The sequence below is a fragment of the Chelon labrosus genome (genome assembly GCF_963514085.1).
Source record: "Chelon labrosus genome assembly, chromosome: 2".
Lineage (NCBI taxonomy): Eukaryota > Metazoa > Chordata > Actinopteri > Mugiliformes > Mugilidae > Chelon > Chelon labrosus.
Genome location: NC_140338.1, coordinates 18,833,383 through 18,955,849, shown reverse-complemented (window position 1 = coordinate 18,955,849; position 122,467 = coordinate 18,833,383). Strand labels below are relative to the sequence as shown.

The 122,467-nt window shown below is 41.0% G+C and overlaps 13 protein-coding genes across 14 annotated transcripts; 6 read left to right on the top strand and 7 right to left on the bottom strand.

Moving 5' to 3' along the window:
- Positions 1 to 8,554: 8,554 nt before the first annotated feature.
- On the top strand, positions 8,555 to 16,483 carry LOC311494576 (leucine-rich repeat LGI family member 2-like; the record flags this gene model as incomplete). Its single annotated transcript, XM_084553674.1, has 8 exons — positions 8,555 to 8,730; positions 8,909 to 8,984; positions 9,159 to 9,253; positions 9,517 to 9,588; positions 10,324 to 10,395; positions 10,642 to 10,811; positions 13,340 to 13,504; positions 13,645 to 16,483. 8 exons carry the CDS (start codon positions 8,555 to 8,557, stop codon positions 14,478 to 14,480), a joined length of 1,662 nt encoding a protein of 553 aa, XP_084409800.1. The 3' UTR covers positions 14,481 to 16,483.
- Positions 16,484 to 17,500: 1,017 nt separating this feature from the next.
- Positions 17,501 to 22,901, top strand: LOC311508183 (coiled-coil domain-containing protein 149-like). Its single transcript, XM_084572867.1, has 12 exons — positions 17,501 to 17,727; positions 18,663 to 18,824; positions 18,951 to 18,989; positions 19,547 to 19,654; positions 19,772 to 19,888; positions 20,593 to 20,765; positions 21,044 to 21,116; positions 21,281 to 21,365; positions 21,519 to 21,666; positions 21,767 to 21,843; positions 22,148 to 22,213; positions 22,295 to 22,901. The coding sequence occupies exons 1-12, from the start codon at positions 17,677 to 17,679 to the stop codon at positions 22,885 to 22,887; spliced, it is 1,692 nt and encodes a 563-aa protein (XP_084428993.1). The 5' UTR covers positions 17,501 to 17,676; the 3' UTR covers positions 22,888 to 22,901.
- Positions 22,902 to 24,860: 1,959 nt separating this feature from the next.
- LOC311508193 (extracellular superoxide dismutase [Cu-Zn]-like) lies at positions 24,861 to 26,193 on the bottom strand. Its single transcript, XM_084572878.1, has 2 exons — positions 26,004 to 26,193; positions 24,861 to 25,543 (listed from the first exon to the last, which is right to left on the bottom strand). Exons 1-2 carry the CDS (start codon positions 26,024 to 26,026, stop codon positions 24,871 to 24,873), a joined length of 696 nt encoding a protein of 231 aa, XP_084429004.1. The 5' UTR covers positions 26,027 to 26,193; the 3' UTR covers positions 24,861 to 24,870.
- A 1,732-nt stretch (positions 26,194 to 27,925) lies between these two features.
- Positions 27,926 to 35,511, top strand: LOC311508832 (ATP-dependent RNA helicase DHX15). The gene is made up of 14 exons (XM_084573817.1): positions 27,926 to 28,087; positions 29,365 to 29,707; positions 29,834 to 30,027; positions 30,135 to 30,294; positions 30,410 to 30,628; positions 30,713 to 30,880; positions 30,963 to 31,049; positions 31,151 to 31,300; positions 32,258 to 32,366; positions 32,467 to 32,658; positions 33,893 to 34,015; positions 34,423 to 34,613; positions 34,734 to 34,903; positions 35,007 to 35,511. The coding sequence occupies exons 1-14, from the start codon at positions 28,023 to 28,025 to the stop codon at positions 35,122 to 35,124; spliced, it is 2,289 nt and encodes a 762-aa protein (XP_084429943.1). The 5' UTR covers positions 27,926 to 28,022; the 3' UTR covers positions 35,125 to 35,511.
- A 1,126-nt stretch (positions 35,512 to 36,637) lies between these two features.
- On the bottom strand, positions 36,638 to 40,162 carry LOC311508737 (solute carrier family 22 member 7-like). The gene is made up of 9 exons (XM_084573673.1): positions 39,490 to 40,162; positions 39,242 to 39,345; positions 38,999 to 39,153; positions 38,711 to 38,879; positions 38,373 to 38,496; positions 38,137 to 38,246; positions 37,820 to 38,034; positions 37,042 to 37,150; positions 36,638 to 36,941 (listed from the first exon to the last, which is right to left on the bottom strand). Exons 1-9 carry the CDS (start codon positions 39,865 to 39,867, stop codon positions 36,728 to 36,730), a joined length of 1,578 nt encoding a protein of 525 aa, XP_084429799.1. The 5' UTR covers positions 39,868 to 40,162; the 3' UTR covers positions 36,638 to 36,727.
- Positions 40,163 to 42,125: 1,963 nt separating this feature from the next.
- On the bottom strand, positions 42,126 to 47,460 carry LOC311508728 (solute carrier family 22 member 7-like). Its single transcript, XM_084573660.1, has 9 exons — positions 46,236 to 47,460; positions 46,029 to 46,132; positions 45,025 to 45,179; positions 44,395 to 44,563; positions 44,173 to 44,296; positions 43,968 to 44,077; positions 42,809 to 43,023; positions 42,576 to 42,684; positions 42,126 to 42,420 (listed from the first exon to the last, which is right to left on the bottom strand). Exons 1-9 carry the CDS (start codon positions 46,614 to 46,616, stop codon positions 42,195 to 42,197), a joined length of 1,593 nt encoding a protein of 530 aa, XP_084429786.1. The 5' UTR covers positions 46,617 to 47,460; the 3' UTR covers positions 42,126 to 42,194.
- A 9-nt stretch (positions 47,461 to 47,469) lies between these two features.
- LOC311508717 (solute carrier family 22 member 7-like) lies at positions 47,470 to 51,255 on the bottom strand. Its single transcript, XM_084573647.1, has 8 exons — positions 50,265 to 51,255; positions 49,927 to 50,030; positions 49,594 to 49,748; positions 49,293 to 49,461; positions 49,074 to 49,197; positions 48,856 to 48,965; positions 48,269 to 48,483; positions 47,470 to 48,180 (listed from the first exon to the last, which is right to left on the bottom strand). The coding sequence occupies exons 1-8, from the start codon at positions 50,727 to 50,729 to the stop codon at positions 47,783 to 47,785; spliced, it is 1,740 nt and encodes a 579-aa protein (XP_084429773.1). The 5' UTR covers positions 50,730 to 51,255; the 3' UTR covers positions 47,470 to 47,782.
- A 3,016-nt stretch (positions 51,256 to 54,271) lies between these two features.
- On the bottom strand, positions 54,272 to 61,957 carry LOC311494564 (solute carrier family 22 member 7-like). The gene is made up of 15 exons (XM_084553663.1): positions 61,238 to 61,957; positions 60,906 to 61,009; positions 60,535 to 60,689; positions 60,242 to 60,410; positions 60,029 to 60,152; positions 59,816 to 59,925; positions 59,228 to 59,442; positions 58,747 to 59,140; positions 57,222 to 57,447; positions 57,034 to 57,130; positions 56,419 to 56,501; positions 56,214 to 56,323; positions 54,895 to 55,109; positions 54,663 to 54,771; positions 54,272 to 54,507 (listed from the first exon to the last, which is right to left on the bottom strand). The coding sequence occupies exons 1-15, from the start codon at positions 61,700 to 61,702 to the stop codon at positions 54,282 to 54,284; spliced, it is 2,802 nt and encodes a 933-aa protein (XP_084409789.1). The 5' UTR covers positions 61,703 to 61,957; the 3' UTR covers positions 54,272 to 54,281.
- Positions 61,958 to 67,431: 5,474 nt separating this feature from the next.
- On the top strand, positions 67,432 to 73,771 carry synpo2b (synaptopodin 2b; the record flags this gene model as incomplete). Its single annotated transcript, XM_084557823.1, has 3 exons — positions 67,432 to 68,104; positions 68,930 to 71,004; positions 73,232 to 73,771. The coding sequence occupies 3 exons, from the start codon at positions 67,432 to 67,434 to the stop codon at positions 73,769 to 73,771; spliced, it is 3,288 nt and encodes a 1,095-aa protein (XP_084413949.1).
- Positions 73,772 to 77,873: 4,102 nt separating this feature from the next.
- Positions 77,874 to 79,711, top strand: myoz2b (myozenin 2b; the record flags this gene model as incomplete). The annotated part of the gene is made up of 4 exons (XM_084572327.1): positions 77,874 to 78,040; positions 78,455 to 78,548; positions 79,236 to 79,398; positions 79,486 to 79,711. The coding sequence occupies exons 1-4, from the start codon at positions 77,882 to 77,884 to the stop codon at positions 79,709 to 79,711; spliced, it is 642 nt and encodes a 213-aa protein (XP_084428453.1). The 5' UTR covers positions 77,874 to 77,881.
- A 4,804-nt stretch (positions 79,712 to 84,515) lies between these two features.
- On the top strand, positions 84,516 to 102,473 carry usp53b (ubiquitin specific peptidase 53b). Its single transcript, XM_084561965.1, has 15 exons — positions 84,516 to 84,927; positions 85,163 to 85,323; positions 86,536 to 86,628; positions 86,715 to 86,849; positions 87,319 to 87,432; positions 87,536 to 87,618; positions 89,509 to 89,614; positions 90,737 to 90,883; positions 91,136 to 91,285; positions 91,367 to 91,529; positions 94,811 to 95,750; positions 97,319 to 97,380; positions 98,784 to 98,862; positions 99,842 to 100,680; positions 100,818 to 102,473. The coding sequence occupies exons 1-15, from the start codon at positions 84,834 to 84,836 to the stop codon at positions 100,892 to 100,894; spliced, it is 3,243 nt and encodes a 1,080-aa protein (XP_084418091.1). The 5' UTR covers positions 84,516 to 84,833; the 3' UTR covers positions 100,895 to 102,473.
- A 1,630-nt stretch (positions 102,474 to 104,103) lies between these two features.
- Positions 104,104 to 107,245, bottom strand: fabp2 (fatty acid binding protein 2, intestinal; the record flags this gene model as incomplete). The annotated part of the gene is made up of 4 exons (XM_084554937.1): positions 105,411 to 107,245; positions 104,710 to 104,882; positions 104,315 to 104,422; positions 104,104 to 104,154 (listed from the first exon to the last, which is right to left on the bottom strand). The coding sequence occupies exons 1-4, from the start codon at positions 105,475 to 105,477 to the stop codon at positions 104,104 to 104,106; spliced, it is 399 nt and encodes a 132-aa protein (XP_084411063.1). The 5' UTR covers positions 105,478 to 107,245.
- Positions 107,246 to 110,737: 3,492 nt separating this feature from the next.
- On the bottom strand, positions 110,738 to 122,187 carry gucy1b1 (guanylate cyclase 1 soluble subunit beta 1; the record flags this gene model as incomplete). Of its 2 annotated transcripts, none has more annotated exons than XM_084555065.1 (10): positions 110,738 to 111,269; positions 111,531 to 111,685; positions 113,093 to 113,233; positions 113,924 to 114,161; positions 115,434 to 115,631; positions 118,286 to 118,419; positions 119,246 to 119,362; positions 119,540 to 119,770; positions 120,847 to 121,044; positions 122,080 to 122,187. In XM_084555065.1, the coding sequence occupies 10 exons, from the start codon at positions 122,170 to 122,172 to the stop codon at positions 111,122 to 111,124; spliced, it is 1,653 nt and encodes a 550-aa protein (XP_084411191.1). In that variant the 3' UTR covers positions 110,738 to 111,121. The 2 variants fall into 2 exon arrangements, with proteins under 2 accessions (XP_084411191.1, XP_084411192.1); XM_084555066.1 differs by having other exon boundaries at positions 113,924 to 114,222; positions 115,372 to 115,631; positions 122,080 to 122,172.
- Positions 122,188 to 122,467: the final 280 nt, after the last annotated feature.

Sequence of the window (122,467 nt, the reverse complement as noted above, 5' to 3'; positions counted from 1 at the left end):
TAAAATTGTCCTCAGCCCTTTTACCTCGTGACCGCTTATAAAAAAGGAGTTCCTCGTTGGACTCCCTGTCAGATTTCACATTCAGTGCTCCTGATAGGCAAACGCTGGACAAAAATAGCTGTATATGTAGTGGTAGTGTCACTCCATGTCAAGCAGCTACATCCATAAAATGCTAATAATCTCATAGTGTAGTATATAACAGGGACGTTAATCTTTTGACCTTTCCCTTCACTTCTGTGTTTGAGTCTTTCATCTCATGCATGGATTGCTTCTTGAGAGATAGTTAGAAATTACATTTCTTTTACAATTTCAGTTAAATATTAGGAGGTGATTGTAAGTTCACCTGCGTGAAACTTGAGAAAACCGTCTGCAGGGACGTATCGGATGAAGGAAAACAGTCCACACGTGTTGCCTTTTTCTCTGAAATACATCACAGATTGAAGTGACCCACACAAAGCTGATAAATTTAGGTAGCTATTTAAAATGGGGACACCGCTCACGCAAGCATGCTGAGATCAGTTTCTTACAGTGGCTACATTAAAACAGCAGGTGTTAAATCATGAGCACCATTAATCAACGCTATGAGCGGGACCACGCGGGGGGACCTTTTCAACCCTCGCCCTCAGACTCAGACATCAGACGCTGATACAGAACAGGAAGAATTGATACACAACGTAAAAATAACCAGCTGAGAGCGAGGGGACGATTTGAACGGTAACACAGCAAATTTCCCCCATGTTAACGAGCGTTGATTTTACGGGGACAGACCCTCAGAGGGGACTGGACAGTTGTCTGTCTGCTCTCAGAGCGGACGTGTTTCCAGCTCGATGGACACTGATAGGTTTATGGAGCCCGGTGTCTGTCACTTGGATAGATTCGCACATTATTTATGACAAAAAATGTTATAATTAACCCACATATCAGCAAAGTCCTGCCAAGTAGCAATAGCTGGACTGATGGTGGACGTCTTTAAATTTAAGTGATCAGCTGTTGTGGAAAAAGTATAATTATATCATTCAGATCTACATAAGGGATTGAATTGAAATCATTTCCCAGTTACATTTTAGATTAAAATTATAGCCAAAGTTAAATTTTTACACAATTTATTCACATATTATAGTTAAAATAAAATGACTTTATTGCTAAATAACAGCTTTCACTTCTGTTGGGAAGAAAAAATATGAAAAAAACAAAACAAACACAAGCTCATTTCCTATCCCTTCATCATTAAAATACAAACAATATTTAGGTAAATGTAAAATATTATCAACATATGCCTGAAGTATCAATGTACATGTTCTGCTACGTGATATTATATCATATTATTATCATTGTTTCTAGTCAGAACTGAAGACAACATCATATAGAGATGTATTTTATGAGACAGTGACACAGTTTATGGAATTTGAAAAGTAACCGGTAACTACAACTACATTTGTTCCAGGAATATCGTACTGAATTGTATGAAGTATAACCAGCATGTACTTTTACTTGTAAGTATCTCAAAATTGTATTTAACAGAAAGTTTAAATAAAATGCCAATATAAAACTGATACACGGCGGAGCTTAAAGAGCCGAGAAGAGTCTGTATTAGGGGGGCAGAAATGTTCTCCCTTCACATGTAACATTTATGAGGGGGTCATGGATTTTAATATTTCACCTGATGAACTATTAAACCAGTGCACATTACATCTAGAGCCAAACAGAGAATTTGAATTGTGTTAGTTTCTCTTAAAGTGACCTCAGGGGAAAAAAAGGGGAAAACTGCACCCATGATGCCGTATTAAGAATAAACAGAAATCAATTATATGTTTAAATAATATTGATCATAAAGTGGTTTGCTTTTTTTTCTACCATCCAGCCGTCCCGATGACTTTCTGACACTCAGGACCGAGGCCTCTGCAGCTCCTCAGAGGCAACTGGAGAAGTTTGAGAGCCCGAACACCTGCTGTGAAGCAGTCACCGGCAGCCAGACACTGCACTTCTCCAGGTTACCCCACACCCCCGCACCCCCATTTTTCAAGGGTTTGTCGGTTCAAAGGGCAAAGGGTCACCGTTTGGATTTGAAAGTGTCATATGTGAGCTAGTTTATTGGATGTAAGGGATTAGTGCGTTACTCTAAACCGTCGTTAATGACAATTCACTTAGGGGGGATAAATGATCGCTGGGAGTATCTAGGTCGCGTTTGCTGAACTCCTGGTGAAGAGTTCAGTAGTTTTGCCAAAATATAAATATACCCAGTGGTGGAAAAGTGGCCTTTTTTTTTTTTTTTTTTTTTTTTTTTCGCAAACCACTAGTTTTATTCCAGTTTGCAAAAGGTTATCTTTGAATTTAGTCACATGATGTGAGTCTGCGTTACTGAGTCAATGTGAAGGGCAGAAAATAATAAAAATTCACTGCAATAAGAGTTTATAAGATACGACAAATCATCATATTATTATAGGTAAATAAACCTTTCTTTAATAGTTCATAGATTATAAATAAACATACAAATTTACTCATGAGAGATCTGCAGAGACTAAGGACCAAAGTCACCACCGGCCCTGAACTGTTTTATTTAGAATAAAATAACATTTATAACCTCAGTGTGTCAAAAGGACTGACATACAAATTTTCTTCACAACCTGGCAACCCTGAAAATTCTTCCACCCTGTAGGAAAACACTTTATAATATGACAAAAATCCATTTGAACCTATAAACACTTTTACATTTACTAATTTCTGCTGCTATTGTTCCTCTCAGTGTGATTGTGTTTAATCACGTTTTATGTAACCCAGCCCAGTATTTTGGTTTAAGACACAAAATGGAAGCATGTTTTCTTCCAGTGTTTTTCCATTTTGCAGCCGTTTTCATCAGTGGATATTTCAGATAACCTGTTTTCAAGTGTTGTCTCACTGGGGATTTGATTTCTTAGTTACCAAATGGAAACATGTTTATTTTGTGTTCATAAAAATTGCGCAGACGCCTGGGATATGAGCGAAATGTAATGACAGTTGCTGTGTCAAAGGTCACAGGTGACAGACATCCCTTGACATTTGTAGAACAAACATGCAGATAACACACGTGAAAGATGTCCTCGTAAAAGTGAAAGAAATCCCTCCCTGAGCCGGCGTTTTCGGTTCCTTAATCGCATCCTGATGGTTGTCTAGAAAGAAGAAGCCAAGAGATGTTTGCTGTGCGTCATCTGGTTTCAGCTTGCACGTGTCCCGAGTGTTTAGGGATACTCTAGCCTAAAAACAGCAATGCTAGATGCAGAGCTGTCATGAATTATGCCAGCAATGGCAGACACGTACGGTCGCTCCCTTCTGGCAATGGGTATTTGGTTTCACTCGTGCTCATAGACTCCTGGTCCTCCAGCAAAGGTCAGCACCTTGTTAGGGCCTCCTGGAACAACTGACAACGCTATTGTTGTGTAAATAATCAATTTTTTGAATACCCGCACTAAGATTAATCTGAAAGTGGAAGAGCTTATTTTTAGACCATAAAGTGTAATTCAGGTGAAGCAATGAAAACTCAGGAGGAAGAGCAGGAGGAAAATCATTTAACTCATATTTAACACTGAGTAAGGCTGCAGGTGTCCTGGTATGGACTTTTGAATACTTTCTATGTTGATCTTGTGTTTTGTTACCTCTCTTGTAATCCTGTTTGGTTTCCTTGTGTTTCCTGATTTTATTTTATTTGGTTTCTTTCCTGGTGTTTCTTGTCATGCTTTACTTCCTGTGTTTTCCCTTTGCTCATTTGATTGGTTTCTCCTTGTGTGCTCCACACCCATTAGTTTCACCTGTGTCTCATCCACCCCTCTGCCCATGTGTATACCTAGTCCTGCCTTTCTCTTTATTCTCTGTCAAGTCGTCCGGAAAGTAACCCCTGTGTCTGTTCCCTTGTGGTCCTGGGTTCTTGTTTTGTTTTGGTTTTTGGATTACACCTTTGGATCTGTGTTCTGGGATTTCACCTTTCACCTATTTCTAAACCAGAGTAATTTAAACAGATGCTATAATCGGACAATTAACATGCAGAAGATGTTAAAGTTAGAACGGTTATTTTATAATAAACTGTGATCAGGAGGTTGCTCCTCCTTTGGTTATCAGCAGCTTCCCTCTAGTGGTGCATTCATGTACCAGCACACAAACACAACCACCAGCACACCACTGAGTGGGCGGTTAGCAGAACCTTAGGCACCCTGGGGAAAGATATATTTTTGGCTGACAGCACAACAAAAGAACAAAAAACTAAAGACTCAATGCTCGATTGAACAGGGACGGCTGTATTTCATCAATCTAGGCCTAAAAATTATTTTTTGTACATGTGAGAATTCAGAAACGATAATAGCAGCAGCTTTATATGTAATCTGATACAATATATTATTGTGTTTTTGTTTTTTTCTTGTACAGTGACTTTATTTTTTAAGTACTGGTGTGTTTATATGAGAACAGGTGACACTGAGTAGTCATTAAACGTGGCATTCGCAATAATACTGATAATGAAAAAACTTTTCTCTCATTTATTTGTTCGGGTCAATATCTGTTGTTTAAACAACTGCCTGGTGAACATAAAGGAGCTGTCCTCTGTGTTGTGGTGAAATACTACACCAGTCAACATTAAAACCACTGACAGGTGAAGGGCTTAACACTGATGAACTCATTAAAAGGCAATGCTGCCATATTCATATTCGTGTTACTTAGACGAATTACATCCACCTAAACGTTGTTGGTGACAGGGACCCCAATCCCGTAGCAACAACGCTCCTAAACAGCAGCAGGATGATGCTCCTTGTACCGCCAAAGAAACTGCAGAGGAACAGCTCAAAAATCATTTAATAAATAGCCCTAGGAATTAAACTGATCAAGAATCTGTGGGATGCGCTGGAGCAAGCCTGATCCACAGAGGCCCCTCCCCTCAACCCATAGGACCTAAAGGTTGCCCCAGCCTTCATTATGGCCTCCAGAGTAAATACAGGTGTGTATTTTTGGTGAAAGAATATTTGTTGTATTATGTCTATTTTTTTATTTATTTTTCTTAACACTGCTACTGCATGGATGCTATGCAGTCTTTAATATCTTCTCCATGACCTTCAGAATCTGATGTGAACATGATGATCCAGTGTTCGCATGTCTGGTAGATGACACGTGCAAGAAAAACAAACCTCCGGGGAGCCCGTCAGTACAGGTATCATTTCCAAAGTTGGAAAATGTAATACTCTGAAGTACATTCAAGGCGATACATGTGCAGTTTACATGAAGACACATACAGGGAATTTGTTCTCTGTATTTAACTCATGCAAGTGAGCACACATGGATCAGTGGGCATCTCACAGCCCCAAAGCTGCTTCTCTAACCACTAGGCCACAGCCCCTCCTTAACCAGTAACCATTCATTCATCTTCTGTAACCGCTTGTCCTGTGAAGAGTCGCGGGGGAGCTGGAGCCTATCCCAGCAGTCATCGGGCGAGAGGCAGGGTACATCCTGGACAGGTCGCTAGTCTATCACAGGGCTGACACAGAGAGACAGACGTCCATTCACACTCACACTCACACCTACTGCCAATTTAGAATCACCAATGAACCTAACAAGCATGTCTTTGGACGGTGGGAGGAAGCTGGAGTACCCGGAGAGAACCCACGCAGCAAACTCCACACAGAAAGGCCCCAGTTGGCTAATGGATTCGAACCTTCTTGCTGTGAGGCATCAGTGCTAACCACCACGCCTGCCCACTTCCTAGAGAAAGATGGAGCGTTTGTCTTGGGAGATACCTTCATGGCTTTGTCTGACTGGTAGGAAAACACCTTCACAATGAGATCGCACATTAAAAATAACATAAACCTGCAGTTCCCTGATCAGAGCTAACCAAACCTGGACATGGTTGCATCCTTCATACTGTTTGGTACCAGAATGGGTGGCTATTATGACAGGCTTTATCCACATGTTTATCAGTAGGATAAATATGAGACTAAAGAAATGTCAACACCCAATAGTTCCATTTCAAACAGCAGGAGGGGCAAACATACCCTTTTATAAGTGACATTTTCAAGCTGACATATCACATCAACAGCTGTTAGAATGGCAATTGGCTACTCCTAAACCTACTTTAGGTTTGTTTTAATCAGATACTGTGTGGTTATCATTTGGACCATTTCTGCAAGAAGACAGTAGACCAGTGTTTGTATCTGATTTCAGGAGTTCAGTCATGTTGGACCACCACATCAAGAACTTTTAATATTTAAATATCTGTCTTACTCAGGAAGTTTAAAAAGAAATCCTCCACCACTTCAACGGATGGTGGCTCAATCACAAACTAATCCTCACTGCTGAACCGTCCCACTAAGAAACAAGCTGAAATCTGCATTCTAGGTGGGAGGATGATGCTGAAGAGTGTTTCACTGCTCACACAGGACTCTGTCACAATGAGGTTAAAGTCGGCGAGCTGCTGTGGCGCTTCAGTCGCAGCCCTGAAGAGCTGAGATGAGTTTTGGAAACCACCAGATGTCACTGTGCTGCTTAGGCTTCTCATTACAGCACAAAATAAAAATAAAAAAGACAAGCTTCATCCACCTTCTCACTGCTGATGATGCTTTTATGAAGCCACACCTGGCCTTTAATGCATTAGTTCTAAATGAGTAACCATGGTAACAGATCGGCAGTGGCCTAACTTCTTGGGAGATGTGAGTATCGTTCAAGATAAAATGGTTTGTGGATGCAAATCAGTTGTTTGTTCACAGAACAAACTGTGCAGACTCCTCTGCAGAGTTTTAAAGAATTCAGCCTCCAGCAGGCATCTCTTCAGGGTCCTCTCATAAATAGCTGCCAGATCACAGCAGCAGTTCCCAGTGTCTTCTGCTGTTTATCATCTCGTACAAAACCTTAAGAAGCTTTGACTGAAGGAAACGGATCACGTCGGTGAGAGACGTGTGTTGATATGATTTTGTACTTCTCTTCTGCCTGAGAGAAGCTCTGAGTCATTTTCACCACAGACATCCCTGTAGAGGAGAGAAAGAGGTGACAGGAAGAGATTATGGAGAGGGAACTGGCATCAACACACCAGTGATTAGAAAATCCACTGTGTGTTCTTTTGTTCAGCAGGAGTCAGATTCACTGAAAGTGTGGAGACGCTCAGACAGAGGAGGTTGGGATGGAAAGCAAGAGGGTCCAGATCAATGTCTCCCTGAAAGAATAAAGTTTAATTAGATTTCAAAGCACTGTGTTCACAACAGAGCGCTGCGCATTGTGTTCTATAATCTCAAAAGACTTTTACTGCGGTTGTAGTTTTAACTTAACAGAGCCCCGCCTGTTAATGTGTGTGTGCTCGCAGTGTGTCAGCTCTTTCTCCCACTTGTAGTGTATGAAAAGCCAACAAACGGATTAGGACGCAGTTTTCCTGCTGGACAACTTTCTGGGTGCATTGCAGTAACAATATGTTCCCCCTGTTATAGAGTACAGCTTTAGACAAAGGAACAGATTCTGACAATGTGAAACAATCAGATATTTTCATCACATTTATGCAAATAAGCCACAAATCGAGGCATAAAAAATATATTTACAGCGTGCAGTAATGTTATGACATACATACCGATCAGCCACAACATTATGACCACTGACAGGAGAAGTAAATAACACTGACCATCTTGTGATAATCCAATGTTCTGCTGGGAAACTTTTGGACCTGGCATTCATGTGGATGTTACTTAGACATGTAGCACCCACCTAGACCAGACCAGACACCCCCACCCCATAGCGATGACACTCCTTGATGGCAGCAGTCATCCCCAGCAGGATGCAGCCTGACACAGACATACAGACAAAAAACGGTTTAGGAACAACTCAAAAAACATGAAGAACAGCTCAAGGTGTTGACCTGGCCTCTAAATTCACTAGATCCCAAACTGATCAAGTATCTGTGGGATGCACTGGAACAAGCCTGATCCACAGGGGCCCCTCTCCACAACCCATAGGACCTAAAGGCCCCCCCCACTAACTACATCCTGTTGTCAGACACCACAGGACACCCTCAGAAGGCCCATGTCCATTCTCTGATGAGTCACAACTGTTTTGGAGACACAAGGGAGACCTACACAATATTAGGAAGGTGGTCATAATGTTATGCCTGATTGGTGTAGAAGTTCTCCACAAAACATGGACAACAATACACATGATTTGATTATTCAAGTCATTGAATGTGCTAACAATAAGGCAAAGAACTTTAGCAAAGGGGGTTGAATTGATCAGATGTCATGTATGATGATTGATGATGATGATGATTTTATAATCCACAACAACACAAAGAAACGATACTACGTGCAAATTGTGCTCTCCTTATAAATACCGTGGTGTGAGCAAAACATTTCGTGGGCGAGCTTTGCTCTGGATGCTCCGTCCAACGCAGGGGGAGGCAGGACCAGGGGGGGACGGATTCTGACACAACACTGGGACGCAGCTGCAGCCGTAACAGCCTGTGTCAGGGGTTTCCACCGTAGTGCTGCATTTTCACATCGCCCCGGCGGATACTGCTGGCTCGGACCTCGGTCTTATCTGTTATCATTATTAATGCCCAAGAAGCGACATGGCGTCCTATAAGCAGTGGTTCGTGGCCGGCATCGTCCTTCTGTGTGTTTACGGAGCGGTGGAATGTAAAAAGGTTTTTAAATGTCCTTCAGGATGCTCCTGCTCCAAGGAGACCATCATCTGCGTCGGCACCTCACAGATCCCCCGGACCTTACCGAACGAGATCAACTCACTGTGAGTAAAATAACCATCTAAATGACTTCAGCCAAATATGATTACACCCTTAAACCCCTTAGTAAATAACATAACATCCGGTGAATGCTGCATTTAGAAGGGCAGTTACTTCCTAATGTGAGCCTCCCTACATACAGGAGTTGGCACTTGATGTCCTTTTTGTGTTTTTTCCCAACAGGAGCATGGTGAATGGATCCATTGCGGAAATCACAGAGGGGATGTTTTCACTCATGCCTTCTCTTCAGCTCTTGCAAGTAGCCTACCCTTTGTCCCAAACTGTGGCTGATCAGTGTAGATGCAGGGCAACACCCACAAATGCACCCACAAAAAAATGTGTATGACTTCTATAATGCAAACTTTTTACTGGTAGCCTGGGTCAAAAATGCTAAAGAGGATGTTTTTCATTTTTAGTTTAGTCACTCCTGAAGGTTTGTTTCTTTTTCTCCAACAGGCTTTTAAATGCAAATTCTATGACTACAATCAAAGATGATGCTTTCTCTGGTCTCCCTCATCTAGAGTATCTGTGAGTATTATTATACAACTTACAGAGTTCTTACTGTAGCACGTTAAACAACATCATGCGTTTTTGCGGATAATGTTTTGCAGATCTGTAGGACTGGAGTTGCGAGTATAGACTATGCCTCCGCAAACTTTAATTTGTCTATTTCAGTCATTCGGTTTATGCTACATCCTCAAAAAATTACATAAATAAATAAGATGCAATAAATATTTGATTCCCTTGCTTGTACACAGTCATAAACCAGTGTGGTGTTATTCTCTGAACAGATTCATTGAGGGGAACAAGATTGAAACGATCACCAAGAATGCCTTCCGTGGTCTGCGAAGTTTGACTCATCTGTAAGTCTGCTGCCCTTCTCTCAACCAATCAGAAAATGATTAGAATACTTTACAGGAGTCAGGCATAACATTATGACCACCTTCCTAATATTGTGTAGGTCTCCCTTGTGCCTCCAAAACAGTTGTGACTCATCAAAGAATGGACATGGGTCTTCTGAGGGTGTCCTGTGGTGTCTGGTAACAGAGTGTTGTTAGTGGGGGCCTTTGGGTCCGATGGGTTGAGGGGAGGGGTCTCTGTGGATCAGGCTTGTTCCAGTGCATCCCACAGATACTTGATCAGTTTGGGATCTAGTGAATTTCGAGGCCAGGTCAACACCTTGTGCTGTTCTTCATGTTTTTTTTAGTTGTTCCTTTTGTGTGTGTGTCTGTGTCAGGCTGCATCCTGCTGGGGATGGCTGCTGACATCAAGGAGTGTCATTGCTATGGGGTGGGGGTGTCTGGTCTGGTCTGGTCTAAGTGGATAGTATATGTCTACATCCACATGAATGCCAGGCCCAAAGGTTTCCCAGCAGAACATTGTATTGTCACAAGATGGTCGATGTTATTCACTTCTCCTGTCAGTGGTTGTAATGTTATGCCTGATCGTTGTATACTGACGCTATGCAGCACCAGCAGCAGCAGTTTTTTCTAAATGTAGAGAAAAGCTGAAGCGTGAAAAAAAGATAGAGAGTAGACAGAAATGTGATTTATGAATTTATTTTTTATTGTGTTCCTGTGTATCTGTGTCCGCTTTAGTTCTCTTGCAAATAACAAGATGAGGTTTCTGCCAAGAGATCTCTTTTTTGACTTGGATTCATTGCTGGAACTGTGAGTAAGCATTTGTGGTGTCAGCAGTGTGTGTGTGAGAGTGTGTGTGCGTGTGCATGTTTAAAAGAGAGACAGGCTGCTTTTTCCATAGTGTGTTCCAAAGTGAAGCTGACTCAGGCTGAGCTTTGTGTTTGGCACTAAATCCTGTAAGAATGGTGTGAAATAATATTCTATCTATCTATCCATCCATCCTTCTTGGCCTCTCTTAATCCTTCACCCTTTGGTGATTCCCCTCTCGTACATCAGGGATCTGCGAGGCAACTCTTTCCAGTGCAGTTGTGAGAACAAGTGGCTGATGACATGGCTGAAAAACACAAATGCCACGGTGTCAGATGTCTTCTGCGCAGGCCCCAGTGACATGAAGGGCAAGCGGCTCAATGACCTTCCTCTTCCACCGGGCGAATGCATTTCCACAGGTAAAATGACAGCGGCACGATCAAAGGCATTTAGGAGTAGTCATAGGCACAGCTGAAATTGACATGTTTTTTTTAAAAAAAATAAGGGAAATCAATAAAACTGCTGAATAATTTAACAGGACGCTATGATGCACCGTGCTGCACTTAGATACAACAAACATACCCAAGGTCTCCTAACAGACTCCAAAACATCCACACACATATATATGTATATATATATATATACATATACATATACATACACTTACACATAAACACAAACACTAGCACTGTACATTCAACAAGGATTAAGAGTCCACAGTGTCCACAGCTACATTAGCTTCTGTATTTAAAGGAGAACTACAACCTGGACCTTATTTCTGGCATAAAATACGGTCGTTTACTCACCCATATAACTTTTGTGTAATTTTTAGTCCTTCGGGAAATATTTAGATCAGTGTATATCCATATAGTGGGAGTGACTGGGGCACTGAAACGCAGCCTCTAAATAACGCATTATCTGCAGACCCCGGGTGATGTCTTCTGACCTGGATGATGTCGTCTCTGAGCGCTGCGCACACGACGGTCGGCTTGTTTACCTGTAATTTGCTTCTGCTAGTTTTTTGCAACATGGCTGAATATTTTTCTGATTCCGAGGTTGTGGACGAACCATAGCAGTAGGGTAAATTACAGGTAAACAAGCCGACCGTCACGGGTGCGTGCGGCGCTCAGAGACGACATCATCCAGGTCAGAAGACAGGGGTCTGTAGGTCAATCTACGGACCCTGGATGATGATAACAGGTAACTCCGGACTCAACGGGGAATAGCACTAGCATACAATAACAAAATATTGGTGAAATGAACGAGTTTTGCAGCAGATGATGCGTTATTTAGGGGCCGCATTTCAATGCCCCAGTCACTCCCACTATATGGATATAGGCAGATCTAATTACCTCTTGAAGGAATACGAATTACACAGAAGTTTTGTGGGTGAGTAAACGACTGTATTTTATGCCAGGTTGTAAAAAACAGTAGTTCCCCTTTAAGGACAGCAATGCTTTGAGGTAAAGGCTAACATATGCTGACATGGTCACAAAGATATTCCTAACATGCGGATTATTCAGTGTAATGTTTACGATGTTTGTAATTTTATTCTAGTTATGACACCATGCTAAAATTGGAAACACACAAAGGAACAAGAGAGGTGAACTAGAATGATGGCGGGTATTTGAAATTGGAAAAACTGCAATTCTGACATGATTAAACAAAAAGCCAGGGCATCAATAAAAAGATTGCAATTCAACCATAATGGGGCATGAATATCTGTGCAGACAGTCCATAAAATAGTTGCTGAGATAGAGGAAAAACTCAAGGAATCACCACTATCATTGGGATTCCTAATCTGGGCACCATGGATGTCAACCTTTATCACATGTGGCCTCAGAGGAGAATACAGATTTTCTTACTTATTATCAAGCAGTGGGTTGCATCTCTCTATAATACAGTATTTTTTTAGATTAACAATATTAAAACATTTAATCCACCATTTCCAAACAATATGGCCAGACCTCATGCTGCATGGCAGGCTGCATCATCATCAAAGGCACAGCTGTCAACACAGATTTTATTATTGCTCAGTGTACAGTACGTTGCACATAAGGAATTGTGCACCTGCCAATCTGCAACCAGGTGGTGGTGATGCTATCGTCCATCCATCATCTATAGTTGCTTACAATGCGGCTAGTGTCGTGGACGGCTGCAGCCTACACCAGCTGGTAGGCTGGAAAGGATGCTAGTCCCTCACAGGACGAACACAGAAAGAAAGAATAAATCATGTACAGGCACACGTGCATCTATGGCCAAAGTAGAATCACACTTTTGAAGTGTGGGAGGAAGACTCAGCACCCAGAAAAATCACACACAGGCACGGGGAGAATATGCACACTGCAACCACTGCGCTGAGCTATCAATAAACTTAAAGAGCGGACCTAGCATTTAGCTTGTGCAGCAAGTAAGAGAACAATAAACTTGCACAGTCCAATTTCTGTGGACTGGACAGAGTTTGTGGAAACGCTACATTTCAACAGTAAGTAGTAAATGGAGAACAGTGTTGGTGGTATTTTCCGCATTAGCTCTGCATTAAAAAAGCCTTTGTGGCTAGATCCTAGTGTACAGAGCGGCCGTGACGGAAAACTGAAGCTACCAAAAGCAGAAGTTTATTTATTGACATTAAATCTGATTGTTACATTGCAAATTTATATTTTCTGTTTCATCAGACTATCAGTAAAACTCTTTATTAGTAGTCACCATTAAAAATACATTTATTTCATTCATTAGATAATTAGAAAAACATTTAGAGTAAATGTAATATTATATAGGCTCACTATGACACAGCACACAGTATTAAATACAAGATATTATTGATAGTAAAAGCAGAATTTGATAGCCCCGACTGCCCGCGAAAAGATCTTCACGGAAAATATGATTCAAGTAGAGATGTCCGAAATGTTGACGCTTTCACTTTTTTGTTTTTGTCTGCATCTCACAGATTTTGTGCGTCATCAGTCCATTCCCATTCAGGCCATGTCAGCGGACATCTTCTCCTTCAAAGAGGACATCTACGTGGCGATGGCAGCCCCAAACTCCAACAGCTGCGTGATCATGGAGTGGGATCACATCGAAATGAATTTCAGAAAATTTGATAATATAACAGGTTAGACAAAGCGTACTCTCAGTCTTTTATAAAAGATGAGGTTGCTGATATTTTTAACACATCTCCATTAACTCCACGAACTCCATTAATGTGAGTTTATTACCTGTGTTGTATTAACACTGTTAACCTTTTCCTCACAGGGAAGTCTGTGGTTGGGTGCAAGTCTGTCCTGATTGAAAACCACGTCTTGATAATAGTCACCCAGCTCTTTGGTGGCTCCCACATTTACAAGTTTGATGATCAACAGAACAAGTTCAACAAGTTCCAAACTATCGAGGTCTTCAACATCTCCAAGCCAAATGACATTGAGGTCTTTCAAATGGAAGGCAATTGGTATTTTGTGATTGTAGACAGCTCTAAGGCGGGCCTGTCTACTCTCTACAAGTGGACCGACGAACCGGACCGCAACCAAACTGGTTTCTACTCCTACCAGTTCCTGCATGAGTGGTTCCGTGATACAGATGCTGAGTTCGTGGAGGTGGACGGGAAGTCCTACCTCATCTTAGCCAGTCGCTCTCAGCCGCCCGTCATCTACCTGTGGAACAAGAGCACCCTGAAGTTCATACTTCACGGTGAAATCCCAAATGTGGACGACGTGGTGGCGGTCAAAGCTTTTCGGGTGGAGGGCGACATGTATCTGGCCATGACCTGCTACATCGGTGACTCCAAAGTCCTCAAGTGGACCAGTAAGCAGTTCACCGAGGTGCAGCCTCTTCCCTCTCGTGGGGCGATGATCCTCCAGCCCTTCACCTTCACAGACAGACACTACCTTGCTCTTGGCAGTGATTACTCTTTCACACAGATCTACCTCTGGGACACGGAGACAAAAATGTTTCACAAGTTCAAGGACATTTATGTGCAGTCACCCCGGTCATTCACAGTGGTGACCAACGACCGGAGGAATTTCATCTTCTCCTCCAGCTTCAAGGGCAAATCAATGGTTTTTGAGCATATTATTGTAGATTTAAGCTTGTAATACTGAACAAAATGACTAATGAGCCCAATGTGTGTTGGTCACTCAGATCAATAATGTGTGTATACTACAAAAGGAGTCTCAAATGCTGTACATCTTCCTTATGCAACTAGATATATCTTCTTTGGTTTGAGACAAATTGTGTTGGCGAGTTTCTTCAAATCATATTCATTTTTTTAGCAACTATGGAGGTGTGATACTTGTTAGTGAACTTGATACTGAAGGATAGAAATATGAAGCAATCTTTGAAAATGCAACCGCATGAAGATAATTTTTCGCCAAACCAGTTATATCAGTAAAAGGTGTTGGCTTTCATCCTAGTTCTGATAAGCAAACAATAGCCAAGATTGGGAGTGTTGATTCTGGCAACGGCGACCATAGACTACAGCCTTGCCATCCCACATTTTTATAACCCGTCGAAGGTTATGTAGAATGTAATGCCCACTATATATATTATTCTTGATGCTCATTTAGTAGTTACTATTGCCTCAGTAAGTTAAAACCAAAAGAGAAACCTTGAGACTATTCTGCCTGTAGCCTTGATAGTCTACACCACAGGGGCCAAAAAGTGGCACACTAGAGAGCCTAATGTGGCCCGCAGCATGAATTCGCAAAGTGCGAATATTACATAGAAGACTACTCTCCCTTGTTTGTGCACTGCACTTATTTTTTCGTAAGAAATTTCATTTTTTTGAAGGATGGTGTGTTAAATGTAAACTTCTTAGAATTTACTTGTTCTTCTTTGCACTAAAACAAATGGAAAAAAATCTGGAGCTGTCGTTACTTATAGGTTATTGTCTGTTATCTCAGTGGTCCGGCCTGCTTGAGATCAAATTGGGATGTATGTGGCCCCCGAACTAAAATGAGTTTGACACCCCTGGTCTACACGAAACAAATCTGAACAAAGTACCTTTTTTTTTTTAGGCCTCTCAAAATGAATATGCTCAATATGCTCCACCGCAGACGGCTTTGTAAGATATACTGTCTGACCAAATCTCGAGAAGGAACGTGTTTATATCTCCTTTTAATAGCCTAACTTGAAAGCAGGGGTGAAAAGCCTAACTGTCACAGAGCAAGCGTGTGATAATAAATTTTATTATAGGAATGATGGCACTTTTAAACTGTTTGAAATTGTACTTGAAAGATATTCATCGTGTTGTATTCACAAAAAGCTGACAAACAAGTCCGACCGAATAACTTGTAAGAGGGATGTTCTCATTTGTTGGAATGTTGTCACGTAGCTTGAACAAATTGGATGGTGGTTGGAGTTGGTTTCAGATGCAGTTTGGCCATCCTTACCAAAATCATTTAAAGGCCAAACATTACCCAAAACTCCTCTTTAACTCTTGAGGTGAAGTGGTTACATGGACGACGGGAACTGGTGTCTGAGCGGCTTGCTGACCTTTTGAAGCCCTTTAACCCCCTGTAAACCCATGGACAATTTAAAAGTGCATGGCAAGGAGATGTTGCTCTTCGCCCAAAGTACGTACAGCAGAATGTAATTAGATGGTTGTTGTGAGCTTAAGCCTGACTGCACAACATTTGTACCAGACTGCAGTATGACTATGCTAATGAGTGCCTGATTAATAGCAACATAAGACATGCAATTTACTCTTGATTCCTATGCAATACCATGTATAATACCTAAAGCTGATGCTGAATTACAACCACAGGGTCAACTGTGTGCTGCTTTATAACTTGAAATGCTTTGTAGGAGACGTTTTCATGAAGCCCCTGATATGTGCTCTTGTCGTCACCGATCTTTTGATATTTTTCATCGATTGTACACATTAATGAATAATCCTGAAATCAGACTTTTTCCACAAACATAACAATGACACTTGGGCTGTGATATAAGCAATATGTTTTTGTCTGCTTCACGTATTTATTTATTTATTGGCCTTCCACCTATCTCGATGTCCTGCCTAGCAATGATCTTTTACCAATATACAGCCTTCTCTCGTATGTAAGCGCGAGTTTGCGGGAAATGCATTAAAGAACATTTAACCACATGTCTTGTAATAAATTGTTTTTCACTCTGCCCTTCAGACTGCAAAAAATAGCCGCGAACAAAGTGCTTCAGACAGCAAGTTTGAAATTGATAGTCTGGTCAGTAGCTGCAATCTGATACAGCATTTTCTTTCAATTGCAACGGAGGACAAAAGACAAAATTACATCACAATTCGCCAATGTATTTGCCATCTAGACCATTATTGAAAATGTGAAGGGATTTTTTTCAGACTTAGACAGCCACACAGTGTTATTATGATCTGTTATTGTTGTTATTCAGTGTTGAGGGATGATATTATTGATTCTATTGCACAAGCCTCAGAGTAAATTGTTGTCAGGTCTCTTCTCCGGCCCCCCTCGCCCCTCCCACACACACACTTTGATGACACAGCTTAGCTGTACAGTAGGCTATATGTTTTATAGCCATTAGGTATGTCGAAGGAGGAATTTTTCCCTCTCCTTCAGCCCAGGTTCTTTATACCTATTGGAGAGGTTAGTTCGACTATGAATAGACCACCCGACAACTTCTCTCCAATTGACAGTTTATTTAGCACGCAGAGAATAGGTACAGAGTCAGCGCTGAGACTTCAGTCTAACCACCTTATGGGTACAAAAGGAGAAGCCCCCAACTATGTGTACATAGAAGTTTTTTTCTTTCTGGGCTCCACCCGAGGACAATAGGAGGAGCGCGGCCTTTCCAAAATCATTAATCGGGGAAGTCATATTTATTTCACTGTTCAAAATTGCAGTTCCTGTAACAAAAATGATTATTATTGATAACATGAATGAACCTTTTGAACGTTTAAGCATAAAATCAGAGCACAACCCTTAAAATTCAACGATAAATCAGCTTCCTAGACCTTTCTGAATGCTTTTAGTTGAGCGAAAATAAAAAGAGACCAAACAGTTCCTTCCTTTTATCGTGAATATGCTCATCAATAAAGTCACATATTTTCTGCCTGTATTTTATCACAAATGAAACCCGTCCTTTTGTTTTACGACGGTCTCCAAATGCACCGTGACGCTCCTCTGACGTCGACACGGGCGGAAGTGATGCAGATCGCGTCTCTCGGTCATCTGTAATCCGTGTTGGTGATGAAAATGTGTCCGAAAACGCAGACCCAGTGACGGCGGTGTAAAACTCACCTTGCGTCGTTGTTAAAATTATTAGTGCGCAGCACCAGGAGAGATGGACCCGTCCAGGAGGAGCGAGAGTGACTGGCAGGGGCTGCTCAGCGAGGTGAGACTGCTGCAAAGACGCAGAGAGGAGACGCAGGAAAGAGCGTGAAAATCTCTACTAATCTACACCAATAGTGGGATAAGTATCCAGCAAGGCTAAATATTGTAGTGCATCCATGTTTTACTCTCTTTAGAGTCTGTTTGCTGCCTCTGGTTTAGACCCACGAACAGTAAATATATCCGGATTAAACAAAGCGCACAGGATTAAATCTCAGCTGCTCAGTTTAAGATAAAGGGAATGTGCATAAATAAGGAAGTAGATGTTAATTCCTCTCTCCATTGTACATGCAAAGCCCTGTATACCTTATAAAGTTACTGCTGTGGAAAAGGAAGTTTAACATTAATATTTCACCTTTACACTTCACTGTATTTCTGATTTTTCCCCACAACATTTACTCCTCAAATTGGGTTATGAATATTTGCTTTTTCTGGTACATTTTTTTAATTAACAATCAGTCACTCTATGATGAAGTGTTAGGATGTAGATAATCACAACAACCAAAGTTTAAAAATTATATTTTAGTCTCTATCATCTTCATTTATAAGCTTTCAAACCTGGGAAACAAACTAAGTCTCAAATTTAATACTCTCATTTTTATTTGATCTTAATCGCATAAATTTAACAAGTGCTGATAAATACATGACCATTTGTTCTTATATTTTGCTGATGCAAGTCTTTTACTCACAGAGGAGTACTTTTATATTGTGGTACTTCTACTTCAGTACATTCTTGTACACTTTTCTTTTAACCGTGACTAATTTAAGAAATAAAATAGTTTGTTATAACTGCTATTTCTGCAGACTTATATATACTTATAATGCAAGGCATGACACAACATTTTGATTGCTTAATTGGTGCAAGGAATTTTTCTGATGTAGCTGCTGAAATAACCCTTTAGGTAGTTTTTTCACCGAAACGTTTATTCTTACGTGCAGTTCCTGGTTTGCAAGCAGAAGTTGGAGAGTAAGAAAGAAGCTCTTCTCATTCTGTCCAAAGAGCTGGACACCTGCCAGCAGGAGAGGGATCAGTACAAACTGATGGCCAACCAGCTCCGCGAACGACACCAAGGACTCAAGAAGAAGTACAGGGAACTCATTGTAAGCTGAGCTAATACAATGTTAAAGATTAGTCAGGGGTGTTAGAATGAAACAAATCATTGTCTGCTATGAAATCTTGTAATTGTGGCTTTCAATTAGAGTCTAATTTCTTCTGATAACTAACAGGATGGAGATACCTCTCTGCCTCCGGAGAAGAGGAATCAAGTAAGTGATTTAAACCCCCGAGATATATATATATATATATATATATATGTATATCTATATATATATATATATATATATATATCTATATATATATATATATATATATATATATATATTGTACAGAACTGACTAATAGAAGATGTGTAGAGACATTGAGCAAAGTCCATAATGTGCACACACAGATCTATGTTGGCTGACCTGGCCTTTACGTTTTATTATCTTTACTAAGGGAATGAGCCAGTAATGAGCCCTGGTGGATCAGGCTGTCTTTGAGTAGAGGACCTACACTTTGTACACATGATAGATACAAAATGACATGTTTTACTGCCTGCAGGTGGAACACTATGCCATTCTTCTCAGAACCACAAGGTTTATTGTGTTTTATTTGAGCAAACATGAAATGCAATTTCCCCATTGCGGGACAAATTAAGGTTCTTCTTATTTTTTTTATTCTTAAATATTTACCAGTACCTTATGGGATTTTCTTCACTGCCGTTGAACAGACATATTGACTGAATCAACCTGTTTGATATGTGGGATTTGTGACCTTTCTTCAGGTGAATTTAGCTCAGCTGCTCATAGACTCCAGAGAAAAAAGCAGTCAACTTTCTGAGGAGGTGAAGGAGCTGAAACAACGACTGTTAGAAGCGCAGGGTGATAATAAGGTATTAGTTTATTATTATATATGTTTATTGTCATTTATTTCTGTCTCTTTATTTGTGAAAATATCCCAACATATGCATCAGTCTAAGTACACTTTGTCTTACCGTCTGTTAATGCAGCTCCTCCGGATGACCATCACCAAACAGAGGCTGGGCGATGAGGAGGTCGGCGCTCGACACTTCCCAGCACATGAGAGGGAGGATCTGGTCAAACAGTTGGAAAGAGCAAGAGAACAGGTGAGGACTGTCGGCTTTATGCATATCAGCCAGATGATACTCGTTTAATGCTTTGTCATAGCTTAACAAACCGGTTTACCTTAATTTAAATGTTAACACAGTGTCGGCAACATGACAAGTTCTTTTTGGCACATACAGAAAACGGTTTAGGAACAACTCAGCAGTAATGACACTCCTTGATGGCAGCAGCCATCCCCAGCAGGATGCAGCCTGCCACAACAACTCAAAAAACATGAAAAACAGCTGACCTGGCCTCCAGATTCACTAGATCCCAAACTGATCAAATATCTGTGGGATGATCCACAGAGGCCCCTCAACCCATAGGACCCAAAGGCCCCCACTAACAACATTCTGTTACCAGACACCACAGGACACCCTCAGAAGGCCCATGTCCATTCTCTGATGAGTCACAACTGTTTTGGAGGTAGAAGGGAGACCTAGACAATATTAGGAAGGTGGTCATAATGTTATGCCTGATCAGTGTACATTTATATTTAGGATGGAAAGTAATCACGGCAAAACATGATTTTTCCATAGGGTTGTGTGGAACTGTTCAATGACTGATGATGAACTGTCTGGCATAAAGAGAAATATGAGCGGATGAAATATTAAATGAGTCAAATAAAAAAAAAAAAAAAAACAGCAGCACCGGCTGATGGAGTCAGGTTTTAATTACTGACACAGCGCGTCTTGTTCTTCTACAGAACGAGGTGCTGGAGCACAGCGTGAAGTCGCTCACAGACGAGCTTCAGGACGTCCGAGCAGAGCGGGATGTGTTTCAGCAGAAGGCTCATCGGCTCAACGTGGAGATGAACCACCTTGTGGGGAATGACGAGACACGGATTTTAGACATAGACGCGCTCTGCATGGAGAACAGGTTTGTTGCACCTTTTCAAAAAAAAAATAAAAAATGTGATCTGAGTGTTTCCTGAGTGGCTGATTGTTGCTAATGACTTGAATCCAAATGTTAAAGTTTGAATCTAGAGTAGCGTCCTGTTGAAACCCTCTCATTCTACAACTACTGGACTAGTTCTAAGAAACTGTGTTAATTTACGTTATATGGTTTTGAACTAAAAGGCATTACAGAATTGTCACGTTTGAATTTCAAGGAGTCACAACTTGTATGTTTCTGTGTGGATTCAAATGATCTTTCAGGTATTTGCATGAGCGGCTAGGTCAGTTTCAAGAGGAGGTTAACCTGCTCAAAACTAATCTGATGAAGTACAAGGTAGCTACATTTTATTCATCTTTCATTAATCCGATCTTTTAATGACATTTATTTTCCTATCATTTCATTTTTTTTCCACGAGAACAGAGCCACTTAATTAAAAACAAATGATTTATCTAATTCCCCTCAAAACCTTATCCGGCTGCACTGTCAACTGATTTCAGAGTGCCCTGGAGTGCAGGAGAACCTCTAAAATCTGTGGGAAGCCCAACAGTAGCGCCCTGACTGGGGTGCTTTCAGCAAAACAAGGTCAGAGGAATCGCACATTTCCTTTTCTAGCAGGAGCTTCTGTAACCCATTGAATGTGAATGTTCTCACTCAAAATTTACTGGAAATCTCCAAACGCTGTCTCGTGGAAAACATGTGCCTGCTGTCTAACCCTGACTTGCGATGTGCGTGCAGTGAAGGAGCTGTTGCTGTCTGAAGAAAATGGCTGCAGCTTGCCGGTGACTCCTCAGTCCATCTCAGACCTCAAGTCTCTCGCCACGGCTCTGCTGGAAACCATCCATGAGAAGAACATGGTGATTTCTCACCAACGACAAATCAACAAGTACGCCTCCTTGTATTTACACTCTGAATATTCTTTGGTGAAAATTGTTCAGATGTTTTTGGGCCAAATCTCTGAAGATCTCTGTTTTTTTTGTCGTTAGGATTCTTGGATGTCGCGTGGCAGAGCTGGAGAAGAAACTAAAAACCCTAGAGCTGTCTGGATTATGGAGCCTTCCAGGTGAATACAATGGTCTTTGTATACAGACTCAAGTGCATATGTTTTTAAGCGTACTGTTAACATTATTTCCTTTGATTTCTTCTTCCCTTTCTTGCTACCTGGAGGTCTGACTTATAATGTGTCTCTGGGAATATGTGGAAGTATGTTCCTCTAGTAACGTGTCATGTTGTTTTAAGCCTTAACTTCATCTCCGTTATTACTTCTCACATCTGTCACTAATAAATTCACACCTCCATCTAATTCAGAAGTTTTAATTTGTGATGTTTCATAAGAGCATACTTTGAATGATGTTTTGTGATGCTAGGAGAAAAAGACTCCATCATCCTGAACAGTCATCAGGTAGAACCAAAAGATTCTCCTGGACATGGAGGTAAATATTCAGTGTTAATGTGTTTCTGACACTATTATTGGAACAGTTATGAATATTGTCCACATTTGTCTGTTCTTACAGGTGACAGGGGGTTTGAAAATATTCCCACAGAGGAGCAGAGCCCCTTAGACGATCCAAACCAAGGCAGTGAAACAGTAGCTTTGTCAGATTTTCAAGATGCCTCACCATCTCCGTCCATCACAGAGACCTCCCACCAGAACTCTTCACACCAGCTGGTTGAGGACGACCCAGCACGCCCTCAGTCGGAAATGCCAAATAGTGATGAGTGTCATGACAATGGACATCCACACATCACGATGGATTGTAATGATTTAACAAAAGACGATGAGTGTCTGAGTGACAGTGAGCCCAAAGAGACATACCTAGAGAAAACCCATCCGTCAGAGCCTTTTCACTCTGAGAAACCTTCAGAGAACTCGGAGCCGACAGGAAGAAGAGAAGATGAGTCAGAAGGACGTACTGAAGGAGAGGAAGGTGTTGAGTCTGAGTCTCTTCTATCAAAGGGAAATATTGATATTGTTTCCTCGACTGCTATATCTACTACTGCTTCTGAGGAGCAGCAGGATGATGTCCAATTGAGCCTGTTAGCAAATGTGTGTGATAATCAGGACACGTGTCTTCCAGGAGATACTCCCATGCCGCACAGCATTTAAAAAGAAGAATAAGAATAACTCTTTTATTTTATCTTAAGTCCAATTGTTGGAAAACAGTTACTGGGACAGAATATGATGGTTTTCTCATTCAAACCTAAAAAGAAAAAAATGTAAAAATGATTTTCCTGCTTTCACTTGGTCCACTTTCTGACTCCTCAATGACATACGGCATAGGCACCTAGACACCCAAACAATAGACAAAGGGATTTTCTCCATCCAGTCATTTATGTGCATAGAATATACATCAGCCACAACATTAAAACCACTGACAGGAGAAGTAAATAACATTAAACATTTTGTGACAATACAATGTTCTGCTGGGGAACTTTTAAACCTGACATTCATGTGGATGTTACTTAGACATTTACCACCCACCTAGACCAGACCAGGCACCCCCACCCCATAGCAATGACACTCCTTGATGGCAGCAGCCCTCCCCAGCAGGATGCAGCCTGACACAGACACACACACAAAAATGGTTTAGGAACAACTAAAAAAAACATGAAAAGCAGCACAAGGTGTTGATCTGGCCTCCAAATTCACTAGATCCCAAACTGATCAAGTATCTGTGGGATGATCCACAGAGGCCCTCTCTGATGAGTCACAACTGTTTAAGAGGCACAAGGGAGACCTACACATTATTAGGCATAAGGTCATAATGTTATGCCTGATCGGTGTATATTAGATGTGGGGAATGATGGTGATAAACCCAAACAAGGGCTATCAAATTTGTCTAATATTACATGTATTTTCTTGAATCTTTAATCATTTACTTTAGACAGGCTAAATATGAACTTATTAATGTGTTATATGCTGCTAACTCTTGAGAAATACATTTAATTATATATTTTTAGAAATTCTTAAAAATGGAAAGGTATGCTACTGATCATCAGCAGACAGAGGTGGTGCTGCTCAATAACAAAAATGTCTGTCAGATGTTCTCCTTCATCTTTCTACCTCTGTACAACCCACTTGTGTGATGTGAAAGAAACTTACTGTATTGTCAAAAAAAAAGTTGCCAACGCTGTTAAAGATTTTAGATTAAGCTTTATTTGATTCATCGAACACAGTAACACAGCATAAGTCATATGTATTAGTTTTAAATGGTGAGATATTTATTCCAACAGTTCTTCCCAGCAGATTTAGTCTAAAAGCTACACTCATATTTAAAACCAAACATCCTTATAAAAGTAATTTTTAATGACTAAATTAAGAATTATCAAAGCTATTTAAAATGCTGCATGAATATATTATGAACCAAATGCATTTTTTGTCCATGCTAAGATGAAAGAAATGTTTGTTGGTTGATACTGAGCGGTTCATAGTTAAGAATACATTTATAGACCTTAACAATTGCACAATGAAATCACATCTGTATTACCAGCACTGATGTCTTCAACCTGTTTTTGTGGTAGAAATAGAGATAACACTAATCAAATAAACTGGCCAGATAAAAATTACATAAAGTTATCTCTGTGCATACAGTAGGTGATAAATGTATGCTAAAGACTTGTGTTGTGACTTGTGCTTAAGCCTTAAACTTGAAAAGATAGGAGATTAGATTGTACTGACTACAGCTACTATATGCTAGCGGTTTGCATGCTAAACATTTCTTTTTTCAGGAATTTGGTCACTAGACAATCATGCACCAAAACCTCTTTTTGATGTTAGATGAAGAGCACCAACGTCATTAGGCTACTAATACACTACCTAATTCCATGTCAAGCCATGGCAAAGCTGTCAAAGTATTTCAGTTTGGTGGATTGACAAATAACTGCGCTGCTAATATATTTTATTCTTCTGGGGAAACTAAGAACAATTCTTAAAACATGTTTCCAGTACATTTGACGCTGTGAATATTGGAGATGGGTCTGAGTAACTGATTGGTATCATGATATCAAACGAGAATACATTCTGTCAGTGAATAAACACAAAGGCAATTATGTGTAAAACTGAGCAACAGTATTTGCCACTACGGTTTGACTAATTTCTCCTCAGCTGCCTTGTGTACATCTTGTGCAACACATCCCAGAGACCGGGGGAGGTAATCCCAATAACACAGCAGCCCAGCCTCCGGCCTGCATTTCCATGCAACAGGCTCGCAGCGTTTCCACCAAGCCCTAAGTCATCTATCTTTTCATGAATCACCACTGCCCTTCCGATCACAGACAGGCCTCCGAACAGTGTTGCCTCGGATTCAAACATGGCGTTGATTTTCCCCTGTTGGGTCCAAAAGTTACCAAAGTCTCCCGGATGGCCGGGGTGATCTACACCATACGGATTGTAGTGGCCACCAGTTGAGTCACATCCCTGGCTCAGGTCCCCATACTGATGGATGTGCACCGCCTTGATCTCCGGAGTGCCCTCCACTGGGAAGCCACTGAACCGGAGAAGAACTTGGAGAGTTCCATTGGGATAATCCTGCTTAAATAGCGCCTGACCATATACTTTGGGCAGGCCCTCAGGAAGTGAGGTGCTTGGTTTCATTTTGCAGGCTGCATACATGGTGCCACTGTGCTGTAAGACCTCTGGAGGGGCCACGGTGTCACTGTGCTGTAAGACCTCCGGAGGGGCCACGGTATCGCTGTTAGTTGAGAGGCATTGTTGACAGACAGCTAGCAGAACAACCAGAGCAGTCTCCAGGAGCCTCATTGACCTGAAAAATGCAAGAGTGATTAGAGCGATGCTTCATACTGACCTGCATGTAAATGGCCAACAAATAAATGTACCACAACCAAGACAATGTTTAGATCCTTCACTAAGCCTAGGTAAAAACTGAAAAAACACTCAGGAATCTTTGTTACAGATGAGAGATCTGTATAACATAGTATAATACAGATATACTATCAGAAAATTTACTGTTATGGAGACATTTTTCGATAGTTATAATGATATAATGATAGTTAATACGGGTTTATAATAAAAACATAATACAAAACACATGTACATTCATTGCACATTCACAGCCCGTGCACACAACAATGATATTGACTGTAAATGTAGATTTAGACCTGAACAATAGTCCTAAAGTACCAGCTGTTTTTATTTCTATCTGACCGTAATGTCGCAGTTTTGTATGGAGTTAATTACGCCTCACAAACGTAAAGCAAACTTACCGCGACAGACGCATGATCGCCATCAAAAGACAAAAAACTGCAGCAAAGAATAAAGCGTCAATGTGTTTGGATTTTAAACCCCTCAGTGTTGATCGCCTGACGAACTAAGATGCCAAAAAGTTTCCTAACAGTCTTGTATAAGCGTGTGAGAAGGCGTTGCTGCTGATGAAGGCGGAGCAGAGATACGTTTGTGTGTGTGTGTGTGTGTGTATACATGCATGCGTGCGTGTATGTGTTCTTTTACAGCTATCTTTCTGAGGACCAGTTTTTTAGTTTTACAGGATCGGAGTGAGGACATCTGTGCAAAGTGAGGACATTTTGGCCGGTCCTCACTTCTTTACAAGACTGTTGGAGGGTTAAGACTTAGTTTTAGGGGAAAGGTTGCAATTAGGGTTAGGGTAACGTTAAGGGTTAGGGTTAGGCACTTAGTTGAGATGGTTAGGGTTACAGTAAGGAGCTAGAATGCATTATGCCAATGAATGTCCTCACTATAGCTGTACATGTGTGTGTGTTTTCACTTTTCATAATTCCCTGTGTTTGCAGCTGAGCCCTTTTTCATCCGCTCACGTTGTACTTTTGGCCTGGATTATTTGAAAAAGTTCCTGCAGTTTAATTTTGGAAGACAAACCGGTCTCCTCACCATGAGCCCTATCCAACCATTGTAAAAAACAGGTCTAAAGGATAGCTTGACGTCTCATGATTTGAAATACTATGTAGTTAAAATATAACATTTTAACTTGTTTCTCACCAGAATCTATCTCTGTACTGAAGAAAGCTGAAGACTTGGGTTTCCACAACACTCCAGGGCTCTGGAGCCCAGGGAGGTGCACTCTTTACTTATTCCTTCTGCACTTCTGGTTAGAAGCTAACTGCACTTCCTTGCCTTGAACTTAAACATGTGTAATGACAGTAACGTTGAATCTAATCTAGACTTGATTGATCCACAAGAGAAACTGCTTGGTCACAGTAGTGTCATATAAAAAACACTCTTAAGAACCACAAGTAAAAGAAAGATAAAATAAAATAAAATATAAGTAAAATCTAGTAAAATAAAATAAAAATAGTATAAGCAAAAAATGTACAGAATTAGCATATAAACAAATGTACAAGAAATAGGGACGGAAGAATATATATTATATACATAGGAAGTGCAATAGGGTCCATTAACATGAATAACATGGACATCAATTTGCTGCTAGGCTTTGATGCTGAAGCCCGTGATCAGATTCATGCCTCTCCACACGTCCCAGGTGTTGTTCTGCTGGAGCTTGGCCTCCAGCTTCCTCCTGTATGCGTCCTTACACTCCATCAGCTTGCCCTTGAGTTGCCACTGTATCCTCTTCATCCCATCCTTATCTTCAGATCTGAAGGCCTGCTGCTTCTTGTTCAGCAGATCTTTCAGCTGGCTGGTGATCCAGGATAACAGCAGACAGTCCTTGTAGGGATTGCTTTATCCTTGCAGAAGTTGATGTAGTGCGTGATACTGTCCGTCTTGCTGTCTATGTCATTACCTTGGGGCTGGCAGAGCACGTCCAGTTAGGTGGTCTCGAAGCAGTCCTGCAGAGCGTTGTCGTGGAGACAGGCTGTCTCTTTGCTGCAGGAACATACTCAGGTGTTAACAACACCAGGTTGTGATCAGACCGTCCCAGCAGGGGCAGGGCAGGGGCACTGTATGCATCCTTTGAATTAGCATACAGTAGAGTTCTATTTTCCTGTTCTATTATTTAATCTAATTCCATCTAATAATCATTTTAAAGGCTTAATGGCTTTAGTCATATAGCCATATAACCATATAATATGCAAAATGTCAATTAAACAATCAAAAACCTTGATAGAGGGCTTGTGGGTGTCGTAAGTGTTTGCACTCCCGAGCAGCAGGGGGCGCTAATGAATCCTGTAAAACTAATTTGAATAGAAAAACGCTCTTAGAACAGGAATCAGGAAGCCGAGTTAGCTGCATTTCGCCCGGTTGAATTGCCTACGCGCTAATTGAAGGATAAGCTACATTTATCCATAAAGATGTCCAAAAGACATCGTCTGGATTTGGGCGATGACTACGCCACTACCAAGAAGAGGTCTGACGGGTAGGTGAAGCTCCACAGTTAGCGTAGCCCCTATAACGAATCAGATACAAGCTAGCTGTTAGCTGTTGCTAGTCAAGTTGGCTAACGTCCACCATGGATAACAGAACACGAACCGAGGCAATAACGTTTAACGTTGTAGCTCTTGCTCAACGTTTGCTACCTTACTGCATCTAATTGTTCATGTGACACAGACTTGTTAATGCTAGTTGTGTTGTGTCAACAACTGCATGTGTCTACCGGGGAAGGCTTTAGCTAACAAACGAAGCATCAACGTTACCCTCACCATTGAGGCACGTGTGTGGCTAACGTCCCCGTAGCCAAATGCTAACAACATTTTCAAGCGAGGTTAAGTTGACGTAGCTGTCTAGCCTTCGCTGCAGTTTAAAAGCCCGCCATTTGGCTCCTAAAATAAGCTATATCTGTAATAGTAGATATTCGGATTTGTTGTCAGTAACAGTGCCCCTACGTAGCACTGTGCTAGCTAACGGCAACACGGTGTTAACATGCTATGGTGCACTTAGCTTTAAATTAATGCAGTCTTACTGCCAGGCAATAATTTATACTTTTCATTAATGTTACGACTAATGATGGGTTTTAGTTGAAATAGTTTGTCCTTTAGAAGGTGATAAACTGCTTGTGTCAGTTTTGTGTAGCATGTAACAAAGCTTGTGATGCTGTTCACGAGTTTTATTTTTATTTTACTGAGACTTGACTCTAATATTTAGTTGAACCCATCTATAAGTAGATTAAATATGACACAACTGAAGGTGAGCAATTACATTTAAAAAATATATGAAATATAATAATATACTATAAATTTAATTTCATATAACACTTGTTTTTGTAGTATTAGATAAACTCCTGCTAAACGGACTGAGTGTGCATGTGTAACTATTGCTGCTGTGTCAGTATTACGGTATAATGTATAGTAGTATATCCTGTAAAAGCACAAAAATAAACACTCGCATTACAGTTCATTGGGTACACTAAATCTTAGCTTCGTGAAAGTTATGGTATTCAGTGTTTGTTTAAAATAATTCAGAGAGCTGTCAATTCAGCTGTCTTTTTTTCTGTTTTGTAGGCTGTGGTTGGTAGTACTAATACTAAAATTGTATTATGCTGCACTTACATATGTTTCTGTTATTATGAGAACCCCATTTTAGTTCATGTCATCACGTTTGATGTAAATGCTGCAGCTCTACAACGTTCATCCGTTTTCAGTTTTGTCAGCGATAGCTTCATAATAAGTGTTTTACAATTAATTTGTTTGATGACAGGCGAGAGAGGGACCGCGACAGAGACCGTGAGGACCGTTCCAGGGACAGGGACCGAGACAGGGACCGTGACAGGGACAAAGACCGGGAGAGAGACACAAAGCCGCTGAGTGCCCCCTCCAACAGCACTGCGGCCATGCCAGTGATGGCACCCATCAAGCAGATGGCTGTGCACCAGCAGATCAACCCCTTCACCAACTTGCCGCACACGCCGCGCTATTATGAGATTCTGAAGAAGAGGTTACAGCTCCCAGTGTGGGAGTACAAGGAACGGTTCAACGATATCATCACACGTCAGCAGAGCTTTGTCCTGGTCGGAGAGACAGGCTCTGGGAAAACAACACAGGTATGAAATGCAGTGATTTATCCTGTGTCTCTTGTGCTGGGGATTAAAAACTTTCAGATTTGTTTGAGACAGTCTTCTTGAATTGTTTTAATCAAAATTTGTTGCAATCTTCATTGCATTTGGCAGATCCCACAGTGGTGTGTGGACATGGTGAGGGGCTTGCCTGGTCCTAAGCGGGCGGTAGCTTGTACTCAGCCAAGGAGAGTGGCAGCCATGAGTGTGGCTCAAAGGGTGGCAGACGAAATGGATGTCATGCTTGGACAGGAAGTTGGTTACTCCATTCGATTTGAGGACTGTAGCTCCGCCAAGACTATACTAAAGTAAGTGGTATTGGCAGTGATTTGGGTCTACTAATGCACAGAAATATCTTCACTGATGCAGAACAATTAGCCAGAATGTTCCACCTTAACAAATATATTGTTTTCAGGTACATGACAGACGGTATGTTGCTAAGAGAGGCTATGAATGACCCGCTGCTGGAGCGATATGGTGTGATCATTCTTGACGAGGCCCACGAGCGAACGCTGGCCACAGATATCCTGATGGGAGTACTGAAGGAAGTTGTCCGTCAAAGAGCAGATCTGAAGGTATATTTTCTTTCTTGGAATAACAGGGGATATCTTATTCACATACCCTGAATTTTCATATACAGCATCAGTGTTTAAGCAAAAATGACCTATGTACTGGTTCCTTTCTGTGCAGGTGATTGTCATGAGTGCCACATTAGATGCCGGGAAGTTCCAAGTGTACTTCGACAACTGTCCCCTGCTGACTATTCCTGGCCGTACGCATCCCGTAGAGATCTTTTACACCCCAGAGCCAGAGCGGGACTACCTTGAGGCAGCGATACGCACTGTCATCCAGATTCATATGTGTGAGGAAGACGAAGGCGACTGCCTTCTCTTCCTCACTGGTCAAGAGGTAGTTATTACTTAATATCCATGATTCTCTTCCATCCCTTTTTCCTAAGTAAGCCAAGTTAAACTGAACTTTTCTTTCTCTCAGGAAATCGACGAGGCCTGCAAGCGGATCAAGCGTGAGGTAGATGACCTCGGACCTGAAGTCGGAGACATCAAAATCATTCCACTGTATTCCACATTGCCCCCACAGCAGCAGCAACGGATCTTTGAGCCTCCTCCTCCAAGAAAGCCAAATGGTGCAATAGGAAGAAAGGTACATTGTCAACTGAGTGACTGGAGTTTACACATATGAGAACTAAAAATAGACATCTAACAGCCTGTCGCAACTTCCTCAGGTTGTGGTGTCGACAAACATTGCCGAGACTTCTCTAACAATTGATGGTGTGGTGTTTGTCATTGATCCTGGATTTGCCAAACAAAAGGTGGGTTGAGTCCTGCATGATTTTCTTTTCATCACAGTGTTTAAACATGTACGTCTCATGTTACTCGTTTTGCTTACACGCGCTTTCAAATGTGTGTCCAGGTGTACAATCCTCGTATTAGAGTTGAGTCTTTGCTCGTCACTGCCATCAGCAAAGCTTCTGCCCAGCAGAGGGCAGGACGAGCCGGCAGAACACGTCCGGGAAAATGTTTCCGCCTCTACACAGAGAAGGCCTACAAAACAGAGATGCAGGTAAGTGACTCCAGTTACATGAATTTATATTTAATCTCCTGACTGCTGTCTGTGTCTTATTTTTACCGTCAGTGCCAATGACAAGCACAAAGTGGTAGGTCTTAGCACAGAGTGTGAAATGGCTGGCTGGAATATAAAACCAGAGGGTGTGGTGATTTAATAAATTAGCACCTTGCCAGTCTGAGTCTGAAACAGTCATTCCCATGGAGACGAGCTCAGAAAAAAGAGAAAATGTGAGCCACATTTATTCAAGAGTACAATATGTAATTTTACATTTGATTGAAAGGAAGCTGGAAAGTAGGCAGTGGACACAAAGCATTAATAAACTGCTGTAATGTCATGTCTCCTGCGTATATAATAACAGGTTAGCACGTTATAATGATCCAGTCTGATGCCTGTGCTATTTAATAAGATTATATAGCAGCCTGGTGTGATTTATTTAAATAAAGGAAGGAGAAGCTTTTCACACACTATGAAAAAGTTGGGCCAACAAGTACAGCAAGAATCACTCACAGATCAATGCAGACTGTTTTTTTTTTTTTTTTTGGACAGTCAAACTTAAATTACAATAAATATAAAAGTAGATTTTTAAAGGATCTTCTGCCTGGTATTGATTATGTAAAGCAAACAAATCCGTTATTCATCGTTCCACATTTTCTCTTAACGTTTGCAGTAGTTTGCTCTTGTTGATAAAATCACCAAAGTAGCATAAGCCTGATGGTGCACCACAGACATTGAATGATTTGAATGGACATCCCATCTGTGTATGTCCATCTCTGTAGTCTTCAAGATTGGGAAATTACCAAACTGTCGGTGTACTGTTTACGCTGGTCAATGTGCTAAAGTTAAATTACGGCCTTAATAGCAACACTCAGATATGTGAGTGAAGTATTTGTTCTGTTTATTTTGAGCCCTTTTAATTCATTTACATTGACCGTTATTATCATACCTCCGTAGGATAACACATACCCCGAGATTCTTCGGTCCAACTTGGGATCGGTTGTGCTGCAGCTGAAAAAGCTGGGCATCGATGACCTCGTTCACTTTGACTTCATGGATCCACCAGGTGAGTCTCTCTTTTATTGTGAACTATTAATTATCGTATATATTAGTCATTTCAGACTCACTCACATTCCTGGCTCTCCCTTCCCTCTTCTTAACTGCAGCTCCTGAGACACTAATGAGGGCCCTCGAGCTGCTGAATTACCTGGCTGCTCTCAACGACGACGGTGACCTGACGGAGCTGGGCTCCATGATGGCGGAGTTTCCATTGGACCCCCAGCTGGCAAAGATGGTCATTGCGAGCTGCGAGTTTAACTGCTCTAACGAGATCCTTTCCATTACTGCCATGCTGTCAGGTAATGCCCAGGACTGGGCTGACATCCTCCTCGCCTACTCTTGGCCAAAATCTCTCTGGGTTAACAACCTCTCTGATTTAAAGATGGTGTTTAAATCCTCCCACCTGAAATTTCCAGTTTGTGCACAGCATTTTGAAATATGTGGGTTTTACTATAGGACTGTTAATCATAAGTGATAATGGATATTTATTCTATATATAATGGTTCCATATTTACAAGCCTTAAACTTTTGCAACAAATGACAACCGACCAATGAATTGCGTTTCGGGTTTCACTGAGGTGTTAAAATGTGGCAAATGTTTTTTTAAGTCTAGTATTTGCCTTTATTTCACTCTAAATACTAAAATTATGTACCAAACATTTGTTTTACTCATGAACATTTTTGACCATGTTGATGTCATGTGCTGGTCCGTCGGAGAGGAGTTGTTTCGACAAGTTTCATTTGGATAATAAATTGTAAATACTGAGTGAACAGAACTAGTTTGGATCTTTGCGTCTTCCCGTTTAAAGGGATTGAGGCAAAGAGAAAACAACGTGTGTACGAGGAGTCATAATTGGTAATACTTTGTCACAGTACTGAACAACATAAATTTCCCGCATGTGAAATTAATATAATCGGAAAAGCCGTTTAAACCTCAGTTCTGTAGTTGTTTGAGTGGCTTTCACTCAGAAAGATAAAATTAAATGTAAAAGACTTGAGTGTAAATTTATTAGCTTTAGATTAGGGATTATATTTAGATGTTCATCTAATAGAAAGATGGCTTTCATCACCAAAGCATGTGGATTGGGCAGGCACCACTTAATTTTGTCTCATATGTTCAATATATAAATTCCTTCTTATTAAAATAATGCATCGTGAATTTTAACTTGTGTAACATTTAGCCTGGATGTTTTTCTTTAGTCACCTGCTCGCTTAAAGGCCTAACCAATATGATGAATCTTGAGAATTTAAACATTGCTGGTGTCCCTAACACTGTGTAGTTGTGTGAAAACTTTTGTTTTACAGATGTGGTTAAATGACCCCCCTCTCTACGAGCTTATAGCCATTACAGTGAGGAATGACCATGAGAAAAGACTGCAGCCCCCCTCCCCCCCTTTGATAGAGCTTGTGGTCCTGCCCTGTCCCAGCGCAGTGTCGAGTGCCCTAGCATCATAGGCTTTGCTCCATTTTTCTGTGAATGTTTGACTCATCCCTATGGGCGGCTTTGTTGGGGCCCATACCAACCTTGTTTAGTCCCACAGTGTTTTGTCCGTCCCACGGAGGCTAAGAAGGCAGCAGACGAGTCCAAGATGAGGTTTGCTCACATTGACGGAGACCACTTGACGCTGCTCAACGTCTACCACGCCTTCAAACAAAGTGAGCGGTTTATTTTTCTGCCGAGATTAACATGATGGAGCACAGATCATTTCAAACAAAAACCCAACACACAACATATCACTATAGAGACTTAAGGAAGAGCTGTATTCCCATAATTTTAAGACCTCTCTGCACTTTTAGCTTGTATTTGATCCAGTGTATTCACCAGCTAGCTGCTTCGTAGAGCTTGTTAATTGTACGCTACTTCTTTTTCTGGTAACACAGTAAAGTTGCTCAAAAATACAAATTCTTTATAGAAGTAAAACACAAATGTGATTAATAGTTGTGTATCTTAGCAAGCTACATCTATTTTTTTTTGTTCTGATACATGATCAGCATTATCTTTAAAGGCTTCGTAAATACCACACTCGACTAAATCTTTGCTTCGTTGCCATCCCTTTTTCCAGACCATGAGTCTAACCAATGGTGCTATGACAATTTTGTCAACTACCGTTCACTGATGTCTGCTGACAATGTGCGGCAGCAGCTGTCCAGAATCATGGACCGCTTCAACTTGCCCCGCCGGAGCACAGAGTTCACCAGCAGAGATTACTACATCAACATTCGAAGAGCGCTCTGCACCGGCTTCTTCATGCAGGTGAGCTGCTCTATGGACGTCTATACAGCGTTTTACAAAAGGCTCCATTAGCTATCTTTGGTAATGTGCCTCCTTTCCATGCAAAGATATTTATATAGATTTGTTGTTGTTTTCCTGCAGGTGGCTCATTTGGAGCGCACAGGCCATTACCTCACAGTCAAAGACAACCAAGTGGTCCAACTGCACCCTTCTACAGTCCTGGACCATAAGCCAGAGTGGGTGCTCTACAATGAATTTGTCCTCACCACCAAGAACTACATCCGCACTTGTACAGACATCAAACCAGAGTGGTACGTGTGCACATATTTAAATTTAGAGCAAGACCATGTTACTGTATTTACTGTATGCCATCTCACTAACAGGATAATATATATTTTGCTCTCTTTGTTACAGGCTGGTGAAGATCGCACCACAGTACTATGAAATGGGTAACTTCCCTCAATGTGAAGCTAAAAGACAGCTGGAGCGAATCATTGCCAAACTAGAGAGCAAAGAGTATTCCCAGTACTGAACAATAGCCAAGAAGTGTCCTGGAAATCAGTTGCAAACTATAGTTTTAGATCTCACTGTATCATTGTATCTTAATGTTTAAAAGTTGGCTTTTGATTTTTATATTTTGTTTGCTTTTCTTTTTTTTGTTTGTTTTCACCTTCTTCTCATCATTGTTAATTATCTAAATGTAATGTCCACTGAAATATCGGCAGCAATTGTTAGACCTGGCTATAATGATTTTTCAGACGGAGTATCAGAAACATGTCATTTAGATGTGGTTGACTTTCCTTTAGGTTACTGCTGAGACATAACAAAGATTTGTGCTTGCTTTATTTCTTTAATAAAGGAGCTTTGACTTAATTTCTGTGTATAAATTAATTAGTAAAGCTTGTTATTCCAAAATTAATATGGTCTAGTTTTTTTTTTTTTTTTTTTTTTTTTTTTTTGAGATGTTTGGTAGGTTAAATAAAACAATTTGTGACATCAAATATGTAAATAAATCTTGGAAAAGAGGCTAGGGTGTGATGAATCAATAGGTGATTTAATACCTCTGTTTGTTACATTAAAGAGGACAATTCTTCTCCAGTATGCTAACGATCTTGTTAATGCATAACATATTTGTTCTTTGGTGCATTTTTGCAGTAGTTTATTACAATTCAACTTCCTTGTATTGCCTAACACGGATCTCACTTCATGATGACGATGGCAGAAAAATACAGTCAAAATGTTTGACTGAGTTTTGTGTTTTAATCTCCAGGAAACATAAACAGACCCAAAGCACTTATCATTAAAAAAAAGTTCACACACTCTAATATTTCGTTGGACCACCTTTTGCTTTGATTACAGCACATATTCACTGTGGCATTGTTTCGATAAGCTTCTGCAATGTCACCAGATTTATTTCCATCCAGTGTTGCATTAATTATTCACCAAGATCTTGTATTGATGATGGGAGAGTCTGACCACTGAGCAAAGCCTTCTCCAGCACATCCTTAAGATTCTCAATGGGGTTAAGGTCTGGACTCTGTGGTGGCCAATCCATGTGTGAAAATGATGTCTCATGCTCCCTGAACCACTCTTACAATTTGAGCCCCATGAATCCTGGCATTGTCATCTTGGAATATGCCAGTGCCATCAGGGAAGAAAGAAAATCCATTGATGGAATAACCTGGTCATTCAGTATATTCAGGTAGTCAGTGGACCTCATTCTTTGGGCACATAATGTTGCTGAACCTAGACCTGAGCAACTGCAGCAACCCCAGATCATAGCACTGCCCCCACAGGCTTGTACAGTAGACACTAGGCATGATGGGTGCATCACTTCATCTGCCTCTCTTCTAACTCTGATGCCCCCATCACTCTGGAACAGGGTAAACCTGGACTCAACAGTCAGGATTTTTTTTCAACAACATTTCTTCCTCAATGACGATGGTTCCCCACTATCCTTACAGTTTTTGATAATTAAAAAATATATAAAGTTCTTCAACAAATATAATTAGTTACTTCAAGAACAAACCACATATAAAGGCACAGACTGTCACAGCATTTTATTTGTGCTTTTAACAAAAAAAACAAAACAAATTGCTGGATTGAACGTGTGCTCATTCCACATGCACCCTTCTTTACTGCCTATTCTTCTCAATATCCTCAATGGTCTCTGGCAGGCACCGGTTGCGTGTCTCTGACAGCGTTCTTGCCACTATTCCTCCGAGTATAGCCGTAGAGCAGAAGACGGCCTGGGGCAGATCCTTCCATACTTCATCCAGCAAGAGGATCAAAGGAGCCGCAGCCACACCAAAACGAGCCATGAAGGAGTTGTAGCCCATGCCATTCTGCCTGAAAAATCATTTAAAATACTCAGATTACCACAGAGGAGATTGTATAACTTAAACCGTTTCATAACCTACAGTGGGTAGAAGTTTGCATGCGTCATTACCTTACTACTGTAGGATACAGCTCAGAGCTGTATAGCACAACTGTTGCAAAGGATGATGATGAAAGCCCCTTTCCAATGACTGCTACCACCGATCTGGCGACAGGCATATCTGAGAAGAACAAAATTGATGATGAGGTTTCCCTATTGTTGACCGACTTTAATTTTGAACAGGTTTTTGTGCATACTAGCTCTAATCTGCTGCTATATTTTAAAGATGCAATATGAGGCTTTTTATGGGGGTAAAAGTTAATACGCAAATTATCAACACCTCCAGTGAAGCATGCCTCTTTCAAGTGCTTTCTAATGAGGAAAAGTCCCACCAGTGATAACACACATTAGTTCTCGCCGTTGATGTTTTTCTTTTTTTGGTCTGTAATCCTTCTTCTGAACACCAAGTCTTTTATTTATCTAAATCATCATCAAAACTTTTCTTGGGAACGTCCTAGTTTCTGCCCTGAATTAGTTGATTTCAAGATAAATTCTCCTCCATACTAGTCTGTAACCTGGACTATCTCTGTTGCCAAGATTGGTCTCCTCTTCAGCTCAGTGCTGGTTGACACAAAACACAATACTACGGTTGCACCAGCATGAAAATAACACTACAAAAAAACTAATTTGAAACCGCTAGGGCAATTTACCTGGTGCTAATCAGCCTAATCAGCATCAGTAAGGGCTTGAATGTAAAGGAGGTTCATATTTATAAATCCCACACCTAATAGTTTCAAACAACATAACCTAAAACTTGGATCTAAGCCTGTTGAGATTAAAGAACACCTACCTTTTGGTATTGCAATATTAACACCAACACAGGTGCCAGCCAAAAACAAAGTTGTCATCTGCGTGCTCCGCCTGCCTATCTTGTCTAGTAAGAAGTAAACTGATACTTTGGCTGGGAGCTCAATTAATGCATAGATGAACTGAGTGAGATAGATGTTGAGGCCAAAGCCTGAGATGTTGAAACTGATGCCATAAAATGTAATTGCAACACAAAACCTAGGGGTAGAGAAGGGTGGAACATTAAATTAGTAATCAGTCTGTTGAGTTACAACTTAAAACACAAGACAAACGATATGGGATATTGGGAATACTACAGACCATAATATACCAGTGCACAGTGCCAGTTTCCTCATCTTGGGTGTCCGTATTAAGTCAAGGTAGGAATAGATTCGATCTCTTTTGTCTGTCAACACAATAGTGGATAGTGTCTGAAAGGACACAAAGCAGCATTAATCTGTACTCCATGTAATAAAAAAGAAAGAAATATGAACTCTAATAGTATATTAGGAACACAAGACTGCTTCTGTTGACCTAATCGTCTGGAACATACAAACCTCTGTCTTAAGTGCGTGCGATAATTCCTCTGTGCGATTCATTTTGGCACATTTATTCAAATACACTTGCGCCTGCTCCAGCTTTCCATTGGCAATGAGCCACCGAGCCGATTCTGGCATCCACCTGATGTTGAAGGCAAGGATTTTTTTTTTTACTCCAAATGTATTACATGATAATAACGTTCAACTAGGTCTTTGAATGAACGCAAATAAGGAGCACACTTTTGGGCACCCAATCCCAATATTAGCGTGTAAACTATATTCCCTTTTCTAGTATTTGTCTTAACACCCATAAACTGATTCTGTTGGACAACAAAATCCCAGCATTTGACTCATACCCCCAGGTGATGATGGCCAGGATTAAAGGTGATGTGACACTGACAATCAGCCACCTCCAGTCATTCACAAAGTAGGCAATAACTGCAAACCCAGTGTTCCCAAACGTCCAGGATAAGCTATCAATCAATCCCACCAGTCTTCTGTGCTCAATGTCCACCCACTCCACACCTGCAAAGAAAGGATCAAACTTCAAAAAAAGCTTTTCACAACAACACTTAAAATCATGCATTCTGTTCTCGTGCATTTGGAAGACTTGATCAACATGATACACAGCAAAAGTGAATTACTGAGGACTGCTGAGACAATGACAATGCCTGTGATGCAAAATCCAGTGAAGAACCTCAACACCGCAAACATCACGTAGGACGTGGAAAAAGCACTCGCAACAGCAAACAGCATTCCAGACACGTACGACACCAGCAGCATGATCCTTCGACCAAACCTACAGGAAGACAGAGAGTCTGAAATTGGTAGAAAAACTGAAGTGATCAAATGTTCAAGAGAAGTGACTAATGGTCAAGCCGGGATACCTGTCACTGAGACTCCCGAAGGATATGGCACCAAACATTACTCCAACAAAGAAGATAGTAGCGGTGGCTTTGTTTTTCCCTCTGCTATCACACACCAGGTCCCACTAGTACATGAAATAAAGAAAAAGGACATGTTCACATTGTTCTGCAAGGACCAGAGACCATTCATTGTACACCTAGAAGGTGTGCAAGATGGCGAACAAGTACATTAGTTTACAATTAAAGAACAAAATTTACAGTAGAATCACCTGTGAGGTCACTGTAGACTTGAAGGTGGTGTTATCGTACACCCATCCATTCTGGCACGGCATTGTGGGTATGTCAGTAGCATTGGAGGAGTTATAAAGCAAATGATACTGAGGCTCCACAAACATCTCACAGGAGCTTGGAGTCCCGTCCTTTTGAACCGGAATACTAACAATAAGCCTCTCCGCCTGGGATAAATTCTTGAATCCATCATCCAGATGAGCGCTGATGTCGCAGTGGTGAGAGGGAACAGCCGCTATGAAATTGTTCAGCATGAAGTGGCAGGGCAGGGTGAAGCGACCAATGAAGTTGATTACAATGATCATTATCTGAAATTTTCCAAATCCATTAATATCGGCAAGAATGTCCTCAAACCTCATTGTGGCCTCCCACTGTGTGCAGTATGTATTCCTTTGAAAAATTAGCAAAAGAAGAAAACCTCAAACGTCCATCGTGCTCATTAAGAAGTAGTAGACCACAACTTTGGTCCGAAAGCCGGACAGGGCAACCTTTGGTATTTGACTTGTCCAAGGGCTTTAGGATTACACTTGAGTTAATATTTTACCTCCCCTAGCCACTAAAACAACTTGTGTCTGTCTGGCTATGAAGGACATGTGCACAGATGGTAATAATTAAAGCAGGGTTCTCAGTTTTTGGTGAAATGAGTGATCATTTTATTACTGTGAAATGAGTCATCATTCTCTAGTCATCATGAACTTGTGTATCAGTCAGTGTCATCTCTTTGCCAGATTACGACTCAAATATAGTGGATATAGTGGAAACCCAGAGATTGAGAACAAAATGAACACATGAAAATGAATACTAAGATACTGTCAATAAGCAAAGATTAAAAGAATATATGACGTCAGCAGATATACAACACAGTAACTGCATACAAGGATAGGCTGTATACATAGGCTCATCAGTAAAAGGGTCCTGAGAGTAGCATTCAGCTTCACATTTTGTATGACCTCAGTAATATAAAGGAGAGAGAGAGAGAGAGAGAGAGAGAGAGAGAGAGATAGCAAAATAATGTTTTTAATGGGGTCCTATGGGTTGAGGGGAGGGGCCTCTGTGGATCATCCCACAGATATTTGATCAGTTTGGGATCTAGGGAATTTGGAGGCCAGGTCAACACCTTGGCTGTTTTTCATGTTTTTTGAGTTGTTGCAATGATGTGTTGAAAGGGACATAAAATATTATTTTATTTCATTGTGGAACATAATAAAATGACCCCTGAAGGACGGATTTGAAGCTCAGTATTGTTGCCTCTGTCTTTACAGAGCCCAGCCCTTCCTTACTTCAGACTAATTCACAAATGGACAACGATGGTCAAGCTTTAGTTAAACTGAGGTGAATAGAGGACAGCCAGTGATCTGTGACGGCACCTACCTGTCACTCAGAGCGGCCATGAACTTATGCATAACTTTCATCCTAACGTAAACGGGTGAGTCATGTAAAAATGACCACCCTATACGCTTACCATGAATGGAGGCACTGGCTATAATAACCAAAACCATATATGTTTTTAAAGTTTTAAACTTGGAGTTCTGTGGGGTTTGACTCACATTTGAAGCCTGTCTCTAGTGATCATTTAAGGTTCTGCAGTGTGTGGCAGAGGTTAATACGGGTATACAGGTAGAATCTGTGTGGTACTTTGAAAATTGAGCCTTGTCTCATGTAGTCTTTAACGATGGTCTGTTTGCTTATACAGTGGCAGTGCAGAAGTGCTGGGATGAACCGTTGAGACAGGCAAACCAAGCAATGTTTGGAGGCCTCCCTAGACAGCTGCCTCTTGGCATATTTATCAAATACAACCAAAAACCAGCTTAATCCACGGCCAGTGCGTCTACAATACTACACAACCTTTTCTTGGGGCCCTTTCCTTTACTCTATGACAAATTTCAGTAGTTTGGACTCAGGAGATAGAACGTGTACCTGGGGCTCCCCACAATCTAGGACTGCCACTGGGTAAAGGTAAATGTAGTACAGTGTTTGTTTATAATTCTATCACCGTAATAAGTCTAATAGCATAACTATGGGATTCAAAGCTGATTTTAGTCCGTTAGTCCGTTTCTGTCTCCTGCAAGTTACTGGACTTGTACTTGCCTTCATAGCTACTTTAAGTTATATTCAAAGCAGTGTATCGTCATCATTCTAAGATATTCAATTTACAACAATGTACTTTTATTTATTTTTTTATAAATGTTGACCTCCAACAGTGAACAGTTAGACAATTGGTTTATGCATTTATTGAAATTTGCACAATATATTTACCAAACAAAGTGAAATTATTAAATACGTTTTCAGTTATTTGCACGTATTATGTGTAAGAAACACACAAGATAATTGCCATTAGGGCAAATTTAAAAGTTCACCGTATCTTAATCATAACATATAACATTTATGAAAATCTCTCTGGTGAATATTGTCCCAAGGAGGTGGTGGAAACAAACAAACAAAAAAAGAGTGAATAATGGATTTGCATCACCCCTTATAAAGCGACTAGAAGTGTAAAATAGGCAACATTTAAAATCTGGAACCGCCACTGATATTCCAACCGATCACTGGAGTCTTCAAGGCCTTTTTCGTTGCGATGACAAAAACATTCATGGGGGAGCTTCCTCATCAGATGTGGAGATTGATAGTATTCTGAAACACAAAATACGGGTTTAATTTTATAATGTGAAACTCTCACTTTGAATGTTTAATTTAAGGCCCAGTACCTCGTCTGTTCCACGTCCTCAATTGTCTCTGGCAGACGGACATTATTCGTCTCAGGAAGAAAGGTAGCCGACAGCCCTCCAGTAAAGGCCACCAGTAAGAAAATAATACTTGGCAGAGGGAGCCACACTTCGTCCAAAAGCATGATCAGGGGGGATACAGACACACCTACACGGCCCATGAAGGAGCAGTAACCCAGTCCATTTTGCCTGCATAACAAAAGATTTAAAGAAAATACAGTGAATGCATTGCTCCTGTTCTCTCATACTTCCAAATTGTAATTAATTTAATCAGTTATCAAAAATGCTCAATTAAACTTGTTTCATTTGGATAATAGATAGTGGAAAATGTGTATTTTACTGACCGCATTACTGTGGGGTAAAGCTCTGTTGTGTACAGAAATATAGTTGTAAAAGCTGCCTCTGCAAACATCTTGCCCACAGCTTCCACAGCTGTTCGATAGTTCCCCATATCTGAAAAGAAAAGGTTTTAACAGCTGTTTTAACCCCACCTTTTTATCACAGTTATAGTTATTTTTGCTGCAGGTTTTGTATTCGGTGTCATTGCATGAGCTACAAACTTGAATCGATCCTTTACTTTGAGGGATAAACATGTTGCAGCATATGCACAGTCCAGCCAGAAAGAGAAACGCAGCCTGATTCAACCTTCGGCCTACTTTGTCCACGGAGAAATAGACAAACGCTTTTGCTGGAATTTCCACCACACCATAGATGAACTGCGTGAGATAAATGTTCACACCGAATCCAGTGACATTCAGGCTGATCCCATAGTAAGTACAGCTCACTCCAAACCTGGGAACAGAATGGAAGCAAATTACTTTTACTATTATAAGGTAACAGTACAAGGTGTTGTCCTGGGCTCCAAATTCACTAGATCCCAAACTGATTTGTGGGATGCACTGGAACAAGCCTGATTCACAGAGACCCCTCCCCTCAACCCATAGGACCCAAAGGCCCCATCAACAACTGTTGCCAGACACCACAGGACACCCTCAAAAGGCCCATGTCCACTCTCTGATGAGTCACATCTGTTTTGGAGGCACAAGGGAGACCTACACCATATTAGGAAGGTGTTCATAATGTTACACCTGATCAGTGTAAAATCCATGTTTCTTCCTGTATATATCAAGGAAGTCCAATCATTTCAATGGACATGGTACACTATACAGGTCATGATCCTGCGTCACTGAAAATGTATCCCTGTGTTATCAGGGGTTAGCTTACTATAACATTTTCATAATTTAAACCCATTATAAGTTACATAACATCTATTTATTAAATTTAAAAATTATTTCTCAATATTTATATTCATTTTGGCAGTCCAGACAAGTTTCAAATACTACTACTGTGATACAGAGTCCATATAGTCCAGTAATTATAGTGTTACTATTTGCATACATTATAAACTGCAATTAAAATATATTAATTTCACAGTTTAAACATCAGACTGTACATTTTAGAGTTATATTAGTCCATCACAGGCCATCTGTGGGTAACTATAGCAACAGTACTTCTTCTTTGTGTTACATTACAGCTACTAGATAATTATCACTGCTTAGTAATGTGTTCCTTACAGTGGACTGAGAGATAATATATATCAGAAAAACTGTCCAAATGATCTGCCGACCCACATTCTTTTGAAGGTGGCTGTTTTCAGGTTGACCAACTACGAACTGACAAAGATTTTACATTTTGAAAAAGAAACAAAGCTGTAAAAACAAAGAAAGCTCACATACCAGAGAATGCCAGTAAGCAGAGCCAGTCTTCTCATCCTGGGGGTCCTTACAAGGTCCAAATAGGAATACTTTCTGTTTTCATTTTCAACAAGTATGACTTTAGAGAGCACCTGTAGATTAAAAATCAAATGTTGAATCAGAGAATAGAGTTGTACCACGCACTGACTTCTGATCAGAGGCAAGTGGGCTGCGTAACATGTCGTACCTCAGGCTTCAAGTCCACCATGGACTCCTCTCTGCGGTTGACTTTTGCGCACATACTCAAGTAAAAATGAGCACTGTTCACTTTTCCATTGCTTATCAGCCATCTGGCAGACTCAGGGAGCCACCTGTGTTCGGAAAAAGGACATCTTTTAAAAAATATTTTTTTATATATAGAAACTCTTGAATAACACACCTGAAAAATAAAGATACACTTTTTGCTTACCACCAAGAGATTATGGCTAGAAAGAGTGGGGATGTTGCTGCTACAATCAGGTGCCTCCAGTCATTCACGAAATAAGCCATAGCGGAGAGCAGAATAACACCGCCACTCCAGTCCATGCTCATTAAAACAGCCACTGTAGAACGATGCTTGATGTCCACCCATTCAACACCTGTGAGGAGCAAGTCTTATTAACAAGTAGCCCACATGTTGAGGTTAAAACTTACCATTGATTAAAATATTAGTGTTAAGATATCACATTGTCGGAACCAAACTTTGTTTAGTATATTCATTTTCAAGTTTTTTTTTTACTTTACGTTCTAGCAAGTAAGGTATATTACTAAAATAGCTAATGCCACAAAAGATTTTTCAATGTGTAATCTTACTTTCAGAAAAATAAATATAGAAAAATATAATCTATTTTGGTTTGAAGATGGAAATTTTGTGAATCCTTTCTCAGCTTTGGCCATCAGTCATTGGTGTTTTTCCTTGACGAACGCTGATTTAGAATACACTCTTAGCTTCAAAAGTCTGGTGCTTAGATTGTAAAACTCTTGTCAAAACACTCGTTACTCAACTAATATTTGATTTCTAAGAACCACGCAAGAAACGAGAGTATGGCAGAGGACTCACACAGGACCATGCTGATGATACTTATTCCAGAAAGTCCGAATCCAGTGAAAAACCTCATGGCAGCAAACATGGCAAAATTGTAAGAGAATGCGCTCGCGAAACTAAACAGGATGGTTGCCATGTAGGACACCAGAAGCATTCTTTTCCGGCCAAACCTGTGAGACAAAATAATTACAGATAAACCAACAGAACACATATCATATGTGAAAACTCTTACATCCATAAAATACCCTTCATAGTATGTAAATATATTCTTTTGGCTGCAGGGGTGTAAAGTGAAAAATAGTCACGTACGTTACACTACAAATAAGAATTGTTTTGTATTGTTTCCAGAGAGACCATCATCTCTACATTTCTGTACATTGTGTTCATCAGACAACTTTATAGTCTTCAACTTTCCAAATAAGAAGTACGAGATTTCCTTCTAAATTTTGAGTAGACAGGATATGAAAAGCATTAAATGTCACATACAAATACCAACACATACACTTGTCTTACCTCACCTTACTTTGCATCTTACGTTACGTTACGTTACGTTACGTCTTATCTCATCTCATCTCATCTCATCTCTTCTCATCTAATATCACCCTTCTCTTATGTAGTCTCATCTCGTCTCACCTCACCACCCTCACCTTAGCTTAGCTTAGCTTAACTTATATTACCTCGTCTCGTTTTGTCTCGTCTTATTGTCTCATCTGGTCTTTTGTCTTAACTTATCTTGTGTTATCTTATTGTACACTGTCTTGTCTTGTAGTATCGTATCGTATCGTATCGTATCTTAACTTAACTTAGCTTAACTTAGCTTAGCTTAGTTTATCTTAGCTCGTCTTGTTTATCGTATTAGGTTTTGGAGCACAGATGGGAACACAAGCCCAATTACAATATTTATAGTTTTGCCAAAATTTTTTATGTTGTATCATTCAATATTTTAATATTTAAATTACAGAAATAAAATAAAGTTATAGAAAGATGATGTCTGATTTGAGAGTCAAAGACATGAACACCTGTCACTCAAATAACCAAATACTGCCGCTCCAACCATGACCCCCATGAAGAAGACAGTGACCATGGCTTTGTTCACTCTCCTCTTATCACAAACCAGATCCCACTAGGAGGGAAAGACAGACAACAGAAGAACAGTGAAGAAAAAAAAATAGCTGATGTGGGACTGGGTTGATTTAATCCTTTAATAATGGAATAATAGAACTCACCTGTGTGGCCAGAGTCGACTTGAAGGTGGTGTTGTCGTACACCCATTTATTTTGACATGGCACCGTCGCGAGGTCGGTTATGTTGGAGGAGTTAAACAGCAGGTGATACTGAGGTTCTGTAAACATTTTACAGGAGTTTGGAGTCCCATCCTGTTTGACTGGAATACTGACAATGAGCCTCTCCTTCAGAGATAAATTGCTGAAAGCACCTCCATCATCCAGAGAGCTGATGTTGCAATGGTGAGGAGGAATAGCTGCTATGAAATTATTTAGCAGGAAGTTAAATGGCAAGGTCAGTCGAGGTATTACCAACAAGGCAGCTGTCCTTAGCTGGAATCTCCCAAAGCCGTTGACCTCAGACAGCACGTTCTCAAACTTCATTTTGAGAACAAATGAGGCAGCACGTGACAATTATCGAAGATATCACAAAGCACACAAGAAAACAGTATGAAAGTGAGCCGCAAGCTTTTTTTTTTTTATCCTTGTTACTGGTTGATAATCAGCTAGTGTGAGAGAATGTGTTGGGTTTCTCCATTAAATAGGAGTGGTCTGAGAAGTACCGGATTTTCTTTCAAATCAATCATTTGCAACAACCTTATAATGACAAAATATGTATTTCTAACAAGCCAATTTAACATTACTCAACAGTGAGGAGGATACTGTTTTCTACAACACAGTTTACTAAAGTTAAAAATTCTGTACTTGGTGGAAAAAAAGACTTGAAAATAGCTCAACATTTCAGCTGTTTTATTCGTTAGAATTTTCCAACACCACTGCAGTGATATGCAGAGAATGACACCAAACCAAACCCTCCTTAGGGCCTGTTCAGACCTTGCATTAAGATCTGATCTGGGCTATTAGATCGCAAGTGGCCAGCTTTACGTACGTGTTTTCAGACCTTGCAGTAACATGTGTCTCCCAAATGCGTCCCAAAGATCCGATCAGATCTCAGTTACGCGCTCTCAAATGTGATCTCAATGCGACCTGGGGGTTTTCACACCTTTTACGTGATTGGATCTTGATCGGATCTTGATGCAAGGTCTGAGCAGGCCCTTAGTCATCTATATTTGTTTGCAGACAGTCATCAAAGAACTAACACCCTGTATCATAATAGCAGGACATGATAAGTCTGATAAGCATGAGCTGTATCACCCGAGTACAACCAGTAGCTGTGATCTCCTTAAGCTAACCAGAAACTGACACTCTTTGGGTTGAAGTATTTATTGAGTATTTTAACAATGACAATCATAATTTTACAATATTTTTCATCAATTCAAACAGCTCATCACAACTGATCAAAACAATCTCATTTTTGAAGTGTGACTTTTATTCAATCTCCCTCTCCCTCGTGGATGTTCTCCTGTAACACAGATAAATTTGATCACGCATGAATTACCTCAGGGAAAGGCGTGGAAAGCTATTTGTATTTTTGACAGTGGCGAATGAGGAACATATTATGTAAGCTGCACAGTGGTTGACTTTATTATTTAGTAGCGAGATGTTAATCCTTTACAGCAGCTTATTGAATTACATGTCCTGTATCTTCTTTACCTTGGTTTCTCAATGTCTTCGATGAACTCCGGCAGCCGGGTGTTTAGTGTTTCAGGCAGGAGGGAGGCCACTAAACCGCTTCCAACTGCCACAGCACAGTAAGTGATTGCAGGGAGGTGATGCCACACGTCTTCCAATAGCATGATGAGCGGGGAAATGGAGACGCCCAGCCGTGCCAGAAACGAAGTGTAGCCTAAACCGTTCTGTCTGTAAAACCCAAGAGGTGAGGTTAATGTAAACCTGCAGTAGAAGCTGTTACAGCAGGATTGAAGGTTGTTGACTAACCGTACGACTGTAGGATAGAGTTCAGTAGTGTGGAGGTATACTATTGTGAATGAGGCCTCCGCCATTGATTTTCCAAGAACTGCCACAATGGTACGAATGACCCACTTATCTGAAGTGAAAGTCGATCAAGAGGATTCTTTTTTTTGGCAAAGACAATACGACCAAATGATTAGATGTGACAGAGATGAAACAACAACCTTTTGAAACAAATATGTTGATGAAGAGGCAAAGAGCAGTGGAGAGCAGGGATCCCATTTCTCCTTTCCTTTGGCCGACTTTTTTGAGGAAGAAATACACACCGATCTTCACTGGCATTTCAATGGATGCAAATATAAATTGTGTGAGGTATGGGTTTAGTCCAAATCCGGTGATGTTCAGACTAATCCCATAATATGTAAATGCAACTCCATACCTACAAAATGGATGGGTGGAGGGGGTTAACAAATAAACCAAATAAAATGAAGAAACTTTCTGTTGTGAGTTGACATTTTTAACCACTTAGTTCAAGAACTTCACAATAAAATGATCATTTTTAAGAGACAGCAGTACATTTAATGAAGTTTAATTAATCAAATCCCATATTGAATCCGATGTTAAATTAGCTCAAGATAAAGTCCCAGAGGGGGTCTAGGTCAGAAGATTTTTGTATCTGGTATCTGGTATATCTTCCTGTCTTTACGCTACATTGGGTCCATTTTTATAGTTAATGTGCAGTAACTTCATCTAACTGTCAGAATGAAATGCTCAGTTGTCCCTTTAATCCATCATATGAAGGGATACTTACCACACAATCCCTGTGCATATGGCGAGTCGTCTCAACTTTGGCGTCCTGAAGAGATCGACTACGGTGTACTTCTTAACTGCAGTTTCAGTGTTGGCAGATTCCAGCAATGTCTGTGAGAAAGCCGAACAAACACAGTCACACTCTTCTTTTATGAACCTTTCTCTGTGCTGTGTAATGAGTCAGTTAACCAAAAAGTGAAAAACAATGCTGAGATGTACCTCTGGTGTGATGGTGGCCATACACTTGGATCTGTTGTTCATCTCAGCACATTTCATGATGTAAATATGGGCAGCATCTGCCTTCCCATTTGCCATAAGCCACCTGGCAGACTCTGGAAGCCACCTAGAGGGACAAACATGGTGGGTTTATCACCTTGTCAATATCTAGTGAGTTTTAGCTTTTTATGTTTCAAGGGTGTAGAAATTCAACTTTAATACCTCCAAGCAAAAATGCCCAGAATCAGCGGCGAGCTTGCGGCCAGAATGAGCATCCTCCACTCATTTATAAAATATGCAATTCCAACCAGAAACCAGTTGCCAATTGTCCAATCCAAGCTCGTGATCACTCCAGAGAAAGTCCTGTGTTCAATGCTGAACCATTCAATGTCTGCGGAGGAGTCAGCACAGACAAAAAGCTGCTATCAATTTATAACCGAGACTTTTTATTTATTTATTTATTTATTTATTTTTTACAGTGTAAACAAGTGAAACAAATGAAAACAGTGTTTCAGTTCCTTACTTAAAACAATAGAAATGATACTTAATCCTGCGAGCGACATCCCTGTAAAAAATCTCATGATGACAAAGAGGACATACGATGAGGAGAACGCACTCAGAACTGCAAACGTCAAGGACGACACATAAGACACCAGCAGAAGTGGCCTTCGCCCAAACCTGGTTACGACAAGAAGGCGTCTTCATAATATTTTGCACAAAGCGTAATCCAGTTGTGTCTCCCTCAATTATCTCGTAACGAATGTCTTTGCCATCTTATTTTGAAGAAAATGCTTAAAACCGATTTGAAATTCGTAAAATATTTGCTTAATCTTTATATTTATATTAACAACCTCACCTGTCACTGAGAAGCCCAAAAAGAGGGGCTCCAGCCATGACGCCAATGAAAAAGATAGTGGCTGTTGCCTTGTTCATCCCTTTCCTGTCACAAACGAGATCCCACTGTGAAATAAAAATGAGTGAAAGACATTTTTTAAAACAAAATTTGTATGTATTTTAACAGTGGCTCTGAGAATTGGAAAAAACAGCTGCTTGTGTTATATTTATTGTACATACATAGTTTAAGCCACCAAGGATGTCAAGCTATGTCAGGTTTCAAAGACATGCCTTGTGCCTTAATAAAAATCTTATTTCTTTGACACTTTGTTCAAGTGTTCTCTACAGTCTGACACTTACCTCTGTTGCCAAAGTAGATTTAAAGGTGCTGTTGTCGTACACCCATCCATTTTGACACTGGACAATGACTGTGTCCTCACTGCTGTTGGAGCCTGAAAGAAATTGATGCTGTGGTTTTGAAAACATCTGGCAGGATCTCGGAGTCCCGTCTGTCCCTGCCGGGATACCAACAGCCAGTTTCTGATCGAAAGTTAAATTCCCAAAGACACCTCCATCCTCCAGAGAGCTGATGTCACAGTGGTGAGCGGGAATAGCTGCCATAAAGTTATTCAGCAGGAAGTGGCACGGTAAAGTCATTCGAGAGAGGACCTGAATCAAGAACAGCCTCAACTGGAATTTACCAAATCCGTTAACTTCTGAAAGTATGCTGTCAAACTTCATTTTGCAGCGCTTCCCAAGTGGACATGAAACAAAGAGCTGTACCAGTGAGGTGAAGAAAGGTTGCACAGGCTGAAAAAGACACATTCACTGGCATTAAGTTAATTATTGATATATCCCAAGATCATAACAGAAGATTTTCAGCATTCCAGATGCTGTCGCCATCTGTTGGATTCCATGAATTTCATCTTCATCAGCTGTTGCAGATTTCAATGTGAACAAGTTCATCCATGTCCACTGATCAGTTCAGTTTTTTAATTCAAATTGGCCCAGGTAAGATTAAAAAAACAACATGTGGCGATGAATCATTACCTTCTTGGGCATTACAGTGGTGGATGGCAATGTTTAGACCAGATGTGTTTAAATGTTTCATTTACATTTGTGCATATATTTTGAGTCTGTTTTTCATTACATTTGTAATGTTGCATTATCCCACTATCTCTCAGTTAGTACATTCAATTTTGGCAAAATGCAAACTAGTAAAGGCAGATGATAAATCTGGTTTGTATATCTACGTACAGTCAGTGGGAAGTTCAGATCATTGGCCATGGCTTCTTTGTGCAACTGCCAAGCCCTTTCCTAAGGAAAGAATAAACCAGCATTTTAAAGACATTTAATCTTTTCTTCCAAATTCATTAAAACAGCCTTGTAGTGATGAATGCCCTCAAACGGAACATGGGTAGGAGTGGCTTTACTCTAACTCTAAGCCTAATCATAACCTTATGTAAGGTGAACATAGGAGTATTATCAAGACTTCATAATGACACTGATCATTAGCATTGCTGGTAAAAATACAATGTGACAGACATATACACCGCCCTGCTGAGGAAAAATGCGCGGAAAGCAGTTGGCCCACATAATATACCTGGCCGTGTGCTTAAAGCGTGTGCTGAACAGCTGGCTGACGTCTTTACAGATATTTTCAATCTGTCCCTGGCCCAGGCAGTTGTCCCCACTAGCTTTAAGACTACTCACCATCTGTCCTGTGTCAAAGTGCTCCACAGCTACGGTATCAAATGACTTCCACCCATTTGCGCTCGCCCTCATTATTGCAAATTGCTCTGAGAGTATGGAACAGTCACATCTGAAAATCCTATGGTTCCATTACTCTTAAACCCCTTTCAGTTTGCCGACAGCACCAACAGCTCAACGGAGGACGCCATCTTCACATCACCCCACTCTGACCTGACACATCTGAACAGTCCCAGATCCTACAGCATGTTACAACGCAGTTCACTGACCGTAACTCAGTGTTTGAAACTCTGATCACCTCCAGGCTAATTTTTAAGCTGCTCCAGATTGGTAATGAGCTCATCACTTTGCAACTGGACCTTGGACTGACTTACAGACCCCAACCCCTTAAGTTGGCCAACCTCTTCTCCTCCACTCTCATCCTCAACACTGGTGTACTGCAAGGCTGTGTGCTGAGCACTCGTCTATACTCCTCATACTCGTCTTCAACCGTTCTTGTTCTTGTAATACTATAATCAAGTTTGCAGACGTCACCTGGTCTTCACACTCCTCCATCCTCATCATAACTCACCTGTTTCCCAAGACACTAGTGGACTTATTCCGTTGCACCATCAAGAGTACACCCACCAATTGTATCTCAGCGTTTTATGGAAATCGTTTGGCATCAGACTGCAGGGACACTCCAGTGGTGAATATTTCCCTGCAGATCACTGGCACCCCAGCTTGAGTAGGGTGAGAAACATTATCAAGAATGCCTCCCACCCTAAGGACTATTCACACTCTTAACATCTGGTAGGTGTTACAGGAGCCACCAGTCTCGCACCAGCCAGCTCAGGAAGAGTTGCTTCCTTGAGGCATTGACCCTGATGCACTACATATTACACCAGTAACTTACACCAGTGTTTTTCAACCACTGTGCCGCGGCACACTAGTGTGCCGTGAGAGATCGTTAGGTGTGCCGTTTCCCACGGCATATCGTATGGGACCCTTTGGGTCCTATGGGTTGAGGGGAGGGGCCTCTGTGGAGGGGCCTCTGTGGATCATCCCACAGATACTTGATCAGTTTGGGATCTAGGGAATTTGGAGGCCAGGTCAACACCTTGGCTGTTTTTCATGTTTTTTGAACTGTTGCAATGATGTGTTGAAAGGGACATACATTTTTTTTTTGTTTTTCATTGTGGAACATAATAAAATGTCCCCTGAAGGACGGATTTGAAGCTCAGTATTGTTGCCTCTGTCTTTACAGAGCCCAACCCTTCCTTACTTCAGACTAATTCACAAATGGGCAACGATGGTCAAGCTTTAGTTCAACTGAGGTGAATAGAGGAGGACAGCCAGTGATCTGTGACGGCAACTCCCTGTCATTCAGAGCGGCCATGAAGTTATGCATAACTTTCATCCTTAGATAAACGGGTGAGTCATGTAAAAATGACCACCCTATACACTTATCATGAATGGGGGCACTGGCTATAATAACCAAAACCATATATGTTTTTAAAGTTTTAAACTTGGAGTTCTGTGGGGTTTGACTCACATTTGAAGCCTGTCTCTAGTGATCATTTAAGGTTCTGCAATGTGTGGCAGGGGTTAATACGGGTATACAGGTAGAATCTGTGTGGTACTTTGAAAATTGAGCCTTGTCTCATGTAGTCTTTAAAGATGGTCTGTCGTCAGTGCAGAAGTGCTGGGATGAACCGTTGAGACAGGCAAACCAAGCAATGTTTGGAGGCCTCCCTCGACAGCTGCCTCTTGGCATATTTATCAAATACAACCAAAAACCAGCTTAATCCACGGCCAGTGCATCTACAATACCACACAACCTTTTCTTGGGGCCCTTTCCTTTACTCTATGACAAATTTCAGTAGTTTGGACTCAGGAGATAGAACATGTATCTGGGGCCTCCCAGAATCTAGGATTGCCACTGAGTAAAGGTAAATGTAGTACAGTGTTTGTTTATAATTCTATCACCGTAGTAAGTCTAATAGCATAACTATGGGATTCAAAGCTGATTTTATGTCCAAGTCTGTTTCTGTCTCCTGCAAGTTACTGGACTTGTACTTGCCTTCATAGCTACTTTAAGTTATATTCAAAGCAGTGTATCGTCATCATTCTAAGATATTCAATTTACAACAATGTACTTTTATTTATTTTTTTTATAAATTTTGACCTCCAACACTGCAGTTAGAAAATTGGTTTATGCATTTATTGAAATTTGCACAATATATTTACCAAACAAAGTGAAATTATTAAATATGTTTTCAGTTATTTGCACGTATTATGTGTAAGAAACACACAAAATAATTACCATTAGGGCAAAATTAAAAATGGCCAAGTTCAACGTATCTTAATCATAACATATAACATTTATGAAAATCTCTCTGGTGAATATTGTCCCAAGGAGATGGTGGAAACAAACAAACAAAAAAAGAATGAATAATGGATTTGCATCACCCCTTATAAAGCGACTAGAAGTGTAAAATAGGCAACATTTAAAATCTGGAACTGCCACTGATATTCCAACCAATCACTGGAGTCTTCGAGGCCTTTTTCGTTGCGATGACAAAAACATTCATGGGGGAGCTTCCTCATCAGATGTGGAGATTGATAGTATTCTGAAACGCAAAATGCGGGTTTAATTTTATAATGTGAAACTCTCACTTTGAATGTTTAATTTAAGGCCCAGTACCTCGTCTGTTCCACGTCCTCAATTGTCTCTGGCAGACGGACATTTTTCGTCTCAGGAAGAAAGGTAGCCGACAGCCCTCCAGTAAAGGCCACCAGTAAGAAAATAACACTTGGCAGAGGGAGCCACACTTCATCCAAAAGCATGATCAGGGGGGATACAGACACACCTACACGGGCCATGAAGGAGCAGTAACCCAGTCCATTTTGCCTGCATAACAAAAGATTAAAAGAAAATACAGTGAATGCATTGCTCCTGTTCTCTCATACTTCCAAATTGTAATTAATTTAATCAGTTATCAAAAATGCTCAATTAAACTTGTTTCATTTGGATAATAGATAGTGGAAAATGTGTATTTTACTGACCGCATTACTGTGGGGTAAAGCTCTGTTGTGTACAGAAATATAGTTGTAAAAGCTGCCTCTGCAAACATCTTGCCCACAGCTTCCACAGCTGTTCGATAGTTCCCCATATCTGAAAAGAAAAGGTTTTAACGGCTGTTTTAACTCCACCTTTTTATCACAGTTATAGTTATTTTTTCTGCAGGTTTGTATTCGGTGTCATTGCATGAGCTACAAACTTGAATCGATCCTTTACTTTGAGGGATAAACATGTTGCAGCATATGCACAGTCCAGCCAGAAAGAGAAACGCAGCCTGATTCAACCTTCGGCTTACTTTGTCCACGGAGAAATAGACGAACGCTTTTGCTGGAATTTCGACCACACCATAGATGAACTGCGTGAGATAAATGTTCACACCGAATCCAGTGACATTCAGACTGATCCCATAGTAAGTACAGCTCACTCCAAACCTGGGAACAGAATGGAAGCAAATTACTTTTACTATTATAAGGTAACAGCACAAGGTGTTGACCTGGCCTCCAAATTCACCAGATCCCAAACTGATCAAGTATTTGTGGGATGCACTGGAACAAGCCTGATCCACAGAGGCCCCTCCCCTCAACCCATAGGACCCAAAGGCCCCACCAACAACTGTTGCCAGACACCACAGGACACCCTCAAAAGGCCCATGTCCACTCTCTGATGAGTCACATCTGTTTTGGAGGCACAAGGGAGACCTACACAATATTAGGAAGGCGGTCATAATGTTATGCCTGATCAGTGTAAAATCCATGTTTCTGCTGTTTAATTGTGAAAACAGACTTTTTACTTTGAAAATACAAATATTAGATGACAGTATATATCAAGGAAATCCAATCAGTTCAATGGACATGGTACACTATACAGTCATGTCATGATCCTGCGTCACTGAAAATGTATCCCTGTGTTATCAGGGGTTAGCTTACTATAACATTTTCATAATTTAAACCCATTATAAGTTACATAACATCCATTTATTAAATTTTAAAATTATTTCTCAATATTTGTATTCATTTTGGCAGTCCAGACAAGTTTCAAATACTACTACTTTGATACAGAGTCCATTTAGTGCAGTAATTATAGTGTTACTATTTGCATACATTATAAACTGCAATTAAAATATATTAATTTCACAGTTTAAACATCATTTTTTTCGATTTTTCTGTATGTTGAAAATGTATTGAGAAACTGACAATAAAGAAAATCTTGAATCTTGAACCTTGATCTTGAATCAGACTGTACATTTTATACTTATATTAGTCCATCACAGGCCATCTGTGGGTAACTATAGCAACAGTACTTCTTCTTTGTGTTACATTACAGCTACTAGATAATTATCACTGCTTAGTAGTGTGTACCTTACAGTGGACTGAGAGATAGTATATATCAGAAAAACTGTCCAAATGATCTGCCGACCCACATTCTTTTGAAGGTGGCTGTTTTCAGGTTGACCAACCACGAACTGACAATAGTGTAAAAAAATTTTACATTTTGAAAAAGAAACAAAGCTGTAAAAACAAAGAAAGCTCACATACCAGAGAATGCCAGTAAGCAGAGCTAGTCTTCTCATCCTGGGGGTCCTTACAAGGTCCAAATAGGAATACTTTCTGTTTTCATTTTCAACAAGTATGACTTTAGAGAGCACCTGTAGATTAAAAATCAAATGTTGAATCAGAGAATAGAGTTGTACCACGCACTGACTTCTGATCAGAGGCAAGTGGGCTGCGTAACATGTCGTACCTCAGGCTTCAAGTCCACCATGGACTCCTCTCTGCGGTTGACTTTTGAGACAAAATAATTACAGATAAACTTACAGAACATATCTCATCTCATCTCATCTCAAAAAAGCTCTGATTAAATGTTGCATACAAATACCAACACATGTACTGTTCTTACCTCATGTTACGTTACGTTATCTCATCTCAGATCTCACCTCACTTTACCTCTTATCTTATTTTGCCTAGCCTTGCGTCGCCTCCCCACCCTCACCTTAATTTAGCTTAGCTTAGCTTAGCTTAGCTTATATTACCTTGTCTCGTGTCTCGCCTCATTTCATCTCATCTTGTCTCATGTCATCTTATTGTCTCATCTGGTCTTTTGTCTTAACTTGTCTTATCGTATTGTACACTTGTCTTGTCTAGTCTTGTTGTATCGTATTGTATCGTATCGTAGCTTAGCTTAGTTTAGCTAAGGTTAGGTTTTGGAGCACAAGCCCAATTACTAGTTAATAGTGATAATTTTGCCAAAGATAACTGTTGTATCATTCAATATTTTAATATTTGAATTACTGAAATAAAATAAAGTTGTAGAAAGGTGATGTCTGATTTGAGAGTTGAAGACATGAACACCTGTCACTCAAATAACCAAATACTGCCGCTCCAACCATGACCCCCATGAAGAAGACAGTGACCATGGGTTTGTTCACTCTCCTCTTATCACAAACCAGATCCCACTAGGAGGGAAAGACAGACAACAGAAGAACAGTGAAGAAAAAAAATAGCTGGTGTGGGACTGGGTTGATTTAATCCTTTAATAGAACTCACCTGTGTGGCCAGAGTCGACTTGAAGGTGGTGTTGTCGTACACCCATTTATTTTGACATGGCACCGCCGTGAGGTCGGTTATGTTGGAGGAGTTAAACAGCAGGTGATACTGAGGTTCTGTAAACATTTTACAGGAGTTTGGAGTCCCATCCTGTTTGACTGGAATACTGACAATGAGCCTCTCCTTCAGAGATAAATTGCTGAAAACACCTCCATCATCCAGAGAGCTGATGTTGCAATGGTGAGGAGGAATAGCTGCTATGAAATTATTTAGCAGGAAGTTAAATGGAGAGGTCAGTCGAGGTATTACCAACAAGGCAGCTGTCCTTAGCTGGAATCTCCCAAAGCCGTTGACCTCAGACAGCACGTTCTCAAACTTCATTTTGAGAACAAATGAGGCAGCACGTGACAATTATCGAAGATATCACAAAGCACACAAGAAAACAGTATGAAAGTGAGCCGCAAGCTTTTTTTTTTTATTCTTGTTACTGGTTGATAATCAGCTAGTGTGTGAGAATGTGTTGGGTTTCTCCATGAGAAGTACCAGATTTTCTTTCAAATCAATTATTTGCAACAACCTTATAATGACAAGATATGTATTTCTAACAAGCCAATCTAACATTTACTCAACACTGAGGAGGATACTGTTTTTTACAAAACAGTTTACTAAAGCTAAAAAATCTGTGCTTGGTGGAAAAAAGACTTAAATATAGCTCAACATTTCAGCTGTTTTATTCGTTAGAATTTTCCAACACCACTGCAGTGATATGCAGAGAATGACACCAAACCAAACCCTCCTTAGGGCCTGTTCAGACCTTGCATTAAGATCTGATCTGGGCAATTAGATCGCAAGTGGTCAGCTTTACCTTCGTGTTTTCAGACCTTGCAGTAACATGCGTCTCCCAAATGCGTCCCCAGATCCGATCAGATCTCAGTTACCTGCTCTCAAATGCGATCTCAATGCGACCTGGGGGTGTTCACACCTTTTACGTGATTGGATCTTGATCGGATCTTGATGCAAGGTCTGAGCAGGCCCTTAGTCATCTATATTTGTTTGCAGACAGTCATCAAAGAACTAACACCCTGTATCATAATAGCAGGACATGATAAGTCTGATAAGAATGAGCTGTATCACCCGAGTACAACCAGTAGCTGTGATCTCCTTAAGCTAACCAGCTAAACTGACACAAGTATTTATTGAGTATTTTAACAATGCCAATCATAATTTTACAATATTTTTTTATCAGTTCAAACAACTCATCACAACTGATCAAAACAATCTCATTTTTGAAGTGTGACTTTTATTCAATCTCCCTCTCCCTCGTGGATGTTCTCCTGTAACACAGATAAATTTAATCACGCATGAATTACCTCAGGGAAAGGCGTGGAAAGCTATTTGTATTTTTGACAGTGGTGAATGAGGAACATATTATGTAAGCTGCACAATGGTTGACTTTATTATTTAGTAGCGAGATGTTAATCCTTTACAGCAGCTTATTGAATTACATGTCCTGTATCTTCTTTACCTTGGTTTCTCAATGTCTTCGATGAACTCCGGCAGCCGGGCGTTTAGTGTTTCAGGCAGGAGGGAGGCCACTAAACTGCTTCCAACTGCCACGGCACAGTAAGTGATTGCAGGGAGGTGATGCCACACGTCTTCCAATAGCATGATGAGCGGGGAAATGGAGACGCCCAGCCGTGCCAGAAACGAAGTGTAGCCTAAACCGTTCTGTCTGTAAAACCCAAGAGCCGAGGTTAATGTAAACCTGCAGTAGAAGCTGTTACAGCAGGATTGAAGGTTGTTGACTAACCGTACGACTGTAGGATAGAGTTCAGTAGTGTAGAGGAATATTATTGTGAATGAGGCCTCCGCCAGTGATTTTCCAAGAACTGCCACAATGGTACGAATGACCCACGTATCTGAAGTGAAAGTCGATCAAGAGGATTCTTTTTTTGGCAAAGACAATAAGACCAAATGATTAGATGTGACAGAGATGAAACAACAACCTTTTGAAACAAATATGTTGATGAAGAGGCAAAGAGCAGTGGAGAGCAGGGATCCCATTTCTCCTTTCCTTCGGCCGACTTTTTCGAGGAAGAAATACACTCCGATCTTCATTGGCAATTCAGTGGATGCAAATATAAATTGTGTGAGGTATGGGTTTAGTCCAAATCCGGTGATGTTCAGACTAATCCCATAATATGTAAATGCAACTCCATACCTACAAAATGGATGGGGGGCGGGGGTTAAACAAATAAACCAAATAAAATGAAGAAACTTTCTGTTGTGAGTTGACATTTTTAACCACTTAGTTCAAGAACTTCACAATAAAATGATCATTTTTAAGAGACAGCAGTACATTTAATGAAGTTTAATTAATCAAATCCGATATTGAATCCTATGTTAAATTAGCTCAAGATAAAGTCCCAGAGGGGGTCTAGGTCAGAAGATTTTTGTATCTGGTATCTGGTATATCTTCCTGTCTTTACGCTACATCGGGTCCATTTTTATAGTTAATGTGCAGTAACTTCATCTAACTGTCAGAATGAAATGCTCAGTTGTCCCTTTAATCCATCATATGAAGGGATACTTACCACACAATCCCTGTGCATATGGCGAGTCGTCTCAACTTTGGCGTCCTGAAGAGATCGACTACGGTGTACTTCTTAACTGCAGTTTCAGTGTCGGCAGATTCCAGCAATGTCTGTGAGAAAGCCGAACAAACACAGTCACACTCTTCTTTTATGAACCTTTCTCTGTGCTGCGAACTTAGTTAACCAAAAAGCGAAAACAATGCTGAGATGTACCTCTGGTGTGATGGTGGCCATACACTTAGATCTGTTGTTCATCTCAGCACATTCCATTAAGTACATATGGGCAGCATCTGTCTTCCCATTTGCCATGAGCCACCTGGCAGACTCTGGAAGCCACCTAGAGGGACAAACATGGTGGGTTTATCCCCTCGTCTTGCGAGTTTTAATTTTTTATATTTCAAGGGTGTAGAAATTCAACTTTGATACCTCCAAGCCAAAATGCCCAGAATCAGCGGCGAGGTTACGCCCAGAATGAGCATCCTCCACTCATTTATAAAATATGCAATTCCAACCAGAAACCAGTTGCCAATTGTCCAATCCAAGCTAATGATCACTCCAGAGAAAGTCCTGTGTTCAATGCTGAACCATTCAACGTCTGGGGAGGATTCAGCACAGACAAAAAGCTGCTATCAATTTATAACCGAGATTTTTTTTATTTATTTTTTTTTTTTACAGTGTAAACAAGTGAAACAAATGAAAACAGTGTTTCAGTTCCTTACTTAAAACAATAGAAATGATACTTATTCCTGCGAGCGACATCCCCGTAAAAAATCTCATGATGACAAAGAGGACATACGATGAGGAGAACGCACTCAGAACTGCAAACGTCAAGGACGACACATAAGACACCAGCAGAAGTGGCCTTCGCCCAAACCTGGTTACGACAAGAAAGCGTCTTCATAATATTTTGCACCAAGCGTAATCCAGTTGTGTCTCCCTCAATTATCTCGAATGTCTTTGTCATCTTATTTTGAAGAAAATGCTTAAAACCGATTTGAACAAGTCAGCCATGAGAAATTCATAAAATATTTTAAGCAGTATCGCTGTTTGTTTGGTTGCTTAATCTTTACATTTATATTAACAACCTCACCTGTCACTGAGAAGCCCAAAAAGAGGGGCTCCAGCCATGACGCCAATGAAAAAGATAGTGGCTGTTGCCTTGTTCATCCATTTTCTGTCACAAACGAGATCCCACTGTGAAATAAAAATGAGTGAAAACATGTTTTAAAACAAAATTTGTATGTACTTTAACAATGGCTCTGAGAATTGGTAAATACAGCTGCTTGTGATATATTTATTGTACATACATAGTTTAAGCCACCAAGGATGTCAAGCTATGTCAGGTTTCAAAAACATGCCTTGTGCCTTAATAAAAATTTCTTTGACACTTTGTTCAAGTGTTCTCTACAGTCTGACACTTACCTCTGTTGCCAAAGTAGATTTAAAGGTGCTGTTGTCGTACACCCATCCATTTTGACATTGGACAATGACTGTGTCCTCACTGCTGTTGGAGCCTGAAAGAAATTGATATTGTGGTTTTGAAAACATTTGGCAGGATCTCGGAGTCCCGTCCATCCCTGCCGGGATACCAGCAGCCAGTTTCTGATCGAAAGTTAAATTCCCAAAGACACCTCCATCCTCCAGAGAGCTGATGTCACAGTGGTGAGCGGGAACAGCTGCCATAAAGTTATTCAGCAGGAAGTGGCACGGTAAAGTCATTCGAGAGAGGACCTGAATCAGGAACAGCCTCAACTGGAATTTACCAAATCCGTTAACTTCTGAAAGTATGCTGTCAAACTTCATTTTGCAGCGCTTCCCAAGTGGACGTGAAACAAAGAGCTGTACCAGTGAGGTGAAGAAAGGTTGCACAGGCTGAAAAAGACACATTCACTGGCATTAAGTTAATTATTGATATATCCCAAGATCATAACAGAAGATTTTCAGCATTCCCGATGCTGTCGCCGTCTGTTGGATTCCATGGAGTTCATCTTCATCAACTGTTGCAGATTTCAATGTGAACAAGTTCATCCATGTCCACTGATCAGTTCAGTTTTTTAATTCAAATTGGCCCAGGTAAGATTAAAAAAACATGTGGTGATGAATCATTACCTTCTTGGGCATTACAGTGGTGGATGGCAATGTTTAATGAGACCAGATGTCTTTAAATGTTTCATTTACATTTGTGCATATATTTTGAGTCTGTTTTTCATTACATTTGTAATGTTGCATTCTCCCAGTATCTCTCAGTTAGTACGTTATATTTTGGCAAAATGCAAGTACAGGCAGATTCGTATGATAAATCTGGTTTGTGTATCTATGTACAGTCAGTGGGAAGTTCTGATCATTGGCCATGGCTTCTTCGTGCAACTGCCAAGCCCTTCCTAAGAAAAGAATAAACCATCATTTTAAAGAGATTTAATCTTTTCTTCCAAGTTTATTAAGACCAGAGGTGTATAGTAACGAAGTAGATGTACTTCGTTACGCTACTTAAGTAGTTTTTTTGAGGATCTGTACTGTATTTTTTTTTTTACTCTACTACATTTAAAAGTTAAAAAATATACTTTTACTCTGTTACTGTGACGTTTGCCACCTCGTTACTCGTTACAAATTAAAACAGAAATATAATTAATCATCGAAGGATTAACTGGAATGGGCGTGTCCGAGAGGACGAGAGGAACCACGTACGGTACTCTCACGAGGTTTAAAGGTAAGGGCGGGATGCACGGGGCGGCGGACATCAACATGGCTACCTCCGCAGTTAACGCTGATGAGGAAGACACGGAAGACGTTACCACACTGACAGCATCTCCTTCGGTAGAAGACGACAGTCACCCGTGACTAGGAGATAGGAGGAACTTTTTTGTGTTCTTAGGCAGACACGAGACGAGACACTTGATTCACTCACTCTACAAGTGTTTTTTTTGTTTTTGTTTTATCATACCACATCTCATTCACCTGAAAGTGAAATAAAGAGAACAAGGGGAGAACCATTTTTGGTTGTTTTGCTTCTTTTTATGCGTAGGCCTACTATAAAAATACTTTTGTACTTTACTTGTACTTATGATTCTTGAGTATATTTTTTCACAAGATAAGTACATTTAATGTGAGCTACTTTAAGACGTTTACTCAAGTGATTTTCTTATGGGTGACTTTAACTTTTACCAAAGTCATTTTCAGTTATGGTATTTGTACTTTTACTTAGTTATTTTTTTTTTCAAGTACTTTATACACCTCTGATTAAGATAGCCTTGTAGTGATGAATGCCCTCAAACGGAACATGGGTAGGAGTGGCTTACTCGAACTCTAAGCCTAATCATAACCCTATGCAAGGTAAACATAGGAGTATTATCAAGACTTCATAATGACACTGATCATTAGCATTGCTGGTAAAAATGCAATGTGGCAGACATAAACACTGCCCTGCTGAGGAAAAATGCGCGGAAAGCAGTTGGCCCACATAATATACCTGGCCGTGTGCTTAAAGCGTGTGCTGAACAGCTGGCTGACGTCTTTACAGATATTTTCAATCTGTCCCTGGCCTAGGCAGTTGTCCCCACTAGCTTTAAGACAACTCACCATCTGTCCTGTGTCAAAGTGCTCCACAGCTACGGTATCAAATGACTTCCACCCATTTGCGCTTGCCCTCATTATTGCAAATTGCTCTGAGAGTATGGAACAGTCACATCTGAAAATCCTATGGTTCCATTACCCTTAAACCCCTTTCAGTTTGCCGACAGCACCAACAGATCAACGGAGGACACCATCGTCATATCACCCCACTCTGACCTGACACATCTGAACAGTCCCAGATCCTACAGCATGTTACAATGCAATTCACTGACCGTAACTCAGTGTTTGAAACTCTGATCACCTCCAGGCTAATTTTTAAGCTGCTCCAGATTGGTAATGAACTCATCACTTTGCAACTGGACCTTGGACTGACCTACAGACCCCAACCCCTTAAGTTGGCCAACCTCTTCTCCTCCACTCTCATCCTCAACACTGGTGTACTGCAAGGCTGTGTACTGAGCGCTCGTCTATACTCCTCATACTCATCTTCAACCATTCTTGTGCTTGTAATACTATAACCAAGTTTGCTGACGTCACCTGGTCTTCACACTCCTCCATCCTCATCATAACTCACCTGTTTCCCAAGACACTTGTGGACTTATTCCGTTGCACCATCGAGAGTACACCCACCAATTGTATCTCAGCGTTTTATGGAAATCGCTCGGCATCAGACTGCAGGGACACTCCAGTGGTGAATATTTCCCTGCAGATCACTGGCACCCCAGCTTGAGTAGGGTGAGAAACATTATCAAGAATGCCTCCCACCCTAAGGACTATTCATACTCTTAACATCTGGTAGGTGTTACAGGAGCCCCCACTCTTGCACCAGCCAGCTCAGGAAGAGTTGCTTCCTTGAGGCATTGACCCTGATGAACTCCATATTACACCAGTAACTTACACAACTAGTACATATAAAGTGTATGCTCTCTACTACCATCAAATAATTCATAATTAGTATATTGTATATCACCCATTCAAATGTGTCTGTTCAGTGTTAGGAATGCATATAGGACATAACACCGCCTCAAGGTCGAGTACTGTCACCTCTGTACATACTTGCACTTTCTTTGAATAACACCTTTATCTGTACCTGTGCCCTGTACAGTGACAAAAAAGTTGAATGAAATCTAATGTAATCTAAAGGTAATCAGCGTACTTCATGGAAATAAATGAAATTCCTAATTTCTTCTCCAAACTGCAGTTTCAAATTCAGATTTAATGGGTGTGGGGGCTGGGGACTGGGACAGGAACACCTCTTCTTCTTCTCCCCCCTCTTTAAATACAGTAGCATACATGAATGACCAGGGCTACACTGTGGTGAACATCTGCCCTTCATAACAGTTGCTCAGAGTGAAACATGCAGGATGTGAAGTCGACGATGCTGGATTTCATCTGACAAGGCTTTTTTTTTTATTGTTTACTTCTACATCAGTGATGAATACTGTAAGTACAGAGGTGGAAAGTAGTTCTTAGAGCTTCTTAAAACCTCTTATAGACTGTTTCACCATTTTATTAAGGTAAAAATTTATACATACTTATTACTTATTGACTGTTGTTGTTTTCATTGCTTGATTTTGTCTTTGAATCATCTCTCTCCCATCTATGTGTAAAAATAGAGTGATGGGATATATTTGATATCATGCCGCTAACACAGTCATTAAATGTCTAAGACTACCAAAGAGTATATTATAATTTTACTGCACCAGTTTAAATTATGGTATGTTGATAATTAACATATACGACTTATCTAGGTTTTCACATTGGTCTTATCTAAATACTGTTCATGTTTTTTATTAGCGGTTAAGGTTAGGTTAGCTCTGATTACGTAATAACACAGACACATCTAATCCGCTAGAGCTCAGTCCACAGAGAGGTCACCTCCCAGACCAAGGGTTCACACATTTGTCAAGGATGCTGTCTCCCTGTTTCTATGGCAACAAGTCAACATACTGAAAGTTAATGCCATACTAGGAGAGAGAAACTCCTGCAGCACCAGAGTCAGACTTGATAGTTAAAATGAAGTGGAACCAAGTGTGAAGAGAAACCTGGCATGGGATGGTGTACACTAGAAAAGACTTTAAGAAGGCTTACTGGTCCATAATCCTGCAGCATGTGCATGTGTCATAGGTCTTTCGTTTAGTAGAAAAGTAAAAATCAACATTTATGTTAAACGTTTAATCTTATAGCCTTTATCGTGTAGTATCGTGTAAGGTTACACCACATGCTGCAGTCACGTAAACAGGGTGTTCATGTAGTGTATGTGTGCAATGATATATATATAGTAGTCTGTTTCTCTTAAAAGAGCTGAAATGTTTTTATGAAATGGTCCTATTTTCTTCTCGTTCATGCTCAGGACAAAGGTTACAAGCAATAAAAAATAAATTAGACTAACTTCTGTTCACTCATTCTAGCCTATACATATATATCAAATGTCATGTTTTAATTGTGTTTTCATGCAACATTTATTTTTTAGTGTGTTTCTCTCTGTTTGTTGAGGTGTGAAATATTGTAAGTCATCATGCACTGGGAGCTTTGCTCTAGAGTCATCCTTAAAGCACGATGACAATTCTTGATCTAATTTCCACTGGAACAAAACATTGCACCATATTTTGACCATTAATAATAGTAAAATCATCTGTTTGATAGTATAGTAGTAAATTTGTTGTTGTTTTTGTTAAACTTTAAAAAGAAAAGAAAAGAATCACCTTATAATTTGATCTTTTGGTTAAAACTTAATTATGGTAAATATTTCTGACAAATCTGCTGACATGTTTCTGAACATGTGAGGTGTTTTTTCCTCACTGTGCTCTGGAGAGTATAAATACAAGTAGCAGTTGGTTATTCTCTAAGTGTCTTTTGATCCAATTAAGCTTTCTAAGGACATGTGATCATGTCAGTTTATTTCCTCTGAAAATAGCTTATTTTTTAAATCCCAAAGAGGTTTGTGTGTTAAATTGTTACAGTATGGCACCATACCAACTTTAGTAAACATCTACCTTTGATTTTATTAACGTTATTTATGAGAGAAGGCTGGGTTCCTCTTAACGGCATGGTTATCAGGAGTCACTCCCAGTGTTAGAGTCAGAGGCTTTTGAGATGAGCTTAACATTAACATTTGTCTGAAAGAGGTAAATTGTAAATCGTATCAATAATTAACAATAGAGAGCAAGACTGGGAAAGGTGTTGGTCTTTTTTTTTTTTTTTATCTGGTGAAATTTTTACTGGCACTGATGTTGCGTTGCAGGGCTATGGCGCCACCTTCTGGTAGATGTCAGGAAATATTGTGTTTGAAGGACTTGTGCTCTCAGTGAGACTCCATGGTCTGACAGCTCCCACAGCTGTCACTGAATTTAATCAGTTGTCATTTCTGTTCTGATAGAACAGCTGATTACCAAAATAATTTGAGGGCATAGTTTGGGAGGTTTGTCATAGATTAACTGTTGATATATTCGGTTTTAACTGAGGGGGAATGTTGATTTTCACTTTGCATCAAACAAATATCATCTTGGATTTAGTTCTTAAATGGAAATGCTTACAGCCTTTGCAGTGCCGAGGCTTGTTGCGGTGACAGATGAGAACAGTGGAGGGGAAAGAAACCTCGCTGTATAAACAGGCGCTCGGAAAACAGCCACCCGATTGTTTTGCTTATGCTCTTGGATGCAGTTTCCCCCGTGATATTACATACCATTCCATTTACAGCAATGGCAGCCCTGGTGAAACTGCCAAAGCAAAGCTGCACTTCCTATTGGGGATAGGAATAAATTAGGGAACTCCATGGTGGTTACAAAATGCTGAAATCTCTGAACGTGAAACAAAAATTAAATTCATTTAATATTTGTTTTGCACTCATGTTTATCTGCATAAATAATTGTCTCAGGAGTGTGTTAAAGTTTTATAGGTAGCTTGTAATATTGAGACTGTGTTAAAGTGTCTAAATATTTCTATAATATGACAGCAAAGGGAAAATGACTGCCTTAAACTGTTTGTCCTTGTCTTAATGAAGGTGTCAGTGGTCAAATCCAGGACACTGTGAAACAGAACTAAAGATGGAACCAGAAGCTGAAGACCTAGACAACAAAGATAACTTGTCCCCCTGGTCTGATTCAGAGGGTTCCCACGAATTTTGTGTCTCTGAGTCCTTGGCAGAGTCCTACAATGAAGATGATGTCAGTGAGGAAGAGTCTCCTTTTGAACCACAGGCTGCTTGCATGCCCAAGTCTGACCCCGAGTCCTCAAAACACCTTCCAGTTCAAGATTGGGAATCTGCTGGTGAGCAACTGCCTAGAAGTGAAGAGGAAGTTTCATACCAAGAAGAAGATGGCATTTACCACAGTGAATCAACAGAGTCCAATACAGAGTCTCCTCACAACCAAACCTCACAAACCTCAGTGTCCCCTCATCCAGAGTACCCAGAGTACGAGCCTCCCGCTGGCCAGATATCTCGGCCGCATTCTTCTTCCTCCTCTCTTGGCTGTGCCACTCATATGACCCTGGCCTTGACCCTGACCACTGAACAGCCCCAGGGAGCCAGTAATAGGCAGGGCCCAGGGACTGGGAACAGGAGGGTTGAATCTTCAGAGGAAGGAGGGAGTAGTGAAGCACCTCCTGCTTCTGTCTTCTTTGGAATTTCAGACGAGGGTGCTGAGCAGGCAGAGAAGTGGAACTCAGAGACTGACACAGATCTGTGCAGACCGAACAGGCACAGGGCAAGGTCCACACGTAAGTATCTATCTTATACCTTCATCTTATAGTTCAGTGGAGCTAGTAGTGCAAACTGAGCAGCACACAGTGAATGCTAATGCTTCTATATTTCTTAAATAAATAAAGATTGAGTGGTTTATAAAATAATTTTAGTTGTTGCTTTAAATGCAGCCATTGTGGTGCAAATTGACTTCAGATAAAAACCTTAAATACTTCGGTCTCTGTTTACCATGGTATGCAAAGCAAAAAAACTTATATTAATAGATAAATAATTGCTGCAAACTACTATGGATGAAGCTATGTTCATGTTATAACATGGGGGTCTATTTGAGGTGTACTTACTGGGAGAATTCCCATGGCTTTAATAGTCAGAGCAGGATAAGAATAAATTATGACCATATGATGAGGCTGGCAGAAACAAATTTGACAGACGTGAGCATGTGTCTCCCTGGCCCGTCACCCGATCCCTTTTCCAATCGTAAGACTGCAATGGAAAAGTGAGCTCCTCACTTTCCTTGCCTTTTGAACCCCCCCTAGGTTAGCTGAAAGTAAATATGATGCTTTTATTAGTGTCTATGCTTCAGCAAGGGGACTTAAAATGTCTTAGTTGTCACGCTTGCTTCAAATAATAATAATAATACTGGCACTTTACGTTGTAATACTTTACTGTGCACTAACATGTGAAAATTTTGTATATGCTTTTAAAATTACACTTATTGCTCAAAAAGTTCAAAATAAACTGATGTTTTCATATAATTTATGCATATATCTGTATACCTTTTTCCTCACCCCCTTCTTTTTCTCCCTCGCTTTCCCTCCTTCTGTCTCTTCCTTTGTCCCCAGGGCTCAGTCACAACGAGAGCCAATCAGAAAGGCATGTCAAGGAGACCAAGTCTAAATGTAAGCGAATTGCTCGGCTTCTAACTGATGCACCCAACCCTCAGAATAAGGGAGCCTTGCTGTTTAAAAAACGTCGCCAGAGGGTCAAGAAGTATACTCTTGTGAGTTACGGGACTGGTGACAACAAGTTTGACAGCGAAGGCCAAATAGGGGAGGAAGCTGAAGAAGTCAGATCAGCTGGATATAACTTTGTGGCTACAAGTGATTCTGAGTTAGAGGAGCAGTATTCGCTTTATCATCAGCAGAAGCACAATCTAAGTGTGAATTGGGGAAGTGTTCGAGAAATGGATGCCCTACCAGAGACAAAAGGGAAAGGAGTTTTGATGTTCGCCCAGCGGCGCAAACGAATGGATGAGATTCACAGAGAGCATGAAGAACAGAGGAGTAAAGAATTAACTTTGGAGCCATTGACAGAACCCGAATATACAGAACCACAGAATATTTATGACACGGATGAAATGTATTTGAGTGATGATCAGGCCTACCCTAACCCTAACTACACGGATGCAAATCTGAAGCAGTATGCAGACTATCAAGAAGATATTCAGCAAATGAACCACTTTGGAGGCAAACATCTGGTGCCAAACAGAACTGCAAAACCTTTCTCTGGATTTCAAGATGGCAGAAGTGCTCCTGTCAGGCCTGTTGGCGCTGTTCCAGCCACGAAGATGTATGAACCAAGATTCAAAGTATCTGTGCCTATTAACACTAACCCACAGGTTTGGTCTCCAACTGGAGACATCATTGCCTCAAGAGATGAGAGAATAGCTGTGCCAGCCATCAAGACCGGCATCCTGCCAGAGTCAAAACGGAAACCCTCAAGCAAACAGCAATCAATGCAGGCGCAAGGATCAGATCTTCAGGTTCAAAACAAAGGGGACAGGAGGTCTTACATTGAGCCGGAGGAGGACTTTTTTAGTCTAGGCGCTGAAGCTTGTAACTTCATGCAACCCAGAACGGTAAAACTCAAGCACCCGCCTCCAGTCGCCCCAAAACCTGCCATCAACCCAAGCTGCCCACCTTGGTTGAGGAGGAGTCCGTCCAGTGAGCCCTATATTCCTCCAAGAAGTCCACAACCTTCTCACAGTCCGGTGGGGCCTCATAGTCAGCATTATTTACAGCAGCAAGATTGGACTCAGCCTCAACAGATGGCCAACCGTTGGGCAGCAGATCAAACCCAGGCAACACTTCAAACACCTGCCAATGCTTGGGCTCCGGTCAACTCCTCTTCTCAGCTTCATCCTCAGCCAACCACAAATAGCTGGAGTCAACAGCCGCCACGATCCCCTGTGAGTATGCAGGCCCGCAGTCCTACTTACAGCCCACATTACCCACCTCCATCCTCACGGAATAAGTCAGACGGTACTCCCAACTCAGTTGCCTCTTACCCACCACAAGCAGGAAAGCCATACGTCCATGCATCAAAGGCACCCCAGGTTTCGTCAAGGGGTCGAGTCTCAGACAGAGGTATTAATCGAGCTGGTGATGGTTCAACTATGGCCGGGAAAGGTGCAGAATTATTTGCCAAAAGACAGTCCCGTATGGAGAAGTTTATTGTTGATGATGAAACAGTGCAAGCTAACAAAGCTAGATCTCCCTCCCCAACCAGTTCCCTCCCAAACTCCTGGAGGTATTCCACAAATGTTCGTGCTCCACCTCCAGTATCATACAACCCAATTCATGCCCCTTTCTACCCTCCATCAGCAGCCAAGCAGCCCCCTGCAACTAGCCCCAAAATCAAGCCCAAGCCCAAGCCCAAGACCAAAGCTAAATCAGCCCCCAAGCAGCTCAATGCTTTAGATATTATGAAACACCAGCCTTATCAGTTGGACTCATCACTATTCACGTATGATGCAGTCCCCGACCCAAAAAGCCCCAGCCCCAAACCGGCTCCAGTGTCAAAGTTTGAGGCTACCAAAAACCTTAAACAGAGATCCCTTTCTTCTCAACCTTCTCATAATACCTCTGAGCTTGCTGTTCAAAGCAAGGCAGAAGCCCCTGCTAAGTCTCGCGGATCGGTAAGTTCCCAGAATTCTTCTGCCCAGTTCGCAGTATCAGCTAAGCTGCTTGCAACTGACAAGCACTTGGATGAAAAGCACACCGTTACACCTGCAGCCCATCACATAGCCAACAAGCAAGCACCAAGCGCCCGACCCGCAAGCACAACCTCTCAGCAGTCATCCACTGGTGACAGCATAGCTTCAGCTTTTTCTCCTGCATCTCTTATTGCTAGAGGCGCACGTCAAATGGCTCCGCGGCCAAAATTCTCTGCTAAGAAGCCCGTGGTGACAGGTAAACAGTGGAAGCCCGTTGCCATGATGCACTAGTTTTGATACTGTGTATGGTCATGGTGTAGCCTGAGGATGATTACGTCTGCAACTCGGTAGCATCTAAAATGTCTTACTTAACGGATGAAAATATAGAGACTTTTTGCACTAAATGTAGCTCTCATCCAAAAGCGTTTGCTGCCGTTAAGCTGGCAGTGTATAGAAAACAGTAGAATAAACAGCAGAGCTATTTAAAAATAGTGATAAAGCAATGTAGCACGTTATGTCATCTTCCTTAAACTTGGGAGGTGCATGTAGACTTTGAAAATTCAAAATAAAAAAAAGAACGTCGAGTTGTTCTCAGGAAGTGCTGTAATGTTTGTAGAAAGCCTTGTTCAGCTCAGGCCTCTATTTGTAGCCTCTTTTTTTTTTTTTTAAGAAATGAGATTACATGTATTTGTATGTAGCAGTCGAAACCACTGAACCCCCAAACAACACAAAATAATATATATTTTTTTAATTCTAAACAAATTTTGGCTTTTTTAATACTGTCATCTGGGATAACAGGAACTCTCTCACTACATTTGTGATCATTTAGTGTGTTTGGGAAAAAAAAATATATATATAAAAATTCCTTCAGTCTCATTCCAGACTTCGATGGTATCACAACCACTAAAAGCATTAATGTCAGTTGTGATCATTAACCCTGATGACTTTATTTATTTATTTATTTATTTATTTTCTATGTGGATTTATTTTCTGCAACCATCAGTTTAGGCCAGTTACTTAACAGTCGGTAAAGTCATCAGACCTCCTGTGTCCTTGACGGAAAACACGAGCAAATATCATCGTTATTCCCATTAAGTGAAAAACTGGAAAACCACTGTCTTTGTTTGTCTTTTTGTCTCCCTGACATATCACTGTTTATTGCACTTCTTGTACTTGGCACTGTCATGCTATTAAATTTCTCTTTCCTCCTACTTGTGTACTTCCTATGTGTGTGTCGTGAGCTTTTATTAGCTTCTCCTGAGCAACTGTGTTACTTCTCCTATGATTCCCTCTTTTTCCTATCACACTGCCTCACACTTTTAAAAAAGAAAATGTGCTTCTGTTTACAGGACTGAGAGCTTTAATGATTTTTCTCTTTCAAATCTGATTGTTTGCGTTCATGGCTTTTTTTTCTCAGTCCACCTTTAGCTGTGAATGTAAAATGTTTGGAACTATATTCTTGGCCAAGGTGTTTATAGTCCACTGATGGGAAATCCACTCTGGAGCTGAATCTACAATGTCTGTTGTAGTAAATATCACCTGTATATATGGGGGCATTGTTTCCTATTTACACCAAGAGACAAACCAGATTCTGCTCGAGTATTTTTGTAACACTACTCCCTGTGAACATCGGACTCCAGGATGCAAAACAACTAGTGCACACCCACATCCAGGTTTACGAGCGCAACTATCCTGAGTAAATAACATGAAATCTGGCGTCAGCACAAGAGTGCAAAATTGACTTTTGAGAGAAATACTTGTTCCAAATGAAAAAACTAAGCTGGCAAAGAATTAATTCCAAGCAATGTTTCCTCAGCAACTGTGCTTATTTTAAAGTGCTTGAACCGACAAAAGGTAAGTTGTGAAATCTTATTTGTTTCATCCAGACATTTATTTTACTCAAACATAATACTAGCGTTCATAAGAAAATTCAAATGTCATAATGATCTACAAATCTGAAATTGTTAAAGTTATTTTGACCCTAGATAAGTTTCTGTGCCTCAAGAGGCCAGTATCAACTCATTTGACACAATGAAAAGGTAGAAGAGGCTGTTGTTTCCAGGACTTTGTTCACTGAAACTTAATTTCAACTAAAATATGACTAAAACATGAAGCTTTTAGTGGCCCAGGCCTCTATGAAGCCAGAGGGTGGCAGCAAAGTCTTTAACAGTGATGTCAGGTCATGAACAAATGCATGCTCTTCTTTCAGGGATTAAGTAGGAGCCGTTCCCTGAGCCTCCCCAGACGACTGAGTTCAGTGCCTTCCCCTGGATTTCTGTCACCCGTAAGCACACCTGGAAGTCAGCCAGCGTTTCTACCTGCACAGAGGCAAATGTCCTATCAGGAAAAAGTCTGCAAGCCCCTGTCGCCTTGGGAGGTGGCGTCAAGAAGCCCCATCGGTTTAGCGGATGACTCCCTTGTGTTTCAGAGCCTCCCGTCATCTGTTGCTTCTAATGCCAGAGCTGCAGCGCACCGCAGGTCTCTGCCAGAGCCTCCAGATGAATGGAAGCGCAGGGTGTCTCTTGATCCTGCAGCTGTCAGTAAGGGTCATTTTTATCATGCGGCCCCAGCTTTTCAGGCTCCGTCCATGAGCAGGACACTTCCACCTGAGAAACCAGCCTTCTATGGGCCTCCCTTCAGACCTGCCCAGCCTCTTGGGCCTGGCAGTGGGGCCAGTATCGGATACATGGGACAGGGCTCCCGTCCAACAAAGTACTCGCCTTTGTATGGTGCAGTCCAGAGAAGTTAATTCCTCTGGCGGAGGAGCAGACATACATCAAGTTGATATAAATATACATTCATATTAACATTGATGGTATATGTTTTAGATGGTTGTACTAAGTAGTACAAAAAAACTGAATTTGGCTTAGAGAGAGGGAATTTACTCCATGATGATGAACCATTTAATTGTTGTGTTGATTGATACGTATTGAACAGGTCTAAGACTTTGGCACGTTTTTGGTAACTGATGCAAGTGTGTTTTAAATGTATTATGGCTATAATCATGGTTTGAGTGGTCACTTGGTTTGAAGAACACAACAAGTCACGATGGCTGTAGTTTGAGATGTTTTCCCGGCTTTGATGGGAGTTTTATGTTTTTATGACTGTTAGTAAGAATGCAGACCGTCCCAGTGAGGCTTTGAGAAAAACTGTAATCAGCAAGTGCAAGCGCGAGTCGAAGTGAACGTTTAGTAGATGAAAGACATGTTAATTGGTAAACTGAGGAGTGGGGCTGCTCATTGAAATTTGCTGTGAAATTCAACATTGTTATTTATAAAAGAAGAGAAGTAAGTCACTTTGTGGTAAAGCATGTATGTTTAGCTTTAAAGTCCCCAGGAAACGGTGTGTTCGATGATGCGCGTTCAAGCCAAGAGCTGAAGGGGGCGGTGCTGCTGGTGAAGGATAGGCATGGGGATGGAGGGAGGGGCATCACAATTCAAGAAAGCATTTTATTGGATGTCAAATTCAGACACGCCCCTTGGTTTGGGATGAGTCATCATATTGTTTTCTAGGAGTGACACACTCTTTAACCGTCATAAACTCCTACAAAGTGAGTTTTTTTTTTTTTTTGTCAACACTGGGGCAGATACTGATGTATGGGTGACGTACAGGGCAAGACATCTATGATCACACTTGAACACTGAATCTGATTTCATGGGGACTTTAAAAAGTATTGTGACTTTATAATCACAAATATTTCACATTTCACACAGTGTTAACCATTAACAGACTTCTGTATTAGTTTTTCTTTGTAGAACTAATATTGCAGCAGCAGTGTCAAGTGAACATTTCAACAATTGTTTTCTGTCTGGCTGCCACTTTCATATTCCACTTTTCAGAGAAGAGGCAAACTAACAGTGGGCGTTGTATTGTAACAATCACTTTCTTCTGGTGGATGAATTGCATATTAGATTTCGAAATCATACAAAACTATTTTCTTTTTTGTTGTTGTTGTTATGCATAATTTTTGAGCAAAGAGGAATTAATGTTGCATGCATACATTCAGGAAGTCTCCGACCTTTAATCAAACACTGTGTGGTGTTAAAAGCCCGTATTATGTCTTTGAGTGTGAGAGGGGGTTTAAAACAAATGATGTATCACTGTTTCTAAACAAGCACAATTTAAATCTGGGCTTTAACCTGTGGATTTTTATTTCTAAAGAGTTTATTTTTTTTTTCTTTTTGCACTTCACTGTGAAAAAAAAATAATAAAAGACATAAAAATGCAGTCCAGTGATGTCCTTGTGTCTTTTAAAATGTCATGTTTAGTGCAAATATTGTAACATGCATTTTGTAATTTAATTAAATGGTACGGTAAATATTCAGAACATATGCATCAGTTAAAACTGATTTAAAAGGATACATCAACTGTGAAGTCAGATCTTCAAATTTATGTAATCTGTGCCTCTCTCATGTCACTGTATAGTATTAACTTTAGTTTCACTGTTTCTTTTTAATCAGTCCTCTAATCCCACTTGCTTCTCTGTTTATCATTATCTAAAGTCAGTAATTGCACATAATAGCAGTAACACAACTCAGTTTGAAGAGGGAAGCACAGAAGCAGCAGCTGTGCCCAGTCTTATCGACGGAGGCATGTAGCCTCAGAGGTTATGTCAGCCCACAGAGACGTGTTGACTTTGAAGATTCAGAAGCAAGGGAAGGAATACATCTCAGGAGGGGAACCCTTGTCCCAAACAGCACCAGTGGGCACACTGTGTATGTGCTCTCCGTCTTCTCCTCTCTTATTGCACTCCCTCTCTGTGGTAGCTATCCTTGCCCCATGGTGTTTAAGAGGGGTTTTGAGTGTTTGGCAGGTTAAATTTAGCCTATTGATGTAAGCTGCATTCCAGTCACAACAGACACAGAGACACTCTGAGTTTGGCTTTAGTGTCCGGGAGTGTGAAGATCAGGGAAGATCAAACTACCTCCTGCAGGTTGACCCCTGAGCCTCTGTGTCTATCGTTCAAGGATACAGGCAGCACACCGGGGACAACATCACAGGTACGGACGAGCCACGTCAAGGTGTATTTTGTGAATATATCGTATATTTAAACAGTACTGGGGTCGTGTTGGAACATTTGAGAAAGTCATATTAATTTGGTTGTATTTAATGTTTTCTAAACATTGTAGGAGCACAGTTTCTTTCAAATACTAAACAGTTTGTTTTGTGTCTTTCAAGTCATTTTGATATGCTTCCTTTTTGTTTCGCAAGAAAAATATGTGACTATTCCTGCAAATTAAGAACTGTAGGGTACAACCAAGTTATTTGATTTTAAAGACTGTTTTTCCTGTCGCACCATCAAGAATCACATTCTGCACAACAAAGCCAAACTAAAAATATATATATCCAACGAGCACTGAAAGCTATTTTTGATATCTTGCGCACTTTTATTGGCGCTGCTGGATATTTGTTATGTCCAGATACGCGCACAAGCAGTAGGTTATTTATATAGTGATAATGTTGTAGGGAGACGCCACTAACTTGAAAACTGGTGCGGTGACGAGCAGAGATTTGACAATTACGTATGTGGGGGTACCGATGCAAGCACAACGGGGCTTTGTGGATTATGCAACGCAGTGTAATTGTTAAATGTGATGTCTGCAGAGCTTATCCTTAAATGACGACAGCAGATTTATTTCCACCGTCCAAATCATCTTCAGGGACGGACTTTAAAGACTCAAAAATGAGCGTACTTGTATATTATGTAACTCAAAGGAACAAATATATCACAAGAAAGTCACACTGCTGTGATCTATTTTGAGTTTCTTTCCATTCGCATCATCTTTCGTAATTCTCGTCAACGCAACACAAAAGATTTGTGCTGTTTTTTTTTTCTGTCAAACGATGAAAGATGGCCTTCCTATCAACCAGAGAACAAGAATTAGTTTCCTATTGTTTCACAGCATCAGGAATAAAACCCTTTCTTAAGACTTAAGGGCAGAACAACTACATCCTTTGCCCTGTGTATGTGTTTCCAGCCTCTCCTGAGCTCTGCCAACGTCGCCAAAGCCACAATGTCACAGTTCTGCACGATGCCAGCCGTAGAGAGGAAGAAGTGTGCGGCAGCTATTTGCCGAGAGGTCAACCATGGTAACAGTGGTAAGGTGTTAGAGCTGGCACTCGGCGGGCAGGCACATGGATACAAAACGTTCTGATCAGAGTTCAAAATGTCAGGGCTGTTCTCCAGCATTTACCATAAATAAGCTAATGGGATGATTTACTACCTATGGTGACTTATCCTTTGTCGTTGTCCTTCTCAAAAGTCTATTTCTGGGCGGATGGGTGGGAGAGTGGGGAGGGGAAGTTGTGCGGGCCAACTGTGTAGCTGTTTGGGTAAAGTGAATGCCTGTGACAGCTGGGGTACATTCTGTCTGTACTCATGGATGAAGAAGCGTCATGTACGGAGTACAATGACAGGGCTTATAGAATGGAAATTGTGAATTTTGTGACATGAATTTTGATGCCGTCTGTCAACTAGACCTTTCCAGTTGACAAGATGATATCAGAGGAGATGACTTTGGGTGTATTTGTGTATATCCAGCACTGTCCAGCTCTATAACTGGGGACACGTTAACTCAGTAGGTGGCCTGGGCAAGAAGGGAGCTCTTGGTCCTCTTCCCAAGTCAGTTTGTAATTATATGACTCAAACTAGATTTTGGCTCAGGGCCTCTTAGGTAGCCTAAGGAGTTTTAAATCATTTTTTAGATCACTTTTGCAGTTTATGTTGTGTTTTTGACACGTGCGTTGCGTTGCCACACTGGGGCCTTTTTCTGAGATTATTGATTGTCTATTTCTTAAGATATTTTTTTTCCCCCATATCATATTTATTTCTCCTCTTTGTCTTCCGACAGGAGACGTCATGGATCTCGGAAAGAAGCTCAGCACTCCTAAAGACATCATGCTGGAGGAGTTGTCACTGCTTTCCAACAGAGGCTCCCGGCTTTTCAAAATGCGCCAGAGGAGATCTGAGAAATACACGTTTGAAAGTATTCAGAATGAGGCAAACGCGCAGCTCAACGTGAGTCGACCATCCGTTGACTTGATGTGTTTGAAAGACCGGATGTGGTCACTGTCTGGGGGTTTGGCGTTAGTGCTGTGAATGTGTCGTCGGTGTGGGGAACATGTGAAGATGCCTGTGTGCCGATTAAATACATTTACCCGGAAATGTGCTCTTGGAAAAAAGTGTGGCGACACATGGATGATAACAGAGACATGTGCCTCGTGCCTCATGCAGACTTTCTGAGAGGCTGCTGAGGCACTTTGCTGAGAAGCTGCCCCCCCCCCCCTTCCCCTCCTTTATCAGTGTTGATGTATGTGTACACTTGAGTGTGACCAGTTTTTGTGTTTGTACGTATGTATCTGAGTGCCATTTTACACAACAACTGATCTTTTAATCAAATATACATGCATGCATATATGTTCTCTTTTGTAGAATGACATTTTAAATGAAAACGCACACACTGTGGAAATTAAAGTGGACGGGCCAGGTCATGGAAATACAGCTGATGCAGAAAACACTGTTTCAGGTAATTATGCCGCTCAATAAATGAGATTGTTTTTGTCTAATCCAATACAGCAACATTACCAAAGATTTAAATATCGTCAAAGAAATTATAATTCCCGTACCAGAGTGGAAGCATGTCTTCTGTTCTGCATTATGCTAAAATTAACCTGTTATCCCGCACGGCCAAATAAGAGCGACTGCTTATGTAACGCTCTCGTGATGAAGACAACTGGCATCTAGCAGTCTTCACAAGTGGTCTTTTCTTATTGAAACCCATTTTCAGAGCACGACACCACGTGTTGTGCGTAACCAGCGTACGGCCGATTAAACAGTGCGTGCGACTTTAAGTGCTTTACTTTAATGTCTTTATCTGAGGAGCAAACAGAGCCGTGTGGTCAGTGAAACGCTCCGGCGGGATGCCGTCCCACGTCGACACATTATATGATGAGCACACACTTCGACTATGTGCTATTTTAAGGCCTCAGAAAGTAACGATGGACAACTAAGTCTGTCTGTGTTAAGTGTTCTCTTAGCACAGTATCTCTTCATAATCCCCTTCCACTTGAAAACTTTAGCCTTCAGTAAAAAAATAGGTTCAAGTAAACAGCTCTGCATTAACAGCAAGTTTCTAACGGCAAGCCAGGCAAATCATTTTGAAATGGTGTTATAATCTCATGGTGAAGTATTGTTTTCATCTTCCTCTTTGTAGACACGACAGCAGACAAGCTAAACACCACAGCTATGCCCAAGACCTATCACACCCCGTGGGAGGAGGCCATCCTCAGCGACCCTGACCTCGCCGAAACCGTCAAACTAACAATGCCGGAGCCAGACCCACGGCCAGAGCTTCCCGAGTACAAGAGCTTTAACCGGTGAGGAATCTATCAGCACGCTTTATTGAATCAGAGCAGGGTGCTCACGATGAGTACCACTTAATGTTGATGTGTAAAATATTACAGGGTCGCGACTCCTTACGGAGGCTTTGAAAAATCTCCCAGAGGAATCACATTCAAACTCCCCGAGGTGGATCTGAACCCTCCCAGATACCCAGAGCTGCAGGAGCCGGGAGTGAAGCGGCCTACCTTCAACAGGACGGCCCAGGGGTGGATATCCGAGGGCACCCATCTGATCCTACCCACGATTACCCTGGAGCCCGTCCAAGTCCCAGAGTCTGACGACCTGTAGATGATTTTACTGTAGTATTTAGTCTGTAACAACAAACCTGTCAGTTAGCTGCAATGCCTTCCCAATATTTAAAACCCTTCCCTTGCAATGGACAACAACAAAAAAAAAGCCTCATGTTTTTGCTCTTCAGCTGACTGTAGTAAGTTTACTGCAGACAGGAAAAGTGTATCCAAAAAAATCGTGTAAATATGAAAAGGTTCGTGCTATCCAGCATATCGTTCAGGAAAGGTTTCCACCGAAAACACTGAAAACAAAACTGTAAATTTTAAATATGTTCTAATGACTTGATGAATGTGAAATGTAAATAAATAAGCAGCTTATTTATTGGTGATACAAGAGCAAAACTGGATCATGCAGAAAGTCTGTGAGCCGTATTTCTGTTGTATCTGTGGTGCAATAAATAAATATGGAGAAAAAAATATATATATATTAATTACAGGAGGAGTCTATGGTCATTTATGAACAGATCCAAGATAAAAACAGCTTTTTTAAGCTGTTTTCAAAATGCCTTAGTAAAAAATAGTTCTTGAAATCCTCACTGGATTTATATAATTTATATTTAGACCAGTAACTTTGGTCTAAATTAGAAACAGCAAATTCCCTTAACTCAAACCAAATAAAAACTAAAAATAATACAAAATATTACAACCTGCACAATAAAGTACAAAACACATGAGCTGGCACGTGTTATATTTCACTATGGAACCAACACAGGGTGAAGCTTTGTCTTTCAGACAGCTGTAAAACAAAAAGAGAGTGACACAAGATTGAATTCAAGGCCAGTGGGAACTTAACAAGGCCGTCATTTCACCAAAACTTCAGTGCTCCAGAGAATGTGCATGCCATTCACACAGACCGGCCTCCACAGAGTGGTATGTGGGTAATCCAACAAGCCACAGGGGGAAACGTTCTTTTAATTCTTTCATTACAGACGTGGTAAGAGGTTTTTAGGAATTTTCTCACTCGTTCCTCGTGATATGAGATGACAGCAGGTGACATTTTAATGGCGTCACCTTCTGACATCTGATCTCAGTGCGCAAGCCTTCTTGTATAGACGTAAGTTTTGGGCGACCAGAGACTGAAAACCATATCAGGAACAGCTGCAGGGAGGCTGAGGTGCTGCACACGACTGGAGAAGAACAAAATGAGATACAGACATCTCCCAAAATAACCTTAAGAACATCTGAGTTGAGTTCGACAGATCGACAGGAGAAAACACAGCTGTGCTACATTCAGGAGCAGAAATGAGAAGCCGTGTTTTTTTAGTTTAGTTTTTTTATAAATAATACTGAGAACTGTTCAAGTGTCCCAAGGGAGGTTTCATTGTTATTGCCGGAGCAACGTCTCAGAATACATTACACTGGAAAAATACTTGTAATGTCCTCAAGAGCAGGGTCAGAGAAATTCTCGTATTTATGCACACATGCAACACGCCTCACACCGCTATCTTTACCATGAATCCTGTTCGTCGTGGCACAAATCTAAAGGCCACCGCTGCGGGTACAGCTTCTCGCAGTCGCGCCTGCAGCAGTGCATCACTGAAATAGTTGTGTCCATGACTGGGAGACAGAGTAATATGTGTCTGTTTAATATTCCCGAACAGATTTTCCTCTTGGACTGAAAACCAGCGAGAACCACTCAGTGTAACAGCTCATCAACACTGCTCTGCTCCGTGTGTTTCACAGGCTGGCACGCATGCTGCTGCAGACACACAATCTAACACACACACGCATTCTGTCCATGCACAAAATCACGCACGTGCGCATACAGCGATGTAAACGATCTAGCGGGGTTCACTGACACGTATGTATTTAAAGAAAGGAAGTGAGAACAGAAGCTCATGAACATCGTGGGAGCAGCCCCCACTTTGACTTTTTTTTTTTGCATCTGAAAACACACACACACACACACATAGACACATAGACATACAGGGGTCAAGAAGAGATTCAAAGGTTACATGCATGAGAAAAGGGCCTCTGAAGCAGGATAACACATTTAAGGGTCTGAAAGGACGAGGTGTGTGGACAGTTAATGTCCCAACATTGTCTCTCTTCGTGATTCCAGCCAACATTACCCGTGGAAGAGATGTCTACCGTGAGCCTGCTAGTCAGAGGCTTTATTTAGTTTGTCACTTTCACTGATGTACGGTCGTTTTTCAGTGATGAAGGAGAAGATCTGCTCTGTGTTCTCAGCATCTTTATTCTTGACACAGAATATTAAAAGCCTCGTTTTGTTTTTGTCTTCAACTCCTCCTTTTTGTAAATGTCCCCTTTTGTTAAACTGCCTTCAAATGGTGTTTACCAGCTCATATGAAGGAGGAGGATATTAAGTTAATGCAGTTTAATTTAGCTTAATTTACTCCTTTGTAATTTAACAATAGGTTTGAGGAAAATGTTAATGTTCCCAATGGCCTCATCCTTTCATTGTACCTTTGTATTTATTACATTAAGCTACCCAGTCATGCTGTATAAACTACTTGCAAAAAAAATGTCTATTAGTCATTTCCAATTGAAGATGACGACGCAGAGCCGTTCATTTTCATATGGGAGACAACATAACATCAACAAGCACATGAGCAACACTTGGCCGGTTTGTAACGTCGTCACTCGGCGGCCTCCAGACGCCAACAGTTGTCTAGCGGCGGTATTCTCGTGACTTACGCCGAGCATTTTGTGCTCGCAACTTCCCTCGACGATGACCGGTAACATTTGAAGGCGGCATTTTGAGAGCAAATCAGCTGAAAAATAAAATAACAAAAATAAATGACACAAAATAAAAAATCAAATGCTAGTTATTTTATTGGCTATGAAATTTACAGGTGCTTAAACGTCAGAGGCCAAATCTTTATAGTGGGACATGCATGGATTTAGTATATTATGGTGTGGCACCATATTGTGCGTTAAAACCTGATGTTATTCCTGTGAAGAAAATATACAAATGCAGAAAGTTAATTAAGATCTGGTATATTTTTTTCTTTTCAAGGGGAAATTTCTCACAATTCTCTCTCACACACACATTTTTAATACAGTTAATTTACACCTGCTTGATGCATTGATACTTATTTTTTCAGATCAGCTTCATTTCCGTCTTTTCTAATTTACGACATATCTGCTTACATACTACACCGTGAAGTTGTGTAACCAGTCTCTCTCTACGTACAAGACACACAAGTCTCACTTTCGCCGACTCCAGCTTGCGTGCACCATCGGCCTCTTTAATTCTTCCTGTCTACATTATAACCTGCTCAGCTCTGCAGGCTTTCCCCTGCCAGGCCCTCCATCTGGCCCGCTTTTTCTTTCTTTCTCTTTTTTTTTTTTTTTTTGTGATCCCATGTCCTGTTTACTGCAGCATGAGAGTGGCACAGGCAGATAGAGCCGGTGGAATTAAACATCTGAAATGCTGGATGAAAAAAATAAATGTTAGACATGAAGTGTTTTCTTGCAGCAGTGAGCCTGATGGTTTTGGCCGGTGTGTTTTTTTTTTACTCGGACTCAAAAACATTAAAAAGTGTTGTGATATTTGGCGTTTGAGGGAGAGCATTTACAAAAAAGAAAAAAAAAAAAAAAGACAGAGGGGTTAGACCCCACAGTGCTGCATGATTATGAAACCAGTGCGGTCATGTGATGCCTTCTCTCATCATCATCATGACAAGTTGGAAGTCTGACCTTCCGCCAGTTTGCCATGCAAGGATTGAAGATACAGCAGCAGTGCACATGAGGCTACACTAGGGGCGGAGTTTGACCTCTCAAGTCTCTAAACATCACTAATCCGCGTCGGACATTCTGGCACAGGCCGTCATCGGCTCCGTTTGAACCAAAAAAAAAAAAAAAAAAGAAAAAGGAAAAAGAGAGGGACACATTTCCAGTGAGATAACGCCGTCCTGTGCGGAAACAAACGGAGGCTCGGGCTGCCGCATGTGTGCCGTATCGGCGGGGCTGGGAATGCTGCACAGATAGTGCGTTACATGCGGCTGGACATATCTGCAGTCCTCTCTAGGCAGGTTTATTCGCAGGATTCGCCGAGAAGTCGTGCGATTCGCGCGTTGACAGCTGGACCGCTGCGCGCCTGCGGTGGAGACGAGGCGGCTGCTGGCGTCCCCTCTAAGGTGAGTGCGGAGCGTTTGTTTTTCTCAACGCGTGAACGCAAGTTGCGGCATATTTATCCCAGCGTATAGCGGGCTCCCTCCCCCGTGTGCAGCCAGCAGCGCACCGTGATGCTGCCGTGACGCTGGCTGCATGTCTCCTGCTGTGGGGAGCGCGCCCGTCGGAGCTGCTGCGGGCTTGAACACGGGGGGGAAAACGCAGACTCAGGTCGTCGGATCCCGCCTCAGCGGAGGATGCATGTCCTCTTCATGAACTCGACGGCGAACGCGGGCGCTAATATCAGACCGTATAGGCCCATACAGTCATCACATGGTGTCAGAGGGGTCGGTGCACAAACACATGTGGGCACTGAGATCAAGTGGAGGCTGTATGAAAACAATTCAGTTTGGGAGCACATTACTTCAGTCCTCAGACCCACTATACATGTGTGAGCATTTAATAATGTTAAATATCTGACTGTGCATCTAAATATAATGAGATCAGATGACCATTTAATGCTGGATGTTGGACAGTTGTCTGAGTGTGTGCTTCAGTTCTGTGTTTTGATCCTGAGCTGGTGGAGCTGAGACTTTTATTTAAGTTATGTGTCATCATTTTGGCTTTAATTAAAAAAAATGATGATACAATTATAGAAGAAGAAAAAAAAAATCCAATCTGTTATTTAATTGTTCAGCTTCTGTGTTTTATTTGGTGTTCTGCGGTGGTGAAGCAGTAGCTGGGTCAAGCTCAAATAAAACGGATCAAATAGTTTCTGAACATTTCTCAGAATGTATTTATGCCATCAGATTAAAACGCCACGCCTATTCTCCGTAAAACCATCTGTATTAAAAACTGTCCAAATGTTGCTCTGCCTTCGACTTGCATCAGCACATGTATGTATGTATGGTTTCGGCTCATCCTCTCCCTCCATTCCCACATTTCGTCCAGTTGCCGTTCAATGTCCAGTAGCTCATGGCTAAAGCTGCCCTGTGGCTGATCCTGGCGATGCGTTCGGGGAACTGCTCCGGAGGCGCGTGGGGATGAAATGGATGGAGCCCATGGCTAGACCGACGCACCAGCTCCCACGTCCCGGCATGTCAAGCTGCAGCAAGTCTCCCCCCAACTCTGGAGAAGGTAGATGTCAGGATTCAGCATGTGATGAACACTGTGTCCAAGATGATCTGAATTTCGCCTTTAAATGCAAATGCGCTGCAAAAATAGTAACAGTTTACAGGGGTTTGAGTGAGTAAGCAATTATTTTCTCATTTTAAATGAAGGTGCAAAATGACATATTTCCAAACAATTACTAAAATGCCTTCATTGCTAATGTTAATGCTAAACACAACATGTGAAAAGTGCGTTTCATCAGCTGCAGGCTCTAACTCCATGGCATGGGTGAAGATGTTTAAAAAGCCTGGAGGAGGCCTGAAGAAATCCTACCAGCCTGGGAGCATGCTGTCTCTGGCGCTCACCAAGGGCCTGCTGAATGAACCCGGGCAGAACAGCTGCTTCCTGAACAGCGCCGTTCAGGTGAGAACCATTTTCGTCTTGAAATATGGATTCATTCCAAATTACTGAAGAAACACTTAACTATTGTTGTTCCACAAACATCATCACACGGTTGTCTAATCCTTCAACAAACTAACAAGCTGTAAACATTTCCACATTTCCGTCCGACTCATTAATCCTGAAAAGTTATTTTTAACCAAGTGTCAAATCAGAACGTTTTTGGAAATGGCAAAATTGCTTCAAGTGAAGATGACAAGTCTCCTGTGGTAGCTCTCCTCGCTGCGTGCATTTGATCATTTTATTCTTTGTCGTCATTATCAGACAGAATCTGGCCGGTACGAGCCATTTCTCCATTTTTCTCTCATGGGCGTCATAGGCAACGCTGTTCGTTTCTTCTCTTTCTTCTTCTTCAAGGTTTTACTTTGTTTCTGGCTCACTGCTTGAACTTCTTCTACTCTGATCATCGCGGCCATGCATAATGCGGATTGTACCGCCACCTTCTTATGCAGCCTAGTTCGGTTTGCTCCAAAACCGATCAGGGAGATTATTTCAACAGCTGGAAAATTTGGAGACGTCGCTGGTGACTTTGGTGCAAGTGGCTACATTTGCATGGACAATATTTCTTCAGTCCAGCTGAAATCTTTCAGATTGGAGATTCCGGCTTGAACCGTTTACGTGAATGCTAAATGAAAACATTAATCGGAATATAATATTTTTTACTGTAGGAAAGTGGTGCTGCTCGCTGCAGACGGTCAGATCTGCGGAAAATGTAACCGAAGAAGAAGAAGAAGAAGACGTTCCCAGCTTTATTTTAACTTGAGTTCATTCAAGTGAAGAAGAAGACCAAGACAAATTGAGATGACCCCAAGGTTTTAATGCTGAACTGAAAAATCCTGTCTATTTGATCCAGATCCTCAGCCATTATCCATTTTCTTTTTTATTTCGGTAAGTCGGTGTGTGAGGAGTCCCCCGGTGACCTCGACACTGACGCTCCACTAATAACTGGAATAAAAATGGCTTGCCTTACCACCTCGGTTGGAACAGTAAATCTGAAGTGTTGACTGAGGCTGTTCGTTGGGTTTGGCAGCACTAGCAACCTTTGTACATCACAAGAAATCATTTCATCCAGTGTTTATATTCCCGTTAATATAAACAGGACACAGAGCTTGTGACATCCTTGAACAAAACATCTCAGCTGCAGTTTTTTTTAATGCTGTTGTTAAACCTTCACAGGTGCTTTGGCAGCTGGACATTTTCAGGAGAAGTCTGAGGCAGCTCTCAGGTCACTTCTGTCTCGGCGATGCCTGCATCTTCTGTGCTTTAAAGGTACGGCGTGCGGATGTGCAGTTTCTTTGCTCTAAAGACGCTGATCAGTTATCGCAAATGAGCTAACGTTAATTCGTCTCTTTCAGAGTATCTTCAGCCAGTTCCAGCAGAGCAGAGAGCGCGTGCTCCCCTCCGACAGCCTGAGGAACGCCCTCGCTGAAACTTTTAAGGATGAGCAGCGCTTCCAGCTCGGCCTGATGGATGACGCCGCTGAGTGCTTTGTACGTTGACACCGTGCCTTTGGCTTTTAATCAAAAATAATATTCGGCGAACCTCTCCATAGTAGCTGTGAAGTGAATAATGCTATTTATCCTCCTGCGCTGCGACACCGAAGAAACAGGGGGCCGCTGTTAAAACGTGGCTCTGGCTCTGTGTCAAGGCGCGTTTTTCTCTTTTGCTTAAGCTGCTGTCGATTTTTATTTTATAATTGAACTAACAGTGGTGGACGCAATTACTTAAGACTGACTTTAGATCTTACATCCCCCCCACAGCAAATTTTTATTCTATTCTAATGCTGCTGGCTGTTTTGATGCAGCATCCAAACCTCAGAGAGGTGTTTCACGCACATGTCACACCGAGGTTTAGTCAAGCAGAATTTGGGAGATTTAAACCGATAATCCTTCAATTTATGTGTGTGAAACCGTGTGGCTCTGTGTCTGTCTGCATGTCTGTTTCTTTTTTTTCTATTAGGAAAACATCCTGGAGCGGATTCATCTTCACATCGTTTCAGACACGGCAACTGACGCTTGCTCCTCTAAATCCTGCATTACCCATCAGAAGTTTGCAATGATGCTTTACGAGCAGGTAGCTAATAATTATAATAGTACTAATGATAATACTGCCTTTAACTAAGATGTAAATATGAAAAAGGACACTGTAAAATAACGCACAGCTTCTCGTTCCTCAGTTCGTGTGCCGCTGCTGTGGTGCCTCTTCAGACCCACACCCATTCACAGAGTTTGTACATTATGTCTCCACCACTGCTTTATGGTGAGTACTTGACCGGCTGCCACGGCTTTAAAAGTGGGATACGGAAATCAGGCCAGAGGGCTAATCCTGATTGAAATGTCAAAGCATTAAACAAGAAATTGTTAGATTGTGGTTAATTTCCTGTTTTTTTACGGCCATAGCTCGAGTCTCTTAAATACGTGGAGTACTTCTGCTTCTGCTTATTTTGCATGATCTTCAAATTCACCCAGAGAAGGTCCACGTAGGTGTCTTTTTTGTTGTGATGAAGTGCTTTGCATAAAGATCATGTGTTCAGTGTGTGAGAGTTGAATTAAGTGTCTTTCAACTCTAAAAAAAGGGAAAGTTTTCATTCTCTTGGATATTAAATGAAGAATGGTGTACTGTATGTTCAGGATTTGACACCTGAAGATTGTTTTTTCAAAGCTTCTGTGGGCTCATATAGAATCCTGACTTATTTATTTCGACACCTTTCATGTGCAGCAGTTAATGACCAGAGGGATTATGCTTTCAGGATGTCTGTTAATACGTTTTTTGTGAACGCAATACTTTAGGAATGTCTTGACAGAATTTCTTCACATCTGGCAGAAATGTTCACTCGTACTGACGGATGAACTGATTAGGTTTTAGTGGACAAAGGTTAATGGACGCTGACACCGGACACCCATGCTTGTGTGTCCAATGTCCACCTTGAAAGAATTTGTTAAAAATTTGGCAAAAAACTGTCATTTGAAGTTTTTTTTTGTTTTTTTTACCTCACAAAAAAATAAAATCTGAAAGATAGGCAAATTAGTCTTGTTTGGTTTCTGTCCCCTTTCCAAGTAGCTTCTTCAGTCCTAAATAACTGGTGGGAAGTTTTTGTTGGGAACATCTGTGGCTGGTGCACACTTGAAAGTCACTTGACTAGATAAATAGATAATTCTTTGTTGTCCTTTTAAGGAAATGTGTTGTCCGTACGGAGCAATGTGAGGCTGTGAGGAAAACATATATGCAGAAAACATTCATATACACATTTAGACTCATTTGAAACATTATATTATACACCTATATACCCCTATGTACAGTTAACGGGGTATTTTGTTTAGTGCCTCTATGGCAGAGGGGACAAAACACCTGCTGTAACGTGCCCATTTCCAGCCCAGGGATCTGTATCTGCAACCAGAGCAGTGTGAAGAATGGGTAGAGGCGGCACCTGGGGTCATGTGTTACGGTGCGTGCTCTGGCGCGTGTGACGCCTTTGTTGTTGAGGTCTGAAATGTTGTTGGGTGTGAGGAGGCCAGTAATTTTGGAGACCTCGTGTGTGTACTGCGTATGAGTTTGTTCCTATTGGATGCAGTTAACATGGAGAAGAAACAAGGGGAACAGTAGAGGAGAATGGGTTGAATTGTACTTTTGTAGAGCAGCAAGAGAAAGCGCTTTGCGTTAGCGATGGGCAGTGAACCTTTGTTGGCAGCGTTTGTGGCGTGCTGCACAAAGTTCAGCTTAGCCGTAATGACCAGATACTTAGCTGTAATTGGAGAAAATTAGATTTGATCACCTTTTCTTGTCCCAATGAATGGTCCTTTAAACAGTGATGTAAATGTGTTTGGATGTTTCTAATTGAAGTCGTACAGTAATTAGTAGTGGTGTTGAACTCAGTCGTAATATAAGGAGAGGATTTTTTAAAATGTTTTTCATAGCCCAATTTACAAAAACAAGAGGAAAAGTGTGTTGTATTGGTTTGTACTGCATCGCCTGGGTGCGCCTTATAAAGTGACCCAGTTTAAGAGATTTCCTTATTAATTACTTGGGACACAGTTTTTATCTGTTATTATCAATGTTGTTGTGTTGGAAACATTTGCAGGCCGTAAATGTCGGTGCAAATATCTTCTTAGATTGATTTATCATTAATACACTCTCTGTCTTTATACACAGCCAACAGGTTGACCGCACGCTGGGGAAGAATGAACGCCTGAGGTCGGACATGTTCGGAGAACTGCTGCAGGCGGCAAACAACACAGGTGACCTCCGGAGCTGCCCGGTATGTTTCCTATTAGTTGTCTTTTTTTTTTGTTCTTAAACATGGCGTTAATGAATTAGACAGCGACAGACCGTGGCGGCTCAGTTCAGCAAATGTTTACTCAGTTTAGTCCCTCCGTTTGTCTGAATGCAGATTTTGCTATTAACGAACAACTCATGAGTTCAGTTTAACAGTTTTGCCTGTTGCAGTAAAATGGACAGAAAAAAAAAAAATTATTCTTGCAAACAGTGCAGAGTACACTCTGTGCTTTCCGCTGTGACACTGCACTTGAAGCGGCCGGAAGGAGACGGTGCCAGACTAGTGTTAGGATATAAATAGCGGTGAGGGCTTATCCACTGTGTTTCTCTCATCTGTATTTGCTACCGCTGTCTCCCTTTTCAGTCTGCATCAGTTTGGTAAAGCTGAGTGCTCTGCTCCCTTCCCCTTCTTCTTCTTCTTCTTCTCATTCTTCTGCTTCCCTTTCCAAAGAAATTTCAATCTGCTGTATTGTCTCAATGATGAACGCTTTCTGGCTCTTTTCTGCTTTGGCAGTATTCCTGACATTTTCAAGCCTCACAAGTTTTATTTCACTTGAATTTATTTATTTATATCAGAGACAGAAAGATGAAGCCACGACCTTCTGCTTTGGCATTTTCTTTTTGCAAATGTATTTATTGCTAAAAAGAAAACGATCAAACCCACTTTTATCTTTTCAGTGGTGAGACTCTGTCAGTGAGAGTTATATAAGTGGAGGAGCTGGCCGCGGACAAAACTGAGAAACAAATGACACCTTCCAGCAACGTGCTGAAGTTTTGTTTTATGTCTTGCTCACACTGGTTTGTGTCCTCTTGATTTTACACCTGTATTATTAGGACAAACTGTTGCTTGTTGGAAATGGAAGTTAGCAGCTCATTGGAAAGTATTTTCTACCACAGGACGTCTTAATAGTGCACGTAAAACAGATTTTGCATCCTGGTGACACTGGCCAGGTGCTACCGTCTCGATTCCAGTATTTTTGCTCATTTCTTGTAAGTGTAATTATGTTTTCCTAAGGTTGCTTATTTAGACCTGTTGTGTATATTGCAGTTTGTCCACTGATATTATTATTACTGACCTCTGCATGTTTTTCTTGATATTTTTCAGAGTGACTGTGGTCAGAGCATCAAGATCCGCCGTGTCCTCATGAACTGTCCCGAGATCGTGACTATTGGTTTTGTATGGGATGCTGAGCAGTCTGATCTCACGGACGATGTCATTAGGTCCCTCGGCCCTCGTTTGAACCTTTGTGGGGTAAGAGCTGTCTGAGCAGAAGACAAATGGGAACATATTGTTTGCTTCCAGTTGTGTTAAAAGCAGTCACAATTACACAGATCGCCGTTTTCAACAATTTCATTTTGTCTGGTTATGATATACGAGAAATGAAGATCAGTGCGCTGTAATCTTCAAACTGGCAACACGCACAAAAATCATTCTCGTGGGATTTAGCATCTGGCAGACAGTAACGCCCGGCGATCAAACTCAAAACAGTTTGCTCTCTTTCAGCTTTTCAACCGTGTCACTGATGAAAATGCCAAACGGAGCGAGCTGCATCTGGTGGGGATGATCTGTTTTGCGAGTAAACATTACTCGGCTTTTGCCTATCACACCAAATCTTCAAAATGGATGTTTTTTGATGATGCTACTGTAAAGGAGGTCAGGACGGCTGCCAATAATCCGCTTTGGCCCATTTTAAAAGTCTGCTACCTATCACACTTTTCTCTTTTTCCCCCCCAGATCGGATCCAAATGGAAAGACGTTGCCTCTAAATGTATCAGGGGACATTTCCAGCCGCTTCTTTTGTTTTACACCAACCCTGAGGGAAGTCCAGTGTCTAATGAAGATGCGCCGAGACAGACCACCATGTGCCCCCGGTACAAAGCCCAAGTAAATGGTGATGGTAAGAGAGTCCTCCGGTTATTATTGTGAATCTGTAGCACTCTTTGAACCCTCTGAGTATTTAATTAGATGCAGAGGCTTCAAAACTTTTTACCATTACATCAACTACTATGGCGTAATGTACAGATGGATTCACAGATGTGATGGTTAGAACTGTTATGAAGATACAATGATCGGGCATAACATTATGACCACCTTCCTAATATTGTGTAGGTCTCCCTTGTGCCTCCAAAACAGTTGTGACTCATCAGAGAATGGACATCGGCCTTCTGAGGGTGTCCTGTGGTGTCTGGTAACAGAACGTTGTTAGTGGGGGCCTATGGGTTGAGGGGAGGGGACTCTGTGGATCATCCCACAGATACTTGATCAGTTTGGGATCTAGTGAATTTGGAGGCCAGGTCAACACCTTGTGCTGTTCTTCATGTTTTTTGAGTTGTTGTGTCAGGCTGCATCCTGCTGGGGATGGCTGCTGCCATCAAGGAGTGTCATTGATATAGGGTGGGGGTGCCTGGTCTGGTCTAGGTGGATGGTACATTTCTAAGTGACATCCAGATGAATGCCAGGTCCCAGCACAACATTGAATTGTCACAAGATGGTCAGTGTTATTTATTTCTCCGTGTGCACCGAAGTACAGTCAGAAGTATGATCGTAGTAAGTATGTGAATAACTAAATAGACAGTATTTTGTGCAAGAGGTGCAACAGTGTGTAGTGCAAGTTGTGCAAAAATGGTAATATGAGTGCGAAGTAGTAACAGAGTGAACTAACTGCAGAACTGTTCATCTGTCACGCGGAGGTGAGCTGCTGTTCAGCGTTATTACAAACGGCAGGAAGGATTTCCTGAACTGTTCTTTACGAGAGTGAAGCTGAATGAGTCTGAGATAGAACTTCATTAATGCCGAGCAAATGACAGCTAACAGATCAAAAATTACAATGCACTTTTTATAAAAAGTAAGAAATTGCAAATAAGCAAAAATATTTATTAAATATTTGTTCAAGCTGAAAACTGCAAGATCCAGATTTTACATACTTTTAGCAGAAGTGGAGAATAGTACACTATAGATAGCACTACTTATGAACAAGTTACAGTGGTACTGCAGACTGATGTGGTAAATAATGTTGAAAATATATTGCAAATGTTGAGACGAAAATAAATATAGAAAACTTTATAGCCATGCTGAGAAAATGAAGCAACATCACAAGCAACATCACTGCCCGACTGTGGTAGTTATTAAATAAGCTCAGTCTTAGATGTACACAGTGTATTTTGAATATGAATCTCAATTTCAGTTTAATTTCAGTTTAATTTTATTTACATAGCATCGATAACAATAGCAGTTGTCTCAAGATGCTTTCCAGAACCCAGTCTGAAATCAAGCACTAAGGCGTCGGTGGCAAGGTAAAACAAAAACCAGCAGTAGCTAACAGTTTGCCAGACTGTACTAGATATGTCCTGTATGCTCAGTAGAAAACCCCACATCTCTGGTCAGAAGGAGAAACACACCCATCATGAAAAATCTGAACACCAGCTAGTTTTTGGATGTGCGGAAATATCACAACATCTACCTTTTCCAAAAAGGGATGAAAGACGGAGGTTGTATTTGCACGCTCACAGTCTGCAAACTGTGGACGTATCCTGATGCATGTGATGCAGGAATATTGGTGGAATATTTATTTTTCATTAGCCACGTAAGCAGTTTTATAGGAATATGTCTGACACACAGGGATCAGAGCATGGATCACTTTGTGTACTAATGTCATTTCCAAAAATCCCTTTCTCATGGTTCAAACAGTCTTACCCTAACAGTCTTTGTGAAAGTATCATCAAGTGAAATACTAAATCAGTTCCCACGGCGATAATTTCACTCAAATCACATTTTGCTGTTACGGTTTGCATTGGGATTGTGTTGTTAAACCGCAGACCGAAAGATTGTCCTGCCCCTGTGTGCGCTGGCTTGAACTTGACATGTGGATGATGCCTCTGTTGCACGCAGATTACCACCCACGCCTCCCACCCTAATCCCTGCCGCTGTGGCCGAACGCACTCATGCTCCTGCTGCACGGCTCTCACTCCTCCCCTGGACGTTTTCCGATGTTTGCCTCCATTAATTTATCAGCTTGCTGTTTTGGCAATAGAGTCTCGCCGGTCTAGATGGATTGTTTTGCTTTAATGTGGTGCCCAGATACTTTGGCATGGGACGGGATTCTTGTTTTTATGACAATGAGCGTAAGTAATGCAGTCAAATAAGGCTCGGTTTTTCTTTTTTGAAACGATGCAAGTATCATGTGCATTATTTATTCTTATCTCTTTTGTTGAATTACACTTTGATGTTTAATGAAGTAGTATTAATTGGGTCTGCAGCACATAGTTGTGGGATGTGTGTGTGTGTGTGTGTGTGTGCAACTTGAGGCAACGTGATGAAGTGTGCATTAGTTAATTACTTGGCAGATGTGTAAGACGCACTTTGTCAAAATCTAGTATCCTTTTTCAGTTGAGCTACTTAAATGTCCGCGTCAGGCTACGTGAACAAACTGGAAATCCATAGTACTACAGCTTAGTCACTGTTGTTGCTCACCGCTGTTGTAACATCCAGCCGCCATGCAGACGCACGCAGCGTTATGACATTTTAGAGAGCGTTTCCTTCACCTGTTTCTGAACTATTGCACTGCTACATTGCCTTTTATTATATATATAGATCTTAATACTCAAATACAGAGGAGATTCTTGAAGTCTGCTACCAGCTTAATAGAAACAAAACAGCAAAGGGTGAAAATTGCACTGGAAAGTGACTTGACCTGCAAATGACTTGAGATGTGACGAGGAAGATGCTCGTCAGAAGGCAGATGTTCGCTGTTTCACATGTGACTTGCCTGCTACAGAGGCAAGGGAAAACACACCACAGGGTTGGCGGACGTGGTCGCAGTGGTGTGTGTTTTACACGAGGGTTAATGATGCAGCATCTGTTCCTTGTGCATATTTTCTATTTTCAAATTTGTCTCGTGCATCGTTTGCAAGAAGATGCAAAGGGAGAATGCTGCATCGCAACAGCTACAAAAAGTCAAAAATGATTTAGATGGGTGGCCAACCCTCTGTCGCTAGTTTAAATTTACTTTCCCAAAGTCACTGGTCATGTGGTACGATGTCTTTTTGCAGAGTCTAAAGCAGTTATTCACTGATGTCTCATGCTAGAGTAAATCCCTGGTAAAAAGGGAGAACTATCACATTTCTGCATTGTATTATAGATGAACTCCCTCATCTCCCATTTGATATTTTTCCCCCTCAGTGAAACATCCACTTGGCAGTCCTAATAAAGTCCAGGAACCTTTTATGGAAAAATTTCAGAGACCAGGTGAAACATCTAAAAAGGACAGAGGGCATCGGCGAACTGACACATCTCAGCACAAAGGTAGAGCCTCTCTCACGTTGTACTGTAGTTATTTTGAGATGATTAACACGATACAAATGATACAAAGCAAAGCCATACAAGCACAACTTAGAATATGTTTCCTTTCCTTAGACATGGCACATGCAAGATCCTCATCGCCACCAGAAAACGGGCCACGGCCTCCTGCGGAAAAATCAAAAACCTATCCACGTACTGAGAAGTCATCAAGCAGAGGATCTCAGGAGCCACAAGGACAGTCCTTCGGTACACAGACTGGTGGACATGCCCGGAGGACCAACACTTCCCCAGGTCGCTATGATCAGGACAGCTGCCACGAACAAGGTGGCAGCGGAGGAAGCCGCAATAAGTCCAAATCCACTTGGAGACCCATCCGGGAGGTCTTGAACGTGGACACTGTGTTGAACGAACTGGAGCAGCGCCGTCAGCAGCAACAGGACGCCCCGCGGTGCTCCAAGCCTTCGTCCCAGGAGCGAGCGCACGCTGAGCCGAGCCGAGACCGCGAGCGGGAGTACGTACGAACTAGAGAAGACCGGAAACAGAAGTGCTTAATGACGATTTACGAGGACGAACAGCGGCACGAGACCGAGAGCCACAGCTCTGTGGAGTCTGAGAGCAAGGCCAGCCAGCAGAGGGGCGGCAGGCTCAAGGGTGGCCCCAAGACTCTGCTGCGCAGTGACACCTGGACCATTCAAAGGACAGAGTCTGGTTATGAGAGCAGTGATAGGCTCAGCAGCGGCTCCACCAATCCTGACTCGCCTGGGGTCGATGGCTTCGCTGTTAAAGACCAGAGAACGACACCAGAGGCTCCGTTGCAGAGGTAAGAGAAAAACTGTCAATGGACTCCTGCACAAAGATAAATGGGAGGTCAGACAGTTGAGTGACAATTTTGTCTGCTTCACGCCACCTTGGTAAAACACAGTAGACTTATTTATTAGCTGGGTTAGTATTTTCTCACTAGTTCAGACTTAACAACAGAGCATAGTAACACAAAGATCCCTCGTTAGTTAGCAAATTAAATGAAACATTAGTACATACAGGCGTGTTTGTGCAGCCATGCTTTTCATCTCTGCCTTCCATCAGTTGGCTATTCTGAGATTCAGCATGTTTGATGATGCTGCAGTACATGCATCACTCAGAAAGACATTTGATTTCCTTGGAAACTAGGATTAAACTGGTCTGAATACGACACACTGCTTGGTCCCATGGCATTACCTCTAAAATGCTGTGTACTACATATAACATCAGTGCGTCAGGAACACACACACACACGCACACACTACAGAAACATTAAAACTATGTGGTCTATGTTGTGTAACAAAGCTAAATCCTTCCCTATTTGACAGTGCTGGCATTTGTCTTAGGTGGCCACAGCGACCGTCCTAAACTGTACAGCTAGATTGTGCAACAAGATTATGCTAGTCTATCGCATGTGCAATATGGGTCAAAGTTTGGTCTCAGTCTGTCAGACTGACAATGTCAGTGTGAGGTCTGTCACACAATATTTATAGAAACATGTCTATGAGAGTGCAGGTGCACCATCTTCATCTTTTGACGTTAGCGGAAACACGCTACAACCAAGCGGACCGATCACAGCTCTTGCAGTCTGCGTCGCTGCATAGTCCTGGGGAGGTGCACGTCAGTTGCGGTGCTAGAGTGTGCGCAGGGTCTATTTGACGCAGAAGTCTAAACCTAGCCCTATTGCTATGACTTTTTTCATGCATGGATATTTCAAATTTATATATTTTTTTCTCAGCTGTGAAAACACCAGACAGCAAGAACACATTTTTAACAATGCGCTTAACAAGCAATTTGTACTTAAGTGACTGGCTGCTATCTTTGATTATCTGGTTCCCCTCAATGTGTCCACACTTTATTCACATATAGTCATGTTGTATTCTGATTGGTTGATATTTTTTTTGAGACAAATTTGTTCTGCAAATTGACCGTCAGCTGCCTCCCAGTGAAATCTCTGGCCACTAACTTACCATAGGCAGCTCATAGTTGCAGTTGTATTAAAATGCCCTCAGTTCATCTCTTGATGATCAACATTAGAGGAGTTTTTGGCGAATAATCTGAGGTTAGAGTCTTACTCTTATAGGTGTTTATGAACTTTACATGTAAAGGGAACGAGTACCAGGGTCTAATTTGTATGTCCATTGTTGTCATGACCTCTAGAGTACACATGATGCACAACAGAAAACTAATGTGTACTACAACTTTAACAGACATCCTAGAATAATTGTGCTTTAATTAAAGGCTTACTATTGCCAAACTTTCAGTGACTGCATATAAAATCCCAGTATTAAAATGAAACATTTATGCGTGTGTTTAACTTTTTTTAAAATACTTTTCAGCTATTAAACTGAAAACGTGCTTCATTTTCAGCCAGCTGCATCAAAAGGGAGGCGATGCAACATCAAGTGTAATGTCCTCACCTTCACACAACGGTAAGTTCTGAGATTTAAAGAGCTTCCTCGGATTTCTCTGGTACAGCAAAGGCTTAGCTGACCCAGGATGTGGATTACCCACAAAGAAATATCTGTTTGTAACTTATTTGTAACTCTATTTGTCATTTTTTGGGCTGTATTATATTTCATAAACTCATGGTTTGCTTTATGTAGCAGTGTGACATGTGTGTAGTAATGTAATGTGACAATTAAAAGAGAGGATTAAGGTCATAATAGAACATGTCACGGTTTACAATCTTACAATAATTCTAGGAAAAAAAAATACAGGGAAGAAAACGTATGTAGTCTTATAGTAGATGTGATACAGCCGGGATTTGTCAAGATTTACACATTAGGGTTTTTCAGCAACTTCTGTTTAGTGAAAAACGTGTCTTTCATTCATGTGCCCCACAGAAGGTAACTTCACGTGCCTGCCACAAGAGGTAGACATGTGCCTCTTTCTGTCGTTCTTTCTTTCTTTCGTTCTTTCTTTCTTTCTTTCTTGTTCTTAAAACAAGCCGCACGTTCTGCATCTGAAAATGAAAACGTTAAAGTAATTGAAGATTAATTTCAGGGTTGATTTCTGAGCTTGGATCGTCTTATTTAACCTCTTCACCCAGTCGGCCCTGCGCGGGCATTAATCTGATGGTAATCCCACAAAGCTCATTCAGATGGCACAGCTGGACATGGCTGCTGACATTGTCATACATATCTTTCTGTACTTCGAGTGTGCTGCTCTTGATATTTTATCGGGGGCTACGCTCATCTAGAGCCAGTGTTTCCAACACCAACAGCTAAAGCTTTTATCCTTGCATGGACCTCTCCAGGGCAACAGCAAAGAAAAAAATAACACATCTATTTTTAAAGGGAAGGAATTCAGCGGCACGCTGCCTCTCGCTGTGCCGGTGCACAGAGTGAGCACGCCGACTGTTTCATCCAGCTGTGGGAAAGTCTGAGAGGGAGATTTACTCTCTGCTGCTGCCACCTTGTGTCCTTAGAGGACATCAGCTTCTTAGTCAGACATAATGAAGATAATCTGGTCTCTTTCAAACTTTGTCTTATACTTTTGATTAATTTGTGCATTTGAGAATTGTGACATTTAAGTCCTGATCTCAGGATATATTTATATGTAAATATGTATGCAATAAATTTAGTTAACACCACCGACTTCAGTACAGGAGGTCCATTTCGCTGTGTGGTGATTATAGGTTTGAAAGTGGTGAAAAGAGCAGAAGAGTTCATTTCCTGAAAGTTGACTGCTATTTACCATTTGTATTTTTTAAATATTCTCAATATATGTATTTATAAATTTAATGACAATATTATATTTTAATTGTTTCTTTGTCTTTCTTTCTTTCTTTCTTTCTTTCACTATACCATTTTATTCCAATTTTTTTATATAGGTAAACATCAACCCAGACCTCAGGGAAAGAACCACGACCAAGTTTCTCATTCACATCTGAAGTGCAGTCCCGGTTCAAGGTAACGTTCCTTTTTGTGAATTACCTAAATTAATCGTTTCAATATGTACAATTAAAGCCCCGTTCTGGTTTATGTCGACTCGCCGTCTGACGTAATCCACTCTGCCTACTCATCTGCACGCACCGGTTTGTTTGCATGCGTGAGCTCGACTCACCTCCATTGTGCCGCCCTCTGAGGAAACTTGAAAAGCTAATAGCAGTAGCTAATTACCAAGCGAAATATTATCAGGGTGAGTCATTCGGTTTGATAGCTGAACGTAATTATCCACACTGCCGTAACCAGACAAGCAGCTGAATGAAATGGAAGACGATGCAAAAAGCATGGAGGCAGGAAGGCGGCAGAACAGTTTAGGAAAGACAGCGTACCTTTGGATACTGGTGGTGGTCCTGCACTCACGGCTCTCCACAGGGAAACTTTTGCTGGACAGACCAAGACCAGCTGATTCCCAACCCGGAAATAAACATGTGCTCATAACTATTAAAATATATATATATATATTTTTTTTATTATTATTTCTGGAAATGTGCCGGATGGCTGACTAGAACAAACACTTAGCTGTCCATATGGTAAGAATACATGAAATGCTACGTGAAAGTAAGCAATTAACACAAGCATCTGGTTATATTCTCCTTCTCCCTTTGGACTGAGATTGCAATGGTAGCCGAGAAAAAAAAAAAGCATAATTATGTAACATATCCAAAAATAAAACCATGTGAGAGCAGTATTAAGCAGGGTGATTAGGCCAGCTTCCCTGGATGTAACTCTTAGATGCTTGAAAAGTTGCAGGAAGCTTGCACTGGTTGTGTGATGCCTCAGTTCTGTGAATCTCTACAACTGATACGAGACAAAAGAGCCACAGTACCTAACTGGAAGTAGACTGAAATAAATGAAATGACCCTTTAGGAAGGTTTTGTAGATATGAATGGCCATAATGTTTAAAATATAAGCTTTCATCATTCTCTGTCTTTTGTTTTTGTAGACGGAAATCTAAGTACACGTCCACCACCTCCAGAAAAGCAGTGTCTTCAGAAAGGAGCTCCGCTGGTTCAGATAACAGGCAGAGTGAGCAGCAGGAGCTAACAAACTGCAGAGGGCACAGTGGAGAAAGTACAGCCCTGAGGCACATCACAAAAACCAGCAGCTCAGAATGGAACAGCTCCGATGATCTCGCTCTGTCCGAGCCCGAGGACAGAGAAAGCACTTACCTCTCCAGTAACAGCGAGGCCGTCGCCTCTGACTCCCAGTGTCCTCTTATCACCCTGCCATACCACCCATCCAGCAACGTGACCGCAGAACCTCTCCAGCTGAACAGCCAGCGTCAGTTCGGTACAACAGGGTCGCCTCACCTTCGGCCCAACCAGCGGGTTTCTCCTCACCAGGGCGAAACGAGCTACACTGTGTTTCGTCCCAGGATGCTTCAAGAACAGTTTCCATTGAGCCCTCGGCTTCCGTCCACATCCTACGTCAGTCCTCACAGGAAGCCTGACATGTCGGGCCTCCGCACCTTCTCAGATGCAAGCTCCAAGTCGGGCTCCGACCCGGAGAGGAGCACACCGTCGTCGTGTGAAGGTGAGGAAAGACTATCCGGGTGCAGAGTGGAGCAGGCGGTGCCGCCTCAAGAGGTTTCTCTGACAACATACTTTAATGTGGATAACTGTATGACGGAGACGTACCGTCTCAAGTACCACAACCAGAGGCCTCTTGTCCTCTCCGCCACGGTGCCACGGACAGCAGTTTCAAGTGAGCGGAGAGATAACAGCCACACACTCCCCGGTGACACACACTCACAAGACGTGCCAAAACCCAGACCTGAAACAAGTAAGCCTCCGTAGAAACGTTTTGTGGAAAGGACTAAATGACAATAGCCAGTTGTTTTTTTCGCTGTCAATGTCCGCGCAGGCTGGTGTCATAAAATGTATTTTTAACCGGATTGTTGTCTTCGTTTTTCTTCGCAGGCCATAATAGCAATAAACCCACTGCAAAATGGAACCCAGTGACAGCCAAAGGACTGGATGAGCGTGGTTTTTTATGAGTGTTACTCGGTAAGTTTTGTTTACACGGACGGACAGTATTAACTGGATGCCAAAGAGTTTACAGCATGGAAATATGTTCAGAAGGTTGGACGTCTCCAAACTGAGCGGAATTTATTTATGCAAGCTTGTCACATAAGTAAACCCTATTTCTAAATGCTGTTATGCATTGTTTGACGGATTATCAACTATCACCTATATCTTCCATTGTTCCACAGTGTGGCTGCGGGAGGATTTAGTTTTAACCGAAATCAGTTTGCACAGATCGGTTTTAAGTTTTTATAATTCTTTTTATCACCTTATGTCAACTTTAAAAAAATATATATATATATAAATGTAAATTTTTTTTGTGCAATAGTGCTGCAGAACTGAAGATATAGAAATATATTTACAGTTAGGCATGAAGGATTATGATGAGCCACAGACGATGCTGCGGTCTGTACAGATTTTATACAAACTTGAATGAATGGAGTGCGAGGGCAAATCACAGCATGTTGGAAATATATTATCAAGGTACTTTGTCAGATTATAATGATGTCATTTTATTAACACTATACAAATAAAGGTTTGCCTCATCAGTTGTAGGTTTGTCCAATTCCACCTGTCAAAGTAGTAAGTTTGGAAATGATCCTCATCAATACCTGGGCAGCTTACTGACTTTATGCACACTGGCGGCTCCAGTATGCCGCCAGAGAATACACACAGCAACAATTAATCATGTTTAGTTACTGATTTGTTTAGTTACTGATTTATCAGTTGTTTTACAACATTTACGTGTTAATGAATGACCGCGGGCTGCTCCGTATCATTTACTGTAAGAAAAAAAAAAAAAGAAAAGCAAATATTTTGCCATTTTTTTTCATTGCGCGCCACTCGGTTTATCACAGTGTGATTTCTCATGACTGCGTTCACACTTTCTGGCAGTCCACACAATGTTGTCACTCAGCCGTAGGTGGGGCAGCCCTCGGGCTATTATGTGGGTCACGACACGCGATCATGCAATCTTGTGGATTCTACCTATTGTACTGGTTCTGGTTTTTTCTTCTTGTACTTTACAGTGATGTCAAAATGTATTTTTTCCAGTCTTCCTCTTAAAGTAGGCAGGTTTAAACAGGTCTGTATATGCAGGTATTTTCACAATGATGCCAATGTAATTGATATATCTCACACATTATTTACTGACCGTACAAGTCAGCTCACGAGAATTCATGTTTATACAAAATAATGTTCTGAAACCTGCATGTGGCCTTTACGATGTCATACTAGCTGTGTGTACAGCTTTCAGCATGAGCATGAAAATACTGGACTGTGAGTCCAATAAACATTCTACTGGATTTTATTCACTTGTAATAAATTAAATTATCAAATAGCAATTTGTAACCATGATTGATTTAGAAACTTTGAATGTTGTTCTCGTAGTCACTCGTAAATGCATACTACTGGTGATGCACCCAGTTTAAATATGATGTTTGATGGCAACAATGCACTGGAAAAAAAAGACACACTATGCATTCACAAAAAAAAAAAAAAAATAGATATATATACATTTCAGTTTTGTTCTTTGGTCCTATTTCAACTAATGTTTTTTTCCATTCACCAGATTTCAACACTCTCCCTTCTATAAATATATCTCCACGCAGTTTTATCTCTTAACCTTTGTCCAGGTGTTTCCCAACTCCTCTCACTGAGCACTGTTACTCACTGAATGTGCTGTGTTTGTTCTATCTGACACCAAAAGATAGCGTTTAGAGTTTTATGTGTGTGTAATCACACCTAAACACTTAATTAGAGCGTTGGCTTGTCACGGTTTGTTCATTCAAATCGAGAAAAAGCAGGCGTCTGTGCAACAGAGCTGTATTTAATTAAACAGTAATCTCTCAGTGATACGGTACACAGTGACACGCACTAGGCTACTTTTACACAGGCTGTTTGTGATGCGGTGAATATAAATCACTGTTATTTAAAGATATCAGATGTATTCACTGAATATAGATGGAGCTCCAATCCAAGTATATTAACCAGATTATTATAAGTGTTTTCACATGGTTCTTGTGTGTTTGCTGTTGTTTATTTTTCTTCATGATGTAAAAATAGGAAGTCTCACTTCTCTCAAGTTGTATTTCCCATCCTGAATGCTGTGTCTTCAGTTGTATCAACAGTGCCTTGACATTTTCGGTGGAACATTTATTTTTTATTTTTCTTGAGTGAACCCCATTTATTGGACGAGGGAGTGCAATTAAAGTGAACAGAGGATCTTATGAAAAAAAAAAACAACCTTTGCAATGCTAACAGTGACATTTCTGACACCGTGCGCACCATCATGTGTGAGATTACGCAGCAGTTCACCCTGAACATTAAAAATATACGAGATATAAGCAGCAAGTGCATCCCGCCTCCCGGGCTGCGCGCTGAACCTAAACGTACGACAGCTGTGCAGGATTCTTTCCAGCACCTGACTTGAGTTATTGTATGTGTATGAATACATCCTGTGTCTTGCATGCATTACATGCACTGTAGTCTACAGTTAAAGTCTTTATATACTCCAGGGGGCTTGTTTGACAAGAGGCGGTTTTCGCCTGTGTCACGTAACGCCACAGTTGGCATTGCATCCACTGGTATCTTTTATCTTGTACTGAAACATACAGGGACAGAACTTATATTACCGTGCATTGCATCACAAAAATTAGACCTTTACACATTATGTCACTAGTTTTATCTGCTAAGTCGCAGGCTGACGTGGCCTGACATGTATGACCCGTATGCCTCACTCAATCCTGCTGTCATACCTCTGTGTGGATTTGGCCTGGCATTATTGCTGAACCTACGAATTGTTTCGGTGGATGCTTCGTGACTGGTGTAAGAACAGATCAAGTTAAAGAAACGTGTAAAAAAAAAAAAATCTGTCTACACTTTATATTTTTGTAGATAATATATATTTATTTTTATTCATTGTTGAATAAAGTTTAAATTACTGTATCACCCTCAAACTAGTCGCTCTGCGTGTTTTAACCTTCACACGGACCTCCCCAGATTCTGAAAGATTACAATTAGGACAAAGAGAAAACAGATGATAGGCAGTCATGACTTTATTAATGCAAGTATCAAATCTGATGTATTACAAGCAGTGCACTTTTCGCATGTTATGCTGGTGAGTAGTTGTGAAATTTAACGCAATACTGTATGGAAGTAGCCTTCGGTTTTCTAGATTGGTTTAGCCCCTCTTGAAAATCCTCTTTGCGTCAACACCTTCGTAGTTGTAGCTCTGTTGGAGAAAGATGACATGAGATCAGATGTCAAACTTCTGCATAGTTTCTGAATCTGGCTGAATTATTCTGCATTTGGGGTCCTTATCCATTCTGTATTAGGACGTGTATCTGCAGTCAAGTGTTGGCTTTTTAAATGCTCTACTAATTCAGCCTCACCTGTACGAGTTCGTCTCCTTGGATGATTCTGGTTGTTGTCAGCTGCTTTCCGTTGTCCTTTCTGTTGAAAACCCCCTTCATCATGTCTCCCTCCATTGCCCAGGAGCCCTGTGGAGTGAAGAATGACACTGATGACGATAATACTGCTGCATTTGGGGAAGTGTTCAACAGAGGTCCAAAGTCAGGCCTTGCAGATTGACGGCTTTATGCCCCCTGACTATTTGTGTTAGGACTAAGATAACAAATGAGTGAAATCTCTCAGCATAAAGGATTTAGATGCAGAAGAACGAACATGCAATAAAGCACAACTATAGACAAACTTGAGTCTTGTAGAGGTTTAGCAGTTAAGGTGTAATTTTATACATCCCACATGCTGGCACTTTTTTTTTGCTTACGGATAGTTCTGTTCCATCTGCAAGGCTGTACTCGAAGGTGACCCCCAGGGTGAAGTCTATGTCCAGGGTGCGGAAATTACTGCTCTCCTTGACGTGGAACTTGTCTCCAGTCTGTTCGATGGTTATTTTGAGGCTGTCGTGAGCAGCCAGCTTCCTCTTCACCATGTTAACGCCTGCAAACGGACACATTGGATTTGCTCAATGGACACCGAAACAATGACAGGATGTTTGTCAGGACGTAATCACTTTTAATGTCTGTAGTTGTTAAGTAGGTGCAAAAGCCAAATCACAAACATGTTCAGTAGGCCATTGTGTCACCTTCGGTTTTTCATTTGAGACCTTAGCTCCAGTATTTAGCTGGTCAGCTATTAAAGTGTTTAAAGAATTAATGAAGTCCTTATGGCTATTTATTATATGACGACACAAATGTAAAACATCCTTAAAAATCTGATTGAACCGTGTGCATACTTATCACTTTGCTGCTTAAACTGTTTTATTTCAACTCACATGTCTTTGTTAAATGTGACAATAGTGACAGCTGCATTTATCAGTGCTTTATCAGGCCTTAATTATATTATGGTCATCTCTTTGCACAGGGAGAGCACATAATAATATGTAATATTCCTATCAGTGCAGCAGGCTATTCAAGAAAAACAAATAAAAGCCGTGAAACAGATTATTAGGAGTCTGACAACACTCACCCATTTGTTCCATAAATTTCTCATAGTTTTCACTGCGATCGACTTTCCAGGTGCCGTTGAAAGTCATGGTTGCGGTGAGGTTGAGCTGGACCACTCTACAGAAAGGAGTGCCTCACTCAAAGTCTGCTGCTCCTTTTAAAGCACACACCCTCTTATCTCAACATCTATCTGCTGATGTGGCCACTTAAAGCTCATATAGTATTTTTTTCCCAAGGCATTATCCATATTGTTTGCTTTTTTTGAACCGCAGAATAGTTGGCATCCTGTTGAACCAGTACCTCTGTTTACAAAAGGTGTTGGTCAGACTGCAGCATGAGCACATCAACTGAACATACTGACAATACCAGAGGGTGATTTATTTTTACCCATCTCTTCATGCCAAACATTTGCAGATATTTACAACATACAAAATATAGCTACACAATTAATCCTCCTACCCTAAAACACACATGAATACTGTGCAAATGCTCAGTGCTAGTGAGTTGATTTATTAGCAGATAGACAAACTTTTACTGCAAACCAGATAGAAGCAGTGTAATAACTGGACTTAGAGGGTGAGTGGAGTAATTTAGATCATATCTAACAAGGATGACTGTGAGGGAGGCGGGTGATTTTCAAAATAGCATGTACGACCTGAATTGAGGACAGAGCAACAGAATGGGGAGTTGAATTATATCAAAAAGTACAAAGTCAGGGGCCATTGACAGCGATCTGAGTTTGCTAAAACAACCAACCATGACGGTATTCACTGCAAAACTGCAGAGATTATCCACGTAACATTAATATAAGACATTCAACAGAGGTGTATTGGTTGAATTTAACTTGAAACAGCAAATTTTACTGTCCATATTTTTTTTTCTCCTCCTCAAGCTAATATAAAATCCTAATAAAACAGTAAATGTGTTTTTGTTTGACTGTATCTAATTTAATCTGACTAAACATCTTATCACTCAACCAAGCTATCAGTGCCCTAGCAGTGATGAGTCCAGTCCATAAAGATTTTCCAGGGATACCTTTAACCGTAATCTTGCCACGCTGATAATAGGGACCTTTGATATTTGAAGTTAATATTAAACATATTCTAGTTTGTGTTATTTGTTAATGAGTGAGGTTGATCATGCCACACACATCTAAATATGATTACTTTTATAGCAGCTCTGGGTAAACACAGTTTGTTTTTTTGTGGTGGGGTAAGAGTATGCTGTATTAGAGGACTAGTTGGGACGGATGACGTCACAGTTTACTACCTCTGAACTAGCTGTGTCAAAATAAAGTATTTATGTGAAGCGGGCAGAGAAAAAAAAGCAGCGAAAACATGCACAAAAAAGTACTTCACTACATATCCAACCAAGTCTGAACAGGGGATGAATAAAACATGCACAGCATGTCAGAACTCTTTCTTATCTGAGTTTCTCCTCATCCAGTGAGGCACGAGAGACCTTTGCCTGACCTTCTCTTCCACCTCAGTGAATCTGCATCTTATCAGACAAAGGACCTTTCTACTATGACTGCAGTGATGAAATTGACAAGTGAGCTTGAGACATAAATGATTAAACCCCATAGCAGCTAATCTCCAACACAATTATATCCCATGAGGTTTATCCAAGTTGTAGTATCATCTATACCAGCAGATGCAGACTTTTAGTAAATTCTACGTCTAGGAATGTTGTCACACTCAATGAATCTTTCATTTTACACACTTTGATGTTTTCTCTGTAGTATCTGTCCAAGAATTGAAGGGGTTGCTGGGTAAGCAGAAGGTAAGAAGCTGGCTTGTAACCAAGAGGTTACCATCCTGTTCATTAAACTTAGAAGAGTTGCACTACTCCCACATTCTCTACCAACATTCTCAACAAGACTGTGGTTGAACTGAGAATATATTAGTCATCTTTTTTTTTTTTTACGTGTTTTGTTAATTACTTGTAAGGCTCCAGCCTATGTGAGGCCTGAGGTCCACAAACAAAAATCTGCTGATAGTCTGTGGTTTATCGACTAATGCAGCAGTGTCGTTTGGCCACAGCGAGAAGAAAACATCTCAGACCCCAACAACCAAAGGCCTTGTTAACAGCTGAGGTTAGTAAACACACAAGTGTAATCAGGATGGCTCTGTTCCATTACATTACATCCATTAGTCATTCCTACAATACAATACTACAACTAGTAATCATTATTCACACCTGCAGGTTAAGTGGCGTGTGGCGTTAAAATGTTATGGCCTTATAACAAACAAGTATCTAACTTACCAAGATAATTTATTTGGAGCAAAATAGCTTTTATGTCTTTGTCCATGAGCTGTCCAAGCTCTGATTTGGTTCACTGTAAGCCCTGTGGTGACCTGTCCAGGGTGTACCTCCTCGCCTCTCATGACAGCTGGGATAGGCTCCAGACCCCCTGCGTCCCTCCAGAGGACAAGCAGTTGCAGAAAATTAATGAATGAATGGCCCACACCAACTCCTGGAAACTAGCATGTGGAGTTTGCTCCTTATGGATTTCCAGACTGGCTGTTAACTGTCTACGTTCATAACACAGCCAGCAGTCATGTAGGCCTACATTTGGTCACCTGATCAATGTGCAGAAGTACAGTTCATCATTAGTTTAGCCCATGTTGCCTGGCTAAGTTTGGGGTAGTGCGTCAGAAGAGTTCATATGAACGCTCTCGTAGTAGGATCTTGAAAACTGGACATTTTTAAAAAAGCTTAGAGATGAAACTTTTGAATATGTCTGGTGTTAGCCAACATTAGCGTAAACTGTGGCTTCAAGACGCCAAGCAGTGGTAATTATCACTTGAACTCTAAATATTTGGTGTGCACAACTTATCATTTTCCTTTTAAAGGAAACATATCTCAGAAGAAGAAGAAAAAAAAAAAAACTCCTGTTGCTCTAAGTTAAAGTATTTACTGTATCCAGCTAATGTCAACCATAAAGCCGCTATAACGCGACGACGTCATTGATTACGTAAGTACGTCGATTTGCGGAAATACGTTTTTATTCATGCCTAGTTATGGCGGCTCTTTTAACAGGGACCAGAAAAACACTGCAGAGCAAGAGCATCTCATCTCAGGAGACTTAACCACTTCAAAACATCGAGACAGCCGCGGCAGTGTTTGGACTATTACAGTGAGTTTTGTCTGGTTGTTGGTTGGTGCTCAATAAAAACTCTCCAGAGCAGATGCTAATGGCTTCTTAACAGTGCATTGTAGAGTTGTAAGCTGTGTGCATATAAACCATACGCTAAATATTACGCTCTAGGTTGGTGTAAACAAACATTAACAGATAAATATTACAGCGCCAAGCTCAAGTTTCAAGTTCAAGCCGTTAAAGTTAAAACATATTTAACACCATCTCTGCTAGTCAGTAGTGGAATATAGTAAACAAAACTTTTCCTAATTGGGTCTACACTGCGAAAATGTCGACTTTTGTGATGAATAGTGTCATTAAGTAAGGTTTGAAATTGTTTCTTTATTTCTAAATGTGAGTAAAGGCTTTAATTAGCCATGGGCTTAATCGATAGTGGTTGGTTAATCGGTTGAAAATCTAAGTTTTTAATTGTTTTCTAGGGCAAAACAACCATCAGACTAACTAGTAAATACCAAGTTTAGTGACTGGCAATGTAAAATCTACATTTTAACTATAGAAATGACCTGTTCTTCATGAGGGTTCAAAGCTGGAAAAGGAGTCAGGCTGTGGTTTCCTGAGGTGTGCTCCATTAACCAAACAGACGGATAAAGGACAGAGATTGTTTCCTGTACAGATTGTAAAGCTTCAAAACACTTCCGTTGACTTTTAGTCAGATCATAATTACTATAAGAGAAAGTTTATCTGGATTGCATGATTGTGAAAACAGACAAGTGTATGATAATGGTCTTAATTTAACACACGCAATAAAGGACTTTTGAATGGTCCAGAACACAACTGAAAAATAAAACACACAAAAAGATAACAAAACCCTATATAATCTCATAATATGTCACTGTGTGTCCTCTTTGTGCCTTGGATCATTGCATCAAGGTTGTCAAAGGTTTTACTTTGAAAATATGTGCATACAAAACATTTTTCCAGGGATGGAAAGAACGAAAAAATGCACAGAAAAACACTGTATGGCATATAATGTAATATACCACTGTGCCTTAAAAGCACAGATTTGTCAGCTGGCATACAAACAGGATGGCATCCTGCATAACAACAGTGCAGGTTATGTAGTGACAAGGTGGAGACTTGCAATCCTCTGATGGACCACTAGAGAGAGCACTTTACAAAAAAGTTTAGTCTAATATAGATAGCAGTATCTGTGCAGTACAAAGGCAATAACAAGTCATATCCATGTGTCAAGTCTCTTTTTTTTATTAGTTACCTCCTAAAAGACACTGGCCAGATAAAACAGTCATGTCTTAAAAGCACAAAAATGCACTCATACTGTACAGTACAAGAGGCACCAACAAGCTGTGAGACAATTATGTGAAACTTGGTAATAATGAATTTGGTGAAAATGTGCAATACATAATACTCGTTTGAAATTAATCCAACACATAAAATGCATAAAGTTTTGCTCAAATTGGCACAAACAATACTTTCTTCCATAATAATGTTAACTTCTCTAAAGGTGATCATCACTTTTTAATACAACAGAGCTCTTATCCCAAAATAAAGGGTGAAAAATACAAAGTAACATGAAGCAAACAATAAATACGAAGGACATTTAGTACGTACCTCAGTAACATACAGTAGAACCTAAAATAGTACTCAATGTTATTTCATGGACAAAGACATAAAGTGATGCGATGAATACAAAGGTGCAATAAATAAATAAACTAGTGTAGTGTGTGCAGAAATGAGGCTACTTCAATAGTTTAGTCTTAGATACGTGATGATGCAGGTTCTTACCAAAGGCTCAGATGACTTTGAAAAATAACCAATAAATATCTTTGAAATGTAATATATGAATGTAGCTGGCTTAGGTATTGTGACAAAACAATTGTGAAAATGGTGATATAAATATATATGTATATATATATATGGTACAGTAGAATTAATTCCTAAATACAATTTTAATAGTCTTGATGCCAGTGTAACATATTCAGTGTAAAACTTCACGTTCAATGAAAAATAAAAAAATGGGTAGTACCATCAATTATATATCAATAGTAACAGCAACATTTTTATTATACTTGAAGATGAAGATTTTAACATTATCCCTGTTCAGAAGAAGTTAATGTGTATAAAATAATACAGATTTTATAAAGTTAAAGTGAAATGACTATTTTTGGTTAGGACTATAAATTCTCAGTATTTTTGGCACATCAGACAATTATTGGCAACTAAAAACATTTACAGTTGATGGAAAATAGTTTTGCTTATCAAAATCTTGGTGACAGTCTTGCGTAGCTACTGGATATAACACACAACGTTGTGCAAAAACGTACCAAATGTAAATGTACTATGTACTGTATCAGTAATCTCTACTATTCTTAAAATACTGCACATTTATAAAATATAATGAGGTCATGACACATCATGGGAAAGCAGAAAGATGGAGGGAGGGAGGGCAACAGTACAGGTTCAAACTCACACTGAAACAAGGGTGATTCATCATAATAAAAATATCTGCGTGTCTCTGGATAGATTATTATTTTATATTTAACCCGATCCATCTCACTCCTGCCTCCAAATGTCACCAGACGGTACCATACTCACGGCGTTTCAGTGGTGAATTGTTAAGCTTTAGCTGTGGCGGACTCCGTGTCGGTGGGCTTCCTGGAAAGAAACCACACCTTCATAGGGTCCTTCTTTCCTTTCATGGTGATGGGGCCCCGATACTCCAGATGAAACTGAGGGTCAGCGTTCTCAGCAGACTGCAAACACCTGGAGAGCAAAATGTGGTAAAGTCCAGGGGCGGCTTGGTATCTCGCTGGAGTATCAAATATGGATATCTTTCTTTTTATAGACACCCTGCTTCATGTTTAAATAGGCTTTTATATTTATTACTGATATTTTCTTAACGGATCACAATTTACTGGCTCCTCAGTACCCACTGCGATGAAATCACACATTGCTCATAAAGCTAAAAAATAAAAAGGCAAACAGTATACGGATAAGAAATCAGGAGGCATCTGTTGTACTCACCGATAAGTATACTCTGAGACATTTATTTTTCCCTTTTCACCAGTCGTTTCTGTGCGACTTGTGAGGTTGACTGTATTTCCAAAAAGGCAATATCTGGGCATCCTCTGGCCAATCACCCCAGTCACCACTTCTCCTGTGTGGATCCCAATGGTAATCTAGAAATAAAATAAAAAAAATGTTGACTGCACTATTTGTTGGTTATGATTTAACCAACAATAAATAAATAAAATGCCACATATATACCATCTATACATCAGCTGATTCAAACTCTACAGTGTACGATTCTGAAGTAAACTATCCTGGCGTTTAAATCTAAAACCTGTATAAATGTTAAATCAAGGACAAGATCAATTATTTGTGCTCCACAGACACAAATACAAACACGCAAGCAGCAAACCAGCTGAATCCTTCTCTTATTGTGTCGCCACTAGTTCTTAAAGCTATCGGCCCAAAAGGTGCAACATTCGGTGGGTGGACGCAAAGTTAACTTTGCCAAGAATCTCTCCACACACGATTAGATGCTTCTTTATATATAACGAGATTTGCAATAAACGATTACAAAAGTAGTCCTTGGCAATCTAGAGACTATTATTTATACTTGAACTCGCAGGCACTTCAGTGCTTGTTGTCTTCAGAGCACGAACATGCCGTGAGTGTCTGTGACAAATCGGAATCTATTTTAAGCTGCTGGATTGTGAGATCATTTGAGTCTGTTTCTGCTACGAACCCCGGACTCCTCTTTAGCCTTGTCGCAAAATAAACAACCTTTTGTTAACCAGACACGATTTTCCAAAGTTAAGTCTTAACAGTCATTGATACAATAACAATCTCCAACAATGAGTTTACACAAAAGTTTTCTCTTCTTTTATCCAACGTATTACAGCAGCATGGGAATATGTCCAGAGGCACCGATATAATTATCCTAAAGTGCAAAAGAGTGAATGCCAAAAACACGGATAAGACACTTTAGCATGAGATTTCTGAAATACTGGGAAGGCAGCAGAGATCCAAAAAGCCTCAATTACCTCTGCCAATGTAACAGATGCATTGCTAAAAGCTGCAAAATAATTAAATATCAGAAGGAAAACAGCCTGAAAAATCATGGTAACATGTGCCAAACACAGAGGAACAATCCAACAGCCACATAAAAGACATACAGTATACAGGGAGAGCAGTCTACAATATGATTTAAAATATATTTTCTATCACGCTTTCAATTTCTGTAAATGTTCCCGGTTATTATCCAGTTTTTAAAAATGTGTGCAGTTCCTTTTGTACCACGGTCTGCTATTAAAACTACGTAAGACCGAGCCTCACAGAGTGGGGGTAAGGTACAGGACGTTCACACTGTCCTTTCCACTTCTACCAAATGTGCCAGCGATAGTTTTTAAGCAGCATGAGCATACACGTAGTTTGATTTATTTGTTAATGGGGGCCCACTTGCCCGAAGCAAGTGTGAAGTCTCTCAGCCTTCATTTAGTGCGTATTGCTCAATTACAAATGAAGGTAAAAAAAAAAAAAAAAAAACACTTGATGAAAACCAGACTAGTGTCATTTCACACCTGTACTGGTTCATCATCCACTTTGACTTGTCCGGCGATCTCCATCATATCAAGAGCGAGGTGGCAGATTGACTTGGCGTGGTGCGTGCACGGCTCTGGGAGGCCGCTCACTGTCATGTACTTATCACCGACTGTTTCCACCTGTATAAAGAAACAGTTTGTCATTCTTCACGAGTGATATCGTGGACCTGTTTTGCTTTGCTTTACTTTCGTTTCATCGGTCAATGTGTTCCCACCGTTGCGTCGAGTTTTTCTTTTCTTTTTTCTTTTCTTTTTTCTTTGAATGCACTGCGCAGCCAGAAATAAACTCAAACACCCTGAGATAAACACTTAAACACTTACATCAGCTTTGAGATATTCGGGGCCCTGCTAAAACCCTAGGACCACCTAGCCATTCAGCTTGTAGAGTAAATATTACTTCTTTTGGTGACCCAGTGCCTGAAGCCGATCCCCTGCAAGTGCCGGGGTCTGTTTGACTTTTTAAAGTGCATTCTTGTCTGAAAGCCTGGAGTGTAAATCTGCTGCACGAGGCCTATAAAACGGTACAGTCCCTCTGTAAAACTATACCGTGTTTAAAAGTTAGTGCTACTCTGGTGAAAAACTCAAGTCAAATGATATAAATACTCGCTTGCTGAATTGTATGTGTATAATTGCGTAACACTATTCACCACACTGGTGGATTTAAGCTACAGAACCGGGTTGAGATCATGGCTGCAGTGGTCGTCTTTTAAAATGTGATCATTTCGCTTCACAAATCCCTCCTTTCTACCCCTTTTAGTGAAGGAAATGTTTGCATGTGTCTGATAGACTGTGATGGTTCTTGCTTCCAACCTTGTATACATAAGGGTTCTTCCGAGAGTCCGTCAGGATGTCAAAACGTGTGTAAACATCGTTGAGCAGGTTGACTATCTTGATGGCTCCCTCGGCTGAGGCGTGCTTGCTGCAGAAAGCATTGAATCCCACGATGCCGCTGAAGAGGATGGTCAAGTTGTCGTAGCGTTTTGCCGGGACGGGCCGCTTGTGTCGCAGCTCGTTGGCAACAGACGGCGGCAGAACAGAATAGAGCAATCTAAAGAGAAGGAGAACATTTTGAGTGTAGTTGTGGTGTACTTGAGCGGCGGAGTAATGGGCTGGGGCTGCCAGACTGAAGTCCACCCTTTGGATCAGCATTTTATTTGCTCACCCACCACCTTTTGGTCATTTCGCTATGCAAGCTGCTCTCGGATGGGAGGGTGGTGTTTCTATGGTAACAGGTTGGATCATGGCTGCCTGTTAAAAGCAAAATACCTTCGACGATGCATCATCATTTCAGGGCACATGATGCATAAGGATAAAAGTCACTGTATGAAAATCCATACATGCAAACAGATGTGCCCAGTGGACAAGAATATATAAATATATATATGTTTAAAGGTAAAATCTTTAGTAATGCACATACATATGCACGCAGTGTTTTTCTCCGTGTGCCTAAACGGAAGCAAAAACAGCTTAAATGTATGTTCCCATCATCAGAAAACATAGTATTTAAACATCTGGAAAGGCGACGACAGTGCAGCAGCAGTTCTCTTAAATATTTAGAGAGGAGTCGTGAATTCTAATCAATGTTTGGAGCCTGAGGCGCTCTGAGACCAGAGAATGGTTGGAATAATAATATAGGGAGCCAACGGGAGACGGTAGTCTTTTCCTATAGGAAGATATGACCGCAACAGCGGTCCTAATAAAGGTGGCGCTCCACCTCTGTGCTCATCTCTAGCTGTCGCCCACTGCACGGAAGAACCTTTTCTGAAAACTAGAGTTACTATGTCTATAGCAGGGATTGAAGACTAGCTTAGGTAAATATCAAGCTGCACAACAGAATCCGAATCATGAATCCTGTCGTCACAGTCAACTATGTGTGACTGGAGCCTGTATCTTTAGTGTTTCTTGTATTAAGTTTGCCCTTAAAAGGGAATACTTGAGGAGTCCTCTCTTTCATCTCCCTACAAGACTGACTAATCAGCCATCTTTCCTGCAAAGGAAGTAGAAACTAGAATCACAGCTGTGTTACGCATTCATCATAAGCGAAGCCTAAGGTTGAGTCACTACCTACAGATAATGACAGGGATAATTATACATAATTTAAAAACTTTTTTTTTTTCCCCGACTTACTGGAGAGAAAAGTTTGCAAACACTGCTAAATTTGAGTGTCAATGGAAACGCTGTTGAAAGTCTGCAAATTGTACCTTTCAAAGTGTGGTACTCATAGCTTTATAACCATTAACTAAATACCTGAGCCACACTGTCTACTTCCTTCAGGCTTAATTGACAACAAATTTCATGAAATCTATAAAAATAGTCAAACCTGTCTGTCTTCTTCTTCTCGTCCTCCAGGGCCCGGAGTGTGTGCTGGAGGCGATCTGTCAAGATTTCCAGCTCTTGGGTCAGCTTGTACTCCTCACGAAACTGCTCACCCAGCAGCACCAGGTCACGCGTGGCGTCGTGTAGTGGGATGTCGCTCAGGTATAGCCCCCTCCGAGTAAGATCATCCAGGTTCATAACACTAACCACAAACGCAGAGAACAAAAAAAAAAAGGGGAACAAATGATTAATTATTAAAGTTTTTTGCACAAAGAACTTGATGTAAATGCCTGATGTGTGTCTTATGGTAGCTGTTCATGTGCACATCAGGGATGGGTATTAATTAGACAAAGCATCGAGCATGAACCACTAGCAGTGAGATCACCCTCCTCTTGTCAGGGATGAGCCGACTGTCTCCAGATAAATGTTCCTCTTGTGGAGTGAGGTCAGACACTCTGCTGTGCAGGTCTTCTCTGTTCAGGTGAACGAGCATGCTTCTTGGACAGTTATTTCCTGTCAGGCGGCAACCTTCTGTACACACACAGGTCTTGTCGTCTCTAAAGTGTCTTCGATCTCAGAGGACGAGATCTCTTGAACCCCGCTCTCCTGCATCCAGCGTTTCACTAAAAATGCCTGATTGCTTATGTAAGGGCCGCAGGGGCTAATGGAGGTCACAGCGGAAGAACTGATGTAATTACAAGCTCACATGTTTCCTTGTGTTGTTTTGGTCTCTTATCTTGTACCTGCACATTTTTTTTTATTTATTTACGAGAGACTAAGAGGAAAATACATTTACATTTCCAGTTAATTGCTTAATTGATTGACTGCGTAACCACAGGGGAAAAAATAATAATAATCTCATTGTCCTTTGTGGCATTTGAATTACAAGCAAAACTAAAAAAGGTTTTCTGCTGACATTTTTTTCTACAGTTCACAAATGATTTTCTTGGAATAATTACCTGCAGTTGTACCTTTAACATAAGCAGAACATTGTCAATATATATTGTCGAAGGATACGGTTTGCAGTAACCTAGATACTTATCCCTGTAGTCAAAGCCTGACAGAGCTGGTTCCTCTGTCATATAAACCCTCACTGTAAAATCAAAACCTGTAAAATCAACTAACTTTATATGTAAATAACAATAGTTTTTATTTATGGATGTTTCATAGAAGTGGCTTCACCAGCGGTGAAGGGCAAAGACATATAGACGTCTACTGTCTCATTAGATTTTTGCTAACTGTATTCTTGTTTTAGCGACATAAAAGAAAATGTTTTAGATTTTTCAACTACTGCTGTCACCATGTTTGTGTCCTGTCACCGTGGTTACGGGTGTTATTCTGATCCGAGGTTAATGGAAAAGGCCGTGTCCGTGTCCCTCTGCTCTGCAGCGAGGCTGTCCTTCAACACAACCACTATAGTTACCTGTTGTTGGCATTAGCACGGCCTCAGTTTCATGTCAGTTCCAGCTTCTTTCAGAAAATGATTCACTTGTTTCTTCAGTAAAATAATTTTGTTCACTCTCTTCGGCGCCTGCTATGGCGATCAGTGGTATTGCAGACTGTTTTTGAAGCTCTCTTTGTCGGCATCTGAACGGTGTGGCCTGTTGACAACTGGCACCTGAGCCACGCCTCCATACCAGCGGTGTAACGGCCATCTGTTTATTCAGCCATAGTAACGCTTACTTGCAACTCTAGCGGAGGGAGAAACCTGTACATGCGTCACACATGTGAGTGGAACAGTGGGTCTGTTGTACTAGTTCCGGGTACTGTATGAGGCAGGGAGATAACCACCAGGTGATGGATCACATGTCACCCTGTGTGCAGTCTCACCATGGTTCAATAAATGCAAGAGCTTTCATATGATTTCAACAGTGAGGCATTGGCTCAATTACCAATATCATACCTCATAAAATGACTTAACAGATAATTGTTTTAGAGCAAAATATTGAAATTCAGGCCTTCTGATGGCAAGATATCTGACTGACAGTAATGTTGTGGCTTCTAAATGACACTTGTAGACGAGTCTAATTAAGAGAGCAAGGCGCCTGTTATTAATGGTTTTACAACTTGAACTTCTGTCTTCCATGTCAGAGGAAACGTCTGCCGCTTGTGATCGGACAAGACACCGCAAGTCACTGAATAAGCCGGCATTAAAGCAGTGATTAGTTCCTGTATCCGTTCCTCCACGTTGAACATAATCTTTTAGTTTTTTTGACACAAGTTGTCAAATTTAACACTGCAGGGTGATGTGACGTGATACTTCATCATAGTAAACTGTACGGAAGTTTATCTTGAGCCACTGGCACATAAAGGCAGAGGTATTTTTGTTCTGCTCTTGCGATAAATACTTCACTTATTAATCTGCATCTGATCACAGCCCCCAATAAATGTTCCATTTGGAGCATTATTTGTTGTCTTGGGTAATTACTGAGCATTTTTCTTACAAAAGGGGGATGCTGTAATGTGTTTGTGATCTGTTTTTAGTCTTTCAGTGGGAACGCGTGGCCTTTGAGCTTAATATCACGGAGTAAGGAATGGAGGACTAACACATTGTGAGTGACCTTTTTATGTATGATTAAAATAATGTCGGAGAGGAAACCATAAACAAAAAGAAACAATGCTGAGATTCTCTGAGATCGCTTAGACAATTTAAATATTAAAAATTCACCAATGTCTATTGTATTTCTGTGTTCAATCGAACAGAAAGGGCATTCATGAAAGTAAATCAACACCTTGGGACTCCTGTATCTCAAAGGCTTTATCTTTGGTTTGTTCTTTTTTGGTGGGACTGAGAGAATCGGTGTTGTGCTTATTCAGTCAGTGCCTCTGTCGGGGCAGACTGCGCTGTGCGCTTACCTGGGCGAGCAAAGAAAAAGGATGTTCTCTGCCTCTGGCAAGTAAATCATCTGTCCTTTCAATCTCAGACAGCTGATCTCCACCCCCGTCAGCTCGTCCTCATTCTCCACAGTCTCCACATTCAGCAGGCCCTCCTGTCAGGATTACATCACACTTATGAATATTTCAGGACATGTTCTCTAAGTCGCAGTCAAAATTGGGCACCAGTTAAACTCGGTGTATGACTTTAAATTCCTTAAATTTTCGTTTTAAATGTTAAATGCATCAGTCCCCTCTCCAGAGAACTAGGTCAGATTGTAAAGTGTAACGTCCCAAGAGAAGTAGGGCTTTGGGGATCAGTCTCTTCAGAATTAGTGCACTCGACTCCGAAGCAGTTACAAGGCCATGCGGCTACTGTGTTAACGCCTAAGAATTTATTATCCTCTGAGTACACACAGGAGCACAGACGTAACTTTCTATTCTTGCACTACCTCTCCCTTATGAGTTTCCAACGGATATCTCTTTGAAGTTTGTGGTCCTGAAAAAATCCACTTCACCTTTCTGCTCTGTCCTTTCTCAGTTTCTCAAATCCCCCAGAACTGTTTGACTTTCCTGCAGCTTGACCAAAAGCATGCCCTGTACCCTTAGACAGTTTCATAAACTCTATATTTACCGATAGAGTTAGTTTACACGCTCGGTACACTCTGCATGTCAACAGTTTCATCCTCACTGGCAGTGTTATGAAACCAAATTTTATGTAACTTCTAAAAATATCTGTGAGCTTAATATTAATATGTAACCCTAAAAAAAAAAAAAAAGACATTCTGTCACGAACCATCAAGGCACGTTTTGATCATATAAACCTGTGATGTGGGGTTTAGTTCTTTCTGCCTCGGGTAAAGTAGGTTAGAACAAGAAGAGCCACTGATGTTAAGATCCGACAGCGTTGTGACAAAAACCAGACTTCTATGGCATATCTACCTTGCTTCGCAGAACAAACACGGTGTTGATGTGAGAGAGGATGCCGTGATAACTGAAGTCAATATGAGGACGGACCAGAGAGAAAACTGAAGGAAGGATGCAGGTACCGGGCTGGAGCTGAGGAAGGAAACAAAAATGTGCATAAATGATTGGTTTGTTATTAATATAATAAATCAGAGCAGCAGCAGAGTCTTGTTTTCTACTTGGTTTGAGACAAATAGAAGACCAGCTCTCATCTTTATAAAGTTTCTCAGTGTAAAACACACTTTACTACAGCTGGATGTGAATGCACACCTGTGGCAGGACTCGGTAAATGGCGTTCCCGCACTGCGTGAGCATCAGGTCCCTGTCGAACATCAGGTGAAATGGGAAGGCCTTGCAGAACGTATAGGGGCTGATGCGAGTCTCTTGCGTGCCGTTCTCCTCGAAGCCGTCGAGGTCTTCGTAGAACGCCTCCTCCTCCGAGTCCTTCTCCTCTATCAGAAACTTGATGTGGTCGCACTCCTCACTTTTCGGCTGGATCATCTGCGTCGGGTAAAGTTAAATAATTCAGAGAATAATGATGACACTGTTAGAAAACTAACAAAAAAAAAGTGACATTTATTATACGGAGGCACACGACTGCAGCAGTGAGACTTAATAAACTGCCATAACCTCACAAGATTAACGTCATTCACATTATCCCAATGCTAATATTATTATTAAGCTTGTGCGTATTATATAGAATTAGGAGGGTAACAGATGACATTATTCTGTGGGTTTATGGGCATAAGGCATGCTGACGTCAAGCTGCTGTCTCTGCACCCTGTTGCCACAGCAACAGTGGCTAATATTTCCAGAAATTGGGTGTCACATTTGGAGCGTCTGCCATTTTCTGTTCTTTCATTACGCACACAATTGCTGAAAAATATTATCCTGTCTGTACAATATGATTATGTTTGGGAGAAAATGTCACTGATGAAATGAAGGGAATACTCCATCCAAATACTGTAGCTGTCTGAGGAGGGTATCATGCTGCAGTTATTGCCGTAGATTACAGGCTGCGGTTTGTGGGGTTAACATTAACATACAAATTAAAATGCCAATAACAGTTTCCGATGTCGGCCGTTAAAAGTGTTCACTCACGTTTATTCTAAATCTGATTAAAGGTTAACAAAAAACAGATCCCTCCTCAACTCTCTAACAAACATGGAGTCGACAGTCATTTCACATCAGCCACACTTTGACGGGGAGTTTTATTTTTTCTACCCAGTTTCATTTCAACTATGTCTGACTCCCATCATCTCCAAGCTAGAGACTATAACTTAGATCTAAAAATATCCTCTGACTCACAGACATTAGCCAAAAAACAAACTGCACTTGTCACAGCGTTCCCGTTTGGGTATTTGGAAAGTTTCTGTTGTTTGACCTCTTCAATTATATCCTGAGACACAAACTCGCACATTCTCATGCAAACCATTAAAGGTTTCATTGAGTGCTGCACCATGAATTAGAGGATGACTGAAAAACAAAAAAGTCATCTTCATTCCTCCCCAGCAAGCAGAACCATTAGAGCTGGAGGCTTCACTGTGCGGGAAAAGAACAGAAACAACAAAGCAGACCTTCATCTCTATCTCTGTTCCGTGGATTTGTTGAGCGACGGTTTTAATGATGCCGATCACAATGTCTTGCAGGCCTTCTCTCTCTGAGTAGTAGTGGAGAATCAGGTTGTTTCCTTTCTCCGCATCCGTGCAGCGAAACGAGGGAGCCCTCATCCCGGGATAAATGGTGCCCAGGTGATCGTGCAGAGCATCCAAATTCTGCAAATTTAGATTAAAGGTTAAATATGCAACAACCGACTGCAGCCCAATTTATTAAAACATGGCTGGGGTGTCAGAGGTTATGTGACGATGCTATAGATTAAACATGTGGCAGTTTATCATGAAGCCTGTATGATGGCAGTAAGATCACTGTTTAAAGGAACGTTATCAACAACGATCAATAGAAAATTATTACACCTCTACTCCAGCAGAAAGATCCTCCTACCCCCAAGACACATATTTGTTTACCCTGTGGAATGATGTTTTTTCCTGACGATGCTGTTAGGAAATACAGAAATTAGGTTCTGAAGAGGTGGTAGCAAGGCAGACAGCCACCAGCTTCAGAAGGCAACTGCATCACTTTAAACCTCAAAATAATTTAAACCGAGAGATAACAATTCAAACCTCGTGCAGTTGTCATGAACGGAGAAAGTATTTATTTTTTACCAAGCTGTAAACAGCTTGAATAGCCTCAAGTGGCTATTCAAGGAATTAGTCTGAGGCACTCAGCATTTGGCGTCATTTCTCAGCTCTGGAGATTACTGAGAATTCAGACCTGTCCTATGAGTCATGGCTAGATTGTGAGTCTATTGACAGGGGAAAAGCATGATCGTTTCAATTACGGTGTGTTGTGATTATGGAATAATGGCAAACATTTGCTGCCGACTTGTCGACACCATTTATGTTGTCATATGGGAGACATAAGTAAACTTAACTAAAACAGCAAATGTTGCGGTTTTGTTATTTGCAAGCTTTATTTACATTTCTCATGAGTGCCTGACCCCAAGCTTTTTAGCAAATACAAAAGTTTTTTCACAAACAAAATGGATGGCATGACCTGGCTTCCCCAATCAGTTTCCTTTGCTATTTGTTGTAACACAACTACTGGAAACCACTATAAATCTAAACAACACATCTTGCGTCTAGCGTCCATATTGTTCCTGCATTCCGACTTAAAAATACATAAACACACTGAAGTTATAAAAACACCTTCTCAACTTTAATCTTCCTTGATGCGAAGATGAAAGAACTTACCTGCAGAAATTCACGAACGTTTGAGCCCAACACACGTAGGATGGTGTCATATCCAGACTCCTGGCAAAATTCGAAAAACATCTTTCCAAACATCTGCAAGATGTCTCCTGCATCGATCTCTGAAATACATTTTTAAAAACCTTAGTGATATCCCCGTTCTTGATGTCATACAATATGTTAAATCATTTTATTTCCTGTGGTTATAAAAACATATTGTCACTTACTGAGGACTTTACTTGCAGCAGCAACGAGATCGTATGTTTTGGCATCTTCATATATGATTCTAACAAGGAACTGACCCTCAATATCGAGCTGAGCCTCCCTCCTGAAAACAAAGGGAAGCGGTTACTCATGAGCTTCAGCAAATGTCACAGCAGAAGTAAACAGT

Excerpts from the sequence above, each read along its gene's own strand:
- LOC311508183 (XM_084572867.1), top strand. The coding sequence starts at position 17,677 with ATGGACCCGTCCAGGAGGAGCGAGAGTGACTGGCAGGGGCTGCTCAGC. Across the intron at positions 19,889-20,592 it reads TGGAAAGAGCAAGAGAACAG|AACGAGGTGCTGGAGCACAG; the intron begins GTGAGGACTGTC and ends GTTCTTCTACAG. Across the intron at positions 20,766-21,043 it reads GCGCTCTGCATGGAGAACAG|GTATTTGCATGAGCGGCTAG; the intron begins GTTTGTTGCACC and ends ATGATCTTTCAG.
- LOC311508193 (XM_084572878.1), bottom strand. The coding sequence starts at position 26,026 with ATGGCGATCATGCGTCTGTCGCG. Across the intron at positions 25,544-26,003 it reads GCGATCATGCGTCTGTCGCG|GTCAATGAGGCTCCTGGAGA; the intron begins GTAAGTTTGCTT and ends TGCATTTTTCAG.
- LOC311508832 (XM_084573817.1), top strand. The coding sequence starts at position 28,023 with ATGTCCAAAAGACATCGTCTGGATTTGGGCGATGACTACGCCACTACC. Across the intron at positions 30,295-30,409 it reads GTCAAAGAGCAGATCTGAAG|GTGATTGTCATGAGTGCCAC; the intron begins GTATATTTTCTT and ends CTTTCTGTGCAG. Across the intron at positions 31,050-31,150 it reads CTGGATTTGCCAAACAAAAG|GTGTACAATCCTCGTATTAG; the intron begins GTGGGTTGAGTC and ends ATGTGTGTCCAG.
- LOC311508737 (XM_084573673.1), bottom strand. The coding sequence starts at position 39,867 with ATGAGGTTTGAGGACATTCTTGCCGATATTAATGGATTTGGAAAATTT. Across the intron at positions 39,154-39,241 it reads TTCGGGAGTCTCAGTGACAG|GTTTGGTCGAAGGATCATGC; the intron begins GTATCCCGGCTT and ends GTCTTCCTGTAG. Across the intron at positions 38,497-38,710 it reads CTGGCCATCATCACCTGGGG|GTGGATGCCAGAATCGGCTC; the intron begins GTATGAGTCAAA and ends CTTCAACATCAG.
- LOC311508728 (XM_084573660.1), bottom strand. The coding sequence starts at position 46,616 with ATGAAGTTTGAGAACGTGCTGTCTGAGGTCAACGGCTTTGGGAGATTC. Across the intron at positions 44,078-44,172 it reads TGGTGGACTTGAAGCCTGAG|GTGCTCTCTAAAGTCATACT; the intron begins GTACGACATGTT and ends TTTAATCTACAG. Across the intron at positions 43,024-43,967 it reads CTGCTTACTGGCATTCTCTG|GTTTGGAGTGAGCTGTACTT; the intron begins GTATGTGAGCTT and ends TTCTGTTCCCAG.
- LOC311508717 (XM_084573647.1), bottom strand. The coding sequence starts at position 50,729 with ATGTGTCTTTTTCAGCCTGTGCAACCTTTCTTCACCTCACTGGTACAG. Across the intron at positions 49,749-49,926 it reads TTTGGGCTTCTCAGTGACAG|GTTTGGGCGAAGGCCACTTC; the intron begins GTGAGGTTGTTA and ends TGTCGTAACCAG. Across the intron at positions 49,198-49,292 it reads CTGGGCATTTTTGCTTGGAG|GTGGCTTCCAGAGTCTGCCA; the intron begins GTATTAAAGTTG and ends TTGTCCCTCTAG.
- LOC311494564 (XM_084553663.1), bottom strand. The coding sequence starts at position 61,702 with ATGTGTCTTTTTCAGCCTGTGCAACCTTTCTTCACCTCACTGGTACAG. Across the intron at positions 56,502-57,033 it reads GGCAGTATTTGGTTATTTGA|ATATGTTCTGTAAGTTTATC; the intron begins GTGACAGGTGTT and ends AGATGAGATGAG. Across the intron at positions 55,110-56,213 it reads CTGCTTACTGGCATTCTCTG|GTTTGGAGTGAGCTGTACTT; the intron begins GTATGTGAGCTT and ends TTCTGTTCCCAG.
- usp53b (XM_084561965.1), top strand. The coding sequence starts at position 84,834 with ATGAAATGGATGGAGCCCATGGCTAGACCGACGCACCAGCTCCCACGT. Across the intron at positions 90,884-91,135 it reads CTCGTTTGAACCTTTGTGGG|CTTTTCAACCGTGTCACTGA; the intron begins GTAAGAGCTGTC and ends GCTCTCTTTCAG. Across the intron at positions 91,530-94,810 it reads AGCCCAAGTAAATGGTGATG|TGAAACATCCACTTGGCAGT; the intron begins GTAAGAGAGTCC and ends TTTCCCCCTCAG.